At 36.3% G+C, this 144,179-nt stretch overlaps 1 protein-coding gene across 4 annotated transcripts; it reads left to right on the top strand.

The window, feature by feature from the left end:
• The first annotated feature begins 54,284 nt into the window (after positions 1-54,284).
• Positions 54,285-140,600, top strand: LOC117988300 (collagen alpha-1(XVIII) chain-like). 4 transcript variants are annotated; one of them, XM_034975431.2, is made up of 23 exons: positions 54,285-54,466; positions 89,107-89,706; positions 103,479-103,527; positions 103,646-103,671; positions 106,498-106,635; positions 107,030-107,224; positions 110,945-111,100; positions 113,852-113,969; positions 115,225-115,311; positions 116,489-116,541; positions 118,207-118,413; positions 120,451-120,594; positions 120,881-120,970; positions 121,883-122,117; positions 122,933-123,004; positions 124,023-124,135; positions 124,597-124,689; positions 126,919-127,038; positions 127,426-127,556; positions 129,093-129,272; positions 129,557-129,700; positions 131,699-131,779; positions 134,824-140,600. In XM_034975431.2, exons 2-23 carry the CDS (start codon positions 89,518-89,520, stop codon positions 134,894-134,896), a joined length of 2,694 nt encoding a protein of 897 aa, XP_034831322.1. In that variant the 5' UTR covers positions 54,285-54,466; positions 89,107-89,517; the 3' UTR covers positions 134,897-140,600. The 4 variants fall into 4 exon arrangements, with proteins under 4 accessions (XP_034831322.1, XP_069359189.1, XP_069359188.1 ...); XM_069503088.1 differs by having other exon boundaries at positions 89,012-89,706; XM_069503087.1 differs by having other exon boundaries at positions 54,285-54,556; positions 88,992-89,706.
• The last annotated feature ends 3,579 nt before the right edge of the window (positions 140,601-144,179 follow it).

Raw genomic sequence — 144,179 nt, 5'->3', positions numbered from 1 at the left:
GAATTGCCCCGGACATATGACCGCTATTTGTCCCGGAAATGTTCTCCGGTGACCGGTCATACTCATAAATTATTACAGCAATGTAGCGAGTCTTTTGATTGTTTAATTTATTTCACTGTGACACTTGAGGAATGTGAATGGTGTAATCGAGAGAGCATTGTGATGTAACATTGGTCTACTTTCTTGACCCTTTATGGTTGCGCATTGATTTGGTACTAATAAATTATTATCAGTGTCGAAATTTGTGATAATATGTAGGTATTATCAATCAGTTCTGAAGTGACTGCTAATGCCATCTAGTAGCGACACGTTTCAGTTATCAGAACTACTTTCAATGGCCCGTATTTTTCTTTAACTAGCTTATGCTCGCGACTTCATCCGCGTGACTACATATATTCCAAACCCGTATTTCACCCCATTAGGGGTTGAATTTTCAAAAATCCTTTCTTAGCGGATGCCTACGTCATAAAAGCAATCTGCATGCCAAATTTCAGCCCAATCCGTCTAGTAGTTAGAGCTGCGCGTTGATAGATCAGTCAGTCAGTCAGTCATCTTTTCCTTTTATAAATTAAGATAGTGTTTTATTATTTTTTACTAGATGATAGCCGTGACTTCGTCCGTGTGGATTAGGGTTTTAAAATCCCACAGGAACTCTTTGCTTAGGTAAAAAGTAACCTACGTCGCTCTTGAAGTTTTTACCTATTGCATAAACATCGAACACATCGAACCGTCGCTCTGCTCCGATGCTACATGATTGAAGAACAAATCATTAAAACCCAGGACACAAACATTCTTTTGCATTTATAAGTAGGATTGATAGATTCTATGCTTAGAGTTTTGAGAAAGAAAGAGTGGCATAGTTGAAACTGCGAATATGAGTAAATTGCGTTGGGTAAATAAATTTTACCTGAGTCGGTAATTAGATTGATGACTAACCCTAGAAGTAAGGAGTTGGCATCTTTTCTTCTTGCACGTTTAACCCTTGATCACATAATATTATGTTTTAGTAATAAAATATAATTAATCGTTAACCGAATCGTAAATTTTTTATGAGAAAGGGGTTGAGAGCCCATCATATTATCTCAAGGAAATCTCAAGTAAATTATTGGGTAAGATGTTGGTTTCATAATCCTCAGTCTTCCCCATTAATTTACGAGTCCTACGACCATTAGCAACAAGGAAGATGATAACGAGAAAAGTACTTAAAGAGTAAATAAATGAAAATTAAAAACTGAACAAAAAACTGAATTATAAAACTGTATAATGCAGATAAATCTTTCTCGTTCACGTAAAATTCGTTTCGAATTCTCAAGATTTTCACGATGAAGTAGTGTGCACTGAATGTTCCAAGAACGATTCAAAGATTCAAAGATTCAAAGATTCAAAGATTCTTTATTTGCGGAAACATTTTACAACGAGATGTTATTACATAAAATTGTCCAGTAGAAATGTTTCGCCTTAAATATTAGGCATGCAAAACAATTAGTAAACCTAGTAAAACAATAACTATAAGTAATTTGACACACGTTGTCTTTGTCTATGTTAAAATTCAAAATTTAAAAATGTCTAAGTTGAAAAAAAATTCGTTAATGTTATATAATGTCTTGTCTATTAAAAAATCATGCAATTTATTCTTAAATTTATTTATATTATTACATTTCCTTATCTCCCCTGGTATCTTATTATATATCTTTACCGCCATGACACAAACACTTTTGTTAAGGAATGAGGTTTTGTGAGTGGGAAACCGAAATCTGTCTTTACAGCGTTCTCGGTTAATTCGAACAAACAAATTTTCGTTATTTCTTAAAAATAGAGCTAGTTCGAATATATATAGCGATGATACAGTGAGAACATTGAGTTTTTTAAAGTAAGGCTTGCAACTATCCCTTTTTTTTATCTTACATATCGCTCTTATGCACCTTTTTTGGGCAATAAATACGTGATTGATCTCACTTGTGTTTCCCCAGAAGATTATGCCATAGCGAAGAATTGAAGCTACCTGTGCATGGTATGCCACCAATAATGTTTTTTCATCAGCTTTCTTCGACAACATGTACAATGCATAAGATAATTGATTTAATTTTGAGCAAACATGATCAGCGTGGTTTTTCCATGTAAAGTTTTCGTCAATAAACAAGCCTAAAAATTTTGTCTCATGTGTTTCGTCAATTCTTTTGCCTAAATAGTTAACGTTTATATCATAGCTGATTTTGCTTCGTATGTTCTGAAAATTCATAATCTTTGTTTTATTAAAGTTTAGCGTGAGAGTATTCTCAACTAACCATTTCACTATGTCTGTTAGACTATTATTTATTGCATTCTCTTGTTCTTTCATATCACTGCTTGTATAAATCACAGTACAATCATCTGCGAAAAGCACCATAGGATAGCTTGTTGCTTGTGGCAGATCATTTATATATATAAGAAAAAGAAGTGGCCCTAACACACTTCCTTGGGGCACTCCACAAGTAACCATTTGAGCTTTTGAGAAGTATTTTGTTTCTGTTTGTGTTTTTTCATCAATCTTATCTATTTGTGTTATTTGGGTCCGATTTTCTAGATAAGATTTTATTAGGTTTAACGAGTTTCCTCTAACTCCATAGGTATTCAATTTTGTTAAAAGTATATTATGGTCAACATTATCAAACGCTTTAGTTAGGTCCATAAACAAAGCTGATACAATTTGTTTGTTGTCAATATTAGTCATTACCTTATGAATAAAGTCATATATGGCCGTGTTTATTGTTTTTGTTTTTCTGAAGCCCATTTGCTTATCAGTAAAAATGTTGTATTTCTCAAAAAAATTGTAAAAATTGTTGTAGATAATTTTTTCAATAATTTTGGAGAATACAGGAATTAATGCTACGGGTCTATAGCATGACACATCTTCTTTGTTCTGTTTTTTAAATAACGGCTTGATAATAGATGTTTTTAGTTTTTGCGGAAACGTTCCTTGTTCTAAACATAGATTAATCAAGTAACATAGAATAGGAGAAATGATATGTGAAACGTATTTTATAACTTTGGTACAGATGTTGTCATAGCCAGTACTATTCGTATTTTTTAAATTTTTTATGACCGAAATAACATCTTCAGCAGTTATCGGGAACATGAATAATGAGTGGGATATATTAGATTGTAAGGATTTTACATACGGTTGACTATAGTGATTTATGGTGGACTGGCTTACAAAGTAATTATTAAATGCTTCCGCAATATCAGTAGGATTTCTTAGTATCTTATTATTAACTTTTACTTGTATAATACTTTCTTTAGGGTAGCTATTTTGTGGCTGTTTGATTATATTCCACATTGCTTTCGACTTATTTTTAGAAGTGTTAATTAAATAGGTATTTTGAGATTTTTGTGTCAAAGAAATTATTAATTTTAAGCGTTTAGAGTAATTTTTAAGTTCCAATTTGTTTTGTTCATTCGAGTTTATTCTATAATTCCAAAGGAGTTTTCTTTTCCGCTTGCAGCATAATTTTATACCTTTTGAAATCCAGCGTGGTCTTTTATGGTGAGTTAACGACGAAAAGACATTGGTAGGGTTAGTATGAGATTTCATATCTCGCCAATGTTGATAGAATAAGAGGATCGAAACACTTTAACGTCAGAGTAAAATAGACCTAAAGAGCTTTCCTTGATTTAAACTTTTAACGAGTGGTCTTCCGTCTGACCGTGAAATCAATGGGTGTGGACCTCTAGACCTTGCTTTCTTATCCGGACTGTTACTCACAGGGAAGATTTTATCCCTAGTGTTGTGCTTTAGCCTGTGACAAAGGCTAAAGCCTGCTATCTTGGTTTAATGGTGATGAGTCATATCACCACTCATTTTTATTTCGCAAGGTTACTGCTTGGAGTACTGGCTGTTGAGGTATGTGAAAATTAAACTTTAAAACAAGGCTGGTAAAATGTTTTCACGCTCGAATTCTATGATCTTTCGGGAAAAGTAAAACCTCATACTAACCCCTACTGCTAAAAAACTTTTCAAGGCGAACGCTTAAGAATTTCAAAGTATTAAAGCATAAAACTGCCTGAAACTTATTGAAGCAATCAGACTGTGCAGATTCCGTCCAACATTAGCGGAATTCTTGAGAAACACAGACGAAATAACGCTCCATTTAATTTTTAAACTTTGATCTACGGCAGTTTCCACTGATATTTATCGTAAGACCACTTTAAAGACAAAAGAAGCTTACTTAGTATCTGTAAGTTAAGTGTCTACTTGTTAAAAGGAAAAACCGATTGACTGACACACTGCAGGCCCAGTGGTGTGCGGTACAGCTCACACCACTGGATCTAGAAATTTGAGATCTTAGAAATCAGATTTTCTTTATAACGTATAGAATGTAGATAAAAAAAGGATTTTTAGAAAACCCACCCAACTGAAGTCAGGGCGCGTACCTAATTCCACACAAAAAAATTAAGGGAAATTCCTGAGGAAATTCTAAAAAAGCTTTTGTAATAATATCAATACAATCGATCGATTCGACAATCGAATCGATTTCAACGGGATAAAAGAGTTCCTACGAGATTTTAAAGAACCCAAATCCACGTAGACGTTGCATAGTCTAAATTAGTAGTTAATAGGTACGTTTTTTTGCGTACCTAGTCTGTAAATTATATACCTAATCTAATTTATGGATATTGTAGGTACAGTGTGCACTATATGAAATTGCGTTTATTCTATTTTCAACAGACCTACGAGTTCCGACATAATTCACGACAAAAATAAATTTTCCTTTCTAATCTAGACAATTGATTCGAGTTCAGAGACAGCTGGTGAAAGATTTGATGACATACTTAAATGAATTCAAATTAATCTTGTTTTATACTTATTAAATTAATAGATTATACAGGGTGTAACCAGAACGGTTGTAAAAATGGAGACAGGTGATACTACTGATGATTACTGATATTATGATAACACCAAAAAAGAAACGCAAAAAAAACCTACATTTTATGAAAGTTCACGATATATTGCAAACAAAACATCTGACTGACGCTAGAGGTCAACAAGGATTGCGTAAGTAGGCCATTTGGAGTCAATGCTACGTCATAGGCGGAGCTTGACCCGAGTTTTACACGCTGCATTGCGGGGTTGAAAAATACTAAATTACTAAAACTACAAAATGAGGCAAATGGTTATTGGTATTGGATTGTGTTAGGTAGTAAAACCATAGCGCTAAGTTTTTGCTAGCGTTCTTGTTACACTCTGTATTATTATGTTTGTTAATCAGCATGGACATGGAACATCGCCAGCTCTTAGACTATATAACGAAACAATTGTGACGCACTAGCGGACAAATTGAATGGACCGTTACACTCGGAATGTTAATAGAACGGACGAAAAACTGTTACATTCGGATTTCCAGCATTCCTGAACTCATTGAAATGGCTGTGTCGAACAACAAAGAATCTTAATCTCCCTAATATAATATAAATTCTACTGTCCGTTGGAACATTCGATTTGTTGTTTCGGTATTTAATTTGCTTTAGATAGAAAAGAGAACTGGTAAAGTATACAACTTTAGCAGAATTTTTCTACTAGGTGCAGTTTTTGCAATTCACGAAGGCGAGTGAACTTTACTTACTTGTGGTTACGTCGTATACACACATTGTGTGAGTGTGCGTGCACGTCGGAGCAATCAGTCGCGAGCAAGCTCTCGCAAACCCACACAATGTCACTCTCCAGGGCTTCTCTATTATCTATACACATGCAAAAAATCACGTCAATCCGTTGCACCGTTGCGACGTGATTGAAGGACAAACCAACAAACCGTCAAACAAACACACTTTGGCATTTGTAATAAGGGTAGGTACTGATTTTATTCTGAACCAGAACCATGAGGACTCACTCCTTGGCCGGTTTTTTTCGTTACAATTTTATTCCTGTGCAGTATTATAGGTATAAGTGCAATGTGAAGTTAGTAGTCAGGTCAAGAATACTACTGCAGTGAAAAGAAACAATAAAAAAAAAATACCTTTTAGCTGCGAAAGTCCGGGAAAATCTTTAATTTCAGCGCTAAGCAATATTACTCCCGTTTCACTTAACCCCTACTTCAGCGATTCCGATACAAAATTACTTCCAACGCCTTTCGAATCTAAAAGGGTCAATAACTTTCTCATAAAAAGCGTAAACGGGAAAAAACTTGGCACGAACTCTGCCCGATCCTTTTTAGGGTTCCGTAGTCAAATGGCTAAAAACGGAACCCTTACAGATTCGTCATGTCTGTCTGTCTGTCTGTCCGTCCGTATGTCACAGCCCATTTTTTCCGAAACTATAAGAGCTATATACTGGTAAAACTTGGTAAGTAGGTATTCTTTTTACACAAAAATAGAAGAAAAAAACAATAAATGGGGGTTCCCCATACTATAACTGAAACTCAAAAATTTTTTTCATCAAACCCATATATCTATGGATAGGTCTTCAAAAATGATATTGAGGTGTCTAATGTAATTTTTTTAAACTAAATAGTTTGCGTGAGAGACTTCCAAAGTGGTAAAATGTGGGACCCTTAATTCTAAAATAAGAGAATGATAAAACTAAAAAAATAATATATGATGTACATTATCATGCAAACTTCCACACGAGATCTAGTAAGTAGTTTTTGATTTATCGTGCAAAATGTTGATAAAATACGATTGTAGTACGGAACCCTCAGTGCGCGAGTCTGTTTGGCACTTAGCGGTTTTTGTAACTTTGCCTAGATGTGGAACGATCCATCTGGAATGAAATATCGACAAAATTGTGGTTTCATCAAAAATATTAATAGGTGTAGTACGCGATAGGTCGAGATGGCAATCTGGGTAAGAGGTGGGGGGACGCCCCGCACATCCGTACGTCAGCCAAGCTATCCCACACAGGGTTAGCGCGGGGGCTGTGCGGGTGTACTGTTTAGAATGAGATTTCGGCTTTGTAGAGAGTTGTCTATGTCACTCATATCTACCTATGTGACGTTTTGTTGGTCTCAACGCAAGAGACAACGTTCTACGAAACCGCTGTATCTTTCTAAAGGTCGAAGTACAATATTTTCTGCCGTGCTCGAAGGCAGAGACATCAGAGCGGCGTTGATCAACGTCCTGCCGCCCAATTGTGTAAGAATAACCATTTCATGGCTATCGCAATCGTCACCATTATACCAGTATACATAATATAATGGCAGCTTTGTTTCTACTACCATCTAGCATTATGGGCTAGTAAACGTAATATTATTCTAGCTTATTTCTACTTATGATTATACTAAAAAAAAAATTAAGTAGCTATAGAACATGTTATGTAATTACTACACGTACCATCATAATATTACGGAGGAAAAAATATATAGTAAACAGAAAAAAATGGACATTTTGCTAAACATGCCGGCCCTAAATAAATATTGACCTCTACACGTAAATTAAAAGCCCTATGTCAATGAACTCCACCTTTGCAAATACCTAAGTTGATATTGAAGAAAATAAATTGCTTTCGCTTCTTCTTTTAGAGATCTGTATGCAAATTATTATTATAGTATCATATACAATATACATGCCTCCTACAGATTAACAGCATGCTAAGTACCTACATAATTATTATAAATTAGCAATGAGAGGAAAATCTGCACTAAGTACAAGTAAGGAATGAAACTTATTCTATTCCGCTTTTCTCAGTAGAATCTACCTTCTGGATAAAGTTTTGATCTTTAATGCCTATAAAGTTGCATACTTGGCTTTGACGTATTTTTTGCGAGATAGTAAGTTGGAGGTGTTTGCGTGCAGGGATCGAACCCCGGATCCTCTAACTACTACATATGACTAGTAGTGCGTCTTAACTCTTAACTTATAGTCCGCGACAGGTCGAGATGGCAATCGGGGTATGAGGCGAGACAACCCGCACACCCGCACGTCACCCGCACCAGGCTATCGCGGGGCTGTGTGGGTGTGCGTGACGTTCCCTCCCCGATTGCCGTTTCAACCTGTCGCGTACTACAGATATACCTATCAATAAATATACTGGTTATACCTATATTATGGTTAATACTGTTATGAATTAGGTTAAAAAATCGAATTTACTACTGAACCCTTATTTATAAGAATATTCCATTATACCTAATTTTTTTTAAATGTTTATTTAACTTTATAACCTTCTCTTGTTGTGTTGTTGAAATGACTGAAAATGTATTTACTTTAAAACCTTTTGAATATGAGCATGTTTAAAATTTTTATTGAAGTTTGACTTTTAGATTTTTTTACGCTTATTTAAATTAATATTAAAATTGTACCTACGTAGATATCTAATAAATAAATTATTTAGTAATTTTAAATTCCGACCGCGTTAAGCAAGCGTAGTGTGGGACGCCCTTGGACCGACGATATAAAGAGGCTGGCGGGAAGTGGCTGGATGAGGAAGGCTGCGGACCGGGTGTGGTGGCGCTCTTTAGGGAAGGCCTATGTCCAACAGTGGACATCCACAGGCTGATGATGATGATGATGATGATGAATTTTAAAGTCAGACTTTTTCACTTGCGACTTCGTTCACGTGAAATTGTTTTACTAAACTTTTCTGTATTTTCGTGATAAATTTAATTTTACATGAGGTAAAAATTTCGAATTTATTAAGGAAACTAGCAGATGCCCGCGACTTCGTTGACGTGGAATTAGGTTTTTTAAAAATCCCATGGGAACTCTTTGATTTTTTGGGATAAAAAGTAAGTAGCTCATGTCAATCTCCAGGTCTTTAACTATACCCATGCAAAAAATCACGTCAATGGGTTGCCCCGTTGCCACGCGATTGAAGGACAAACCAACAAACCAATTAACCAACAAACAAACACACTTTCAGATTTATAAAAAGGGTACTGATATTAGACTTTGTTTCTAGAATACAAACTGTTTTTGTGCTTACAAACTGCTTTTGCTTTTGTGCAATTTACCTAAAAAGGTTACAACCAGACATAGGAACACAGCTTTTGATATCAAGTCTTCTTGTATATATGTATAATGTTGTACAATCTATACACCAAGCAAAAAAAAAAAAAAACTTTATGAAGCGTCTTTCTCAAGATAAACAGAAAAAAACGATACTGCGTTTGACATCCAAAAGGCTCTATTAATAATGGATTGGGCGAAAACCTTTTCCTCCAGAATCTCACACGGCTGTATCATTCGTTTGAAGATAACAAAGTAGCTGGAACATTGAGGGATACAAAGGGAAGTGTCACGGGTGGATGTGGTCCCTGCGATGCAAGTATAGTACGCGACAGTTCGAGATGGCAATCGGGGTATGAGGCGGGGTGACTCACGGCACACCCGCCTGTCACCCGCGCTCGCCCGCACTGGGTTAGCGCGGGGGCTGTGCGGGTATGCGGGGCGTTCCCTCCCCGATTGCCATTTCAACCTGTCGCGTACTATTTATAGACATGAACGTGATTCGTATGAACTCGACACTACTGACATTTGCAGATGTCTTGTATAAGTAGATTTTGTCACAGTTCACGACAGCACAGTTAAGGAAACTTGTACAAAACATCGAGGCTTTGACGTCACTGGCAGGCGTCAAATGTTTCTACATTTTTTTGAGATATCGTCGATTTAGGATCAAACCGAGAGTACCCTCTCTCTAACGACAGTTAGGAAACTTGTAACAAAACGTCGAGGCTTTGACGTCAACAACATTTAACGCTAGGTAGGCTATTATTATGAAAGGATTAGATATCTTGATTTCACACATTTAAATAGGAAGTAGGTATAGGCAGTGGCGTGCAGGTCATGGAGGCGTAAATGCACTGCTTACCCCAGTTGTAATAGCTCATTGCATATTTTTCATTATGACCTACCATTAAACAGGTTCCTACCTAACTAATGCCTACCTTCTTATTCCATGATTTCACTTCCCCTAGTCTAATATTTTTCAGATGTTGATTCAGGATCAAAACCGAGAGTTTACTATGTAAGTAGTTCTCTATGCTTTTTTATGGGATTGCGTTGACAAGTTGTACTTTAGCATGTATTATGTAGTAGGTAAGTTAAAAAATAATTTTAGCATTGAAAATCCTGAGCGTCTAAAGTCAAAAGTCTAGCCGGTATTACTGTATTATCTATGTGTAAGTCAAAGGGCCGGTTGTTTCAAACCATTGGTCTTCGTAAGATCCGTTCGTTAAAATTTAACGGACGTAGACGAACTTTAACATCTGTTAATTTAAGTGCGTTGCTTCATTGTACAAAAAACTGTTCGTCATTGTTATTTTGGTTGCGAAACTAACCCTAAAAATTAACTTACTTCTCCGTATCCTTTTCTTATTTCATTTTAAGTATATTAAATTATATACATAGTTATTAATATTGCTACTTCGCATTTTAAACACTTTTTCACACTCTTTCTTACAAAATCTTCAAAAAAACTATCATTAAAAGCTTTGAATTAAATTGATTCCATTATAATTTGTAAATAAAATATTCCGTTTGTAAGAAGTATGAAGTTACGAACTGATTTGACGATCACCAATGGCGCCAGCACTGGTTAACGTAAACGTAACTTTTTAACGAACGTTAGCGCTAATAGATGCTGAATCAACGCTTTTTCTTTACTTACGTTCGTTAGCGCCATATTTAAAGGTTACGTGTCCGTCAAAGTTTGTTGAAACAACCGGCCCAAAGTCATTGCTAAATAAGACCGTGTCTAGACCATAGATTAATCATAGTCTAGAACGGTCAAAAGTGGTTGTTCAATAAAAAAACAATATCCTGCCCCTAGTTGTGAGTTAAGAAATTATGAAAAGTTACGCAATAATTTTTACAAAAACACTTCTAGGGCGGATAAGACTGCGTGGAATAGGGGTGATTGGACTCATAATTACTATTAAGCGAAAAACATAACTATGGGCTGACTGTCGCGACTAAGGCCCGATAATCTTTTAAAAATCGGATTGATTTACTGTACACACTACCTACCTCTCCGCTCCGCTTAGTTGGATACCGGGCCTGAGAGTACACTGTAAAACCCGTCGGAAATATCTGAGAATCTGGTTTAGTGACGTCATACAACGCGCTTGCATTGGTACCGGTACTGAATAGGTGAAAACGGGCAAGCTGCTGGAAAGCGCGAGGGAAGCGAATTCCAGCCAGGTGTGCAGATATTTCCGACGGGTTGTACACAGTCATCTTGCGAGATATCTCTAGGAGTTACGTCCGATAGTATGCACAGTACAGTCGCGGCTGACGGATGCGTCCGTTTTATAATTTGTTTCTCCATTTATACTTGGTAGCAGTAGCGTCTATATCTCTAAAGCACTTCTCGTAACGTCAGAGCATTTTGTCATCAAGTTAATAGCGAAGACACGAATTTGCGTCGCGCGCAATCTCATTGTTTCTGATTAAAATTATTATTGCTCTTTTTTATTTCGCGTCCTTCGCAAATCGCGGACGTCGCATCAATCTTCTGCCCAATTGAGTTTACTCCCACTCAAATTTGATTAATCGCGCTCCATTACTGAAGTTTCTTGTTGACTATTATTGTTATGATGACAAACAAGCCCTAAATAATAATCTCTATATTATATAAAAATGAATCGCTGAATGTGTTGCTGATCGCAAATCTCGAGAACAGCTGAACTGATTTCGCTAATTCTTTTTTTATAATATTCCTTGAAGTACGAGGATGGCTCTTACGGAGAGAAAAAATTAAAAAAAGTTCTGAAAAAGAATCGACTGTTAGGCGGTACGAAGTACGCCGGGTCAGCTAGTGTTAGATATAAGGATATAAGATATTTATAACAATTATCTATTGACAAACTAGCTGACACAACCTGATTTAGCATTTAGAGTGAGTTTATCTATTTTATAGACTACTAGCAGATAGATAGACAGACACACTTTCGCATTTATAATATTCTAGAACGTTAGGTCGTAAGCGTGGATTTAGATTTTTGAAAATCCCGTGGGAACTCTTCGAATTTCTGGGGTTGAAAACTAACCTAATTATGTTCGTTTCCAGTAGACAAGAAAAAAACAGTTACTTCCGCTCTAACTTGATTAATCTGTAAACCATTGATACAAAATGAAAGTTTCAAGGAAACCTGTGGACAAAAACTAGTGTATTATCAAATACATTATATTGATTCGATATTGCAATCTCAAGAGGGAGTATCCAATATTTGTGGAAATGGACTCGTCTGCCTGTACGTGGACAACATTTTGAAGCGAACGCATTTTGCAGAGATCGCTCAGGGAATATCAATGGAATATCAATAACTTGGCAATCTAGTCTTGGAAAATGTCAGTATAATTATCATTCTAATGATGTGCCGGAATAGGGTCTAGGACTGTATTAATAAAATGATGTGATTTTTTTGTGTACCTAGTGGTAATTTATTGGGCTAGAATTCATTATTATTTAGAATTCATTCATAAAGATTCATTAAAAAATCATGATTTAACTTATTTTAACATAGTTAATTATTAACGTCACGCTGCAACGGAAAGCGATTAATGACGTCACAAGGCGTAAACGAATAATTTTTTTTCTAATTTTAAGTTAAAAAAATTGAAAAATATTTGTTGTTTACGGATTGTGACGTCATTATTCGCTTTCCGTACAGCGTAAGGAGCTAAAATAGGGGATTGAAATTTTGTGTAGACCGCGCAGACGAAGTCACGGGTATAAGCTAATACTTTTATTTACAAAGAAGATACGAATTACGTGTGACTCAATTTCGTATAAATCTATCCCGAAAACTCTGTACATTCCTATTTGTAAAAGGTACAGAAAATTCTTTACAAATGCTCACTTAGCAGATGTTACGGTCATTACTGTCCTATAGAGGCTATTATTTCAGGAATTCGAAGCGTTAAGGCTCTTTCAAACAACGAAATTATGACTGAAATTTTCGTTATGTAATTGTTCAGCACCACGATGTAATTTGCTCATTATGGACGTAAAGCTTTATTTACGCCAGAACAACATCATCATCATCGCCGCGCCGGCTCACTACAAATCACGGGTCTCCTCACAGAATTATAACGATTTGGCCATAGTCTACCACGCTGGTCAAGTGCGGACGTGTTTGGCAAAATTGATTGACGGTATGTTTGACAAACATGTTTGACCGTTTACGGGGCATATTACAATATTCATAATGACCTTGAAAAATGTTGGACTTCACACCTCTATGTATTCGGGCTCTCTTCCACGTAATTAATTCGATATTTTATTTTATTTTATTTTGCCAATGGATATTGGTATACCTGTGTGGTAGAGCCTTAATAGTTTTCCTTTATCCCATTAACATTCCCAATGTAGCTATTTCATTCAATTTGTAGGCTGTGCGTCACAATTGTTTCGTTCGTTATTCGCGCTCGATTCAATTGTAAGCGAAAATTTACAGCGATTTTTTTTTGAGCCAAAAGCACGGGAGTACTGTAAAAATAGTCCTTTAATGAATTGCTTTCTTTAAATGATTCAAAGCAATAAAATAATAGTTTATTGTGTATGTAATTACGCTTTAAAAGCTTTTGATTTCAGTTTTGTTTGAATTATGATAAATAAATCAGTCTGGCTGATTATAGTGAATCAAGCTAGTTGTTCCTTGTGTTTTATTCACAGTGTATGTACACAAATCCCTATTTGCCTCCTTTTTACCCCGTTGAATTTTCAAAAATCATCTCTTAGCGGATGTCTACGTCATAATAACTATCTGCCTGCTAAATAGGTGATGCGTGGACATCCCGCATCATCACAGAGAATACTGAAAAAACTAACGTTTCATGTAAGCAATAAGTAGGTATATTTTATAAGCAAGATCTACGGAACCGAAATTATGTGAATTCTTTTAAATCCAACAATTTGTACCACCGCTGAGTTTTCTCGCTTTTCTTCTCTGCGAGTACTCAAACTTTCGTCGTTACATAAAAGTTCTTTGAATAGCTGAGACAAAATTAAAAGAAAAAAAGAAGTTGCACAAAAAGAGGTATTTAAAAGTGCACAGTCGTAACAATGGGACAATCTCACGTGTAATTCGCGAGACTGTTATTATTTTCCTTGTTAATAATCAAGGGAACAAAGGGGCATTGTCTCAACCGTGAAAGAAGTGGACTGGGAACGAAGTAACCTTTGTTTTGGGGACACCGAATGCGGGAAATGGGAATCTGTGCTAAAAAGTACCTTCAGTGAAAAGTGTGTTGAGTGGAGTACCTAGATCTATTAGTTTCACAGTAACCAAGGCTAACTTTTAGAAACATGGGGAACTCTAACTCTTAGGCTACGATTACACCTGTAAGTTGTACTATGTTGTACTCACGTAAGTATATAGCTTACGTGATTAATTGACAACAAAACTAATGTAAACATTAGCAAAGTCGTAAGTTGATCATGTAAGCTACTTACTTGAGTAAAACTTACAGTTAATTAGGCACTTAGTTGGTCATTAGTATCTATGGAGATTTTAAAAATTAATAATATGGATAATTCGGTTGTATACAATCCATAGAGCAGAAACAAAGAGGAGATGTTGTATTAAGATTTCCCTATGAAATATCGAGTGACATTTTGCGGGGTGAGGGGTTGTGGAACGCCGCCCACTTCTCAATTTTCCATCTGCGGGTTAGTAGCAAAACTACTCGCTTAGCGACCTAACATCGATATATTGATGTCACTACATAGTTCAGCTATCTCACACTAGATGTCATTTTCTTGAACTATTTTAATAATTACGTATAAAATTACTTACAAATGAAATGTGATACCATTCATAGCATCAGAACGTCTGTCTGAATAACTTTGACACGATAAAACACAACACTTCATCCTTTTGTTCTTAAAAACGCGAAAACACACCGATAATACGAGTCTCAATATATGTGAACCTGACGAACGCAGACAGCATACTAACTAAGGCCCCGCCCACAGTGATGACGTCAGGACCTAGTTGAAAATCACAGTGCACAGTTGCTTAGGCCAACTCCTCTTTGTTTCTGCTCTATGATACAATCTCTAAAGTGCACTAAATTGACTGATCTAAATGTACCTATTGTTATCCCTTTCATAATGCTCCCTACGGAAAAGGATAGCGCTTTTTAGGGTTCCGTACCTCAAAAGGAAAAACGGAACCCTTATAGGATCACTTTGTTGTCTGTCTGTCTGTCTCTCTGGCTGTCTGTCTGTGTGTCTGTCTGCCAAGAAACCTACAGGGTACTTCCCGTTGACCTAGAATCATGAAATTTGGCAGGTAGGTAGATCTTATAGCTGACATTTGGAAAAAAAACTAAAAACCGTAAATTTGTGGTTACATCACACAAAAAAACAACTGTGGTCATAAACTAATAATTAGTATTTTCAATTTTCTAAGTAAGATAACTATATCGTGGGGTATCATATGGAAGGTCTTTACCTGTGCATTCTAAAACAGATTTTTATTTATATTTATGTATCATAGTTTTTGAATTATCCTGCAAAATGACGAAAAATACGACTGTAGTACGGAACCCTCATTGCGCGAGCCTGACTCGCACTTGGCTGGTTTTTTTAGTTAAGTTTATACTTAGAGATTGTGTACAGCCGAATAAGCCCCATTTACATAAAGTATGTACTAATAGTGATGAACTTGTTCCACACTTTTCCTTGTATACTAAAAGAAACAATAGCGGGTAACGAAGTAATCAACTACTATGGGATGTAGTATAGGAACTTCGAAAATCCCCTGCAACTGATCCACTGATTCATGAAACGGGTGATTGGACGGATAGAAGCCAGGGATTAAAGGCATCAAACTCTCGTCTCAATGGCATGTCTCCGGTTATATAGAGCTGATCGGCTACTAAGAGCATTCTTTTGTTAGTTGCCAGACCTCATTTGCAATTCAATTGGGAAATTTTCGATCGTTAGTTTCTGCATTTTCTCCTTTGTATTAGAAAGAATTTTTCAATTCTATACTCGGAAATGGAACTGTAAACTATGATCTATGATAGAGTTCATTGAGGATAAGAGCAGCACAAATAATTATAAATCCGTAAAAGGATTTATATAGTTAAAAAAATTAGTAAGTAGATGAACATTTTCAAAACATAGGTAGCTCATACATAATAACGTTAAATCTAAATACCATTCTGATTGAAAAACTTCAGAAGCTCTCTGTTTTACTGTACATTCTCATTGTTCATTGTCAAATTTAGTACTCTCCTATCTCGATAATTATAAAAGTTTTAACTGTTCGCACTTTTCTAATTAGAAGAAAGTCTAATAAGCAGAGGAATTCTAAAAGGGGCACTCGAAACTCGTGACCGTTACCTCCGGAAACGATAGAAGTTAGAAAATTAATAAAATAAACGACCCAGTAAAAAATTTAATTGTTAAAATGTTTTGATTTTAAAACGAAAAGAAAGAATGTCCAATAGTATTTCTTATTCAGTAACAAAAATTGCAACTCAACGGGTAAAGCAATGGACTAAAAACCGAAAGGTCGACAGTTCAAACCCCGCCCGTTGCACTAAATTATCGTACCTACTCCTAGCACAAGCTTGACGCTTAGTTGGAGAGGAAAGGGGAATATTAGTCATTTAACATGGATAATATTCTTTTTAAAATTTAAAAAAAAAACTTAAAAAAATATATTGAAATGGTTTGTGCCCAACAGTGGAACTATGAATCAGCTTAGCTTATTGCTACGCCCAAAAGTGGATATATTATTGTGTTGGATGCCATATTATTTTGATACTGAAATTAGGTTTATATTATACCAGTAGGTACGTGCAATACGATATTAACTTGGTTTTTCAATGTTGAAATGTAGGGAGCTACCCGTGCACCCACTGGCTTTTACCCGTTTTACCGAGGCCCGTGGACGGGGCATATGACATTATTTCGGAAACATAAAATTATTATTTTAGTTAGATATAAGTGATATCGCTTTTAGCCCCTTTTATCTCTTCATTTCTTATTATAAAATTAAAATTATAAAGTAATTTCATTTTATAGGTACCTTAGTACATAATAGTTTTTTTAAAAAAGATGGCTAAGCTACTGTGTAGGTACAACAGAATTTTGTTTGCAACATTTTCGGTCGTACCTTTCTGTGAAATGTTGAATAATAATATTTTTTATCCCTGAATTGGAATAGAAGCGAGTAAGGCCCGGTATCCACCTGAGCGGAGAGGAGTGGAGATGGGTTCAATCGACCAATCGGGTTCAAAATAGATGACGTGAAAAAATCAACACGTCATTTTTTAAAAATCGGATTTGTTTACTGTACCTACACATCTCCTCTGCGCTCCGCTTAGGTGGATACCGGGCCTAAGAACATTCTATTTAGACTTCTCGAGACAAGATTTTGTACCTATTCTTATTTTAAATTAAAATATTATACAGATCATGATTATACAAATAGCATTTTTTTATTTATAAGGCTTGGTCACACACAAAGCAAATCGGATGCTAAGTCGCTCTAATGTCGCAAGTGGTAGATTTACGCGAGAACCATCGAAGGGATGCACTGCTTCCCTGCTGCACAAGTAAGGCAAGTGAGCCTGCTTCTTAACGATCTCCGTAGTGTAAACGCCTTCAACGAGTTAGCTATGTTGCCGCGAAGCTTTTTGTGTAACCAAGCCTTAACTCAGAGGTAAAAAATATGTCTCTAAAACAAAATAGCCCGCAGAGAACTTATGAAAAAAAAGTCAATGCCAGACAAGCCTAATAACTTCTTTGACCTTGGCGGCAAAATAAAGTTCTTTAATGTCAAACTACTTGACACTGACATCTCTTTTTGGATGGCAAAGCGCCATCAAACATGCTACTACAAACTACAAGACTGAACAAAAGTTCACAAGGTTGTTCAAACACTTCATGTAGGTAGTTGGAAATTCCGGGCTTTCTTGAAAATAAACACATAAACAAAGAAAGCAACTCTGTGGCATTCTTAACTTTCTTTTATTACTTAGGTACAGTTAGGTAAAGCAAAACCTTGACCCTTATAAATGATGTGGACTATGACCCTTATAATGAAGGATGTGTATATGGAGTAGAGTCGTTATAAGTATAGTACGCGATAGGTCGAGATGGCAATCGGGGAGGGAACGCCCGCACTTTCCCGCACCGGGTTAATGCGGGGCAGTATGGGTGTGCGGGGCATCCCCACTCCGATTTCCATGTCGATCTGTCGCGAACTATAAGTGGACAGATCTGGCGACGTCAAACTACACGCAAGGAGCCGCTGGATTCAAGCGGCACAAGACCGTGGCGCTAGCCTATAATAATGCATTTAAATTGTTCCCTTCATTAAGCTCTAGCTTAAGCTTCATAATAAAGAAACCCGAGAGGAACAAAAGTAGATGTGCGGTAGAATTATAATGGGAAGTTATTCAGTATTCATACACGTACCTACCTCATTTGATAATGAGACCTCTCTAAAGTTTCGCCTTTCCCTCATTTGCATAATTGTTCGAACATCGTGTTTAATTATATTATCTGGATTTAGGAAGAAATCTAAGGTTTGGCACAGCTTAATGATGTGTTTAAAATTTTAATGAAGAAAAATTAATTTTTAAATTGCACATAGAGATAAGTGTTGTGGCGGTTGCCACAATTGCAAGCAGATTGCGCTTCTCACTTGTACGAAGAAATCAACAAGCAATCATACGAACCCAACTCGCGTCGCTCGCACTGGATGGCAGCAAGGATACCATTCTCGGAAGTGAAAGCAGAACACGCAAATCTGAATCGCACTAACGGAGTTTTCTGCAATCTGCACTATATGAAAAAAGTTTCAGGATATAACCGTCGGCCCAGCTGGCGCTACCGAGCAGAACCAACCACTCGGTGGGAGATCTCCCTTTGGTACGTTCGAGCCTACACACCGCTCCCGTACAGTGTAATTAAATTCATAATATTATTCTGCTAGTCATAGTTTTAAGGTTTCACTTTAGATAATATTATGTACAGTTTATTTTTACATAGGTATATACCTACATATAAAATCATTGGAGTTATGACAAACAGCCCCAGCATAATCCGACAAGGTTTTCTGGCGGTTTTTGCATCGACAAACCATTATGCATTATTAAGCGTTGTTGTTGCAATTAGATATTGTGCTTGGACTAAAAGCGACATGATTTTCAAGAATCAAGTCGCAAAAAACTTCCAATTGACTGCTTTAGTAGGTACTTTTTAGGGTTCCGTACCCGAAGGATGCCATGGGTAGAAGCCTCCGCTGTCCGTCCGTCCATCCGCCCTTCTGTCCGTCCGTCGGTTCATCCGTTCGTCCATCCGTCCATCCATCCGTCTGGTTATTCACCCTTCTGTCTGTCAGTTAGCTGTACCTCGTGAACCTAATAGGCAGAGAGTTGAAATTTTCACAGAATGTGTAATGTGAAAATTTCTATTGCCATTAATACCAGCAAATAATAAAAATGGCTGCCATCATCATGATCAACCCATCGCCGGCTCACTACAGAGCACGGGTCTCAGAATTCGAAGGGTTTTGGCTATAGTCTACCACGCTGGCCATGCGCGGATTGGCAGATTTCATACACCTTTGAAAACATTATAGAGAACTCTCAGGCGTGCAGGTTTCCTCACGATGTTTTCTTCACCTGATGGCTGCCATGAAAATGAAAAAAATGAAAAAATGATAGTTCTTGTACGATGGTACGGAACCCTTCGTGGGCGAGTCCAACTCGCACTTTAGCGGTCTTTTACATTTTTACGTTTTACTCGCATATGCTCGTCTGATTTATGTGAAATATCTCTCAATTTTATTATTTTCAGTGTTTTTCCTGTGAACGGAAACTGGAGCGAGCTCATTTTCGAAAGTAATTGGATAGACACTCACCTACACGTGCAAATTCTATTTGGTAGGAAATTGAGTGTTATGTGATTATTAAGTAATTAATTAATTGCTATATCTGTGTTTCAATTATTGCAGTACAGGCAGGTAGGTATACAACGTTAGTTTTAGTATATACGCAAAACCTGAAAGTAGTTTGTTCAGAATCAGTAACAGAATCGATTGCAAACATTTTTAGTACGGGTTATATTTTGAGCAAAAAATACTTTAAAATCCTGCTAGTTTGATCACCTAGTTGAATGACCGCATGCACCAGCTGATTCGAACCGCGCAAGCGGGAGCGCGCACGATCGTCGCCAGCCGTCCCGTTCGCTCACAGCCGCTCGCTTGGGGTGGCCATGTTTTTCGAGGACGACGCCTTATAACAAAAACCTTATAACTTTGTAAATTAATTAAATATTTTTGTAAAATGTAAAAATAAGTAAAAATACTCGACAAGTGTTTCAGTTTTTGCGTTAACTATAACTAACGTTGTATAAGTATTTGTTGCAGCAAAAACCTACATGCAAAATTTCAAGTTGCTAGGTGTTTCGTTTAAATAGTAGTATAAAAACGTAGAAGGTAGGTAGCCACTAGCTATTCAGTCATCATTATAACCAAAACTCGCAAATCACAATAAATTATTTAAAAGGTCGGCATAAATCTGAATATTTAACAAAAGTTTAAGAATAGAAAGCCGTATTCGCGGAGAAACTTTCGAAGCGTATGCTTACTTTGAAGACGCGCCGTGATTGAAACTACTGATAGAACTGTTTGAATAACCTTCTGAACTTTTGTTGGCTCTCGACTTGTTGCTAGCACTATTCAAATTAGTTATTAAAAAGTTTTTTGCCGATAAATCAGAAAGTGTCACGTCTAGGCATTGAAATGTGGCACTCAAAATAGGTACGACTTAGGTATTAATCATCATAAACCCATCGCCAGCTCACTACTGCGCACGGGTGTCCTCTTGGAATGAGAAGGGTTTGGTCATAGCCCACCACCTTGAAAAAGTACGAATTGGCAGACTCCACACACCTTGGAGAATATTCAGGTTTCCTTACGATTTTGTATTCCTTCACCGTTAAAGCAGGTGATATTTTAAATGCTTCAAACGCACATAACTCACAAAAGTTAGAGGTTCAATCTTGCCGTTGAAAAGCCCGGGATCGAACCCGCGACCTTCCGAATAGGACACTAGCGTCTTAATCATTAGGCCAATACTGCTTTTTGAGTACAATAGCAAAGTGTTCCCTTAGTATGAGTTTGCACATCTAGATAACGTTGATCGAGTAAATCGAAATATTATAACGTCAAAGTAATATTCCCCTAAAGTCCTGTCATGCGTCGTTTCTGTGTGGTGTCTTCTCGACAAGACAAATTAAAAGCAATTTAGGCCCATTTCACTTTGATCTTATACTGTTTTGGTATTCGAAAACTTTTAACGTTGTCTATATCTATATGCAAACTCATACTAAACTTACTGGTACAAAAAATGGTATGGTAATATAATTTAGTTATAGTTGGTAATATAGTTTATTTTAGTTTAATACAATTTGCGGTTTTACGGAAAACTAGGCAAACAATTAAGGCGATTTCCAAGGCCAAGTAAATAATATTACTTAAGAAGGTTTTGAGTCCTTCATAAAAAATCCTTAGCTCATGAGACTGCCCTTTTTTCTAATTAGAAAAGTAAGAACAATTAAAACTTTTATAATTGTCGAGATGGGGGAATGGTAAACTTCACAATGAACAATAGCAGCGGTAATAAAAAAGGGCACTTGGCAACTTTCTCAATTAGGAGCAGAAAATTACGTTAGCCAACTTTGAGTTTGATGTATCGCTCATAAATGTCTGTCAATTCCTATTTCCATCTTACTCTCTCATTCAGCCTTGTATTCTTTATTGCTGAAAGTTATATCCCCATCCTAATTAAAGTAATCTTGAAACTTTTGAAAGTGCAATGACTGCTCTTTTTTGTTGTAATTATCTAGCATATTTTTAGGGTTCCGTACCGCAAAAGGAAAAAAGGAACCCTTATTCACTTTGTTGTCTGTCTTGTCTGTTTATCGTGTCGGTCAAGAAACCTACAGAGTACTTCCCGTTGACCTAGAATCAGAAAATTTGGCAGGTAGGTAGGTCTTATAGCACACGTAAGGGGATAAATCCGAAAACCGTGAATTTGTGTTTACATCACAAATTTTTTTAAATGTGTTCATGAACAAATAATTAGTATTTTCAACTTTCAAAGTAAGATTACTACCTATACCAAGTGGGGTATCATATAAAAAGGCTTTACCTGTACATTCTAAAACAGATTTTTATTTATCATGCCTACTTAATAGTTTTTATTTACCGTGCAAAATGTCGAGAAAATACGACTGTAGTCCGAACTCTCGGTGCGTAAGTCTGACTCACACCTTTGTGGAAGTACTTATTACACTAAATCAGTACCCTTATCAGTACCCTTATTATAAATGCGAAAGTGTATTTGTTTGTTGGTTTGTTCGTATGTCCTTCAATCACATCGCAACGGTGCAACGGATTGACATGGGTATAGATAAAGACCTGGAGAGTGACATAGGCTACTTTTTATCCCGGAAAATCAAAGAGTTCTCATGGGATTTTTAAAAACCTAATTCCACGTGGACGAAGTCGCGGGCATCAGCTAGTCTAAATATATAAAAGGAAAGGCGACTGACTGACTGATCTATCAAGCCACAGCTCAAATTAATGGACGGATCGGGCTGAAATTTGGCATGCATTTATAAGGTAAACATCCGCTAAGAAAGGGTTTATGAAAATTCAAGGCAAAACAAGGTTTTGAAATTTGTATAGTCCATGCGTATTAAGTCGCCAGTAAGAACACGGTCTTATAATTCTTATTTTAGATATTAGGTATGTTCCGAAATAGAGGCCATTTAGCCGACCTTTTAACCACTACGCTAATACTGTTTTTATCTGTAGTACCTACTATCCTTTCCCTAATGAGGTTTTTTCCCCAGTTCTTTAGCTTGATATAGTCGAAAGTTGCTTTTGAATGATTCGTGATGAACGTGAGCATATATTTTCACGACCATCGAAAATATTTGTATCTATTAGCGATCCGCAACTGATTCGCAGGGGTAACTTATTACAATTTTCGTAGGGATCTCTAATTTTTTTTAATAAAATATAGCCGTTTTCACACAAGAATAACGTAGCTTTCTATTGGTGAAAAAATCAGATCAGTAGTTCCAGCGATTACTTCCAAACAAACTGACAAACTTTACCTCTTCATTATATTATTAGTATTGATAAAAATGTACCTAATGTAACACTAGTGGCGTGCACAGGAGTTTAAGCCAGGGTATGCATTTAGGTATGAACTTATTTTACGGCAGGTTATACTGAAAATTAAACATTGATTTATTATAATGAGGGTAAGCAGTGCGTTTATGCTTCTATGAGCTGGACGCCACTGTGTAACAGGTAAATAACATTGGAAACACTGCAGGCTATTTTCTTTTACTTCCGCTACTACCTTGTAACGAAGCTGTTGTATCATCATTAAAAGTTATATTAAGAAAATTTCCTTGTTGATTTAACCTTATCGGCCCCTCAAACTGCCTACAGCCTGTTCAGTTATGGCAAATCCCATATAATATAAGTTTGCTTTTCGAACTCCTGCGATAATTAAAAATTAAGAGGTAGTAGATGTTATTGTAAAGCTACATTTTTAAATCTATTACATAAAACGCGGAACTTTTTAAATAAAATCAAATGGGCAGAAAATTTCCCAAAAAAATCCTAATTTATGAAACTCATGGACACTCATGAAGTTATGACTCATTCGCAACGTAAGGCGCGTCGCTCACCAGCACCGAATGGAATGAGCGCTTGTTATCCTGTTTTATAACAACTCATAGGTAGTTACAGTACGCGGCAGAAAATAATGTACATCGACCTTTAGAAAGATAGCGGTTTTGTAGAGCAATTGTTTCTGTCGTTGAGACCGACAAAACGTCACATAGATATAAGTAACAGAAACAACGGTCAACAAAGCTTAAATCTCATTCTAAAATTCATTTACTTTGGCATAGTGTTGGTGGCGGTCCTTTTAGTCTTCTCTTGTTTTCATTACAGTTATTTTACCGTTTATCAAAATAAATAAAAATAAGCCGATAGTACTCATCGGCCCTATAAGTTGCATAGGTGCGAGGTGCCTATCTACGCACTATTTATTTTAGCGGCAGAATGACGTAAAATACTTGAAAATAATATGTGTTTCTATTTCATACATCAATCACGTTATCGATTTTGAACTACCCCTCTAAACATTACTGGTGGACAAAAAGAAACCCTTTTATAAATCCTTAGTTGTTTTGAACTTTACAGTTTTCTATTCAAACTTAAAATCAAAGTGGTAACACCTTGTACAGAGTACACAGAATGTGTGTCATAACTTTGCATGCCGCGACACCGGTCACCAATCAAATTCCCTGCGACGGCGCGCCCTGTATGTCACACGTCGCAATCATGACACGTGGTCGTGTATCTGTTTCTGCAAACACGGTGAAACAGCGTAAGGGGATAATTGACTAGAATATAACGGAGGCTTCTGAAATGCGCTGAAGGGGGTTATGGGTAGCTGATTTCCGTTAAAGCAACTGTAGTGTTTAGATGAGCGACTCTATGTAGACGATAGGGGTAACTGCTGCCGTGTCACCGGCTGCCATCAAACATGCAAAGATGTGATGACTGATGACATGACAAACATCTCAATAATTATCTGCTCCGTCAGTACTATAAATAAGTCAATGTCCGTCAGTGACTCATAAATCATCAATGACGCACTGAAGTAGAACCCATTGTCTAATAAACGCTTTAAATTCTGGGGTTTATCCGTATGGGAAAGTGATCAGCATCATCATCATTGACCTATCGACGGCTTACTACTGAGCGAGAGTCTCCTCTCAGAATGCGAAGGATTTAGCTATAATCAACCACGCTGGCCAAGTCTTCACACAAGACTTCAGAACATCATGACAACTATCAGGCATTTTATTTATTTTATTTTATTTATTAGGAACACATACCTACAATACATTAATTATTTAACACAAACTACGACACTTATAAACAAACACAGGCTGAAAAATGTATCTATAAAATGTGTATACAGCATTTGCAAAATATCTTGACAAATAAAAAGAACTTAACTAAGTACTTAACTAAACAATTAATAACTAAGTTACTTAGGAGATGAACCCACCGTAAAATGATAAGATGAGCTTTGTTTTTGAATGCAGTAGCTGAGTCATGAAATATGTCGATGCCAGGTATCTTTTTTGATATTTCGTTAAATTTTGCACATAATATACGCATAATTGGGGCTTGATTTCCTAGATGTGGTTTGGTGAAAGGTATATGGAAGGCATGCAGGTTTCCTCACGATATTTTCCTTCACCGCTAAAGCAACTGATATTCAATTTCTTTAAACGCACATAGCTCGGAAAAGTCAGAGGTGCGTGCCGGCCTCAAATAGGAGAACGATGTCTTAACCACTAGGCTATCACTGTTCGTGATACGTGATCATACATACCAGAATTTACAAACAGTCTCGACACCGCACTGGACACTAATCAAATCGCCCTGCAACAGCACACCATGTCACATGTCGCGACGATGACAGGCGGACGTATCAGCAGATACCAGGAACTTAGTGTTGACACAGCGTTAGTCGACGCGAGTTGATACGTTGTCAAGTCGGACTGTGTTACACCTTTGATTGAAATACTCAGCTCTGAGGTTGGTATAATACTCTATACTTACTAGATAACTTAGAAATACATACCTACCTAAATGTAGCATTCTCATGTTGGCGATCTCAGCGACCAATGACGGTGATCAGTCGCTATGATCCATGGTTGCCTGCTTCCTGGCGACTGCAGTAGCCGATGGCTACAAGACCAACCAACCGCTAATATTAGTGTAACGCAGAAGCTTGTCTTGGTCACTGCGGTACATAATATAAATTTATACTAAGCAATGGGCTATGCGACCTAAGTGGTAAGTGGTCGCCTGTCGCCATCGCTTGTCGCGTTCGCTGACATTGGAACGCTAACTTTAGTGAACAGGGCTTCTATAATGTTATAAGGTGTAAACTGGTAGGACTTCTATGGGGCATTGTATCTGCAGCTGTAAGCACCACCAGTAAAACAACGGTTCGTAAGAGATGTGCATGGATAAAAATCAAAAATCAAAATCAAAATATTTTTTATTCAATAAAACCTTTCCAAGTAAGTACTTTTGAACCATCAATTAATGTATCTGGAATGCTTTTCCTACTGAGAATAACCAGCAAGAAACTCGGCGGTTGCTCTTTTTAAAGATTTGATATACAGTTATTGCCCTGTGAACTGGCGGCTGGATCTTTTGCACTAATAAGCAGTGTGCTATTATCAAGATTCAAGATCAAACAATTTCTTTTCCAATTATAGACGTTTATGTTTAAACACGAAGTCATCCGAGGGTTTTTAAAGGAAAAAAGGTCTGATAATAATAAAATTGAGAGATGTCTCGCATAAATCAGGGAAGTAAATGAGAGAAAAACGTAAAAATGCCCATTAGGGCAGTCAGACGGAATATCAGTGCGACTCGATTCACAAAATTCATTCCACTTTCCGGTGTTATGACTTTACGTCTAAGTTATGACTTCTAATACCGTTTAAATGCTGTTATTTATTATCACTTGTTATTTTAAAAGCGAAATCATTATTTTCAATATTGACAGCTGCTGAAGAATTATTTTACATTGTATGTCTAGTTTTTGTCTTATCAATACCAAGTAGGTACTTGAGGCATAGCCTACTATGCCTATGTTTCGTTTTAAAAAGATTTTTATAAAGCTTTCTTTTTTTAGATATTGGGTAACGTTACCTTTTGATACAAATAATGAAATAAATTGTAGACATCTTCTTCACGGTATCTACACTTTCATTCAAAGTTTTAGTACATAAATACATTTTCATAGACTTGTAATTTAAAAGTTTGTGTGGTATGTAGTCTTCAAATCCTGTATACAGAAGCCACACTTAAGGTATTTCAATTCAGGTCCAAGCCAGATTTTTTCAAAGAAGACAACCACATTCTTCGTCTTCATCTTCAGTCTTAGTAATAGTAAGTAATACTTAGTTTCTTGTCTTTCATTTGGGCGCCTATTACAGTAATTAGGATTGAATGTATGTACTTTTCTTAAGCCGGCTCTACACTCGCACGTGAAGTCGCGCCGTTATTTCACGCCGTGAATGTATGCCGCGATCCACGCGTGAACTCTGTCCCTCCACACTCACAAATCTTCAGTTTTGTTCGTGATTGTGGATATAGTTAGTGTAGATGCGTTCACGTTCGCGCGCCGCAATCCCTTTGTCGCGGACCAAAAATCCGACACTGATCGGGGAAAAGCGCGAAGCGCGAACGCGAAGGCGTGAACAACATCTACACTCGTGATTCGCAGTTGTCGCGGGCTTTCGCGGCCGCGAGTGTAGAGCCCACTTTAGAGTGAATGCTTTTTAGGTCTTCATCAAGATTTAAAAGAGCTCTTGCACCCAAGTCTTTATTCATACGTGAATCTAACGTAGCCCTTAATAAGCAAGGTACACACTTGATGGTTTTTAGATTTTCTGGGTTGAAAAGGAGCAAGATGAGCCAACGACCGCGCTACTATTTATAATGGCGAATGAATAGACGTGAAGTATCTCATACCAAGTAGCTGTGTTTCCAATTTTCGGAATGCAAATATCTTTTTCTTTATTATCCGTTTTGCAATAGTGCAAAAAATAACTTTGCATGGATATACCTACCTAGGTGAAGAACCTTGACCTAGGCTACATTTTCTCAGGAAATTAAATAGTTTCCACGGGATTTTTAAGAACCTAAATTCATCTGAATTAAGTCGCGCGCGCGTCATCTAAAAGTTAGTGATTAATAAATAATTATATTTTATGCAGTGTGTTTTCATTAATTGGGACAGTATGGAAAAATTTAAAATCATAGGAGATACAGGGAAACTGTCTTAGAAACCTTTAGGTCTTTTTTTTGTGAAAACAATTTTGGCATTGTCAATTTTTTTGGTCAAGCGTTGACCAAAAAATTGACAATGCCAAATTGACCATAAAAATCAATGAAATTAAAAAAAGATTTTTTAGACTCGGATCATTAGTTCTAGAGAATGGCCACTACATACAAACTCACAAATCACAAAACTATTACATTTCACAAATTACAAATCACAAAGATAAAAACTAACAAATTTTACTTCCATAATATAATTAAATATAGATGCACCTTTAGTTCAGTTCCACATTTTAAATATTTAGTGGTAATATTATAACAGGTGTTCTCATAATACGGCCGTCAGTTAATTCACGATGTTGAGGGTACAAACACAAGTTATCTTTGTTTTGTGAACGTTTCCCCGTGTGGTGCAATTATAAATACTTTTTAAACAATGAGAATGTTTATGAATATGTTGTAGCCTATATAGACTTGATTAAAATATGATGAGTAGGTACATCATTCAATTGATATCCCCAGAAAAGATCTCGAAAATTATGTGATTTATGAATAAGGATCATGACTTTGACAGATAGGTATGAGTACCTACATTTAATTATAGGAGTATAGTAATATAATATTATGTCTGAAGTATTTCTCATTTAAAAGGGCTTAAAATCTAAATAGGTATATAAAAGGAAAAGCTGTCTGACTGACTGACTGATCTATCAATGCACAGCTAAAACTACTAGGCGGTTCGGTCGGGCTGTTTGACATACAGATATAGCCATTATGACGTTAAGCATCTGCTAAGAAAGGATTTTTAAAAATTCAACCCCTAAGAGGGTGAAAAAGGGGTTTGAAATTTGTGTAGTCTACGCGCATAACCTAGTGTGTTATATGGTAAGAAATATAATACAACATGGTAAGAAATATAATAGTGTGTTATATGGTAAGGAATATGTATTACTTCATCGTCCCTTTATTCAGCTTCATCCAGTCGTCTCTTGTATGAAAATGTCAAAACAATATTAAATGTCCCCGAGATGCCCCAGATATCCACATTGATAACTATAATTTGGACACTCCTAAAACAATACCCATTAGCTCTATTCTCTTTTAACTTAACCCCTCGAAGCAGGTCTCACCGGCTCTTTTCCGAAACGAGATGACATCTTGAGTAATAGTCCTGGCATTCACGTCAGGTTACGACGAAACACAATTTTTCTTCTGAAAATATCGTGCAGTGCCTCACGCAAGGAGGCACTACAGATTTTTATTTATTTTTATGTATCATAGTTTTTGAATTATCCTGCAAAATGTCGAAAAAATACGACTGTAGTACGGAACCCTCATTGCGCGAGCCTGACTCGCACTTGGCCGGTTTTTTTTTAAAGATACATTATTCCAGATGGCCATAATATACAGTACGCAGCAGAAAGTAATGTACATCGACCTTTAGAAGGAGATAGCAGATTTGTAGAGAATTGTCTCTGTCGTTGAGACCGACAAAACGTCATATACATAAGTATGAGTGACAGAGACAACGCTCTACAAAGCCGAAATTTCATTCTAAAGTTCGATGTACATTACTTTCTGCCGCGTAGTGTACCTATTATGTATGATATAATCCGGATGAACTGACTTCATCCGGGTTATTATACATAATGGACCGATCGTTCATCGTTACCTATATTATTAACTTTTTATCACACAAAAGCCTAAGCTGGATTAGAGGGGCTGACGTAGAATTAATATACCTACAGTCCTACAATAATCGAAAAAGCTGCTCTAAACATTTAAAAGCGTTAGTTTTTAGCTAGAAAATGCCAATAATTAAAAATGTAAGGATTGAAAAACACATTTCATAATAAAAGTTGTCACGTTGATGTCAAACTGCGGATTGGGCGCTCAAACTCGTTACAAAGTAGAACAAAGTTGTTCGGTATGAACAATGGTATGAATGACATTGTTCCTGAACCAAAATTGCTTTTTTTGCAACATGACCTATAGCCGATGCTATGAGGCTCGATACATAGCATTATGGCAACCAAGCTTTATGAAATACTAGATGATAGCTGCGACTTAGTCCACGTGGATTTAGGTTTTTTTTAAATCCCGTGGGATCTCTTTAATTGTCCGGGATAAAAAGTAGCTTATGTACCAAAAATGTACTCTGTACCAAATCTCATCAAAATCAGTTGAACCGTTGGGCTGCAAAAAGCTAGCACACAGACAGACAGACACACTTTACATTTGTAATACTAAATGATGCCTGCGACTGCGACTGCGTGGATTTAGGTTTTTTAAAATCCCGTGGGATCTCTTTAATTGTCCGGGATAAAAAGTAGCCTATGTCCGTCGCCTTGATGTAAGCTATCTCTGTACCAAATTTCATCAAAATCAGTTCGTTGGGCCGTGAATAGCTAGCAGACTTACAGACAGACAGATGGATATAAGAGTTTATTTATTTATTTATTATAATGCACACGTAATAATATAACAACTATCTCGCCAAACTGCACATCAGTTTATCGGCGAGTTGGCGCTCACAATGGATTAACTATTATTTATAAGTATATTAACTTCACTGTATTCAGTTGGCGAAGGAGTCCTTAATAAAAACTTCTTTTAGTTTCTTCTAACTTAAGTTTTTAGTAGCTTCATAATATAATTCATGACTATATTATTATGAAGCTGCCTATATTTTGTAAAGTTAGAAATGAAAGATTCTGTGAACTGTAAAAATAAGTATCTGAAAATGTTGTTGTTTTATAACAGAAATAGCCACTTGATAGTTTCCTTGGGTTGGCAGCACGATAGAGAAAATCACTTTGCGACAAAGTTAGCGGCGCGCGAATAGCACCGGTGGACCGCGAAATTAGTTCCAAGTTTTCCTATACCAGTGAATGTGTCAATTGTTAACTTGGTTAGCCTTTCGAACAGACAGCATAGAATCGATTTATATGGTTTACTAGTGGAGGAGGAGGTAGAGGGTCTAGAGGAGCGTAGTTGCATTTTTGCAACTTTTAAATCATTTCATTTGGTGAAACTTTTTTTTCTTCACAGTGCCATCACATGTGTGGATTTTTGACGCAAAGTAATTTTTAACTTTTTGCTACATCCATACTAATATTATAAATGCAAAAGTGTGTCTGCCTGTCTGTCTGTCTGCTAGCTTTTCACGGCCCAACAGTTCAATCGATTTTGATGAAATTTGGAACAGTTAGCTACAAGCTAATCAGCTAATAAAGTTAGCTAATAAAGCATATCGGGGAAGGGCATGGGCTACTTTTTATCCCGGAAAATTAAACAGTTCCCAAGGGATTCTTAAAGGCCCATCCTTAGCTTGCTTCCCGGAAATTGATATAGGCAGCTTTTAATCCCGGAAAAACAAAGAGTTCCCACGGGATTTGAAAAAACCTAGATCCACGCGAATGAAGTCGCAGGTATCATCTAGTTGAAAATAATTTAATAAGGAATTATGCACAAGATCAATAGCGCCGATATTTCACAGGTGTTTTTTCATAGGGAGTGATTTTCAAATTTTTGGCATGAGCCATATTAATTATGATAATCATAATCAAGCGATAGATGTCTGAATGATTATTGAAAATAATAATTAAAAGGTTTCCCATTCGAATATTTCATTTAACTTCCTTTTACAAGAGCTACGATGCGAAGTTGTTACAACTTTCCTTTACAATGAAAACTTTAGTACCTCAAAAAGAAAAGGAAAGCAAGAAGTAAACAAAATTAAGTTTTTTTTTTCAACAAAAATAAGTAGGTAATAGATAGGGATCCTCATGGCTGTTAACTTTTTGAAGAAAATAAAAGTCCATTCATTACGGAATATTACCAACTCGATTTTGTTAACAATGCTAAGAAAAAACTCCTTTGTTTAACGACTTACGAACTTTTTTATTGCGGTACTTTTTAACTGAGTTTTGCGTAAAACAAATTTCGGAAAGCCTGTTTTACTATTTACGCTATAGAGATTAACACCTAAGAAAATCAAATCCTTGTAAAAGTAAATAAACATTTAATCATTAGTACATCTATCTGCATTGACATACCTACATTACATGCTTAGCGAACTCCCGTTCCTATGCCCTCATGGAATTTAAAAAATTCGTTCTTATTCCTTGTCTATATTTAAAAAAAATATCTTATCAATGTAATAGGAAAAGGGCAGACAAGCTTAATTTAATTGAAAACTGTCAAACCTCGTGACTATTATAAAATTTGTATAGTTCTGAAACGGGATGGACTAAATTTGCCCCAGGCTGAACTATGCCCATCATGAACTTAATGCCACGACTGCAAAACAACATGCTTCTTTTTTTTTTAAAATAGAAGATATTTACTTACTATTAAATGGCACATATATTATCATCTCTGTACATTCTGGGGCACGCCTCCATACAATTTTTGTCCATCTCCTTTAAGCTTTAATTAAAAATTCATGTGCCGTCCTTTTTTAGCAATATTTTAAAAAAAGATGCAGATACTCTAAATTTAGTTTAGAGAAAGACAGCAGAATCGACGCCGTCATACCAAAACACCTTTCCATCTAAAACAAAAAAACACACGTAAACTACACCAAACTACACATAAAACAAAAATGTCAAGACGTACATAACTGTCGCGTTCATTTTCAGCGTTCCAACAAAATCGCAACGATGCAGGTCTCGCTCCAATAATAATAGTCCCCATAAATTCTAACCTTTATCAGCCGTCTTGGGCGACGTCATTTTCCAACTAAAGAACTTTGCTTTCCTACATTTATGCTAGTTTCGCGGGCACTTAGGCCGTGTCCCCACTAGGCGAACAGAGCGGCTAACTGTTTTCTTCCAGTTTACTTCCTTATAATAATTATTATTATTAAATGGTAACGTATAGTCCATAAAAACGATTCCTCAGGAGCCATTTGAAATCTATGGGTCAACTGTCATGTCAAAAGTACGGTTTATCTTTTAAATAAGGACTAAAATCGTATTTTTGACATGAAATTTGACACAAAAAGTTAAAACGGTGCGTGAGGAGTTAAATTTGTGGCGTTATACTCAGATTTTCGGCGTTTTGCTTGCACACTCATTCATAGAGTGGCTGATTCGCAGCGAACGATGTGCGTGGCACACTAATGCCTATAATATACAAACCATTTACCTTTAGCGACCGATACGCCGCGCCGCTCAGAGTCAGCTCTAACAAACAATCATCTGCCAACTGTTCGCCTAATGGGGACACGGCCTAAAGAAATTTGACTCCCTATATTATGCTAGTTTCGCGAGCATTTTAGTTCAGTTTTTGTATCCGATAAAACTGTGAAGTGAAACATATTTTTCTTATCTTTGATAGTATGCAATGAATAATGCAGCAATCTGATGACACGTTTTGTGAAAACTATGTTAGTTTCGTAAACCTTTTCAGTCAGCTTTTGCATCAGAAGTGTGAAGTGAAATAAGCATTGTCTCTGTCAAATTAGCCTAATAGCTATGGTACGAGATAGGTCGAGATGGCAATCGGGGTGGGGACACCCCGCACACCCGCACAGCTCCCGTGCTAACCCGGTGTGGCATAGCGCGAGTGACATGCGGTTGAGCGGGGCGTCCCCCGCCTCATACCCCGATTGCCATCTCAATATGTCGCATACTATACCTACGTATATTGACTTGTCTGATGGGTGTGACTTTTTATGATAGCACCTGCTTCCAAATGATAAGTCTATAACTGTAAACATGAGAATGTGGTGCAGACATAAATAAACTGTAGAGTCTAAACTAAACTGTTTCTAAAAAAGTTTCCTGGACTTTTAGAATTAAAATGAATTTTATAGAAATCAATTGACAAAGATTTTACATGCTAACATATTATGCCATTGTTTTTAAAATCCTGAGGAAATTATTTGTTTTTCCGGGATAATAATGGCCCTATATCCGTCTTCGGGATTCCAGTGATGTGAGCATTGACTTATATATTACTTCGTATGGACAGGGCCATTGAACAAACAAAATGGCACCGACTCAGTGCTGCTTTAGCACCAATGCAACCTCAGTGACGTCTGGATTTCAAACGGGTCGTTCATTAGTATCAGAGGTGGCGCTGATTTATTTGGTTCCAAAACCGCGAAAAATTTTGTTCGTTTGGGCATATTTTGTTATTTATATCGATGGATGTGGATGATGGAATGTGAAAAGGCAAAAAACCTTTTCATATTTATAATAATTTTAGTCGGTACTTATGGATTAACATTATAGGAATAATAGTTCGTACAACCGATAGACGTTGGAGTCCCAAGGTGCTGGAATGGCGACCTCGCACCGGAAGACGCAGCGTTGGCAGACCCCCCACTAGGTGGACGGACGACATCAGACGTGTCGCAGGGAGCCGCTGGATCCAGACGGCGCAAGACCGTGGCGTGTGGAAGTCCCTACAAGAGACCTATGTCCAGCAGTGGACGTCTATTGGTTGATGACGATAATGATGATGATGATGAATTGTCTTAAACTTCTAGTTTAAGGAAATTTTAAGTGCAAGATCATCAAACAGCAATAATAAAATCGAATTTAACATCACGATGGTCCCTTAATTGCGTCGTAACGTTTTCTCGTCTATTAAAGCGAGGAATTTCAACGTCGGCAACATTTATTAGGACATTGATTTATTGGACTGGAACTGAATTTGTTACCATAATAACAATTAACTAGCTTTAACTTTTGGTTTCGCTTGCGTGACATCCGGGTCTTTACAACCCTCGATCATCCTCATCAGACACACCTAAAGCTTAAAAGTTTAACTGCCGTACTCAGAGTCGCTTAATCGTTACTTAAGTTTAGTTAAAACGAGACAGAGCTATATCTCTCACATAAATCTGTCTCGTTTGAACTCAATCTTAAGTAACGATTAGCGACTCGACTAAGTAACGATGAGTACGGCGGTAAGTGTGTGTGGCAGGGGGTTGCCACGACATATATTATAACAGATACATATAAGTAAAAATATAGTGAACTAGACAAAACTCCTAAAAATCTCCTAGTATTTTGGAAATTGTGGTTTTTAAAATAATGCATTATTTGAAATATTACACGAAATACCTACATATGATTGCATAAACAATTGATCATCATTAGGCGCAGCTATATTTTCAGCTGCGGTTTTCCACAGGGCAGGTAATTTCGTGGTTTTCCGAAATACTCTGTCGCTTATTTCCTAATGAATATCTAGGTACCTACTCATACATTGAATATTGTTGTCCGTATTACGCAAATACCTACCGCGAATACATTTACTAAACAAAATTATTACAAGGCCATTCATCATCATCATCAGCAGGATCAATCTATCACCGGCTTACTACTGAGCACGGTACCCCTCTCAGAATGAGACGGGTTTAGGTCACAGTCCGCCACCTAGACCTGACCTAGTGCGAATTGGGAGACTTTACACACCTTTAAAACATTATAGAGACTAAGAATTCTCACGATGTTTTCCTTCGCGGTTAAACGCTGATATTTTTACCTATTCCGAAAAGTTAGTGCGTGCCCGGGATCGAACCCTCGAACTCCGATTAGAAGGCGGACGTCCTAACCACTAGGCTATCACAGCTGTAGCGAAAATTCATACTTAATATATAATTCCTCGCCCCATCAGCTGTTCCGAAACTTTGTAATGCGCTTGCAGATTGAGGAAAAAACTTTGAGCTTGAATAAAACAACGTTTTTGCGATACAATTTACATAGGTTAATACAACGTGGTTTTTATATTATACAACTCCCTATTAGTAAGTAATAATTGAGAATCAGGAAATTAAAATGTGATACCCCACGCTTACCGACGCCATGTCAGCAAGAATTTATACTTACTAATAATTTCAAATATACCCAATCATCAAGGCTTTAGGACAGCATGTTTTCGAATTGGGCTACATTGTTAATTTTCATGATTGCTGAAAAGTGCTAACTTGTTATATAACCAGATAAAGTTAAAAAATTAAAACCTGCCTACGATCGTTTTGAAATATTATTGGTATTGGTATATTTCAATAGTACCCTGAGTTATATTCATGAACTCAGTATTTTTCCTATTTCATTTGCCATCCCACTCGGTACAATAGCAAAAAAATAAAATTAAAGTCACCCACATTTTAGAAAACACACGGTTTTCAGATTTCCCCCCTAATGTCTGATATAAGACAGACAGACAGGCAGACATGCCTGTCAGTCTGTCCGTCCGTCTGTCTGTCTGTCGACGGACGGATGGACGGACGGACTAACAAAGTGATCCTATAAAGGTTCCTTTTTCCTTTTGAGGTACACAACCCTAAAAACAGCTTGAAACTAATATAAACTGAAATTTCTTCGCTAATATAATCTGCAGTCTGTCAGAAACAAACTTCGTAAAAGCGTCTTTTTAAGGAGTAGGTCAGTGTCGAAATACGTATAATAATTACTCGCCAAGAAACCGCCAGCTGCTCTCAAACTTTCTGATGCATCTTGCAAACTAGAACACTTTGGTGTGAGGACCAGATAGAAATTCTTATATCAATAACTAGCTTATGCTCGCGACTTCATCCGCGTGGATTACACAAATTTCAAACCCCTATTTCACCCCCTTACTGGTTGAATGTTCAAAAATCCTTTCTTAGCGGATGCCTACGTCATTATAGCTATCTGCATGCCAAATTTCAGCACGATCGGTCCAGTAGTTTGAGCTGTGCTTTGATAGATCAGTCAGTCAGTCAGTCAGTCACATTTTCCTTTTATATATTTAGATTTTGCTTGATGTTTGTCATACTAGCTCTCCCGCCTTGGAATTTTTCAATATCTTTATTTAAGGGGGCTCAGTTCAGTGCTTTCTTCATACAAACGTAGGAGGGAAATTACAACAATATTCGATATTGTACGCACAAAACTAAGAATTATATCGATTTATCTCGTCATTATCTAGGTTTATTGATACATAAAACATTGAAAAAAATATTGATTTAAAAGTTACGAGGCTCAAAAGATTCCTATTTTAACACTAAATTAATGACAAATTTGGGCGTAAATAAATAAGATTAGGGATATGAAAATTCTAAAACAATTTATCATTAGACGTAGTTTATTTATTCATTAGTTGAAATAACTTTACTTTGCAAACTTCTTCTTCTTCTTGTTAAATTCAGCAGTTTTTTCTCAAAAATACTTTTCCTAAACCCTTTTCGTGCGCTTGATTTCGGTGAAAGTCATCGTGCATCTCAACTTTCTCATACAATGTCAAGTAAAAAGCAAACATGTTACCCACGTGCGCTGCCAATTTCGGTCGAGCGTCCTGCGTCACCTTAATCCATAAATCTATGCAACGCTGTGGTTCGAGCTGCACTTTGATATTTCAGTCAGATATTCTTTTATCCTTTTATATGTATCATCAATCATTATCAACCGACAGACGTCCACAGCTCGACATAGGTCTCTTGAAGGGACCTCCACACACCACGGTCTTCCGCCGTCTGGATTCAGCGGCTCCCTGCGACTCGTCTGATGTCGTTTGTCCAACTGTATGTGTCAAAAATGTCATGTCAAAAGTACGGTTCAGCTAAGAAATCGGGACTAAAATCGTACTTTTGACACGACAGTTGACACAAAGTTAAAATGGCGCGTGAAAACTCATTTTGTACGGATTACATACAGTTAACAATACAAAACTACACCCCTAAGCAGTAAGCACATGAATGCCTAATAAGCAAACTTATTTCTTCGAGACATACCTACAGATATACCGAACAAAGCAAAAGGCCAGAGAATCTTATATTTTCCAACGTAGAATTGGAAGTTTCAAATAACTTGGCCAATTTTTCCCGGATTAAGCTGGTAGGATTTTGAACGAAGAAATTGTAATTTGGTCCTCTAAAATAATTGAAGCCTCTAGACTCTAGAGCTTAAAGGTGAACGCACACTTGTCTGAGCTGAACGCGTCGAACGAATCGAAGTCCAGGAGGCCTCGCATACATATCCGCACCAGAAGAATCGATCGCACCGAAAGAATCGACTCAAATTAGAATCACTCATTTTTTAAACAATGAAGAAATAGTACTCGCGCGTTGCTTTGTCGTAGGGTTCTTGCAGATCCGGACGATTCGGCGTGGAGAAGTGTGCGAGGTTTCATGAGATTTCATATACAGAATTCTGAAATTCGTTTCGTTCAACTCGTTAGGCTCGGATAAGTGTGCGTTCCCTTTACAGGGGTTCGAATTCCATTCATAAAGTTCATTTATTTTAGAACTTATGTACCACCGTACCGTACTACTGCTATTTCCAATTATTGGTCTAAGTTTTCTAGACTACTTTTGTTTACAATTTAAAAAGTCCTATTCCTTTCAGTATTAAATAATATTAGACTAGCGGATAGCCAGCGTGTGCTACTACTCTACAAACATCTTCGCATTATTGCCATTCTAATGAAACTGGTTTGGGACACATTGGTTGGTCGGTTTTAAAGTCTATAACGGACATGATCATCATCATGTGCAACCCATCGCCGGCTCACTACAGAGCACGGGTCTGCTCTCAGAGTGAGAAGGGTTTTAGCCATAGTCTACCACGCTGACCATGTCCAGATTGGCAGACTTCACACACTTTTGAGAACATTATGGAGAACTCTCAGGCATGCAGGTTTTCTCACGATGTTGTCCTTCACCGCTAAAGTGGACATAGGTAGAAACATTGTTGTGTTTTATATAATTTCATGTTTTATATAATTTTAGTAAGAAGACATGTTTGAAAGGATAAACTGACTTCTGATGAAAGTTTTGAAAGGTGCGTGAAGTCTGTCAATCTACACTTGGCCAGCGTGGCGGATTATGGACCTTAGTTCTACTCATTTTGAGAGGATACCCGTGCTCAGTGGTTGGCTGGTGATAAATATTTTAAACACCATAATATTTTCTAATCATCAAATCTCATTCCATTTCAAACTTGTGGCTACCTAAATGTAAATTAATTTTCGCCAAAAACAGAAAAATGTTATAGGTACCCACTCATTTTCATTTTCAGTTTAATACTCATAAAAAAATCTTATGAGTATAATCCAAAATTTTCATGAATTTTAATATTCCTAGGTCTTAAAATACATTTCGTTAGTATGCTAAAAAACTAATTTCACCGTGGACATAAAAATAAATAAAACATTGCGGCCCTGAAAAGGGGCAATTACATTGAGAGTTTTAAAATAACATGTTTGCATACATAATAATATAATAGGTGGTGAATAACTGAAAGCGCAAAAGTATGGTATTTTAATTAATAACGTGCTGTAGTCACGCTATGCGAAACTCGTAATACATAAGAATTAATAAAAAATAACAGCCGTTTGTTTAAAAACGGCAAAATTCATACTAATCCATACTAATAACTACTTAAAGAGTGCCTTTTTTAAATTCAAGTTAGCCCTTGACTGCAATCTCACCTGGTGGTGAGTGATGATGCAATCTAAGATCGTATGCGGGCTAACCTGGAAAGGGTATGGCAGTTTTTATTAAACCCTTTCGTTTCTGCACGGCATCGTACCGGAACGTTAAATCGTTCTTTTTTCCATTTGAGGTACATAACCCTAAAAATAACAAAAGAGCAACGTCACATAAATTCACACATTCCATTTTTTTTAAACATACCTACGGTCTACGGAAAACTAAGTTATAACTTCGGAACGTCAACGCAGTGTTAGAATTGAAAGTATAGGAGCAACAAAGAAAATAATATTATGAGAGAGAGAAAACTTTCTACGTTACTCTGTAAACAACAATGGGAACTAGTTTTTCGTTCCACCAAGTTTATCCTTTTAATCAAGTTCTCGTAGAAACGCTGCGAAATACAATGCAAAATTTAAAACTTTGTGTTTATGATTTAATATTATACATATTTGTGTGTGGTGTGATAGATGAATTTAGTTGCAATATAATTTTAATTTAGAGCCTCAATAACTCAACGGTTAAGAAGCAGACTGAATTCGGAAAGGTCACTCAACCGTTGCACTATTGTCGTACCCACTCCTAGCACAAGCTTTTTGCTTAGTTGGAGGGAAAAGGGGAATACTAGTCAATTAACATGGCTGATATTCTTGCTTTGTAGGCTCAGCGGAGGGAGATGCACGCTTTGTCGCTCCTATATCGTATTCTGTACTACCCTCAAACACCATCATACTTAAAAGAACGGTTTTCCTATCTTGGTGAGAACAATCAGTTCTCCCTCCGCTCCAGCACCGACAATAAGCTTATGACTCCACACAGCTGCACGGTATACTATGGTAACTCTTTCACCACTAACAGTGTCAAACTCTGGAATTCTCTCCCAGCTGAAACACGTCAGGCGAAATCCTTAAACACCTTCAAAAATCGTTTGAAGAACTATTATTTATCTATGTAAACAGAATTATGTAGTATATTATAGATATGTATATAGGTATTTATATTTATATATATATTTGTGTATTATTAGAATGTACTGTGTATGTAGTCTAATTTATAATAATATAATATACCTACCTAGGGTCATTTTCGGCTGCCGCACCAACCCGTGCTTTCGTGATTCCTTTCGTCAAAGGTTGCCTGGAAGGTTGGATGGAAGGTAGCGATAAGGCCGCCTTTGCATGCTACAGCTATTAGATTAAGATCCTGTATTGTGTTTTTTCAATGTTTACTTTGTGTTGTGTGCAATAAAGTGTAAATAAATAAAATAAATAAATAAATGATATACCTACCTATATGAATCCGTGACATGGTCACTAAAATATGGGCCTCAGGAACCACAGATTTACTCGGCAGGCTATGAGAGAGCGATGCTTTTGGAGTTTCCCTACGTGGTCAAATGAGAAATGAGGAGATTCGTAGGAGAACCGTAGTAACCGACATAGCTGAACGGGTTGCGAAGCTGAAGTGGCAATGGGCAGGACATACTATAGGTAGCTCAAAATAACGATAGACCAACGTCTTTCAGTTACCGATCCAAAGGGGTCCCAAGATGCTGGAATAGTAGCCTCACACCAGTTGGATGGACCAGGGAGCCGCTGGATTCAGACGGCGCAAAACCGTGGCGCGTACGTGAACGTAAAAGTCCCTACTTTTACGTTCCTCGTTTTGCAAATTTTACACGCGTGCGCACGCACTCTATCTGACATCTTACGTCACTTTCACCGCTCTTAGTTAGTAGTAACTTTAAGCAATAAAAAAACCGGCCAAGTGCGTGGCGAGCCACGCGCAGTGTAGGGTTCCATAGTCAATTGTGGCGCGCGTTTCGAGGATTGCCTCGAAAACAGATATAACTCCTTAACCTGTGAACCCTACTTAGCCATGATAGTTTTCCTTTAAAATTGATTATACTAGTTACTGCTGTGAATTTTTTCACGTTCCTATATACCACCATTTGGCTGATAGAGGTAGGGGACACTTGACTCTAATAAAAATTAGCACTTTAAAACACCATATTTTACAAACGGATCTATAAATCGAAAAATGATGTTCCCACACCCACAGTATTTTTAAAAGACCTATTCAACGATACCGAACGAAAAAAGTTCATCCCCACTTTACATGTAGGGGAGCTACCAAAAAAATATTTATCAAAATTTTATTTCACCACTTTGTTGGCGTGATTAATATTTATACCCATGCCAAATTGCAGATTTCTAGCACTAATAGTCTCTGAGATTAACCGAGGACGGACGGACAGACAGACGGACGGACATGGCGAAACTAATAAGGGTTCCTTGTTTACTACGGAACCCTAAAAATACCTACTAAGAGAATAGAAATCAGATTTCGTCCTAATATCCCCTTACACGAAGGTTGTTGACCCTTTTCATTCTCCAGGCGTTAATCATTTTACTACAAACCTAATTCCTTTCTATCACATTACATGTCCAATATCCTTACAGTACACGTCTTAGTGTAATTACAATAACAAAAGCAACCCGTGTTTTCCCTTGTGCTTTGATCACATCGGCCAATTCAATTCAGTTGTAAGCAATTTCTACCCAATATTTATTTAATACCTATTTTTTCCTACCAACATTTTCGTCCACAATTTTTCAATATCGGAAAATTGAAGCCTCCTGTGTACTGGTCCAATCCATGAAAATATTGTCCGGAATGGTTTGAGTAAGGCACAAATGCGTAAAGTTTATAATCGGATTTCCAAAAAATAAGCCAGCTTCAATTTGTTATACTCGTATGTAGGTATGTGCTACATATTACTTACTGTGGGTACTTGGTTGAAACAGTAGGTACTGTATTATGTAAATAATATATATGTTATCGCACTTTTATTTGCCGCCTTTGAAACGGACGTCACGTCATCTGCTGTTGCGTCTACATCTTGAGTCGACTGTATAAATACGGGTGGTTTCGCTTCGAGAAAGCCCCCCTCCCCTTCCCCCCCTCCCCTCCCTGCAAGGAGTGCAGCGCACACCGGCACAGGTTCAGAGTGAAGCCACACGATGCGTTGCGTTGGCGGTGCGGCACCTGAGCGTTGCCGCTGCGTCATCCTACATAGAAAATAGCCGTACCATACCACACGATGCGTTACGACGTAGTGCGTCGTCGTGCGGTGCCGTATCGAAGGGACCAGAGAAACGAGGCGGGGAGGGATGGCGCGCTATACTTAAAAAAAGTCTTTTGTAGTCGGATATCACCAAACCAACCCGCACAAAACACTAACTGAATCTAGTTACAAGTTAGTACTTATTAAAAAACCGGCCTAGTGCGAGACAGACAGAGATCGCGCACAGAGGGTTCCGTAGTCGGGTATTTTTTCGTCATTCTGCATGATAAATCAAAAAAAATTTATTATCCATAAAAATTAATAAAAATCTGTTTTAGAATCTACAGGTTTCATATGATATCCCACTTGGTATAGATAGATCTTACTTTGAAAATAGAAAATATTATTTGTTCATGAACACTTTTTTTTGCAATGTAGGTACTTAACCACAAATTCACGGTTTTCGGCTTTTTCCCTTTACTTGTACTGTCAAATTTTATGATGCTAGGTCAACGGGAAGTACCTACCCTATAGGTTTTCTTGACAGACATGACAGACAGACGGACAGACGGACGGATGGACAGACGGACAGACATACAGACAACGAAGTGATACTTACTATAAGGGTTCCTTTTTTTCTTTTGAGGTACGGAACCCTAAAGAACTCTCTCGGATACAGGTCTAATTAGCCAACTTATCTGGGTCGCACCGGACAAAGCGAATGGAAAATTTTAAAGGAAGAACTTCATTTTTCAAGCGCTTGTAAAAGTTGCGCAGAGGTCGCTTTTTTTAAGCTAGCGAGTTCACATCGGATGTAGCCTACATTCTATCTTGTTATATTGGCTAAGTCCCGATACTATACCTTCTAGTCGGAGGTCGGGGTTTTGATCCCGGGAACGCACCTCTTACTTTTCGGAGTTATGTGCGTTTTAAGAAATTAAATATCACGCGCTTTAACGGTGAAGGAAAACATCGTGAGGAAACCTGCATGCCAGAGAGTTCTCCATAATGTTCTCTAAGGTGTATGAAGTCTACCAATCCGCACATGGCCAGCGTGCTAGACTATGGCCAAAACCCTTCTCACTCTGAGAGGAGACCCGTTCTTTGTAGTGAGCCGGCGATAGGTTGATCGTGATGATGATACTCTATCCGAGGAAAGAACTTAGTATAGCGCTCTCTCTCTGTTACGTATTCGTACGTTCCCATACAACACAAATTTATTGTTACTTGTCTGGTGGGAGGCTTCGGCCGTGGCTAATTACCACCCTACCAGCAAAGCCGTGCCGCCAAGCGATTTAGCGTTCCGGTACGATGCGTGTAGAAACCAAAAGGCATGGTTTTAATAAAAACTGCCATGCCCCTAGCAGGTTAGCCCGCTTCCATCTTTGACTGCATCATCACTTACCACCAGGTGAGGTTGCAGTCAAGGGCTAACTTGTAGCTGAATAAAAAAATATAAGTAAATAATATGATAAATTTGATAGTTAGTTTTTTGTTAAGTTGCTTAGTTGATGTTAACCATTTTGAGTCACCAACTAATCACGTTAGTCGACTGACTAACTGGCTGACCGATCTATCAACCCACAGCTCAAACTACTGGACGGATCGAGCTGAAATTTGGCATGCATACACTAAGCTCTTATGACGTAGACATTCGCTAAGAAATAATTTTCGAAAATTAAACCTCTAAGGGTTAAAAAAGGGGTTTGATGTAGTCCACGGGGCTAGTTGTTATTATAAAGATAAAAAGCAGCGTTGGGTATTGCATCCCCAAAGCGAAGCAAAGGCGAGTCTGTTAGTTTGTTAGTAATAGTTCGCGTCTAACTTACTGATAACTGACAGTTTTGAGTTCAAATTTAACGGTAACTATATTCAGCCGAACTGCATTCGATACTTTGATAACGCTCGCAAACCTGCACCAGATATCTGAGCTGGAAATTGGATCCAATTAAACTATGGAACAACTTCAAAAGCGAGTTCCTTTATTCAAATACTACCTAGGTGTGACAATTTTTTCATACTAGGTAAATACCTACTAGATACATTTTATTTTGTGCCGGTCACACAATTTAATGAAACAGTTCATTTAATACATTTGTGGGGTTCCGTACCTCAAAACGGCATTGGGCAGTCATGATAATATAATCTAAAAAGAATAAGAAAAGAATACTTTCAGAACACAGCAATGTTAATTGATCAACTTTTTTCCTCCTCCATTGAACGGTATAAATTAAAATTTCATTATTCAAGAAAAGATTATAACTTCCCCGACATTTGCATATTTGGCTGAAATATTTAAAGAACTCTTAAGTGTTAGAAATCGTGAAATCAATCATCCAATATAAAAATTTGTAATGAGTTAAATACTATGGCCATAATTAATAGAACGCATTAAATATGATATGAAGGAAACATTTGATTGAATGAAGAATATTGCAAACTAAACCTTATGTGATTCATTCAATCAAATGTTGTTGACAATACACATCCCTAAATTGCATATCTATTTAAAGTAACTTACTTATTAAGCTTGCTAATCGTTAAAATTACTAAAATTATTTATCAAAGTAGTATTACATATATTTGGTTGTTAACATAATAATGACTTTAATTAAGATACTTTGAAAACGATTCTTAAGGAATGAATGAAGGTAACTTCACGTCATTTCGATTAATATCATAGTTCATTCATGATAAACGATATAAAAAGCCGTGTGGCCTAATAGGCAAGTAGTTCTGTAATGAAAACCGACAAATAAACTTGTGAAATCGTCTTCGAGTTATTTTTCCTTCGTGGTCTCCTTACATCAGAAGCAGGGATCGATCGGCTGAACGCAGGTAATAAGTGATTTATTTTATTGTGTGAATAAGTCTAAAGCGATTTGAAAATTGAGATGTTTTTTTTTGTGTTTTAAACCTGTTCATTAATATCCATTTATGGAGTTAATTATGGAAGTACCCACCACCTTCAAAAGATAATTTACGAAAAGGATAAAGGAACAAAATGAAACTTTGCTGAGATAGGAGTGCTTTTTTTAATCTACCCGTATTTCATCGAGTTCCATGTTTTGATCTTTCCGTGTTACTAACGTCTCTAACCGATCTACGTAGCTAACCGATTTTGAAACTATAAATAATTAAGTATGTTAAAATCTAACGCAATAACATCTATTTCTAAGTAATGTGTGTTTTTCATCTACCCGCATTACATTGATTTACATGGTCAAAATGTTCAATTTGTCTTTTTTTTTTCGTTCTTTCATATCGAGGACGATGATGTGCCGCAAGCCTCAGCCTGGAAGTGCGGCCGGAGACGCAGCCGCCGGTGTGGCCGGAGTACAGCCGGGAACACGGCTGGCAACGCGGCCAGAAGCGCGGCCTCCACGCCGCGATGCGACTGGGAGCGCAGCCGGCAGGACAGCTGGGCGGTGCGGCCGCCGGTGCAGCCGGGAGCGCAAACGTCGGCGCGGCCAAAAGCGCGGTCGCTGGTGCGGCCTGGAGCGCGACCGTTGACGCGGCCGCTGGCACAGCCAGGAGCGCGGCCGGGAGCATGGCCGTCGGCGCGGCCAGAAGTGCGGCCGCCGGCGCGGCCGGGAGCTCGGCCGCCGGTGCAGCCGGGAGCGCGGCCGTCGGTGCGGCTGGGAGCGCGGCCGTCGATGCGGCTGGGAGCGCGGCCGGGAGCACGGCCGTTGGCGCAGCCGGGAGTGCGGCTGGGAGCGCGGCCGTCGGTGCGGCCGTCGGCGCGGCTGGGAGCGCGGCCGCCGGTGCAGCCGGGAGCGCGGCCGGGAGCACGGCCGTTGGCGCAGCCGGGAGTGCGGCCGGGAGCGCAGCAGTTGGTGCGGCCGTCGGCGCGGCTGGGAGCGCGGCCGCCGCCGGTGCAGCCGGGAGCGCGGCCGGGAGCACGGCCGTTGGCGCAGCCGGGAGTGCGGCCGGGAGCGCAGCCGTCGGTGCGGCTGAGAGCGCGGCCGTCGGCGCGGCTGAGAGCGCGGCCGTCGGCGCGGCTGAGAGCGCGGCCGTCGGCGCGGCTGAGAGCGCGGCCGTCGGCGCGGCTGAGAGCGCGGCCGTCGGCGCGGCTGAGAGCGCGGCCGTCGGCGCGGCTGAGAGCGCGGCCGTCGGCGCGGCTGAGAGCGCGGCCGTCGGCGCGGCTGAGAGCGCGGCCGTCGGCGCGGCTAAGAGCGCGGCCGTCGGCGCGGCCGAGAGCTCGGCCGCCGCGGTGCGGCTGGTAGTCCAACCAGAGCAACCGAGGGAAGCAGAAAAGTCTGCTAATTCAAATGGTGATAATTGTGCATCGATGTAAACATGTTAATATAAGTTATATAGATTTCATGAGGCTCATGAGTTTTGTAGATTTATCAATGATCAATCTCCAAAACTGCATTATGATGAAAATAAAATAATCTCTAAATTTGATTCAACAACAAAAGTTAATGAGTGCACTAAATTATATACCACTTTTGCATTCCCGACTCAGATCATGTTAAAGAAAATAGTACATGCTAATTACAATCGATTAATCGCAAAACCTTAAGGGCTTGTGTGGATCTTGTAGATTTGCTTGGGTTTTCGAAAGACATGGGTAGGGACTAGGGAACATAACAGTGGAAGTACCCATAACCCAATGCTTAGACTCAGAACTCTCACTCGATGATATTTTATGACACCCGATAATTTGTTTTAGTTTAGTTGAGTCTCAGAGAACAATATTATTTAAAGCATTGTCTTTTTTTTAAAGATTTTGATGAAGGGATTAATAAATTAGAGAAATCTTTCACTTATTGGATTATGCCATATTAACTTTAAATGAAAAAAAATGACATTTCTATTTTTTTTTGATATATAAATAAGTAATCTATGAAAAATCTTGAACTAGTACACTCATTAACCAAATTCAATCAATCAATTAATAATAGTACAGATAGTGAAGAGAATAAATAATTATAATAATATCAACATTATTATCATTATTAAATGTAGTAACTCTAACGGAAAAATCAAGGGATCAAAGGGTATTCCTTAACATAAAGTTAAGGGGATGTCAAAATGAACTTCCAGGCATGAACCGAGGGCATGTCCGAAGAAGTTCCAGGCATTAAATTAAGGGCGTGTCTGAAGGAACTTCCAGCATGAAATGAGGGTATGTCTGAAAAAGTTCTAGACACGAAATTAAGGGCATGTCTGAAAAAAAATTCGGGCATAGAATTAAGGGCATGTTTGAAGGAACTTCCAGCATAAAATGAGGGTATGTCTGAAGAAGTTCTAGACACGAAATTAAGGGCATGTCTGAAGAAAATTTCAGGCATAGAATTAGGGATGCTTATAGAAAATGTTAAGCATTATTTGAAAATTGAATGATATGAGTAGCAGGGAGCTGCTGGATTCAGGCGGCACAGGACTATGGAAGTTCCTACGAGAGATTTTTTTTAAATTAATTCATACAAGATAGATAGATAGAATTAGTAAATATGTATGAGAATTTTATTTTCTCTGTGATTTTATTTAAATCAGTGTAATTTTAATTAATGCTTCAGATTATGATAAATTAAATTATTGATTGGTTATTTTTTGCGACACAATTTTTGACGTCACTCAAGTTCTAATTATGTTTCATTACTCAAATACTAAAGTTATTACTTAATTCATGTATCAATCCATTCTCATTTGAATATTGTAATTCTGATTTAATTGTTACAGTTTGACGATTATTTTAATCCTGTTTTAAATGTATAAAATAATAGTCCGGAAGCTAAAAATCTTAAATAAGATTAAGATGAATTAAAATCTTAGTAATATTAGTTAAATAGATCTTAAATAATCTCAAGGATTTTATATTTAGTTAAGTTAGTTGGTAATAAAACATTTAGCTGGTATAATAAGCTTCCAGAAGACATATTGGAGATGTCTCTCAACAAGTTCAAAGTTTTCATAAAACGTAAACTTATTAAAAAATTCTATTACAATAATACGTAAAGTACTATTTAAATGATAAGAAAGCTTGGTTGGGAATGAGTTGCTTAACAGCTTTGTGTAAGTTCTAAGTGATTTTGTAAAGTGGTGATAATAAAAAGAATACCCGGCTGAGTTTGTTGTAGGCTCTTTCACGCTCAGACCTGGGCGCGTTTGGCATTCTCGTAGCTTTAGTTTTAAGTACGTATTAATTATCACCACTACATCATTTTACCAATTCTGGATAAACAATTTGAGTTTGATATAGTCAAGGTGTAGTCTCATGAAAGCAAAAGCACAGTGGACATAAGTACATTATGTGAAAATATAAGGAAATTCTACTTAAATTTAAAAGTCTTTAGCACGCTCTTCTCACTTAATACAAAGGTGCTAAAATATTGTCAATTATAGTTAATTATCTACTTATGCAATTAAAAGTTTGAGGACAAACTATGATTATCAGGAAGGCCGAAATGTTAGAAATCGTGAAATCAATCATCCAATATAAAAATTTGTAATGAGTTAAATACTATGGCCATAATTAATAGAACGCATTAAATATGATATGAAGGAAACATTTGATTGAATGAAGAATATTGCAAACTAAACCTTATGTGATTCATTCAATCAAATGTTGTTGACAATACACATCCCTAAATTGCATATCTATTTAAAGTAACTTACTTATTAAGCTTGCTAATCGTTAAAATTACTAAAATTATTTATCAAAGTAGTATTACATATATTTGGTTGTTAACATAATAATGACTTTAATTAAGATACTTTGAAAACGATTCTTAAGGAATGAATGAAGGTAACTTCACGTCATTTCGATTAATATCATAGTTCATTCATGATAAACGATATAAAAAGCCGTGTGGCCTAATAGGCAAGTAGTTCTGTAATGAAAACCGACAAATAAACTTGTGAAATCGTCTTCGAGTTATTTTTCCTTCGTGGTCTCCTTACATAAGAAACTGTCTTATTGAATCTGTTATAATGGGGCTACCTAAGATAAAAGCAGGCGCACATTTGGTTAGGCCTTTATCCAAAAATATTTTAAAATGATTTTTTTTTTCGGTTGTATCAAAATCTCTGTAAACTAATTGAAAGGTTACTACTACTACTAAGTAGGTAACTAATACTGTTATTCGCTGTATTGATTTTAGATTATTAATTTTGCTTTAATTTAGTAGGTACATATTCAATTTATAAATATGAATTTATTAAACTTTCATGGATAGGACTTGTGTAGAATATTCTACTTTTTCATTCTACTAAAAATACTACAGATGCTTTATATTATAAGTTTTAAGAAAAAAAAACCGTGACGCTAGAGTTATCTTCAAAACCTAATCTAATCTATCTAAATATAAACTATATAATCTATCAAAATTATATGGAGATGCAAAGTCATGACAAATAGCCCGTCTATACTAAAAGAGAGATTTACACTAACACACATAACACGTTTTCTCTCTACTTGATAAGTTGCACTAACTCCTCGGATGTAGACGATGTCTCACACTTACTATTTATCGTTTACTTACTATTCATTACTTTCACAATCACAATTTGAGAGAAAAAGTAATGTGTGAACTAAATTTAAATTTTATGAGTATTGTTATTTTCAACTTTATTTAAAAACAAACCTGTAAGCATTTTGGCAATGAAAGTATATTAGTTTGTTAGTGATTCTCTCAAATTGTTATGGTTTTAGATTTAACTATGTAGTTTGATTTTTAGATAATTTGTAACCTGTAAAAGCGTTTAGAAAATAATATATTAGATTTAAAAACTTCTCAGAGCAATTTATTACGTTCCGATTCACCTAAATGTACGCTAGCCATAAGGAAGTTTCTTTTTTGCTGTCATATTCATTAAAGTTAAATCTTTAATGAATTTCAGTTAATTGTTCTTGCTCAAGTAATTTTTATTTAGGGTCATATCGTAATAATACTTTCAAATAAATTTGATTTGATATTGTGGAGTGTATTTTCGCAACGGAGCAATGTTTTGACGTGACTTTTTGCATGGTTATAGTCAAAGACCTGCAGAGTGACATAGTCCCGTGGAATCAAAGTGTTCCCACGGGATATTTAAAATACCTAAATCCACGCGTACGAAGTCGCGGGCATCAGCTAGTTTTCTTCATAAACATAAAAAATTGTTCAAAATCAAAATTCTCAGTTTTGCAAACACGATACTTAAAACGATATTCGTTTATTTATCAAGAAGGCACATATTCTAGTCAAAAATGTAGGTCATTGTATAAATGTTTGAATAAAAGTACTAGAAAACAAAACAAGTATAAGTACTTGAATAAAATTGATGTTCTCCATGTATAAAGAGAGCACGCAAAGAATAAATCAGCAACATTTGTTACCTAAACTTTGAAATACATGTAAGAATTGTAAAATGTAGACTGAATGTGAACTCGCTTTGAATGTTAAATTACATTTAGCATAAAATAGTCGTTGTCGTTTATCTATTCTATTAGATTTTTAAACCATTCTAAGTAGGTACAAGTACCTATTCTATTTTGTTTCTTTTAATGTTTTGCGGATCTCAACTCAATATTTTCACTAAAAAACTGTTAGACGATCATTGTTGGATATAGGTATTTTAAAAGGATCACCATAAAAAACAATCTTGTATCATTGCGTCCGTCTAATTGTTGTGGGTTTCCCAGCGCCACGTTTTCACGTGTGTTTGTTTGTTGGTTTATTGGTTTGTGGGTTTGTCCTTCAATCACGTTGCAACGGAGCAACGGATCGACTTCATTTTTTGCATGGGTATATAGTTAAAGACTTGAAGATCGACATAGGCTACTTTTATCCCGTAAAATTGAAGAGTTCCCAGTGATTTTTAAAAACCTCATCCCACGAATTCACGGGCATCAGCTAATAGTTTTAATAAAATATATTGCTAGACAAAAAGAAAATGGTTTCATATTGAAATGTATTTTACTCGTACATTAAAATGTGTGTTTCAAACCACTCGTGCCAGTGCAACGGATAATAAAACTCGAATAAAACATAAACGGGAGACGGCGCGTTGAAATTATTTATGAGTTTATATACTTTATGCAAAAATCTGCAGACGGCTGCTTCCACCTGAATTGATAATAAATTCTACTATCTTTAATTTAATTTTCTACTAAATAGACCTTTATCGAATCAAATTAAAAAAAAATTGTTTTTTTAATTTGATTTGAGACAACTAGTGTTTTTTATGAAACGTTCGTGACTCTACCATATAGGTTCGGAATAAAGATTCTACTGATAAGAGTAGTGATAAGAGTGTATATGTAATTAAAAATAGTATTATAAGTATTAAGTAGGAAAGTATAGTACAGTACGACAAGGCTATCTTGGCGCGTGGTGAAAATCGGAACTAACGTCGTCGTCAATTAGTGTCCCCTTTATTCTTGTTTGAATAGTCTAAGCCTTTGTTCTTCGCGCCTCTGTCAGTGTCATTCAAGTGCCAAGAGAGCCTTGTCGCACTGTATAGTCTCTAAGAGAGAGGGGAGATAGGACATATTTACAACACATCTAACCAAAAAAGAGTGTAATGTTTTCACAATTCATGTATGTATGTATCTATTTGAGGCTCCTTATTCTACCATAACTTCTAAATGCCTGAATAAATTTGGATTTGTGAGGTATCGTTAGAATTCTTACATCATCCAAAGTGACACTAATTTTATAAATTTGTTCAAAAAAATATCAAAGTTATGGTGCCATTTTCAGATGTAAAAAAATATTGGTCCGCGTGGATTTAAGTTTTAAAAAATCCCGTGGGGATTCTTTGATTTTCGGGGATAAAAAAAGTAGCCTATGTCACTTTCCAGGTCTTTAACCATACCCATGCAAAAAATCTCGTCGATCCGTCGCTCTGTTGCGACTTCACACACCTTTGAGAACATTATGGAGAACTCTCAGGCATGCAGGTTTCCTCACGATGTTTTCTTTCACCATAGACATTAGACAACAGCAAAGCTCACAACAACAGTGCAAACCGCAGCCGGGTTTTACAAAATCTTATTAACTTGTTTTTAATTATTTTAGTAAGAAAACATAACAAAATTTTCTTAGAATAAACGACCTCCTTTTAATTTCTACAAGAATTCTCCAAAGAGCACCGAGTTCTATTGTTTTGTTTAAACAAGAGCAAAAAGAACAATATTTTTATCTGATACAGGTCATAAGCACGACTTTTCTTGGTAGAGATAATATTATTATTTCTTGACCTAAGTGACAAGCAATTAAAATATTGCTGACAGAATATAATTAAAAATGATCATCATTATGATCAACCCATTACCGGCTCACTACAGAGCGCGGGTCTCCTCTCAGAGTGAAATGGGTTTTGGCCATAGTCTACCACGCTGGTCATGTGCGGATTGGTAGACTTCACACACCTTTGAGAACATTATAGAGAACTCTAAGGCATGCAGGTTTCCTCACGATGTTTTCCTTCACCGTTTCAAAATAGGTAAGTATATGAGTACTTACTGTGTAGCAAAGCCATTAGTAGCAAAAATGTGTTATACTTACCTATCAGCTTGTAGGCTGTAGGAAATTGTACCACAGCGTAAATACATGCATAATATAAAAAGTTTGCTCTAGTTAAAACAAGAGTCGAAGGAAAGTTTTTGTAAAATTAAATTACAAATATGATGGGAGAGGAGGCGAAACTGCTTTTAGTTAATATTAAAAACCTTGAGCATAAAAATAATTCTGAAAAAAAAAATCCTTCGTCTGAAAATCAAATTTCGCTGTCCTTAAAATAATGAATATTGAAGCAGCGAACCTCAATTTTATTCTGATGAGAAAGTCAGAAATACAGAGGTTTAAAAAAATAATTATAACTTGCTTTTATTTTTCGAACGAAAATTACAACTTTTTTAGATATATTTTACAAAAAAGATTGTTTTAGATATTTTTTAAGTAAACTGTGTCAGTCTTTTTCTCTGAGCTTTAAAATCAATCCGGTAGGTATTTGACAACTAGTTAACTTGACTTTTTGACTTTGACTTTGACTTTGACAATATCTTTATATCAAACGTTAAAACACACGCTTAGTATGCGAGCTTCTATGAAATACTGGCATGTGACGTCACAATGATTTTACGTGCTTTTTATTTTAATCAATAATTTAAAATGGTTATTACACTTAAAACTAACAAAGCACGTGAATTTTACGTATTTTGGAAGGCCCTCTATTCAATAATCACTGAGAAATAGTTTATTTTTGACAACATCCCTATTATAAAATCTTTATTAAGAACAAAATTTTACTTTCAAATCTATGCGAAAGACAGATAACGTGATTTAGAGGCACTTAAATAAATATGCAAGTAGTAACATTTTTTATCTCTAAAGGATCCCACAGGGATAAAAAATCTATTCCTACGAGAACGTAGTCGCCAGCAAACTAGTATATTATTATAAAAAAACAGAAGAATTAGTGACTTACCCCTGCTTTAATATTAAAAGCTTAGTAATATATCAGACCTGGATTTGTTTTAAACTGGTAAAATACTACTACTTTGAAATTGAATATTACCGTATAATTATAAGTTCATTTGATGTTACAATATCAAATAACAATGTTTGTTCAACGGTGTTACATGATATAAATATTAATTAATTCCCGGAAATTAATAATTCAATATTCAAATACCTAGTTGATTATTTATTATTCATATCAATGAGGCGAAGTTAATAGCAAAACATTTTGAAATATTACAAATTTACATTCAATATTAAAACCAACAAAATGAGCATTGAATCATTCTTACGCGTGCGGAACTGAAATGTTTATTCATGTAATATTAATTACAAAATCATTTCATTAAACCAATAATTTTGTAATTCTCCATAAATATTATTGTGAATTACAAAAAATATTGTAAAATCAGTGCTACGAGTGATATCTAGTGAAATGTAGCGCTAAGCGAGTACCTTGGTGTAGACAGTGCCGGCGCGACTCCGTAGCAAGTCAGACGTATGCTACGTGCTACGAGTCAATCGTACATTTTCGTCAGTACTCGCGACCGAGTAGTGATAAAAAAAACGAAAGCATACTCAGTGACGTGCTGTGTAAAATACATTAAGTGTAAATAAAATTCATTACGTTTTACAATTTAAATTTCTTTCGGTAAATGCTCAGGTAAATAATGAGAACGTAAAAAGTGCGCCGTAAATGGTTAGGAAACAGTACTCAGGGTTTTATTTCGTTTTATTCGACAAGCGGTAGAGGGTAAGCGTTTGAGTCTAATGGTCTGTTAAGATAACGTCAGGCGATTCTACCTCGAGCGTTTCTAGTTAGCTGTTAACGTTAAAATCCCGCTCGTAATGGTTTACGTGTAAACCGGATTCAGTGAAGGATTTACCTGTATAAACAGTGTAATTTTTTTTAAATATTGGTTCGACCATTGTAATTAATGTTTTCGTCGATAATGTCATGGATTCCTTTTACATAAATATATACCTACTAGCTTATTCACTACGAATTTGCATGAGTAGGTGGATAGTACTATTATCAACTTGACTCTTAAAATTCACTCAATTTAAAAGCAAGTATCACCAAAGCTAATTTAATGAGACTGATACTATTTAGAGAAGAGTTAGATAAGTAATATTATATAAACTCTAAATCTATAAAATTATCTCTAATCTACATAAATTTATATAGATTGCTGCAAAAAATACCAGCTTATCGTCTAACTAGCTTATACTCTATTTCTATTTCAACGTATTTAAATGAACTGAAATATTTTAAGGTATTTCATTAAAATTTGGGTTAATTTGAAATGTTAACATTAGGTTCGATGAGAGGTAAGGAGGATTTGGAAACACGCATGAAGTCTGAACGGGGTAAAAAAGGAGTTTGAAATTTGTGTAGTCCACGCGGAGAAATCGCGAGAATAAGCTAGTGTGAAATAATAATATGCTTTGGCTATTGGTGACGTAAAATCAAAGAAAAATAGGGCTACTTAAGGGCTACCTGCGTCAAATGTACCAACGTTTGACGCCTACCACTAACGTCGTTTTATGAACTCTGAGTTGGGGTCCCAAGGTGCTGGAATGGCGACCTCGCACCGGAAGACGCAGTGTTGGGAGACCCCCCACTAGGTGGACGGACAACATCAGACGAGTCGCAGGGAGCCGGTGGATTCAGGACGCGCAAGATTGTGGCGTGTGGAAGTCCCTACAAGAGACTTATGTCCAGCAGTTGACGTCTATCGGTTGATGATGATGATGATGACTGACGTCGAAGTCTCGACGTTTTGTTACAAGTTCCCTAACTGTCGTGAACTATGATACAACGATTACCAACTATTTTCTCACAAAACAATATTGTTACAATGGAAGCTTCCCTTTTGCGACAAGGGTTGAAATGCTAATACAGAGATTATCTTTTAAGAAATCCGCTACTTACCTACTACAATTCGCTTACCGATACATTATACTACTATATTATATTTTACTCTTATTTTACAGTATGATAAAATGTGTTTTCATCTTTGAGACAAAAATCATTTGCGTTTTTTATTAATAAATAAATTAGCCCTTGACTGCAATATCACCTGGTGGTAAGTGATGATGCAGTCTTAGATAGAAGCGGACAAACCTTCATCATTTGGCGGCATGGATTTGCCAGTAGGGTAGTAGCTATAACCACGGTTGAAGCCTCCTGCTGGAAATCAAACACGCAGGTTGCGCTCACACACACACACACACACACACACATGTAGGTCGTAGAGAGGAAGCCTGGATAGTTTTTGATCTTGACTTTTGACTAAATACTGTTTTATATAATTTATGGTTAAATAATGTTTTTAAATGAGTAGTTACTGTAGCGCTGAAATTCCTATATTACATACTATTCCAGTAAATTAGGAACTTCAAAGCTCTTTGTATTTCACTGGCGTTGACATAATATAATAATGTAACTCACGCAATCGCTAGTGAGTCTGTTAAAAAGAAAACTGGGAGCGGAAAAACGCGCGCGGGATTTCGCTCGAATAATAGGCTACTTGACACTTTTTTTAAGTTGGTCTTAAATGGTTCATATTTGTCCTATTATATCAAAAAAATTAACACTATATTTTTTTGCGCCCTAAAAACCGTAAAACTTTAATTTAAAAATATTTTTTTCTTAGACAGGTAAAAACACTGTCGGCCATGTTTGGCCGATAGATTATCTGTGCTCTGACGTCATGCATTTGTAAACAACAGCATAACCTCCCAAAGTTTAATAAACATGACTTCTATACTAGTTTACATGAAAAATATAGTAATTATCGTTATTGTATCATCCAAGAATGTAAAAAACGCATCGATAAAGACCACAGGAAAGTTGTGAATTAGAGTGCCCAGTGAAATAAATATACGTAACACGCGAAGACTTGCTTAAAGGGATCCTATATGACTAACGACTTCAACCCAAATTTATTTTTGCAAAGATCACTTTGTTGTAAGTCTTACTTAATAACTTATTCAATTTATAACGAGAAAACCATGAGAAAACGATATTTTTTTACGTTTACTATGAGTTTTTAGAAATATATAAAAACTAGCTTATGCTCGTGACTTCGCCCGCGTGGACTTCATAAATTTCAAACCTCCATTTAACCCACTCAGGGGTGGAATTTCAAAAAATCCTTTCCTAGTGGATACCTTCTCTTTACCTACAAAGAAAACACCCACCAAATTTGATGTATCTAGGACCAGCTGTTTAGATGTTTAGGCTGTGCGTTGATATATAAGTTAGTCAGGACTCTAAATTTTATATATATGGATACTACGTTAGTCCCCGCGTGACATAGGGATGACATTTCTTTGTTTACATATTTACACTTTGTCACATCATGGCTGACAGCGTTTTCTGCGTTTCAAATAAAAATAAAAATTGTATTTTTTTAAATTGGATTTATATATCCATCCTGCGTTTTTAATAATTGTTATTGATATATTTCGCAAAATACTATAATAAATAATCATTTATTGGACGAAATTAGATATGAGTCAAGTAGCCTAACGCCATATTATTTTGTGCAAACAAAACGCCACCCGCGCGTCGTCGTGTCTACCCAATTTATTTACACTTATAGGCTCGTCCCAGCGAAGATACCTCTCTTCCTCATTCGCTAATCGCTATGAGGTACGACCAGTGATGGTACGACAGATTGTGCCAAAGCAAGCTAAACAGTTCGCTAACTATAATTAAAACAACTGTCACTCACCTAAAATACCACGATTCTGCGCAGATTATAATAGTATTGTTGTGTAGTGGTCGTAGTTGAATTCCGAATGTAGATTATTCACTGGCCTTAGCCCTTTCCACCTTGCATTTTATAAAATAAAAAGGCACCGAGGTAACTTACAAGACAATATACCTAGTAGTAGACGTGGTATGAATTTTAAAATGATTTAATTTACCTTCCTTCGCTTTTTTCTAGAATTCTTGTAAATCGATACCCTTACTGACTTTCAAAAGCATTTTTAGCTTTGAGAATATTACAATGGTTCTGCCCGTGTCTCCACCCACTTGAACATTAATAATTGTATGAGTTTAGGTGCAACCCACGGTTTTGCTCTTTGCGTGTAGAGGCTTAACTAAAACGATGTACAAAAATATAACATCTACCTGTACGCGCCAGGTAGATATGAAAATCGGGGTATGAGGGGGGACGCCCCGCACACCAGCACGTCACCTGCGCTAAAACGGGTTAAAACGGAGGCTGTGCGGGTGTGCAGGGCGTTCCCTCCCCGATTGCCATCTTAACTCATCGCGGACTATACTATAGATACTATACAGGGTGTAACCAGAATGCTAGCAAAAACGAAGACAGGTGATACTACTGATGACTGCTGATAATATGAGAACACCAAAAGAAACCTATATTTTGTAAAAGTTCACAATGTATTGCAAGTAAAACATTTGACTGACGCCAGAGGTTGCGTAAGTAGGCCATTCGGAGTCAATGCCACGTCGTAGGCGGGGCATTGACCCGAGTTTTGCACGCTATACATTGCAGAGTTGAAAAATTCTAAATCACTACAACTACTAAATGAGGCAAATGGTTATTGGTATTGGATTGTGTTTAGATAGTAGGTATAACAATAACGCTAATTTTTTGCTAGCGTTCTGGTTACACGCTGTATAGTTGGAGAGCCAGCGGGCATTTTTGAGCAGGTGGTTGATAAAATCTGTTAAGTAGTAGTATGGGTCTTCTGAGTAACCAAAGAGGTAAACAAGCTATTTCGTGGTGGGACACAATCAAGCACTTCTTTGAAATTACTTCTGAGAACAGTAGGGCGATTGTCTAAAACCTGCATCAATCATTATTACAATCTCAATTGTTCTGATTGGCTGAATTTGTGCGATTCTTGTTGCAACAATGCATTGTAGCCAATAGTGAGCGAGCATTAACCAATCAGAGATGATTGCGATCGTGACATTGTAGCTGTCAAACAACCGCGGTAGGGCCACTGGTCTCCTATCAGAATGAGAATTAAATGAATGTTCTCAAAGGTGTGTGAAGTCTGCCAATCTACACTTGACCAGCGTGGTAGACAATTGCTGAAACTATTGAAAATTACCATAGTCAAAGGCATTTATTAGGCAATAATAAAATAAAATTGGTTGGTAAGTATTGTACACTCTTTGACTGTCGATTGTTATATTTGTAAGATTTGATGTAATAGGTAATGGATATAATTAATTACGCAACCTTAAAACTAAAGATACAAGGGTTTCAAACACACCCTGATCTGAGAAGAAGACCACAATATAGACTCCACTCTCCATCATATTATATTCATATCATTTCCATGCTCTAGCCAATTTACTGTGATATCAGTTAATTGAATTTTAATTACTCAATGAAATGGCTTAATAACATAAAAGCTGTATAACCTATCGTGACCTATCACTTTAGTCCTACGAACCATTTATAACGAACGTGCCTTGAGCGTTGAAATAGGTTCACCTTGTAATGGTATTAAAATCCCATGGTATTGAAACGGCGAAAGCTGGCGAAAGCTTGTTAATCACATAATTTATTATCGCTTACACCAATCAGTATTTTTTTTCTTATTTCTTATATCAAAACTGCTAATAAATACCTAACATACAAAAAGAAAATAACTACAGATATTTTTTCTGCTTGGATGTGCACCTAGGTTTCTTGTTCACTGCCGCACCCAGTACCCGTAGTACAAGATTTTACGTCTCAAGAAACGAAACCAAATTCGAGAGTCGAAATACTTTCGCGTTACAGTAAAATGGACCTAAACAGCCTTGAATTGAAGTCAATTAATATTCAATGCCATGTTTCCGCTTGGTGCGCTGGCTGTAGAAGTGTAGACAAACTTGAGCTTTAAAACAAGGCATTTAAGATCCAGTTTACTGTAACGCGGAAGTATTTCGACTCTCGAATTTGGTTTGGTTTAGTGAGACGTAAAATCTTGTACTACGGGTACTGGTTTCTTCTTGTAGAGACTGGTCTTGTGCCGCGTGGATCCAGCAATAGGGTCGTAGTTGTAGGTCGTAGGGCGGTAATTTATGGGACTAGAATACCTTAAAGATCGAGAGAATACTTTTAAAACCGACTAAAATAATCGATATTTTTCGCCGACAAATTGGTATTAAAACTTAGTTACGGTATAAATATGAAACAGCTTGTAATATCTTTCATACACGTGATATATGATTTTCATCGACAGGGATTTAGGGACCTGATTCCAGCGTTCAATTTCCTTTGACAAATTAGTCTGACTTGCGCGCGGTTCGACCTAGAATCGAGGATATAGGGATGCCTATAAATCTGTGATATTAAATTATGTACTTATCAGCTGTAACCTATTTATTGGTGACGCCTGTTGCATGCGAAATATGATTTCACACACCTAGTCTTCATCAATAAGGTCTTGGACTGTAGTAGTAATAGTTTATGGGGCTCATTATTAAAGAGATTTTTTTTTAGATTTATCTTTAATTCTAACATAATTTACTATTACAGAAATCAATTAACGTCGTCACAAGGCATAAACAACAAATATTTTTCAATGTTTTAACATAAAAAATATTTTCCCGCAGAAATTAATTTGTATGACACACATTCAGTGTACTCTGTACAAGGTGATTACTGGTGGCTAGGTGGTTGGCTCAGAAAGAAAATCCTAGTGAGTAGAGTCGGCAAAAAAACAGCGGTTTTACAAAATGCAATTATACAACAGGTATATCAATACAATACAAATAGGTACAATAGCTATATCAAAATACCAAATAATTATACTGTCTTGTGGGGCAGCTGAATGCGAACCCGATATCTACTATTCCAGAGAGCGGCAAACAAGATTCCTCTAAAGCCGGCAACGCATTGTCTTGCTATTGATTGTGTGTGCACTAAGGATTGAAACACGCTAGTTAGGGAAGGATATAGCAGTTTAATAGATTCGATCTCTAATTGGGATTAAACCAAATGCTTTCAGTTTTACCCATTAATTACGAAACTATTAAATTTTCAACAGTCACAACTCACAATCTGTACCCGTAGTACAAGATTTTACGTCTCACCAAACCAAACCAAATTCGAGAGTCGAAATACTTCCGCGTTACAGTAAAATGGACCTAAACAGCCTTGAATTGAAGTCAAATATTTAATGCCACTGATTTTAATTTCGCAATGTTTCCGCTTGGAGCGCTGGCTGTAGAAGTGTAGACAAACTTGAGCTTTAAAACAAGGCCTTTAAGATCCAGTTTACTGTAACGTGGAAGTATTTCGACTCTCGAATTTGGTTTGGTTTGGTGAGACGTAAAATCTTGTACTACGGGTACTGTCATACTCACTGACACTTCACCAGCCTTAGACTTGTGACGAAATAGAGAGCCTTGGTGTTTTGGACCAGAATATTATAATCCGGATAGCTAAAAGCACCCTAGAGTATAAGCCCGGATAAGGAAGCTTAGCTTCGAAGCCCGTTTACGAATAGATGCATAGCCTGCCGAGAAGAAATCACAAGTAATACTTTAAGAAGATTCTTGTGTGTATGCAACCGTTTTTCGTTAGAAAAGGCAATAAAGTTAAAATTATATTTAAGACTAGCTGATGCCAGTGACTTTGTCTGCGTGGATTTATGATTTTGATCGCGCAGGAGCTCTTTGATCTTCCTGGATAAAAAGAAATCTGTGTTACTCTCCAGATCTTTAACCATATCCATGCAGGAAATTCCGAAAATCTATTGCTCCGGCGTAAGGACAAACCGTCAAACAAACACATTTTCGCATTTATTTATAACTAGACTAGATGATACCTACGACATCATCCGCGTGGATATAGGTTTTTAAAACACCCGTGGGATTCCAATTTTTCGAAAGGTAGCCTACGAGTATGTGCGTCCCCGGGATGTAAGCTATAGTACGCGACAGGCCAGGATGGCAATCGGGGCGGGAACGCCCCGCACACCTGCATAGCCCCACGCTAACCCTGTGCGTGCGTCGCAGATGTTCGCGGCGGAATCATTTAAACGGACGGACCGTAAAAAAAGCTAACAGGTAGACAAACAGACAGGCACACTTTCGCATTAATAAATATTAGTATGGATTACGTAACCGCTTGCGTTTTAACTAGGTACATAATTAAATACCTAGATTTCTAGCTCGTTAATTACATTTACAGACCCATCGGATTTTACTTATGTAGGTGGCTGTCACGCAATGGTTCACGGTTTAATTACAAAGTGTTCTTACCCGCATCTTCTTAATGAACCTTTATAAATTATAAAGGATCAGAATATATAAAACTTAATATAATATATTATGTATTTGACCTTTATATTATAAGGAAACAGAATATTATAAAACATAATCTATGTTTTTTATTTAAACAAGAACCATATTATTATGCTTAGAGATAAGAAAATATTACAGTCTAAGAAAAAGGTAATATAAACAGGAGTGGTGACGTATTTTTTGATTAGACTCCTTTTTTGGTTTTGAAATCCTTTGAGCCTTTGAAAAACTTGCAATCTTTCAGGCGGCCATCACTAACAAAAACCAGCCAAGTGCGAGTCAGTCTCGCGCAAAGAGGGTTCCGTACTACAGTCGTATTATTTAGACATTTTGCACGATAATTCAAAAACTATTATGCCTAAAAATAAATAAAAATCTGTTTTAGAATGTACAAGTAAAGCCGTTTCATATGTTACCACACTTGGTATAGTAATCTTAATTTGAAAGTTGAAAATAGCAATATTTATTCATGAACACATTTTAATTTTTTTCTTGTCATGTAACCACAAATTCACGGTTTTCAGATTTTTCATGTCTGCTATAAGACCTACCTTCCTGCCAAATTTCATGATTCTAGGTCAACGGGAAGTACCCTATAGGTTTCTTGACACACAGACAGACAGACTGACGGACAGATAGAAGGACAGACAGACAGCCAGACAGACAGACAGATAGACAGAGTGACGGACAGACAGAAGGACGGACAGACAGCCAGACAGAAAACAAAGTGATCCTATAAGGGTTCCGTTTTTCCTTTTGAGGTACGGAACCCTAAAAATGTCACAGTGCTTGTAACATGGCTCCCGGAAACTTATCGGAAAAGAAGGATAATACATATATTTAAACATTAAAAAAATGAAAATTGTACTTAACATTAACTTTACAACAAAGTAACATGTTATACGTCGACTATACTGGCAAAAAGCTGTGCTTAACAAAAAGCCTTCCATGTCAAAGTTGCATTGTCAACTTTTCCATTGGACGCGCACTGTCGCGTACTTTAGCCGCTCCTCGGGACATGCTTTCATTCACTAGGCAGGTGGAATTTCAGTCTAAAATAAAGCTCCGAATAAACATGAACAAAAATGCTTGAAAACAAAATGTTTGCTTGGAAAATGTGGTATGATTTCTATCTAATTTAAGCTTTCGTCTATACAAACTTACGTGAGTGACACGTTGAAAGTTGAAACTCAAGAGAATACCTTACTAAGTATGTACTACCGAATTCTATCAACATAAGTAGGTACAATATACGAATCACTTCTGTGTTTTAATGCTAATTTTTGTGTCATATAATTGCTAGGTTACTTGATTCCAATTTTATTAATTAACACAGTTGATTAAAGTTGAATTAACAGTTGAGCAAGCAAGAATATACCGGAGTAGCTAGTGCATGTCTAAGTGTGCGCGTGTGTGTTTGTGTGTGTGTGTGTGTGGGTGTGTGTGTGTGTGTGCAAGTGTGTTTGTGTGTGAGTAGGTATGTGTATGTATGTATGTGTTGAGTTTGACGTCAAAACCATTAGTTACGAGTAAATCCACGTTCCATCCATCCACAAATCCTACACCAGACACCAATATATCAATCTACAATCACTAGTCCTAGTGACTGCGCGTCATGCGCCTAAATCCATGTGGACGAAGTCGCGGGCATCAGGTAGTAATAGATATATTCGAAACTAGCACGTGACTTCACCCGCGTGGATTTAGGTTTTTAAAAGCCCGTGTGAAACCTTTGATTTTTCCGGGATAAAAGTAGCCTATGTCACTCTCCAGGTTTTTAACTATGCCCATGTAAAAATCATGTTGATCCGTTGCTCCGTTGTAACGTGATTGAAGGACAAACTAACAAACCAACAAACAAACACCCTTTCGTATTTATAAATGGGTAGTGATGAAGCCAGACGGTAGTGAGTACGGTTCAGTTGGCGCGACTCACCGCCGCCGCTTCAGGCATTTTCGCACGTTGTAGCGTCGAAGTAACATTTTGCCGTTGCGTGCTTTACAGCTTTCACTGTTTACTATTTGACAAACCATCAAGCAGTTCTAAAAGTAGAATTTTCTATAGTATGTACCTAAATGGCTATTTTCTATTTACATACTTAATCCATACTTTTAATATCGTAAATGCAAAAATGTGTCTGTCTGTCTGTTATCTTTTCACGGCCCATCCATTTGACCAATTTTGGCGAGTACAAAGATAGCCTATCATCCCAGAATCGGCCATAGGAAACTTTTGACCCCACGTTTTTCAACCAAACGGTAAGTTTTATTCTAAAAATATGTGGAGCCAAATTGTAGATCATGCAATTATCTGTAAAAATTGCCTTTGAATTTTTTCTCTTAACAGTCACAGTTTCTGAAATATTACGATTTAAATAGTTGAAAAAGTAGATTTCTTCATATTTTGCAAAAGTATCCCACGTTTAAAGATCACTGAAGCTATTATAAAAGTGAACTGTTTGTCAAATACATACAAATACTACAATTTATGAGAAATAATCACACTAACATTATAAAGGCGAAAGTTTGTCTGTGTGTGTCTATGTTTGTTACTCTTTCACGCCAAAACTACAGGATGGATTTGGCTGAAATTTAGAATAGCGATAGATTATTCCCTGGATTAACACATAAGCTACTTTTTATTTTGGAAAATCAAAGAGTTCCCACAGGATTTCAAAAACCTATAGGTAGTAGGTGCCTAATTAGTTAGTCAAACTGACGCGGCGCAAAATGAATAGCTATTCTATGAACTAGCAACGTTAGTACATAATGAAACAATCCGGGACATTAGCAATATCATGTCGTGAGTCAGTAGTATTTAGCGACTGAGTTCAAGGTAATGAACCTTTGCACTAAGTATTGAACTCGTATTTTACTTGTACAGATTCTACAAGCTGTGATAGCCTAGTAGTTAGGACGTTTGCCTTCTAATCGGAGTTCAGGGGTTCGATCCCGGGCACGCACCTCTAAATTTTCGGGGTGCGTTTTAATTACTAAATATCACTTTCTTTAACGGTGAAGGAAAACATCGTGGGGAAACCTGCATGCCTGAGAGTTCCCCATAATGTTCTTAAAGGTGTGTGAAGTCTACCAATCCGCACATGGCCAGCGTGGTAGACTACGGCCATAAACTTTCTCATTCTTAGAGGGGACCCGTACTCTGTAGTGAGCCGGTCACGGGTTGATCATGATGATCTGTGGGTATTAAAAATCTCTTAACTTGCCTACTTACTCCTTTTTCCTCGTACGTAAACATTGACCAATTAAAATCCGGGCCAAAGATAACACGATACAAAATTAATTATACGGAATCCGCCCCTTGTTTCTGCAGTATGTATTCTTATCAGCATTTTACAAATAAAACCGGTCAAGTGCGAGTCGGACTCGCACACGACGGATTCTGTACCTACGTACAAAATAAAGCACTTCATTTTTTTTCATTTGCATAGTAGCCATTTTGAAATTCGCTAACCATCTTGGGCTTTTATTTTTTGTTGTTATAGCGGCAATAGAAAAACACATTATGAATATTTCAACTTTCTACCTCTTACGGTTCATAAGATATAGCCTGCTGATAGCCAGACGGACGGACGGACAGCGGAGGCTTAATAATAGAGTCCTGTTGGCACGCTTCGAGTACGGAACCCTAAAAGCGGAACGCTTTGCGCTGAGCGACTAAAAGGGGTAATCTCGTGCTCGGGTGTGTAAGCCTAATATAAACTGAATAGGCAGAATCGGTTTTAACGAACGCCCAAATTCACATACAAATTGAGAATAACCCGCATAGCATAATAGACCGTATTCAAAGAATAAAACGCTTTTATATTCCCTCTATGGAACTGAATCGTGACTCACTATAGAAAACTTTTTTGCCGTTTTTTTGAGTGCGAGTAGTTGTGTAGAATCTTATTTAATTAACGAGATAATTTTATGTAAAAACACCCAGTATAAGTCTGACTCGAGCACCGAGGGTTTCGTACTACAGTCGTATTTTTTCTACATATTGCACAATTAATTAAAAGCTACTATGCATAAAAATAAATAAAAATCTGTTTTAGAATTTACAGGTAAAGCTTTTTCATATGATACCCCACTTGGTATAGTAATCTTACTTTGAAAGTTTATAATACTAATATTATTTGTTCATGACATAAATTCACAGTTTTCAGATATTTTAGCGTTTAAACTACCGTGAGTTATTTCCATTATAAATAATATCTGTCCCGGCTGTACTCACGTGTTTAGTCGACTAGTTTCGAACCCATCCGGGGTCAAAACCGCGGCGCGTGCGCGAACTGACTCCCTTGAAAAAGGACCCCGGATGGGTTAGAAACTAATCGGGCTAACGTCGACTAAACACGTGAGTACAGCCGGGACAGATATTATTTCAGATATTTCCCTTTACGTGTGCTCACAGACCACCACATATAGGCAGTTGCTTAGCACAAAAGTCTGTGTGTGTGTGCTATAAGACATACTTAGCTGCCAAATTTCATAATTCTAGGTCAACGGGAAGTACGGGTTTCTTGACAGATAGACAACGAAGTGATCCTATAAGGGTTCCTTTTTTTCCTTTTGAAGTACGAAACCCTAAAATATGATATTAAGGCTCAGGTCATACGAACTTAACAAGTGAGTATGGATTGTATGAGTATATTTCCTCAAAATAACACCTGATTATATCAACAGGAAAAACCGTCCCAAGCTTCATACAAAAATTTCTTTCAACATTAATAAAATACAACACTTTTTCAACAAAATCTAGGCTTAAAATAAAGTCGCAATTTTTCAAAATGTAACCACTCAATTCGTGTTAAATGCTCATAAGTTATTCTTAACCACTCTTTCAGACAGTGTTGTGTGCGTGCTAAACGCTTATTTAGTGAGTTCCCTAAGCCGTTAATTATTAGAAAATTGTGCTCAGTATTTAGCATTTTATTTATAACGTTCACTGATAACGTTTTTCTGACAACATTCTTTATTGAAGTTTAAAAAATGTCGTACATAATATTATCTATAGCATCGCTGAAATTCAACGTTAAATAAAATTGTATCATTTCAGATTTACATAGGTAGGTATTTTTACTGTAATATTTTCCAAAAAAAATAAGTTGCACGGAAAAAAACCACAACGAAATGATTAGGTTTGTTGGTTTGTCCTTTAATCACGTCGCAACGGAGCAACGGAGCAACGGATCAAGGTGATTGTTTGCATGGGTATAGTTAAAGACCTGGAGAGTGACATAGGCTACTTTTATACCGGAAAATTAAAGAGTTCCCACTGGATTTTCAATAAGTAAATCCACGCGGATGAAGTCGCGGGCATCAGCTAGTAAAACAATAAATTAAAGTTTACTTTGCGATGATTCACACACGACAAATAAATTTCCATAAGGATTGTTTCGGTCACCAACAGGCATCCAGCAGGCAATAACTCACTCCCTTATCGCATCACCCGATTTGCTGTGTACCTACCCTCCAACACGGCAACGTCACTAACTACATACATGGATTTTCGATAAGGCCAATATAAATAATTGACTTTATTACATAGTAGTTAGTATCTAATAATGATTTTTTTGTTCTAATATTATAAAGACAAAAGTGTGTTTGTCTGCCTGTTGACTTTTCAGGGCTCTTTTCCGTTCGACCAATTTAAAAGAAATATGGTGCAGAATAGAGATAGCCTGCATGATGCATCCCTAACTTTGTATTTTGAAAAGTCAAAAGTTCTTATGAAATTCTTAAAAACCTAAATCTACCCGGACGAAGTCAAGTTATACAGGATGTAACCAGAACGCTAGCTAAAACTTAGCGTCATTGTTATACTACCTAAACACAATCCAATATCAATAACTATTTGCCTCGTTTTGTACTTTTAGTGATTTAGTATTTTCAAACCCGCAATGTATAGCGTGAAAAACTCGGGTCAATACCCCGCTTACGACGCGGCATTGACTTCAAGTAACCTACTTTTTCCCAACGTTTGTTGACCTCTAGCGTCAGTCAAATGTTTTATTTGCAATTTATCGGAAACTTTTACAAAAATATAGAATTTTTAATAGTTTTTTTTCGCGTTTTTTTGTGGTATCGTATCAGTAATCATCAGTACTATCACCTGTCTTGTTTTTGCCAGCGTTCTGGTTACGCCTTGTATATCTTAATTATATTTTACAGCATAATATTATATCATGACGTCCTCCATTTTTGCTAATAAATTGTACACGTCCCCATTTTAATTTCAACCAAAACCGAGACATCTTATTTGGAATACTTATACCTAGTTAATAAAATAAGTTGTTCAGGTCTCATACTAACGTTGTAAGCCTTTAAACGAAAAGTTTTTCACATAACATAGTTTCCTACGGAATGTTGTTTCAGGCAAAGTTTCTGAACTAAAATATCCACCACAATTCTAAAATAGAGTTGCGACATAACAAACATAAGCGCTTTCAGACGTGTCATAAAGGCTTATTCACAATGTCAATTTCTAACTTGGACAGCAAGAGGACTTTTATTTAATTTAATAGTTTTTGACCACGTCGTAGTAGAAAAGATTTGTACTTATGAAGAAAAGTTTTCTTTTGATTAATTCAATATTTAGCAGATGCGTCCCAATAAAATCAATCGTTCCAAACATTGGTTTGTCTTTTATCAAGATGATGATCCTCACCATCATCATCATCAAGCCATCGCTGATTTACTACTGAGCACGGATCTCCTCTTGGAATAAGAAGAGGTTGCCTTGGCAGACTTCACACACCTTTGAGAACATTATGGAGAACTCTCAGGCATGCAGGTTTTGAACTTTTCCCACGACGATGTTTTCCTTCACCGTTAAAGCAAGTGCTTTAAATGCTTTAAACACATAATATCTCTGAAAAGTTACAGGTGTATGCTTGAGATTGAAGCCCTGAACTCCCGCGTAAGAAGCTGACGTCTTAACCACTAGGCTATCACTGCTTTTGCAATCCCGATAGATAAATTTAATTTAGAGTTTTGAATATTAAACATTTTTTTTTTTTTTTGTGACTTAGAGCGAGACAACTTTAGCCGTAGGTATAGTAGGTAGGTACGCGAAAGGTCGAGATAGCAATGGGGGGGGGGGGGGGGGCCCCGCACACCCACATGTCACCCGCGTTATCCCGCACCCGGTTAGCACAGGGGCTATGCGCGTCGGCGATTGCCATCTCGACCCTTCGCGTACTATACAATACGTGACAGAAAGTACATCGACCTTTATAATCTCACTTCGGCTTTGTAGAGCGTTATCTCTGTCACTCATACCTATATGACGTTTTGTCGGTCTCAACGACGGAGACAATGCTCTAAAAAGTTATCTCCATCTAAACGTCGATGTACATTACTTTCTGCCGCGTACAGTACTTATGTTGCAACTATTTTGCACCAAGTGGTTACATCTTTATTAAAAGAAACCAAAACGGCACTGCGCCATATCGGTTGAACCTGCAAACCTATCGAAAATATCTCAGCACCTCAAAATAATATAATACCTATATACTTTTTGCGCCGAGTATTTCCGAAGGGTTATACCAATCAAATTATTTTCTTCACATTTCTTATTCCGTTAACAAAAGAAGCAAACTCTTCATTATTTCTTATTGCCTACCGATCTCACAATAATACTACGTATGTTCCTATATTTTGTAAAATATACACACCAAATATGTTACGCACGAATCAACATGGTGGAGACGTGGAGACGGGGTATGAATTCGTTATTATGCCCTGATTTTCCTTATTGCTTTGTTTATATTTCAATTTTATATGCCATATAAATGTTTACGGAAGATATTATTCATACATTTTGACAGAACAAATATTTTTATTGCCGTGTGTACATGGTGCATGTAGCTCGCGTAAGTTACTCGCGCAAGTAAAATCGCAATAAACTCGACTTGAAATAACAGAAGCTTGCTCATTCCTACTTTGTTTGTCTGTTTGTGAAGTCGATGGGATATCGACTATGTTAACATCGAGGGGTTTACCAGTCTGTAAAGGGGATATCTCTAGAAATTTGACAATTTTAAAATGTACTAAACCAGGGTTTTTCTAAGACTGTGTAATATGCAAATTCAGCGTGGGAATTGAATCTTTTGTCAATCTATTATTTACGATATACCGAGGTAAGAAATGGGATTCGCAAATCCTGACATTTTCTAATTGCCTAAGGGAGTACATACGCAAATATGTACAGTTAATCAACCATGTCTTCCATCTAGTTGTGTCGGTAAAAGGTACGGCGTGTAAATGTAGGGTGCTTTTACACTTAGGTACACTACACTGCCTCATATTATAACAATTATTACTAAGCCTAAATTAGGTAGGCAAGTTTAAAGAGCACATCCACTATATCTCTAAATTAAAACAAAAACATAAAAAACTGAAAATAGAAATATAAAACGAATATCCTGTTATAACTGCAGCACACTTCCAGGTTTAAACTCTCGCAATGGATTAAGGAGAAAAATTGAGTTTTTTAGGTTAGGTTATAAAATCTCACGAAACCGACATCGACATGTTTTTATTTTGAAATTCTATGTAATGAAAGCCGATTGGATCTAATCACCGACCAATAAGATTTGAGCAATAGATATCATAGGTGTGCTGTATGTACATGTGCCTTTAATACTGTGTGAGTGGAGCGAGATAGTCCTGTGGATTTCGAAAGAGGAATAGAAAGTGCGAAAGAAATGGACTGATGCATCTTTTATGGCCCTCAGATGACAGGGCCTGATTTGTAATTTGTCGTAACTGACATTGACACCACTGTCACTTGTCACTTGTTTATTTATTTTTTAACTGGTTTACGGCTCTGGGTTCTAACTTGTCACTTATTTGACACTTGAAACGCAGACTTATAGGAAAAAGCATAATCCAAGAGGATGAACATAAGAAAAAATAAGTCCACTAACGCCACCTATTGTCGAGAAGTAGTAAGCTCGACTAATCATTCGTTCATAGCGTTTAATTATTGCAATTGCATATGAGTTTATGAATGGGGTTTCACGAGCATTTGATGCTCGTGAAACCCCATTCATAAACTCATTCATGCATGTAGCACGCGCAAATGCTGAAACTTGCGTGAGTTTACATGGAATGCTTGGTTGCACATCCCGAGCTACCACGCGAGTTGTGAGCTGTGAGTTAGGGCCGAAGCATATAGAGTGGAGTGGATCCAAATACTTTGATACGGTCTCATACGGTTGAAATTGTCATACTGAAACACAAAACACGAAAGGTGCACGTTGCTCCTGGGCTCTGTTGAACCTGGGAACTGTTGAATGTAACTCGCCGGCGCTATTATGCTAAAGTAAAATAAAGCAGAGTTTGAGTGGTAAGTGGTAAGAATGATACCGTGTTTTGGCTCTGCTGGTGTGTTAGCCGTAGTTACATTGTGCGAACTATTCATAGTTAGATAATGTGCGAGTTAGTCTAGCCTATGCAAGTTACTGTCATAATATGTGAGTCGGCCAATGGCTTATTTCCGAGTTATATTATAATATTTTTGTTTCTATCTTGACACTTGCCTTTTGTCGCCACGAACGTTACATAAGAGAGGCTATCAATTCTCACCTATTTCATGCCAGTTCACATGCATTGTGACTGGTCGAAACAAGGCAAGCTACTAACATGCGAGTTAATAATGCCGTAACTGTCTATCGTTAGGTTAGGAGCTATCTATGTATAACCGAGCCATTAGAATATGTACAAAGCTTTGTTAATCCAGAAGCGCTCAATATTTTACTCAAAGGATATTCAATTAGGGTCGACGTTATTATGGGATCTTAGCCAAGGTCAATTTGATTTCTTTCCCAAAAAAAAATCCAAAGCTGTCGTCTTCTTTAATCTTTTTATTAAATTCAGTTTGTGGCTGGGAAACTTTTTCAAGTGGATCCTATTTTGGCGGCGTGGTATTATTTAGATTTATTCCGCACGCATTTTTTTCTTGGATGATCTTCTTGCTGGCCTTTATTTACTTCACAGTTTGGAGTTTGTTCGGAATAAATTTTAGTATGATCAACTTTTGCCAATCCACACTTGGCGAGCGTGCTGAATTATGCCTTAAACCGTTTCATTCTCGGTCGGGATGGGTTGTTGATGATAATGATGATTTATTTGTATGATTGCTTTATACTAAACTAGATGATAAGAAGATAGATGATTTGTAAAGTGGTGATAATAAAAAGAATACCCGGCTGAGTTTGTTGTGGGCTCTTCTCAGACCTGGGCGCGTTTGGAACCCTCGTAGCTTTAGTTTTAAGTTTGCGTTATAATTATCACCACTATATCTTACAAATCTAACACCATACCAGACCATCAATAAGCGTAATTTATTACCTATTTTGAATAAATCATTTGACTTTGACTTTGACTTTGATACCCGCGACTTCGTCCGCTTGAATTTGGGTTTTTTAAATCCCGTGGGAACTCTTTGATTTTCCGGGATAAAAGTAGCCTATGTCCTTCCCCGGGATGTAAGCTAGCTCTGTACTAAATTTCATCAAAATCGGTTAAGCCGTTGGGCCGTGAAAAGCTAGCAGACAGACAGACAGACAGACGGACAGACACACTTTCGCATTTATAATATTAAGTATGGAAGTATGGATATTATTTATTACTAGCTAATACCTGTGAAATCGTTAGGTTTCTAAAATTTCATGAAAACACCTGGGATAAAAACAATAATTTTACGTCCGTGTCGCTCATGTCTACTTATATCAAGATTGATCTATTAACAGCCGCACTCAGAGTCGCTAATCGTTACTTAAGATTGAGTTAAAACGAGTCAAAATTATGTGAGAGATATAGCTCTGTCTCGTTTAACTCAATCTTAAGTAACGATTAAGCGACTCTGAGTGCGACTGTTAGACTCGAAAAGATAACAACTTAACAAGTACAGACACTTAGATATTCTGTGATATAAGTATGGATTTCCTAAAGGCGACATTTGGAAAGATGCTCACCATCCAGTTATCGTCTTGACCAACGTTTCTTAACCAGCGCATTCCACAGATATATGCTGATGAGACTATGCTACGCCACCCTTTTTTTTCATAATCAGTACCCTTATTATAAATGTAAATTTTTTTTTATTTGTTGGTTTGTCCTTCAATCACGTCGCAATGGTGCAACGGATTGACGTGATTTTTTGCATAGGATAAAGATTTGGAGAGTGACATAGGCTACTTTTCATCCCAGAAAATCAAAGAGTTCCCACGGGATTTTTAAAAATCTAATTCCACGCGGACGTAGTTGCGGGCATCAGCTAATATTTAATAATAAAAACAATATTTTGTTGGTAAATCAGTGGCTATTCAGCACTTTTCTAAACCTGTTCGAGCTCCATCTATATTATTTAATGTTTATTTTCATCAGGATTGTATGACGGATAGGTCAGCTGACAACGATGACACGCTATTTCGCATAACTCAATTTTGATCGAAATATTTTATGGCAGATTCAAATATTTTTTAGCTACCCTCGTCAAAGGGGTTTACGTGTCACGCTTTCGTTGGTTAGGATTTAAGCGCAACGTACACCTACAGAGTGTAGATCTTGACAATGGTCTTCAATTCCACGGAAAGGAACGAAGCAATTTGCCTCCTCCGCCGTTGCACGGCTGTTTGTCCATTCACTTTTAATAATCTTCAAGTCAAAATTGAATATAAGCATCTTCTAGGTATAGCACGCTCTATCTTACGGCGAATTGCGCATTGCGCTTCCGTCATCCGAGTCCTATCCGTCACCCGTGACTCATCCGAATACCAGCGATTAATTATCTACAACATACGTCATAAGCTCTTAACAAGACAAAAAGGAACGCATTTTCACGGACTCGGATCGGATGAGTGCGTAACCGCCGTTAGGCTGCATCGTTACTAGCCAGCAGGTCTGATTGAACCCAAGCGCGTATCTATACATTTAAAAAAACATGCATGTACGTTGTCATTGCCTGATGTGTGTGACCATCTTGAAACATTGTCTTGTCTTGTCAAAAGATAAAACTGACAGAGAAGTAGGCTTAAGGTGACGCAGTACGCTCGACCTAACCTGTTTGCTTTTCACTTGACATTGTATGAGAAAGGTGAGAGGCACGATGATTTTCACTGAAATCAAGGGTTTAGGAAAAGTATTTTTGAGACAAAAATACTAAATGTGTGTTTGCAAAATAAAGATATTTCAACTAATGAATAAATAAACTATGTCTAATATTAAATTGTTTTAGAATTTTGATAACCCTAATCTTATTTATTTACGCCTAAAGTTATAAATTTAGTGTTAAAATAGGAATCTTTTGAGGCTCGTAATTTTAAAATCAATATTTTTTTCTATGTTCAATACATCAATAAACCTAGATAACGGCAAGACAAACTGATATAATACTTAGTTTTGAGCATACAATATCAAATAATGTAGTAATTATCCTCCTATGTTTGTATGAAGAAAGCACCGAACTGGGCCCACTTAAGACTTATGACTTAAGTCTAGCGAGAAATTAATCTATATATTAAAAAAAATCTATATAGGTACCAAAAAAACGGGCTAAGGCAAGGCCATAGAATAAACCTTAATCGAAATATTTAATGCAATTTGCAGCTTAAAATATTTTTAACTACCCTTGTCAGTGGGGTTAACATGTCAAGTGTTCGTCGGTTAGGAATTACTATCTCTAACGGTGTTTGTTAGATAATCCGGGACCCAAATAGATATAAACTGGGATGAATATGACGAAAAAAGTGACGTAACAGAATGGGCAATGGCTGTGTCTAACCTAACGGCTTTGCGTGGCTGACGCGTTTTCGAAATAAAAATGTTATTTCTATTTTATCTAAATACACTACAAATCTGTATACATAAAAAAGCTAACTGACTGACTGATGTATCACAGCTCAAACTACTGGACGGATCGGGGTGAAATTTGGCATGCAGATATCTATTACAACATAGTCATCCGGTAAGGACTTTCGAAAATTCAACCCCTAAGGAGGTAAAATAGGGGTTTGACATTTGTTTAGTCTACGCGGACTAAGTTACTGGCATAAGTTAGTAGGCACATAAAGTTAAAGTGTGATTTCAATTTACTAAGACTATTTCCTATTAATTTCCTTCGAGTGTGTACAGGTTATGACATCCTAATATCTATTTTTTCATCGATATCCGCCTCTGTGTATATCCGGGTTTATTCTTCAATATGCTGAGCTTGATACTATGACGAGTTTTTTGTGGACTTTTGTGGAAAATAAAGAGTAGGTAGGTACGTAGCGCATTAAAAAAAATCTATGATAAGGTTGTGGGTGAAATTTAAATTTCCTAAGATTTGAATTTGGTAGCAGAAAATTATTTCTTTTTACCGTAGTGCCAGACAGTTAGACAGCTTTTTATTCAGCTTTTTTTTCCATGTTTCCATTATGCCTGATTTTGAGCTTTTTTTAGATTCACCTATTCTTTTGTTAAATTCTATGACATCCAATTAGCATTAATTCTTACCCACCTAGGTCAAGGCTAAGAAGGTCACAGATAGCCACGTGCGACGGACGGCAACTAAGCGTATTGCGCTATTGCAGCAAGAAGTCCGTGGTACTAAAATAAGACTTTCCAATCTTTAGTTTCTTTTTCTGCTAAGGCCTCCCTGGTGGCAAGCGCTGTGGTCTTATCAGTGGGAGGTCCCGGGTTTGATTCCTGGCAGGGGTTTAAAATTTGATGATTTCTAAAATCTCTGGTCTGGTCTTACCGGCAATGCTCTGTTGCCAAGCGATTGAGCGTTCCGGTAAGAAAACACACGGGTCGAAGGCTGCTTTTTGACTAGTAAAACTTTATCATCTTTTTAACTTTAGCAAGACGTTACTTTCGTGCTCGTCTACTCGCAACTAAGTATATTCAGAGGAAGCTTACAATATTTTTGTACGAACCCTCGTCGGAGTGGAGTTAACATGTCACGCGTTCGTCAGCTAGGACTTACTATCTCTAACAATGTCTGTTATGTAATCCGACCTAGAGCAGATAAATAAGGCGCGAATAACAAAGAAAAAACACGTAACAAGATACAGTTGAAAACTAAAACTCGACTACGATCGTCTTAATAAACGCTGAAATGTTACACTTACTAAAATTGGGTTTCTGTCGCTTGGTTTACTTTAAATTTTAATTAAACGTACTAACTTTTTCTTTCTTGTCTTGTAAACTATTAAGGTCAAAGTCAAAGTCAAACAGTTTATTCAAAATAGGTAAAAATTACACTTTTTGATGGTAGGTTGTTGCATTTGTAAGATGATGATAAATTGATAACATATCAATAATATTTTTTTTCGAGTTTTTAAATGTCTAAGGTACCTACCGGAATTTATCTTGAAATAAATAAATAATAAATAAATAAAATAAAAATCTTTTTTATTCAAATAGACTTCTACAAGTACTTTCGAATAGTCGGATGCATCTACCACTGGTTCAGAATGCCTTTCCTACCGAGAAGAACCAGCAAGAAACTCGGCGGTTGCTCTTTTCAAATATTTGATATAGGTACAAGATTATGCCATGTATAAAATAGTATTTGCAGTCTTGTGTGTTGCTGGAACGAGCTGCAGGTCAAATCCACGCTCTTTTATCATTAAGATAATTTTCAATTAACTGAAACTAACTGTTACAACAGTATTATAAACGTAATACAAGAAGTGAGTAAGTCTAACATGAATGTAAAATACTGATTAGAGCGCAGAAATTAATTATATTTAACACAAGCATGAAAAAGCTTAAAACTGAAAATGAAAAGCTCGCAACTTAAGTTTCCAATTACGAATTAAAAACGTTTTCGAGAACTCTCCAAAACGTTTTAAGCAACTTTTAAGCTCTGATTGTTCAAGTCGATCTGTTTTTCTTAAAACGACGAGTTAAGCACTGCATTGTTTCGAGTATGAAAAACTTGCCGGGAAACGGTGAAGTTAAATGTTGATTCAGACACTAAAGATATATTTTTACTTCGCCACTATTCATTCGTGGAAACAAATTTAACTTTTGCTGGTTTGTTATTATTATAGTTCCAATTTTAAGTATTTTGTATGAACTAAAACCTAGATTTGTTCCGTAGTTTTGTACTTACACTATTATTGCTGTTTCAGATAATTATGTACCTACCTGAATTTACTAAATAATAACGATGTATACAGTCTAATTTTTAAGTTACACTTAGTTAATCAATAAATTACATAATTTTAACAATACATATAAAAAACCCGGCCAAATGCGAGTCAGACTTGCGCACTGAGGGTTCCGTACTACAGTCGTATTTATTCGACGTTTTTAACTATAAATCAAAAACTATTATGCATAAAAATAAATAACAATCTGTTTTAGAATATACAGGTTAAGCCCTTTCATATTATTCATAACGTTGCTAACGTTTGGTGAGACGTAAAATCTTATACTAAGCGTACAGATAGATATATATAAAAACCATTCCGATTCTAGGAATGCAACTGATGAAAAAGCAACTGCTACTGTCTTTTCCTAGCCTAATTTGAGCCAAATTGCCACAAAGAGTCAGGTCACGGAAAGCACACTGGGTAATGTGATTTGGTCAGCAATACACAATCCCTTTCAAAGACCCCTTTGAACTGTTTGTTCCTGTTTTCATAATTACGAAAACCGTACATCGAGTAGTTGCTCCCAATAGAGACGGATATTGTTCGGTTTGGAGCATCCGTCCGTTTGAAAGTCAATATGAGTGGGCCGTTTGACTTTGTTACATTTGCAAAGGCTAATTTTGCGAGCCGAATCCAACAATTTTGACAGATTGCCTAATGGTCTAGAATCCCGGGAGGGCCAGCTTTTATAAAATAACCTTCGTCTTTTTATAAAAGCTGAAAGTTTCGCTGCACATTGTCCCCAACACAGGGAAGAACGCTCAGCGACTATGAAGTTTGGATCATGGTTACTTTGGGAGATAACAGTTAACAAAAGTGAAAAAACGTTATCTCAAAGTTTAAAGTGTAATTTTTGTATATTTTCTTGGGAATACTATTAGGAATCACATCATGCATTACATGACACTTAGAGTCATTGCAACCCCCTGCCAGACACCCTTAAAGTTTTAAGAAATCACACACACTAGAGCCAAATACATGACATGTGATTTCAACTCTACAATGTAGAGTTCTATACACTATGACTCTACAATACGTGCAGTTTTATATTTCAAACAAGATGATATCTGTGACTTCATCCACGTGGATATCTGCATTTTAAAAATCCCGTGAGAACACTTTAATTTTCCCAGAAAAAAAACAAAAATACCAAAAAATTACGACAATACGTGGCTTAAAACACAATATTTCCATATTTATAATACGTGTTCCAGAAGCATAATTATGGATAGTCTTGAATAATAGACAGTTTCCAATTTCAGTAGGAGGTAGTTCAATAATATGGTTAATGATAAATACGTAAAAATGTTTGATGATATGAGATATCCAATTAGGTGAACAGTAAAAAAATATTAATATTTTACAAACCTACCTACAATTATTTTGCTTTCAGCAATCCAATTTTGCCCCTATTTCGAAAGATTATATATTCTGTATAGCACAGAACCCTAGCATGAACAATACACAAGTTAATGGGATTTGTCTACCGCATCCAGCTATCAGCTCCCAATAGACTCATCCGATCCCAGCTACCAAAACGTTATGTCAATATTCCACTATTAGTATTTTCCACTACAGTATTTCTGGTACTGGAATTTAATTTTTAAGAGGTCATAACAAAAAAGATACATAAATTATTTAAGTGATTAAATATTCCTTGCGTTAACGGTAAAGGAAACCATCTTGAGGAAACCTGCATGCCTGAGAGTTCTCCATATTGTTCTCAAAGGTGTGTGAAGTCTATTAATCCGCACATAGCCAGCATGGTAGACTATGGCCAAAACCCTTCTCACTCTGAGAGGAGACCCGTGCTCTGTAGTAAGCCGGCGATGGGTTGATCATGATGATGATGATAAATTATTTAATGTAGTGCACCTAAAAGAAACGGTTATGTTGGCCTCGGCTGGAGCAAATTTACCCAATTATGGTGTTTTAAAAATAAACTATGCAAACAAAAGAACAATTATAAAACAAAACTATTTCCAATTGGGTTAAACTAACAACTTCAGTTTTCTGTTTTTTTCTGTCGAAGAAATTGTATTCAATTATGTTGCTATTTCATGATTAGTCAAGATTATAAACCCAAAACGTACAAAATATTGTTTATAGATTTAATTATTTAGTAATGTTATAGATTTTTGGAAGACTTTTATTTAAAACGTCTTCCAAAAATATTTTCTACTAGCTGATGCTCGCAACTTCATCCGCGTGGATTTAGGTTTTTAAAAATCCCGTAGGAACTCTTTGATTTTTTGGGATAAAAGGTCTCCAGGTCTTCAACTATACCCGTGCAAAAAATCACGTCAATCGGTTTATCCGTTGCGACGTGATTGAAGGACAAACCAACAAAACGATAAAAGAAACAACGAACACACTTACGCATTTATACAAGCTAATGCTGCTAGCTAAATAACAGTAATGATAGAAATCTACAATGGGTTTGTTTCGGTTTCAAGTGTTAATTTAAATTAAGTTACTTTATAAGAAACAATACTACTTAATTTTTAATCCTAAAGACCAGATATCTCCCAGTAACTGGATTTTTTGCGTCATAATACGTAATCTAGATACATTTTTATGGCACAAAACATGCACAAAACTCTAACTTTAGGAGATAAATACCAATATTTCTGGTCAAATGCACTTGAAAATGCAAGCAAATCGTGCTCGAATTCGGTTTGTGTAACCTGCAGCTGATTTCTCTTTGACCCACCTAACCTAGTTTTCTAAAAGTTTGGCCTTTGCCTTTCCGTCCATCAACATCGAGCGAAAATTCTATTTACCTTGTTTATTATGAGGTCTATAGTTCGCGACAGGTTGAGATGTCAATCGAGATATGAGGCGGGGAGCCCCGCACACCCGCCCCAGGTTAGCGCGCGGGCTGTGCGGGTGTGCGGACCGTTTCTTCCCTGATTGCTTTTCCAACCTATCGCGTACTCTACCTATTTTCACTTGTTTTTCTACTTCTTTAACTTCAAGACTTGGTCCGAAAATGGCATTTATCATCTCTCCATATCCCGTAGATTAATCCATATTCATACCAATATTATAAATGCGTAATTGTGTCTGTCAGTCTGTCAACTACACAGCCTATTCGGACAACCAATTTTGACGAAATTTGATACAGCGATAGTTTGTATCCCAGGGACGAAAACAGGCTACTTTTTTTCGGAAGAATCGAGTTCCCTTGGGATTTTAAGAACTGAAATCTTATATTTTTAATAGTTTCTGATCTCTAGCTAAACACGAAGAACATACTATTGTCCGTTCACTATAACTTGACGCCTGACGTTATGTTGGTACCATTGCAAATCACACAATAATGAACCCTAAATTCTGAGGAATAAAACAAACAAAGCAATGGTGCCAACATAACGTCAGGCGTCAAGTTAAAGTGAAGGGACAATAAGGCTAAGAAGAACGCGTGTACTAATTCGGAGCACATTCAGCCAGCCATTAATAAAAACAATACAAGATAATAGGATTTACCCAATGGAACCTAGTTAATGGCCCTCAAGAGCCTCCTTTCATTTATTTGTTCGTGTCGAAATAAATACGAAAGTGCTTCATCACTACCTAGACAAATAAAGTTGCCTACTTAAAAACTGCCTATTCACTTGATAAGCAATTAATAATGCTGCCAGCTACATCTCACATGTTTTTAGATATTTTTGCGCACCTCTTATCTCACCTCTCAAAATAGTTTTCTTAATAGTTAAAAATAATATCGGATTCCCCAATCCTGATACTGCAGGGTTACTGCCCATCACAAGGAATAAAAAACTACCGAATATGAGCTGATATTTTTGGTATCGAATAATATAGACTTATACATTGAAGTCCGGGGTTTAAATTCTCAATCCTGCTACAGGGGTAAATTTTACATGAACCATGAAGATAAAGACTCTAATTTTCGAACATCTACAAACATGCTTGAATCTTAAAAAATATTATATATTATATTTAAATATATAAAAGGAAGAGGTGACTGACTGACTGATCTATCAACGCACAGCTTAAACTACTGGACGGATCGCACTGAAATTTGGCATGCAGATAGCTTTTATGACGTAGGCATTCGCTAAGAAAGAATTTTTGATAATTCAACCCCTAAAGGGGTGAAATAGGGGTTATAAATTTGCGTAGTTCATGCGGATGAAGTCGCGGGCATAAGCTAGTGTGGATATAATTATTGCAACAAACTTTTTTAATTAATGCAGATCCAAGCTTTAGGGAAAAAGAAACTAGTGCTATCGTTGATATACTCACCAAAAAGTACACACAAATATAATATTGTGTAAATTCATCCATTTGAAAGATCTTTTTGTAGGTATCTCTAATAGTTACTTACCTACGTTATAATATTGTTCCTCATTCCGAAAACGCAACGTCACTGCATCACTAATAGTGTTGTTTAGTTCAAAAAGTGTTTGTTCATCTTTAGTAGTTACTTAGTTAGTTTTCCTGGAAATCTCATTCGTGTGAAAAACGCTTGTACCATTATGATTAAAGAGTTGGAAATTATAGCTCAGTAGAGCTGAATAACTATAGTATACGTACAGGTTATTCCAGCTATAGGTAGGTACTTACGTAATTAGTCGATGTAAGCCCAAATAGTTTCGACCCCATCTGGGGTCCTTTTACATACGGTGAAAAAAATTCTATTTCAACTTTATAGCCAGCTATAGGTACTCACGTAATTAGTCGACGTAGACCCGACTAGTTTCGACCTCATCAGCTGGGGTCCTTTTCATACGGTGAAAAAAATTATATTTCAACTTTATAGCCAGCTATAGGTACTCACGTAATTAGTCGACGTAGACCCGAGTAGTTTCGACCCCATCAGCTGGGGTCCTTTTACATATACCTTGAAAAAACTTCTATTTCAACTTTCTAGCGTGTGTTACTCGTAGATAGAGTATCATATTATAGTATTACATATTTTCTCATACAAAGTATTGAGGGATGTTCAACAATATAACTCACATCCCAATATATTTAAAAGAACAAGACGGTAGGTATTATTCCGATACCATTCATTCCCGCCTGTTACAACTACCAAATAGTGGTAATCACAATAAACCTTTGCGACTGGCCTCGACCCAACTAAATTAGAAATACAACAGTAACTGGGCCGCGTTATACCTATTACTGGAAAGGGAACTCCTTTTTCTGACTGAAAAACTACGTTAATTAAAAGTGTTATGGAATTTAGTTTCTTTGTCTGATTTACTTTCTCCAGTTACATTAAAGGCTTACGCAGACGAGGGACTATTGTACGCGGGGGACAAAACTCTCTCATCTTTTACTATGTTCTTTCGCTTCTATTAGTTGGTGTGCATCATGCGATGTAGTTATTAGTGGTCCGATAATATATTCAGTCATCTGCGCAAGGCGTTAATTATTAGATGGTATCCGCAATGCGCTCACGTGGATTTAGGTTTTTATAAATCCCGTGAGAAATCTTTGATTTTCCAGGATAATAAGTATTTTATGTCAACTTATATTAGTATACCTCTCCATACGTTGATCCGTTGGTCGGTTGTGGCGTGATTGAAGGACAAACCAACAAACCAACAAAGAAACACACTTTCGCATTTATAATAGGGGTAGTGATATCATAAATACGAAAGTGTTTGTTTGTTGGTTTGTCCTTCAATCACGCCGTAGCGAAGCTACGGATTGATGCATTTATAATATTATGGGTAATGTTACTATAAGTCCCGCAAATTGCTAATGCGCGTGGCCGCCATTTTAGTGACGTCAGCACTAGTGTGAAGTTTTGAGCTGATGGTATATTTTTATTTCGATGGTACCTATGAGCCTTTTATTAAAATAACTTCACATTTACAGTGTATTTGTAATATTTTATTGTATCACGCAGACACGACGATGTCATTAGTTATCCTCACTCGTTTAGCTTTTCATAAAATCTGGGTTATCGAGTTCCCGCATTGAATAAGCGTCGAGTGCTGTCGCCTGTCCGTCCCCTTCCGACCCGTAGTCGTACCTATTTGTGACGTACAAACACGCTTCATGTCGTATCTACTATTTAATTACTTTGCTTGGCTTAAAATCTATTGTAACTTATAACATAACTTTTGAATTAAATATTCTTTAGTCAAATTAATTATCTACTTATCTAATGTTCTTTACATGTAATGTAATTTACATGGGAGGGGTACTTACATGTATAAATGTACATCAGTCAGAGGCCAAAACTCGTTTAGCATCTTCGCTTGCACTGCACGGCACAGTTGTGCGCACATCTGAGTGTTTGTGTGGCGTGTTTATAGAAAAAGGCCATAAGCGCGACTGGTTTTTGATGCAATAATTTAGCGGAATTGCTACTTGAATTCTGAGGCCGACCGTATCTCTAGCGTTTGTGCGTTTTAAGTTTTAACGAATTAAGCTTTAGAACCGTTAAAGCAGTCACTTGCTTTTAAGGTGTAGGCAGATAAACATCGTGAGGAAATCTGTATGACTAAGTTTTCCAAAGTGTTCTCAAAAGTGTGTGAAGTCTCCCTATCCGCTCTTGGCCAGCTTGGTAGACAATGATGATAATCCATACTTCCATAGGTATTAATATTATAAATGCGAAAGTCTGTCTGTTTGTCTGTCTGCTAGCTTTTCATGGCTTAACCGTTCAACCGATTTTGACGAAATTTGGTACAGATATAGCTTACATCCCAGGGAAAGACATAGGCTACTTTTTATCCCAGAAGATTTAAGAGTTTCCACAAGATTTTTAAAAAGCTAAATCCACGCGGACGAAGTCGCGGGCATCATCTAGTGTACCTATAAATTAATCAATGACAAGGGAACATCTATTCTAAATGGAAAACATCTACCTACTCAAAAATAAATAGTAATTCATATACATTACTCTTCGAAGATAGTTCGCACGATCGATTCTTATTTCTTACTCAAGCGATCGGTTCTGAGATAACAAAATAAGTTATTACCTAGAGTTAACCGTTAACCGAAATAGTCTTATCCTATCTCTGAACAGATTATTGTGTTTAATCAGCTTACGTAAGTATATCTATCAATATAGACAATACATACATAACCAGAACGCTGGCAAAAACGAAAACAGATGATAGTATTTATGATTAGTGGTATTATGATACCACAAAAAAACGCGATTAGACAATTATTTTATAAAAGTTTACGATATATTGCAAATAAAACATCTGACTCACACTAGAAGTTATCTAGGAAAATAAATCCAGGCGGACGAAGTCACGAGCATCAGTTAGACTGTTCTATGGTCGAGCAATTTAAAAAAAATTGCTCGACCATAGAACAGTCATGCAACAGAGCGTGATGTAGTTTTCCACTCAGCCGCTAGGTCGGAAACTACTCATAAAAGTAGCGCCGTTCAGTACTTACAAGCACTTGTGTAAATTCAGACTGCACAGAATTTGCAGTGGACGTGTGGTATTAGGTAAGTTTCTTACTTGATGAATAGGCTAACTTGTTGAAAAAGTACTACAAAGTAGAAGATGAGTGCAATATGAGGAATATTTTATCCACCCTTCATTTATTTTGTACTAGCTGATGCCCGCGACTTCGTACGCGTGGAATTAGGTTTTGGAAAATCCCGTGGGAACTCTTTGATTTTCCGGGATTAAAAGTAGCCTATGTCACTGTCCAGGTCTTTATCTATACCCATGCAAAAATCACGTCAATCTGTTGCATCGTTGTGACGTAATTGAAGGACAAACCAACAAACCAACTTTCTATCTTCTTCTTTCTTATTAACTTATCGGTACAAACCCAACTTACTAACCACATTATTTGTAATTATTTACATAATTATATTATTTTTAAACTGTCCGAAACTTCTGGCTCCACGGAAGACCAGCGCTGTGCCTATGTTCTCACCACAGGTGCAGCAAATGCTGAGTGGAGTCCATTTTGGTACCACACACCACGCATCTTATTTTGAGTGATTTTTTCTTTAATTGTTTTGTGTACTTTTTTGTGGCACCAAATAAACACTTTTTCTTTCTTTCTTCCTTTATTTACTTGCCATCTGTATAGCTATTTATTATTCGAAGCACCATACTTAGGAAACAAATAGTTACGTATTACACTTGATAGACAGTTTGCACGATCGAATCTAACTCAGCCGATCGGTCGACTCGATAGGAAACTAAATTATTGGCATAGTGTTGACCGGAAAGATCTTTTCTCTGGATTCCCGTAATATATTTTTGCCCGCATGGCGAGAATCGGCCATGGGAATACTACTTTTTTATTCGTCAGCTTTTTTATATCAGTTGTTTAAATAAACTGACGGTTAGGATTCGACAGTTATACACACCCCTATTATATCCAAATATAACGAGCGTTCTAAGTATAATTAATGCGGAAATACTCAATTGTAGCTTTTGCAAAGCCGTTTCTAATAAATCAGCGAGAGAAATAATTATTGTAATTTGTTATCGTGTACCTTCTTAGGCTCAGTAGGTATCCTAGCCTAAGAGACTTATGTTTAGGTTTAGTTTTAGGGTTCCGTACCTCAAAAGGAAAAACGGAACCTTTATAGGATCACTTTGTTGTCTATCTGTCTGTCTGTCTGTCGGTCTGTCAAGAAACCTACAGGGTACTTTCCGTTGACCTAGAATCATGAAATTTGGCAGGTAGGTAGGTCTTATAGCTGACATTCGGGGAAAGATCTGAAAAAAGTGAATTTGTGGTTACATCACACAAAAAAAATTAAATTGTGGTCATAAACTAATAATTAGTATTTTCAATTTTAGAAGTAAGATAACTATATCAAGTGGGGTATCATATGAAAGATCTTCATTTGTGCATTCTAAAACAGATTTTTATTTATTTTTATGCATCATAGTTTTTGAGTTATCGTGCAAAATGTCGAAAAAATACGACTGTAGTACGGAACACTCGTTGCGCGAGCGTGACTCGCACTTAGCTGGTTTTTTATTTCAGTGGCTAGGTTTTTCGACAATATTTATGTCTATCGAAGCTCTAGACATTACTAGGTTTTTTTTCGAGATTGATTCGATTTCTGACCTCTGCGTATTTTTTTAAAAAGCTTTGAACGCAGAATTCCTTTTCCTAAAATTTGAATCTCTGGTCTTTTGAACCTGAAAAATTCCTCTATGAATAGTAGTTTGCCTCACTCACTACTTCAAAATAAGTACTATTAATAGCTGAAGAGTCGAAAGAGTGAGTCGCAAAATCAAATAAACTTGAAAAAGCTTACAAGCTTATATGAGCTTCAAACATGTTTAGTAAATTCAATAATAAAATGGTACTTTAGATGTATTCAACTGTTTATTTACCGGTAGACTTTTAACAAGCTTGCACGACATGCACCGGAATTCCGTCACTGAACTTTCGTCGTCGCCACGCATCGTGGTAATTTTGCAGGCGAGCAATGTACCTACTCACATTTCGTATTCTGTGACATATTAGAAAGGTATACAGTTGCCTATCAAGGCTTTTGGCACAGCGTGGCCCATGGAAACATGGATACTTACTATCAAAATAATAGAAGAAAGCATAAGTATTGGGCATATCCTCTAAACACCATAACAACAAATTTAATATAGGGCAAATCCTCCTCCAGACTAAATTAAGTGTCAAATGTCCTGTACTTGCACAGTCACCTGGTTTTAACCTGGAAAATTAAAAAGTTCGCGCAGGATTTTAAATCCACGGCAAATATGTCGCAAATATCATATTTTGTTTAGTAAAGAGAGAGCTTGCCTCCACGGATACAGACAATTTTTATCCCGGAAAATTAAAGAGTTCCCACGTGATTAAAAAACCGAAACTTACGCGAATCAGCTAGCATGTGATTCCACCGCGTTCCATCGCGGAAGATTGGCGACGGATTTTCACGCAATGTAGCGCTAGCCTTACAGTTATTTCAGGCTTTCACGCCGCATGTGGCTTTAAACCCGATATCCCATTGAATGTTTGATGCTGGCTAAGCCTTCCACTCTAACATGCGGGAAGAGTTTGTGAAAATAGTGAACTATTTTCAAAATGAATTCTGAAAATGTAAACAGTGTCAGAATAAACTTTGAAATAAATTTTTGAAAATAGTAAATTCGATGACTGATTTCAAAATCAGGAATTCATCGTTATCGTCGCCAACAACCTATCACCAGCTCACTCCACTCCTGAGCATTCTTCCAGAATGATAAAGGTTTAGGCCATAGTCCACCACGCTGGTCAAGTGCGGATTGGAAAACTTCACACACTTTTGAGAATATGCAAGTTTTCGCGATGTTTTCCTTTGCCGTTAAAACAAATTATATTAAGAAGATACATTGAGAATTTTTTAAAATTGACTCATATAAGAAGCAATTCCAAGGTAGATTAAGGGTAGATTACACTCTAGAGATTCATTTTGAGTAAGGGGTGATTCACATTAGACTATGTTGACGTACGAAACAGTAATTTTTTGGAATTACATATAAACGGATTGGAGTTGTGGAATCATTAGCTCGCTCCTAGCACGGTCTAATATGAACCATCACTAAAGCTTTATAAGCGGTTTTTGGTAACAACCATATATTTTATTGGTTCTGAAATAGTAAGCTTTGTATAGTAGAATATAGTCGTTATTCTTAAAAATATTAGATAAAGAGCCTCGTAAAAAAACGTTGCGAATTGTAATCCTTTAAATGCAATCATAAGGCTGTAAACTGGTTAAACTGAAGGTAAATAAAAGACAGACAAACACACTTTCATAATATTACATGTTGGCGCGAGCTCAATGAGGAATACTGTGTATTGTGTAAGTAATAAAGTTATCAAGAGTCGTTATATTGTAGCATTGTCCCTACATATAAAATTATTGATAATGCTCATCGATATTTTTACGTTACATTTTCCTTTTCCTGACCCTCTAGATGTTATATATATTATAGATAAAGAACTGGATAAGTCCGGTTTTGACCGGATTTTAGAGCTTATACCAGATTCTACCGGAAGTTTATGGATGAACATATTTTTGTACAGGCCAGAACCTAAATAAGTATACGAAAAAATATTGAAACAAAATGAAATTTGTTGAACGAATTTTTTTTTTCAGTAGAAAATATTACTATAACGGCTGCTTTTCCGCGCTGGACAGCCAGGCTGATCTGTAGTGCAAAAAACGAGCCAGCCCTTCTGTCACCACATGAGGCTATAATCGCCGTGAACATCCTGTAAATTTTTTTAAGCACTATCACTCCATGGCCCCTAGGGTCTTCACGGCAAATAGAACAAAAATTATAACTCTCGATATGATACTTGCGTCGCTTGCTTACCTAAATAAAATATTCAATTATTGAAGGACAACTTGTTCTACTTATGATAATATGTCAAGACTCTCACTGGCTCGGAAAGTAGATTCTACTGAGAAGAGCCGGCAAGAAACTCGGCAAAAAGTAAAATCGACACCTTTATTATTATGCCTTCATGTATATTTTACCTACGTACTTTGCCTACAAAAACCTTGATGTATGTTTTTCTATAGTAAATCATTTTTATTAAAAAATGGAAAACAAGCAGTAAGTACTTGTATATCATCAAACCACCAAAATAATCACGCAACCAGCAATATTCGTAGAATTATTCATAGACGCGGCATTAAAAATAGAAGAATAATTTTTTCGGCCTATTCGGCAGTAATTGGCAGCCTAAAATTAGCTCAAATACTGTTTAGTAAGCAATATACGGGTACCAGTAGGTTTTGTTAGAAAAACACAATTATTTTAAGCACTGCAGACCTGAAACTAAACGAAAAAAAGGGGTGTAGATGTTTACCCATAATATTTATTGTACAAAACAAGATGTAAAAAATATATATTGCAGCTCGGCTAGCGCCGTGAACTTTACGCTCCAGTAATTTTTTTCATCTGGACTGTGAAGGACTTTAGATCGGCCATGAAACGAAAAATATTATTTGACTACTTAATGTGTAACTTGAAAAGCAGGTAGTGAACTTTTGAAGTGTAAATTAAAATGTGCATAAACTCTGAAGTTCGTGTAGCAAGTCCGTAATAAGTTAAATATTATGGGGTATTTTTTTGTCCTGGGCTACCTTAATTAATTGAAGAAAAATAGTGCAGTGCTAATAAACAGTTCCATATGTTTTATTCTCGTGGACGAAACTGTCCACTGAGGACTCTTTTTCATCTTTGGGTCCGTTAAGCCCTTGTTCTCGTATCTACGGACAGACGGGTGTCAGTGATGATGTGCAAAAGGTGATAAGTGCTTGGCAAAATGGCTATGGTGATATCTCAGACGACCAAAGCGGCGATTGGTGGTTTCTTGGCCCTGATGATACTTGGCGCTGTGCTGGTGGTAGGAGCGGCCTTCGGGTGGTTCGATCCTAAGAGAGAGGATGAGGATACGCCGGCGAAAATCAGCGCGAGGCTACAAGGGAGGACGTCCTTTGTTACTCATAGAGCTGTAAGTATTATTTTTAATATTTCATCCATACATACCTACTAATCTATCCAGACTAGTTCATACTAGTATTATAAATGCGAAAGTGTGTCTATCTGTGTGTGTGTGTCTACGAGCTTTTCAAGGTCCATCCGTTTAATTGATTTTGGCAAAATTTGGTACAAAAATAGCTTGTATCTGGAGGCGGATATAGACTACTTACTTTTTATCTCGGAAAATCAAACAGTTTCCGCAGGATTTTCAAAAACCTACATCCACGTGAAAGAAGTCGCGAACATAGTACACTTGCTGTTTATTACAAGAGTGCCCAAAAGTAGGTAAATATTTTCAGGGTTCATATAGATGAATGTTTGTAAGTTTCTTTATTTCACCATAACTTCTAAATGCCTGAACATATTTGGATGTATGGGGTACGTTAGAATCCTTATAATCATCCAGAGTGACAGTAGCTATGATTTTTTGAAATGAGGCCAATATGGTGGCTGTACCATAATAGCACTATTTTCAAGTGTATTTTATTTTACTTTTTTGGTTTTTATTTTTGGCAGTGCAGACGCGTTTTTTATTTTGTAAATTAACTACAACTTGTAATTAATTATATATTTTTTTTTTAATACAATAAAACTTAAAGCTAGCCTTATCTAATTACTATATAAATCATGACCGCGTGGAATGGTGCCAAGAATACTGGCTGCATTTCCGCGCTGGACAGCCAGGCTGATCCGCTGCGCAAAAAATGAGCCAGCCCTTCTGTCACCAGTTGAGGCTATTAATCGCGGTGAAATGTCTCGTAAAAAATTTTTAGCACTAAGACTCCATGGCCCCAGGGTCTCCACGGCAAACGGCACAAAAATGTAACTCTCTATAAGAGAGGCATACTTGCGCCGCTTGCCGTTTTCAGCTGTTTCTGCTGCGGCTCCCGGTCTTGATGCTGTCTTCCTGATATGACACGGGGCCAATGTGTCAACGCAAGTTGCGTCCCACATTAGCGCCCGTCCCCGTTCCCAGGGAACCAGCGTCAATCCATCAATTAATTATTACTGAAGTGAAATTCCACATTAATATAAGCACGAAACGCCGACCATAGGTAATAAAGCCTGATGGGAATATATGTCCAACGCAAGTTTATGAATTTTTACAATCGTAACGTCCAAGCTATCGCAAACCCCATACATCAATTATTTCCAAATCAAATCAATTAATCAAAGAAAATATTTAAGTATGTTTTCAAAACTAAAAATTGTATTGTGCTCAGCGTAGGTATAATATTTTTTTGCACTTTTTGAATTTCTAGTTCCTTTTTGCTCTCGGATATGTAGTGCATAAAGTTACATTTTGGAAAAAAAAACATATCATTTTCGTAAAGTGAATATACATTTTTCAAAATATCAGCATAAAAACTAGGATAGAAGACACCTTATTTTTCCTTTTTGAGAAAGAAAACTACAAGTGTAGTGAAGCTTGAAACAAAACAAAAAAGGAGCTGTGCTTAATTGTTTGGCCGTTACTTTAGTTCTTTGTTTTATTACAGCTTTTAATAATGGTGCTTTTTACAGCGTTTTTATGTTAATGAAAATAACGTCATAAAAATTAAAAATAAACATAACCCACTTTATTACGCATAAAGACGTATGAAACCCTGAATAATTGTAGTAGTTTATTATCAGCCTTGGTAACTTATATTGCTTTGTCTGAAAAACAGTGACCTAAGCCCAAAATTCTGATTTTCTAAAACCTTAAAATAAATTAATTTCGATGGCGGAACAAACAACGTCCCAAGACCATAACGTTTTACCATTAGGTCCTTATATTAATACGATTTGCATATTTAGTGGCTTTCATCATCACACTTATTCTTGTACATAAACAATTTATATATATATATATATATATATATATATATATATATATATATATATATCTGTCTTCATAGTGATCATTTCAACTTATCTCCAGCACGGATCTCCTCTAAGGATGAGGAGGATTTAGGCAATAGTCTACCACTCTGGCTAAGTGCAAATATGCCTTATTTTGTCTTAGGTCACTTTAATTCTAAAAGTGTGGTATTAAAGTGACGGTTTTAATTTTATTTCCCGTAGACCTCGGCGCTTACCTACATTAATTTTATTGAAACTGTTTTATTGTTAATTAAAAAATGTTCCTCGGAATGCAAATATTTTAAGAGTTATATAATGGGACTTTGTTTTGGCTGATCAGAATTATGTAAAGTAAATTAGGTCGGTAAGGTTTAAGGGGGTGAAATATGGGTTTGAAATTTGTGTAGTCTACACGAACGAAATCGCGAGCGTTAGCTAGTCTAAATATATAATAAAAAGAAAAGGTGACTGACTGACTGACTGACTGATCTATCAATGCACAGCTAAAACCACTGGATGGATCGGGCTGCAATTTGGCATACAGATAGATAGCTATTATGACGACATCCACTAAGAAAGAGTTTTTGAAAATTCCACCCCTAATGGGGCAAAATAGGAGTTTGAAATTAGTGTATACCACGCGGACGAAGTCACAGAAATAAGTTAGTCCAATATAAAATGACAAAAACGAAATGGCTATGGGCGTTAACCATTTTGAGTTATCAACCAATCACAAACGAACCTCGTACATCCCGAAACTTATAATCTCAGTTTTTTTTTAAACCTTGGCCATTTCTTCCTGTGCCAAGGGGGTGAAAGATTTCATTTTAAGTAGTTATTAAGTATTTTTATTCCTAACTACTACCTACTAACATTGACTTATTATATTATTCGTATGGACATGGCCATTAAACAAGCAAAATGGACTCATTGGTGCTTAGCACCAATGCAACCACAGTGACGTCTGGATTTCAAACGTGTCGTTCATTAGTATCAAAGAGGAGGCGCTGATTTATTTGGTTCCAAAACCGTGAAAAATTTTGTTCGCTTTACCATATCTTGTCATTTAAATATCGATGCCTACTAACCATTAATTACAAGTTTGTTCGTACTTCAGGCACAAGATGAATAAACTAGTTTTCTTTCTTTCTTTTTATAATAATTTATGAGTGTCGAAAACACAAACTTAGCTAAACGAACAACTATTACAGATTTTTTGTGCCTACAAATCACAGGGTATGAATATTTTATCACTAAGTGTCGGTTTGACGAATGGATTCAAAAAAAACATTTCGTGACCGAAATCGTTAAGCTCATTTTGATAATCGTGTAACAGTAAGTAAGCTTCAGTTGGGCGATTTGTAAAAATATTTATGTAGAGCCATTAAAATTGTAGTGACGATTGGTTTGTTTTTGATATTTTATGGTTGAACTAGCTGACCCGCCCCGGCTTCGCTCGGGTGGAATTTAGAAAATCGGCTTGGGGTAGAATTTTCAAAAATCGTTGAAATAGATACCAACGTATTTTTTTTCTTTTGTAACCGAAAACCCAAATATCAATTTTCATGGAAATAACTTGTAAAATGACGGACTTCATATACAAACTTTCATCCCTTATTTAACACTCTTGGCTGTAGAATTTTCAAAAATAGTGAAGTATGTATTTTTTTATTCTTAACCGAAAGCCAGTATACCACAGATTAGAGAAGTAAAGGCTGTGTACTAATTTTCATCGACGTAACTTTAAAAATAATAGACTTTCATACAAACCTCCATACCCCCTCTTAGGGGTGGAATTTCGAAAAATCCTTTCTTAGTGGATACGTATATACTCTTTACAAAGAACACATCCTCCAAATTTAATGCCTCTAGGACCAGCGGTTTAGGCTGTGCGTTGATATAATATAAGTCAGTCAGTCAGGACTTTGAATATATGTATATAGAGTATTTATTAGTCCCATCTGTACACGTACAGTGCAAAATACGGCGTGTTGTAAACAAGAGATCAATCCTTTGGTAGGATCCTTAGAGCGATCACGTACTCATCCGATCCGAATCCATGAAATACGGATATAAACAATATCTGCGTCATATTATGTCAAAACTACCTTACAAATAGCTCTATGACTACTTCGGAACGTATTTTCACGGACTCGAATCGGATAAGTGCGTAACCGCCCTTAGGTCCAAGAAAGGATTTAAAAGTGGATAAGATTTTGATCTAAATTTGGGTAGGAGAGAGGAGGGAGCGCTCTAATCTTTTACGTACAGTTTGGTATCATTTTCGAAATTAGAGATGCTCCTACCAAATTAAATATCTTGTTCATAAATTCCATTTAAAGTGTCTTACAGATGCGACTATAACATGTACATACATTGTCAAGCCTCTTCTCAAAATGAAGAGAGTTTAGGCCATTGTCTAGCACGCTGGCCAAGTACCTACGGATTGGCCGACGTCACACGCCTTTGAGAACATAAGAGTTCTCAAGCATGCCGGTTTCCTCACAATGTTTTCCTTCACCGTTAAAGCAAGTGATATTTATTTTGAACTAGTAATATTTTGGGAGTTTTTCGTAACGTTGCATATGAAATAAGTTTATACGAGAGAGTCATACTTGTGCGGCATAACATAATATTCTGACGTAAAATTCGGTGCACGTAAACTCATGACGTAACGACGTGTACAATGTGAACGTGAAATATGTATACTATGGAGTCTCTGAAAGTATTTCTATAATATTCTCCAACTGTAGGATAGAAGCTGTGGTAGCCTAGTGGTTAGGACGTCCGCCTTTCAATCGGAGGTCGGAGGTTCGATCCCGGGCACGCACCTCTAACTTTTCGGAGTTATGTGCGTTTTTAAGTAATTAAAATATCACTTGCTTTAACGGTGAAGGAAAACATCGTGAGGAAACCTGCATGCCTGAGAGTTCTCTATAATGTTCTCAAACGTGTGTGAAGTCTGCCAATCCGCACTTGGCCAGCGTGGTAGACTATGGCCAAAACCCTTCTCACTCTGAGAGGAGACCCGTACTCTGTAGTGAGCCTTCGATGGGTTGATCATGATGATGATGATGAAGGATACGAATTTCAATTGCTTTTATATCGACCATAGAGATCCTCTAGGCTGAATTATGTTTTACTAGATGATGCCCACGACTTCGTCCGCGTGGATTTAGGTTTTTTAAAAATCCCGCGGGAACTTTTTACTTTTCTGAGTTAAAAGTAGCCTATGTCCTTCAATTTTCATCTAAATCGGTTAAACTTTTGGGCCGTGATATGCTAGCAGACAGACATACAGACACACTTCCGCATTTATAATATTAGTATGGATAATCTAGCTCACTCAACAGGCTTTCCTATATTGGACTTACCTATTTTATTTAGAAAACCCTCCTTATAAAATGTTATTTATTTTTCGGAACCAAAGTAGCCTTTATCCTTTCACGGAATGCAAGCTATATTTATTTCAAATTTCGTTAAAATCGGTTAAACGAATGGGCCGCGAAAAGCAGACTGACAGACACACTTTAGCATTTCTAAAATTAAGTATATGTATCTTAATAGATTACGTCAGACTGTACCTATCTAGGATTTCTTAGATCAATGGTTTTAGTAGGCGTGACTTGCTCGAAAGGCGCGTTTTTCGCTTTCCAATTTTCTTTGTCCTTCTTCATTAATCTGCTGTCACCAATGAGGAAATAGGTCGTAACCAGAGAATTCTACGTAAAGTAATAGAAATGGTATCGACAGTGTGTCGCTGATTTTTACAACTCACTCATTCACACCAATATTTTAAATTCGAAAGTGTACCTGCTACGTTTCCACGACTCATCCGTTCAACTGATTTTGATGTTTTTTGGTACAGAAAGAGCTTGCGCCCCGAGACATAGGCTACTTTTAATCCCAGAAAATCAAAGAGCTTTCACGTTATTTAAAAAATGTAAATCGACGTGGGTGAACTCGAGAGCATTATTTAAGTTTGAGCCTCAATAGCTCAACTGGTATAGGAGTGGACTCAAAACCGAAAGGTCGACGGTTCAAACCCCGCCCGTTGCACTATTGTCGTACCTACCTACTCCTAGCATAAGCCTGACGCTTAATTGAAGAGGAAAGGGGAATATTAGTCATTTAACATGGCTAATATTCTTTAAAAAAAAATTTGGAACAGAGATAGCTTGCATCCCGGGGACAGACATAGGCTTCTTTTTATCCCGGAATTTAAAAAAGTTTCCATAGGATTTCAGAAACTTAAAACCACATGGCAAAATGTGAAAGAGACCATCCATGAATGTACCGTACCTACTTTCATTCATTGTTACATTTGGCAAAATAAAAATAATTTCATTTCATTTCACGTGGATGAAGTCGCGGGCGTTATCTAGTGTAGAAATATTTTGAAAGCACAATATCTCTATCATCCTAAGCAACGTAAGTTGAACTATGCTAATACATCTGTCTTAAGGACAATAACGCGTATCATGGTTCACGAGACCATATTGCTTTTTCTGCTGGCCACACTTAGGCTTCACCAGTTCTATAGGCCATTCTGAATTCTGTGGTACTTTTGTTGTGGTAATTTCTTTTAATTTCACCAAATTGGCTACTTGTATTCAATCATTCAGGGTCAGTGTGGATGAACTTTTTTCATCAAACAGGCTAAATTATTGTCCTATACATTACTTTTTGTATGGTGCATAATATAGTTTTTCTTGTAAAAAAACTCCTTTTCGCGGAAAGACCTAATTATTTTTGATACTTACTTAAATTAGTCTATATGAAGTTGGAAATTGAAATCAATCGTAGTCAAGTTCAAATTAACATTTAATGTAAATTCCTATATATACTGATTTTTAATCACTAGGGTTTACACCTTAGGACTAGAGCGACTTCTCAAGTTAACGCTAACAGTGCACAAATCTGTAACTACTAACTTAGTATGAATAAACAGGGTATAACCAGAACGCTGGAAAAAACGAAAACAGGTGATAGTACTGATGATAACTGATATGATACCACAAAAAAACGCGGAAAAAAATTAAAAATATCCTATATTTTGTAAAAGTTCAAGATATATGCAAATAAAACGTCTGACTGACGCTAAAGGTCAACGAACGTTGCGTTGTTTTAGTGGGTATTCCGGTCGCCTCTCGGCTGGTGAGTCCCACATACTTTCTCTCCAGTTGGTTGGCTGACTGGTTAGCTGGCTGGCTTCCAGGAGGGGGGGATGCGTAAACGCATTTCCCAGCGTTAAAAAAAAATACTCGAAGTGAATTCCACGTCGTCGTAGGTGGGGCATTGACCCCAGTTTTGTACGCTATACACTGCGGGTTTGAAGAATACTAAATCACTAAAACTACAAAATGGGGCAAATGGTTATTGGTATTGGATTGTGTTTAGATTGTATAATAATAACGCTAAGTTTTTTCGAGCGTTCTGGTTACATCCTATAAACAACTTAACCTCCAATCCGGGTTTATTAGTCTCGGGATGACCCTAATATGAATCAAACGCAGTTCCAATGTCCACAGTCTTATATTCAGGTACACTTGTCACATCCACTTAGTTTATATCTAGCTTAATTAATCACCTAGTACTTATATCTCGCTTAATTACTTTTATATCGTCCCTATTTTTACTCCCGCGCGCTCTCACACCTCCACTCACGGGTGACAGATGGCCGATTTTCTGTGTTGCCAACAGTCGTCCATCCTGCTCCAGATATGTCCCCATATCTGACCACTCGGCCTTCCAACCGAGGGTAATGCCCTCATACCCATAACTCAATAGGAGCAACATAGAATACCTTAACAGTCCTATATTATAATTAATATGATTAGTATAATAATTCCTCTAACAGATCAAAGCTAACATTGTTAGATTTAACAAGTGCACAAAACAAGTGCCAATGAGACCTACAAAATACTGGTATCAATAATCATTATGTACATTGCAATCAACATCTGTAAGTCTAATTCTTATAAATACACAACAAATCACACTGAGATAAGTAAATAGTAAATACTATAAGTCATTCTGATTTAAGCTTGATATTAAGAAAATTCTATAATCTAGTTATTATTAGTGATATACGTATACAACCAATTCACAATAGTATAATCAAATATTGAAATCAACACAATTTATGTTAATACTTAATACAAGGAAATTATAGTGAAATCAATAATTTAATTTTTAAATATTATTATGAACTACATATTCTTCAAGTTTGTATTTGTATTTAGTAATACGTGAATAAATATTTGCATGGCAAATGTGGCAATACTAATTATGAGAATTATAAAACATCTTTGGTAAATTGCATTTAAAGCGAATAAAATATAATCAAACTTAAACAAAACAACAACGAGGAAAGAAAAGAAGGATAGTGAATTATCACCAACTTGAATTCTGAGTGCTAAGTACTCTATGATTTTAAACCATGTCACTATCAGTTTTCAATTAAAGTAAGTTTGTTTGCCCTTTCCTTCTTACCACTGTAATGACATGAATTCTAATCCCACATAATGCTCTAATGCAACACAAATACAATATTTTCACTAGTATAAACATTTTAAGAGATATGGCAAGAGTTGTTGGATCCCATTGACCATTACTAACACTTTATACAAAATTAATCACAAAGTTCTACAATATACCAATGAACCTAACTACTTCTGTAGACTTCATAATTTCTTTAAACTTAAAAATAAATTAAAAGAATATCTTATAATCCAATGTTCTCATACAATTGATGAATATTTGATATGAGTTGACCTTGATTATAATGTCTTTGTAGTGTTTCATGAATTACCAATTTGACTATCGTGAATTGACATTTAATTATTCTCAAGTGGTACCTACTGATTGACACCGTTGAAAAAAATAATAATATTACAATATAAGTATGTAACGTAAAACAAATAATAAGAAAACAATATGCCAATCTTTAATTGCATATATGTAGTATTATACTAAGCAATATCGGTAAGTATATGAATAATGATTGTAAAATAATTTTGCAGACCAGAAAGGCAGAGATGTCGGCACAGATATTATGTGACCATATTTTGTACTCTACTTGAATAACAATAAAAGATAATTACCTATCAAATTGAATTATTGAATTTTAATGGTTAAATGTAGTTGTTATTATTAATAAGTACTAAGATCGAAACAAACCACAATGTATTCTAAGGAGACCCCAATAATCATATTATTTCAGAAATTTAAAGAAACATGAATCCACTAATTGATAATGATACACAGTACAGATCACTATGAGATCTACAATGTGCACAATGTAATCCTATATTTTCAAATAACTGAGACGACTGCCTCTGACTGTATCTCGATTGTAGTACAGCAAATACTATTATTAATATAACAAAATAAGTCACAATGATGTTAGCCAAGGTATTATTGTATTATTATAAACTCGTTACCCGTGATGCCCCATATCATCCTTGCACTAGGGGTAGATGCATGCATAACTGTGTCTACCATAAGCCCCGTAAGTGCGATAGAGAGCGCAACAGACGGCGTTTTGTTGCCCCATTTTATTGTCTTGCAAGCAACGAGTCCTTGATGGCACTATAGACTTAATTGATGTAACATACAATAAAATCTGATTTCTGGAAACTTCCATTCTTGTACATTCTTGAGCGCGTAAGGACGAACGATGCCAGAGACCCTCGTCCTCTTATGATAATATGGTTAACTTGAACACGGTGATTGAGGACAGACAGCACCCAACGCTGCACCAACCCAGCGTCATGCTGAGCCGTGAATTGCTGCATCGCTCACCGTTGCTTGTCTCGTGTCAGTGTGTGACAAATGAAGAACAAAGATGTAGGAAATTATTTCGTGATACATTGGTGTACTTATACGCTTTGATAACATATCAGCGATCCATACATTAATACCTAGCGAGTGAAGTAAGCAAGCCTTCGTGCGCAAACTGCTTATATAGTCTATTGGAATAGATGTTACTTGAAATAGTATTTAAGAATTTGCTCTTTACTGTGCTGTTTCCACCTAACATCAACGTAATACAATGATGTGACTGCGAAGATGTACATTAACATGAACCGATATTTTAGCATTTACAATCAGCATGTCACTTTAGATCTACTTTAAAGGGTCTATACAACTTCTACTACGTACCGAATTCAGCAAGACATAATTAATATATTATTACTGAATACGTCCATTATAAGAACTTTAATTTGAATTTAAGTAACCCTTGAACATTAGTAAGTATCTGCTAGAACAGGTAAAGTGATTTCCAACCATGATATCTACTTCTGTACCCCTATTCTGTAGATAAATCTATTATTATTAATAAAAAGGATACACCCTTTCCACTTGCCGACCCCGAGTTAGTCTGTTTGTTTTCCATCAAATTAACTGGACTCTCTCTTGTCACCATCGCGACCCGATCAGTTGCTGAAGTTCATACTGAAGATCACCGTCCACTTCGCATCGGGATTATCGAATCAGGTTTTACCAGACTATTATTGTCGTCATTTTTCAGACGCTTCGTCATGCCGTTTTCCAATTCGTTTGTGGTTCTTACTAGACCAGCTTTGTCACCGGAATACGATCCATTGTTTACGTCCACGTATTGCCACCTTCCATTTGTCATTCTTGATTCCTTATTCTTAGGTTTATATTATAGTCAATGCTGCCCTCCTTTGGCACGATTGCTACAAAATCAAAATTTCCACTTGCCTGTATGTCACAATTGGGACATGAATAAATTTTCCAATAACAATATGTCTCATTTGGAACATATAAAATAGACAACCTTTGACACAATTGGGATCAAGGTATATTACATAAACTATTCTCAGCAATTACCGCTTATCACACCAGGAGTAAGTCCATACATAAGTCGGTATTCTTTTCTCCCATTTGCCACTTGGTTCATCATAAATATTCTCAGGAATCACCGCTTATCACATCAGGAATAAGTCCATACATAAGTCGGTATTCGTTTCCCTTATTTGCTTGTTGGGTTATCATAAAATATTCTCAAGAATCACCGCTTATCTCACCAGGAATAAGTCCATACATAAGTCGGTATTCCTTTCTCTCATTTGCCGGTTGGTTCATCATAAAATATTCTCATGGAATCACCGCTTATCACACCAGGAATAAATCCTACATAAGTCGGTATCTTTTCAATGATTTCAGCATCAACAGTTCCTAAGTCCCTGTGGTTTAGAAGTGCAATACCCTGCATCATGAGGGTTGAGTAGTTGGGAATTGTAGTAACCTTGCAGCATCAGGAATGAAGAGTTGGATCAAAAAAAAGTTATAGAACCATCTCGCAAACTTCCTCTTTTGACTAAAAAAAATTGTAAATCGGTCTTGAAATCTCGGTGAAATTGGTGTACGTAGAAAAAAATAAGAAGAGACGTACCAAATTCAGAACTTCCTCCTTTTTGGAAGTCGGTTAAAAATAAAGATGTTTTTAAAGAACACCTCGTGTAAAGTTAACATAAATGGAGCCTGCTATGCTCTTACAAAATGAAACTCGGTGAAAAATGTTCCAAACGTCTTTGATGAATAACATAAAAATGTAAATGTGTATAAATATTTCATACACAAACAGACTTCGTGTTCCGTTCGCTATCTCACTCCCACATCACGGAAATACGGTAGCGAGAAAGGGATGAAAGGATAAAGGGTTGTTTTAGCGCATCAAAAACCGCAAAACCTCGCTTGACAGGTAGTCAACGTTTCACGGCGATATTAAAATTTAACGCAGGCGATAACCCTGAATTTAAATCTCCTTTGACATAAATCCGGAATGCAAATATTGTGTTTTGATTAATCTGAACATGAAAGATGTTGGCGTGGATGTTGGCTATAATATTATTTTAACATAAATATCGCGGAAATAAAATGTAGATGCCGTAGACTTATTTCACCTTAGGACGTTTTCAAAAGACATAAAATATACAAGTAGAATCAAACAGATTATAAAGATAATAAAAATAAAAGCAAAGACAAATAATAGAAATAAATAGACGTAACAAATAATGTTTAGACAAACATCAGTTAATAAATATTGATCACAAATACTTAAGTTTGTTTTGTAAACAAACATTTACGGGATGGATAACGTAAAACAAATAAATAATGTTAAACGAATTCCGTCCAACTTATCTTTGTCCATAAAACAAATTGCTCAAGTAAAATTTACTGTTCTATAGCACGAAAAAACATCATTAGGTCACTGTCCACGATAATTCGATGATGGCGGAGACACGATTATGATTTATTATTTAATGTCGTGTTGGTAATGTTCTATTGATGATCCATAGTATCCAGTAATTGTAGGTGTAATGTATGGAATTTAATGTAGATAAATATTGTTTACAATAATATTTTGAATAGCGGCATGATGATAAACAATGTTTAGTTTCACATATCAATTACCTTTCGAAGGTCTATCTAGGCCGTTAAGTCGGTCACTTTGGCTTAGTTCCTAAACAGTGTTCTTTTTTATTTTATTAATTATATATTACTAGATGATACCCGCGAATTTGTCCATGTGGGCTTGGGTTTTTTTACAAATCCTGTGGGAACTCTTTGATTTTCCGAGATAAAAGTAGCCTATGTTCTTCCCCGCGATGTGTATAACAAACATAGCTGTCTAATAAGCGACTTTAAAATTTTACATAAGTAGCTTAAATAACCTCAATTTCACAACATAATATACAAATTACTACTGAAATAAATTAAAAAACGAAAGTTTTAAAGTCGCTACGGTATCCGCTGACATCATTTCTTTGGTGCACCTGATTTAGCCAAAAAAGGTTAAGTACCTATTGGGTTTCCATATCCACAGTAGGAACCCGAAGTTTTTTATTTAGTGTTATACTCTCGTTTCTCGTTACTCGGTCTTGCGCCTGTCATGCGCCTTTCTCCGGTCATGTCGGATTGCCGTCCAATCAAACTATAAGGATATATAGAGTTCACTTGTGTTTGCGTACACACTTGTACACTATAGTATTTATCTCTTGGGTAGTTGGTTTATACGACGTAGTTGAATAGTTTCCGTTGAGTTGAGTTGAAAGTGTGACCGAAAAAATCACTACCCATATTATTATAAATGCAAAAATGATTTGCTTGTTGGTTTGTCTTTCAATCACGCCGCAACGAAGCAACGGATTGACGTGATTTTTGTTTGCATATTTTAGTTAAAGATCTGAAGAGTTAAGACTACTTTTTATCCCGTAAAATCAAAGAGTTCCCACGGTATTTTTAAAAGGCCATATCTGTACGGATGAAGTCGTTGGCATCAGCTAGTATTTTATAATTCTAAGATTTGAATTTTCAAGTATTCTTAGTATTATAAAGTACAAAGACTAATAATTGGTCTAAAGACTAAAGAAACGAGCCCACGCATATTTCATTGTTATGACCAAAAGTTGGCGAACAAGTGTTATTAAAGCCACGAGAGATATTATATTTAGGGGTAATGGACTACATCCAATATTGTTCCAACATGTACCTATTCAATACTGATTATAATAAATAATACTTAAATAGCGTTTTTAAAAAATGTCGTATTGACGAAACAGTATAATATTTTAGAATTTCTAAACAATTATTATTACCCCGCTTAAAAAAAATTAAGTAATTAAAAAAACCTAAAAACATGACTGCTAATATAATATACTGCTAAAATAATAACTGAAAAGTAAACAACAAGTTTTGCATTCTATAAAATAGAAATTGATAAGGTCATATACATAAATATTAGAAAATGTATGGCAGGCGGAGGCATTATTTAGCCAACCACCTACTTAGGACTATTAGCTTGCTTGAGTTACCCAATTAAAAATTTTGTAAATTTAACAGATCATTTTTCTTCTTTTGCAGGTAAATCCGGACGAGAACAGGCTACCAGTAGTATCACATTCATCACCATGTAAGTGTATTTGTGTTAGTGCATATTGTTCACTATAATAGAAAAAAAAGAAGAATATTTGGTGCAATCTGTTGTATATTATTATGTACATATCTATATGTGTTGAATTATTTCCCAGATACACTGAAAGGAGGAAAAGATACGGTAAGTTAAAAAAAACTTACTAATATTACAAAAATGTGAAAGTTTAGATATTTACTAATAGTATATATAGTATATAGTAATAGTAAATAGTATATATAACTTACTTAGTAACTACTTCACGCCACAATGACTGAAACGATTTGACTAAACTTTGGAATGAGAAGACCTTGTTTTAACAGACAGGCTACTTTTTATCCCAGAAAATCATTGAGGTCCACGGGATTTCAAAACCTGAATCCACGTGAACGAAGTCGCGGGCATCATTTAGTTAAAATATAATTATGAAACAAAAAAATTGTTGCATATCACGAAACTTATTTCATCTATTTCATTGCCTCAGAGTAGAGCTAAATAAATTATCACAAGAGAAACAAAGCACATTTAATCCCGCAGCCTACCCGGTTCTACATAATAGATAAGATCATAACATTCCCTTTGGAACGGCTTTGTCTGGGCAGGGGTGAAATGAGCCCATCCGACAAGGGGCGGACAGACAAACGTTCTGTACATTAAACTTACACTAGAGATGGGCAAAGGCCAAAGCTTAATAAATCGATTTTAATAGTATAAAGAAATCGATTAGTATATAAGAAGCCATCCGAAATGGAGCGGACAGACAAACGTTCTGTACATTAAACTTAAACTAGTGATGTGCAAAGCTTACCAAATCAATTTTATACAAACATACCAGAAGTGAAATTAAATATTAATCACAACGCGTAGAGGCTTATCGAGAGTTTTACCTTTTAGTGGTTGCAATACCAGTTATTGTGCCTTAATCAAGTTAATATTGCAGTTAGGTTCTTATTAACCTTCTGCCACCAGCTCGATTGCGGAAAACCTGCATTAATCATTACTACAATCGCAATTGTTGTGATTAGCTGAGTTTATGGTATTCTATTGGCTACAATGCATTGCTGCGAAAATAATACCATAAACTCAGCGAGTGAGCGAGCGACAACCAATCAGATGTGATTGCGATCGTGAGATTATAACTGTCACTCTACCGCAATCGAGTTGCTGATGAGAGGTCTATGGCTACAATGCATTGTTGCAAAAAGAATACTATAAACTAAGCGAGTGAGCGAGCAACAACAAATCAGAGGTGATTGCGATCGTGAGATTATAGCTGTCATTCTACTGAAATCAACTTGCTGATGAGGCTATATTAATGTAACTCTCGATAAGAGAGGCATAAGGGAGAACTGAAATATTTTCAATGTACATTGTACAAACCGCTGGATCTTGAAATATGAGGTTAGGCATGTAGGTTTTCTTTATAACGTGGATAGTAACTAAAATGAATTTTCATAAATTCGAGCCAAGCGTAGTAGGCGTGCTGGCTATGCTTGGGTCGAATAGCTATTTATTATGAACGTACAGCTCAAACGACTGGGGTTTGAAACTGTAGAATTGGTAAAGATTTTCTTTGTATCTTAGACCTTTACAAAGGAAAGATTTTCAGAAATTCCACTTCAATGAATCCAGGGTGGATTAGACAGTCGTCTATGGCAGGTCAGCTTGTTATAAATATAACTTCTGGAGTCCGCGTTGGACATGTTTCATGCGTTAGGTACCTATTAGGTATGTGTCTAAGCATTTCCATCTAAATGGAAAATTTAATTAATTAGTTTGCGTAGATTGTCTATATCTAGTGGATATTAACATAATCCAGACTATTGGCATAATCGACATAATAATCAGGTTACTACCGAGTTATTGTACCTATTCAATTAGAGCGATAAATTGTTTGTGGAGATCAGAGTTTAAACGCACTTGTTGTATTCAGAGGACATGATAGTGATACATCTGAACTATATTCTTATATCTTACTAATATAAATAGGAGAATCCGCCTGTATTCACGTCGACGTAAGCCTGACTAGTTTCAAATCCTTACGGGGTCCTTTTTCACAGGGACTCAGCTCGCAAACGCGTCACGTTTGAGACTTCGCCATTTAGTCGTAAAGATTCGAGACTGTACTTCTTCTCCTTCTACTGACTTCGGTCTGTACAGAAAATTTAAGAAAAACATATACATATGTATTCGTAACACATCACTCACGCGTCAATTTAACTAATCGAGAAAAATATTTTAGCAATCGAATGGCAATCGATTAATACTTAATTCTTGCACATCACTAGTTTTTGTAACTTACCGGTAAATACCTCCGGTTTCATTATCTCTCATTCAAAGAGCTAAGCTCTAATTAATTCAAGAAAGTTTCGTATAAAAAGAAGAAAGGTACTAAAATAAAAATGCTAAGAACTTTGTAGTAAGTTGTCGGAAAATTGAGTTTTACAGTCCTTTACAGTCTCGAAACTTTTTAACGAACTAATTAAATGAGCGGTTTCAAGCAATTATCTTATTAAAATATCTCGAAAGTTATAATTTAATTTCTTTTTTCAAGTGGAGTTTGTGTTCTAGTACTACGAGTATAAAGCATTTTATGATAAGACTAGTGACTTCGTACGCGTGGATTTAGGTTTTAAAAATCCCGTGAGAACTCTTTGATTTTCCCGGATAAAAGTAGCCTATATCACTCTCCAGGTCTTTATCTATGCCCATGCAAAAAATCACGTCAATCCGTTGCACCGTTGCGACGTGATTGAAGGACAAATCAACAAACAAACACATTAGGTACTAATATAAGTATATAATAATCCAAACTTAAAATTAGTTAAATAAGTAATACCTGCTTTTTCTGAGTGACGCATATATTATAAGCGCGAAAGTGTGCTTGTCTGTCCGTCTGCCTGTCTGTTAAAACATTCCCAGTCGGTCTCTGCCTTCGCTTCAATGTAGATTTTCATTTGTTTTGGATAGGTAGCGCTGTCCAGCCAATGTCAATGCAGTATCAATGACATATCTCTAATGTTAGAAGCTATGCCAGAACTGACGGGACCTCCTGGACCTCAAGGACCAACTGGTGCTGATGGGACAACTGGTGCACCTGGCAAAACGGTTAGTTTTTTTTCTAAACTTTGACCTTATGAATAATATGATTCGTTGCCGTTGTCTCAACCGCCACCAATTTTGACTGCATTTCTACACAACATGATCTTATCCGTCTAGCAGCTCATAGTGCAATAATATTCCTTAGATTTATAATCATAATTTGAACATTCATACAACCCATAACCTTAAAACACGAATGAACCAAATACATATTAATTTTTATCCCACAAGTAAGAAACTTGATTCTTACGGACCAAGGGCTGTAAAGATAAAGAACCACGTTTATATCCCTTTTGAGATACCTACCTAAGAAAGATAAGAAGAAAGGATAAGAAATCTCTTGTTTATCCTTTCTTTACATTTACAAATCACTATATTTATCAAATACTTTTTGTCACAGGGACAAATGGGTGAACCCGGTCCACCAGGCCCTCAAGGTCTTAAGGGAGATCACGGAGAAAGGGGTGAAATTGGTACTCCAGGTGTTGAAGGTCAACCGGGACCGAAAGGAGAACCGGGAGCAGATGGGAGCCTTGGCTTGCAGGGACCCCCTGGACCTGCGGGGCCACCAGGACCAGCTACATCAGCATTAATTGTAAGACATTCTAACTTAAACAATTAAGTTACGTAGGTACCCACGTCCTACAGATGGCGTCAAGAGAAATGAGTAGTACTCTGCAAGTACTTGCGGAATAACTTGCAAGAAGTTCTTGCTAGTCTAAACCTCGCTTTATAATCACTTTTATGGTTGTAGATCTATTTAGATGTTTTTTATTTTTATTTTATTAACATAAACTTTTACAAGTACTATTGAATCGTGAAATGAATTTACCACTGTTTCGGAATGTACTTCCTATCGAAAAGAACCAGCGAGGAACTCGACGGTTGTTCTTTTCAGTTGTATACCGAGAACCAACTGCAAATCGTAATTGTCAACAAAAAACTATTCGAATAATAAGCAAAAAAATGTTCGGTAATTTTAATTGGGTTGTTCAACTTTTTTTGCAATAAAAACCCTATTAGCTTTAACAGCCAATAAGTAGTTTTATAGACCTCATTTATACAAATAGACATAGATAGGTATTACCTGACCTCCTTAGCATCCCCGTCTCTTTTACAGCCAAATGTGGGTAGATATAAAAAAGCAATAAACGAAAGAGCCTTTGCTCGCTTTGCGACATTTAAGTGTATTCACAGTAATTTATTCTCTTTTATATTATCGGTAACGTACATAGCTTGTTATATGTATTTTGATTCACGATCAATTTTATTTTCTAGATATTTTAGTACTAGACGTACCGAGTGAACTAACTATACAATATGCATACCTACTTACCCCATTAATTATAAATGTTGTATAACGATTGTATATAGTTGCTTTGTGTTCTAATTTTTTTTTGGTACTTATTTTAAATGTCATAATATTACTGCTTAAGCCCGTGACTTCTTCAAATTTCGAATCCCTATTTTACCCCCTTAGGGGTTGAATTTTCAAAAATCCTTTCTTAGCGGATGTCCACGTCATAATAGCTATCTGCATGCCAATTTTCAGCCCGATCCGTCCAGTAGTTTGAGTTGTGCGTTGATAGAACAGTCAATCAGTCAGTCAGTCACCTCCTTTTATATATTTAGATTTAGATGACAGAGAGGAGCGTAATTATTCGTGTGTTAATTCACCCGATATACAATGTTTAATAGAGGTTAGTTAGTGTATTTTGATTGTAAAGGAACATCTCGTGAGATACAGTGTGAAACTGGTTGGGCATTAGGTAAATAATTAATATGATAGACTTCATGTACAGTAATTTAATTTAAATTTACCAAGCCTTCTTTTATAAATATTAATTTTGATATTATATTTATTACTCAAATATGTAAAAACATTACTAAGTATTCAATTTATATTTTTTTAACGTATATGCTGTTTACTTTTGGGAAAACACTAATCTCGTTTGAAAAAGTAATGTGAACTAGGTATACCTACTAACAATAACACTTATATGTCAGAGAACCGGTATTACACGTCCCAAGGGTAATTTCTCAAATACGTTACAAGTTTTGGGCACTGAATATTGATGAGAAAAAGGCACTTTAAGAATATGTTATACCTACTTGCTAGACGGCTAATGCGCAACGCAATCGCAATAACAATTGCCTTCAGTCCATGATCTTAGGATAAACTAACTGACTGACCTTAAAGCTTAAAGCTCTGGCCCTCTTGTCTACAAATTTGAGATTTTGGATTTAGCTTTTTTCGTTAACGTAATTCTTGCTAAGAAACAATTTTCAGTAATTTTACTGTAACGAGACCGGAGTGAGTCGTCTAGTTGACTTCCTGACTCCTGTTTAAGGTTCCATACCCAAAGTCTGCCAACGGGACCCAACAATTAAGCCTCCGTTTTCCGTCTGTCCATCCGTCTGTCTATCAGAGGGCTATTTCTCGCGAACCGTAATAGGTAGAGAGTTGAAATTTTCACAGTGAGTATATTGTCGCTATGATAACAAACTTCGTGTCTGAGTCCGACTCACACCTGACTGATTTTCTTCGGTACAATATAAAAGTCCATACTAGCTGTTAAAACGGCCTTCGAATACAAAATGTCCTCAATCGCAATAAAAATGTTCTTGATAACCTATATTATCTGCGAACTGAAATTATGAGTTGAGTATGAGCGAGATTTACACAGGTCGATATTGTCGTACTGCTAGTCAACCCTTCGTAACCACCACTTTTTTTGCAAAATTGTTAATTTTATTTAAAATTGCAAGCCCTAAACAATTCGTTATCTAGACATTAATATAACTTTCTATGCTACTGCTGCTACTCTCTCTCAATGCATTGTATTCCTTATTGACCCTTTCCATTAATTGCATAGTGGTAGTACTAAGTTTTCTTGGGATAATAGATAATAGGTTGGTTTCCAGACTGCTAATGTTGAAATAATTTCTAGCTAGTAATGTCAATCAAAGATTAATGTGCATGAAAACCTTCGACAGAAAAATTGATATAATATTATCTACAGTTAAGTTTGCCACCAGATGCAACTCATTTTCACATGCAAAAAGGCAACATCATGACTTTCCATCAGGTGTAATAAATTGTGATCATGTGTGTATGAAACCCATAATTAATAATCCATACTTCCATACCAATATTATAAATGCGAAAGTGTGTCTGTCTGTCTGTCCGTCTGTCTGTCTTTCTGTCTGCTAGCTTTTCACGGCCCATCCGTTCAACCGATTTTGACGAAGTTTGGTACGGCCATAGCTTGCATCCCGGGCAAGGACATAGGCTACTTTTTATATCGGAAAATCAAAGAGTTCCCACGGGATTTTTAAAAACCTAATTTTACGCGGATGAAGTCGCGGGCATCATCTAGTTAATAATAAATAAATAAAGTTTTCTTTTTGCAATTTGCGATTTGGTAACAATTCGGATTCACTATTACATAGTTGACTTCAATCGGAAATCGGGTCGTGTAAATCTCGCATAAAACATTCAATCAATTCTATTGAAATCTTTAATGAAATTCTTTCTTCGTTTTACTCAAAGTCTACTTAGAAGCTAAGTATAATAAAAAACGAATTTCCACTCCATATTAACGATTCCTTTAGATTTTACGAGATTAAATTGAATTTATTTCCATTCGCCCAATTGACATCATCAGTATTGGAATAAAATGGAGGGTGCTCTTCTTACTTTTTTTGTATAAGGAAATACGGCCCCGACTTGAGGAGCGCTTCACAGCTTTTTAAATAATCACACTCCATTGTAGACAGTTGTAATTCGAAATAACTTGAGTGTTGCTGTTTTTCAAAAGGTGCCATTTTGTGGAACATGTCGCTTCCTATATCTTCATGGTATAAACAGAATACTAAAGTAACTTTAGAATGAAAGAATTTGCTTAAAATAGATTTTGACCAAGCTAGTAATTAATGCTTGCTCTTATACTCCACTTGAATAAACAGAGACCAAGCATTCCCTATCTCTGTTTGTCCAAAAGGAAGTTGACAGAGTAGAAATAGCGCAAGCATTCGCTCGCTTGGTTTAAATCCACCTTCAAATATTCCTTTTCTTTCTCCTCCAACTAAGCGTAGGTATAGGAGTAGATACAGCGAAGCTTTACTCTTAGTTTAAGGTTGAGGATTCAAAATCCTTCGCTGGCTCGGAATTCAATACAAACTCTCACACCAAAATAACTACTTTCCAGCGTTGCATAACAAGAAATCGTATTTTTTAAGTGTCAGCATGAGAGGCAGTTGATAGAGGTCTTTGGCCGTCATAATCTTAGTTTGAACGTTTATTCTGTCGCAGGAATCAACGGGATTATACGGGACCGATCGTGCGATTCAGGGACCCCTAGGTGAAAGGGGCCCGATGGGTCTCCCAGGACCCCAGGGAGAGAGAGGTTACCAGGGGAACAAAGGCGAGAAGGGATTACACGGAGGCAAAGGCGATAAAGGTGAACGGGTGAGTTCGGAAAATATTTACCTAGTAATTAACCGTTAATATCCGATTTATCGTAGACTGACAGATGATGACTGCGACGTCGTCCGCGTGGATTTAGGTTTTTAAAAATCCCTTGGAAAATGTTTGATTTTCCGGGATCAAAAGTAGGTTATGTCCTTCCCCGGGATGCAAGCTAACTCTGTCAAGCCTTTCATCAAAATCTTGTTAAACTGTTGAGCCGTGAAAAGCTAGCAGACAAACAGACAGACACACTTTCCCGTTTATAATATTAGTATGGATAACTAAGTACATTCTAAGTCTATTCAAATAATATATTTGTTAGGTCTCCAAACTTAATTTTATTTGTTTCTGTAATGCTCTGAAACATCGCTTTATGTATGAAATCTTGCAGTCCAAGTACAATCAATATTATGACAATGCTATTTCGGGACTTTTGCAAATTTTTGCCGATATGAAAATTCCGGCAAAGTTTCGTCGCACTGATTATATTTGGTATGTTGTAGTTTAGTTACTAACAGTTATGTTCAATCGATATTTTTTTAATGGAATTTCCTTTAAGTTTAAGCCATAGTGAAGGTATTTTTAACAAAACACAAGAAAATTTAGGTACTTAAAATTGAACATTTCCTGTCCGCCGCGTTTATTATTAGTATGATTGATACAAATTATAAGCCACAGACAACTTCCTTGTTATTAAATCTTCAAAGTTTTCGTGGATACTAATTAAAATTAAAATTTCAAATGATAATAATAGTGGGTGTGTTTTTCAAGCCGAGTGATCAGTGGGTGAAAAACGGTACCTTTGTGTATTGGCCGCAATCACCTTCCTCAGTCCTTTAAATTATTATGTTTTACAGATCAAAGGGTCGACATGGCAATAGGGGTATGCCCCGTGTTGAGCGTTCCCACCCCGATTTCGATCTCGACCTACGGCGTGCTATATACCTAATCGATGATGCCCGCGACTCGCAATCGACTACGTCCTCGTAGATTTAGGTTTTTTAAAATTCTGTGGGAACTCTATGACTCTACACTCTAAAAATCTATCGTCGATTTGTTGCTCTGTTTGACGACCAAATCAACATACTAACACTTTCGCATTTATAATCTATATCCATACTAATATCACAAGTGCTATATTTTGTCGGTGTGTCTGCTAGTTTTTCATTGGCCATCAGTTTAACCGATTTGGACTTTTGGTGTAGAGATATTATCAGTACCCTTATTATAAATGCGAAAGTGTGTTGGTTTATTGGTTTATTGGTTTGTTGGTTTGTCCTTCAATCACGTCGCAACGGTGCAACGGATTGACGTGATTTTTTGCATGGGTATAGATAAAGACCTGCAGAGTGACATAGGCTATCCCGGAAAATAAAAGAGTTCCCACGAGAAATTTAAAAAACCTAATTCCACGCAGACGAAGTCGCGGGCATCAGCTAGTATTATAATAAAACAATGTGTAAGAAATTAGTTTAATCTTTAAACAATATTGCCGTGCAATGAAACAAGATCATTATCGAATAAATTGCATTTGAATTTTATCGCAGCAATAAAGCATTTAGCTTTTACAATAAAGTACAAGAGTACATGAAGATAAATAAGTTTAAGGCAGCCCCATGATACCTAACATTTTACTAAGTTAAGCTAAGTAATAACTTGATAGGTAAAAGTAACATTAACGAGGTACTTTAAAATCATTCGAAAACTTAGCTTTTCTGGAATAAAGAGGCAACTTTTCAAGCACTTGAAGTAACAAAGAAGTGTCATATTCCTGTCTCAATGGTAGGTCATTAAAAAAACACTAACAGATTTTTACGGAGCCACTTGTAAAGGCCTCTCTCATTAGGAATAGGGCACTGAGCTTTCCAAACTACGCCACCCCACTTCTTTTATAGGTTTTGTTACAATGTTTCTTTTATACTTGACGGGCATTTGATGGGTATATTATGAAGGATATTTTCTGGAGAACTCCATCTTAGAGTAAGATAGGTTTTCTATTATATTATACTTAGCTATTGATACTTGATCCTAGATAATTCAAATAGGTAGTACGATTACAGATATATTTACATAAAAGCCTCATCGATCAAAAGGTGTACCTATAGTCCGTACAAAATGAGTTATCACGCGCCATTTTAACTCTACGTATCAACTGTTATGTCAAAAGTACCTACGATTCACCTATGAAATAAGGACTAAAATCGTACTTTTGGCATGACATTTGACACATAAATTGAAAATGGCACTGGAAAACTCATTTTTACGCAATATAAGCGCTCCGATTTCATATAAAGGAAACTTAAATCTATAACCATTCAAACTCTATTAAAATTAGTAGACGCGCCTTTGAAACTAATGACTGTTACTTGGTTTATCAGATTCCTGTAAAATGGTTTATTTTTCCCTATTTTTTGATAATAATTCTGTAAATTACAAGGCCTCAAAAATGTACTACATACAAACTTCAATTTACATCTAGTGCTACTTACTGTTAAGCAAAAAATTCACTGGAGTTGGAGTTCATCTGTCTTTTTACGTATGTTAGAAGATACAAATTCTAACTCTCGGCAGCAAGTTTTCTGTAGGTAAATAATAAGTTACACTCACGGCCTTTTATAGAACAAATCACCAACTAGACAATAGCTACAAGAAAATCACATTCAATATCCGTAAAAGTAACTCAATAACTCTATTCGATCCCCTGAAATATTATTTTCCGTTCGTTAGTTATAAGTTATAACTATGTTATAGGGGTATGCTGGCGCGCGTGGGCCACATGGCGCGAAGGGGGAACGTGGGCAGCCCGGAAAAGATGGCACACCTGGCCTGCCCGGCGCGCACGGACGACCCGCGGAAAAAGGCGAAAAAGGTATCGAGCTAAATCAACCATTCTTTCCGAATTACTTATAGATTTTCTTTATTCTGTATAGGCGTAAGTCAACAAACTGCGTTGTGGTACTGATTTATCATACATTCTTATTATTGAAATGAAAACTTCTTTAGTACCAAATTATTATTTTAATCTCGACGAAATAAAAGTTTTCTGAAGGTTTCAATTTTATCGCATGGGAATTACTGAACACTTGGTTTTTATTGGCGTAAAAAACACATAAAACTGCGTTATGGTGTCTTTTAGGCCCCCTATTAAAATTTCGCGACTTTTGCGGCCATTATTTCAGAACTACAAATATAATATACATACACTAACTTTGATGTTTGAGTGTGTTTATTATTTTAATCTCAATTTGTTATAAAAGAGAAACACGATTGGATTCAATAATTTCTTCAATAGAAAAAAACCGGAAAAAAGCCAAGAACAATTATTATCCTTGAAATAATATTCCTTTTATATTTAATTTATCGTTCTCTTCAAAAAGGTACCGAGCAAACTCTACCATGAAATTTTATGTTTCACTGTACCCTTTATTTATTTGCAAAGAACAGGAATTTGGGTCTTTATAGTGATGGTTCGGAAAAGTCTTTATTCCTTCACCCGGTACCTTTTAACGGATTCCGGAACAATTTATTTCCGCGACAACGCTTTTATTGCAATTTTTAAATTTCTGCTCCCTTTATTTTGGATTGTCGAACACTTTTGTTAATATTATTGTATTGGTGCGTACAACATTGTATAGGTGGTTATATTATTATAACCACCTTTAATAATAGTTAAAGCTATTAGCTTTAACTATTTGTTAATGCTATTATTTGCATTATTGACTTGTTATTTGCAAAGAACATGAATTCGGGTCTTTTATTAAAGCGATGGTTCGGAAAAATCTTAATTTCTTAACCCGGTACCTTTTACACTGGAACAAATTATTATTACCAAAACAACGTATTTATGCCAATATATAAATTTCTGCTCCTTTTTGGTTGTCGAACATTTTATTGGAGCGTACAAGATTGTATATATTATTATTATTTTAAATTAATTTAATTTTAAATAATTTTATTAATATATTAATTTTATTTTAAATAGGTTATTTTAAATTTGTTTTCATAAAGTCTTCCATCCAATTAGAGAAGCATGATACCTTTTTGAAAGAAGCCTATAACAACCAATTTAATATAGATATTAACTAGATTTAGTATCGTACTATAATAAAATAATTTATCCACAGGAGCCCGAGGACTCCCTGGTCTCCCTGCACCGTCAGTGGCTACCATCACAGACAATTATTCATTGTCAAGTGATGTAGTAAGTCCAGGTATATAAAATTTTATATAATTACTTACTAATTATTATCAAGTCTTTATCAAAAAATATTGTAAAAACAGTTTTTATGTACTAGCTTTATGTAAAGAAGTGCGAAACGAGACTAGCGACGACTGTGTAGACAGCGGTCTTGTCTATCTATTGATTATGCGTATATCTAAATGCACCTTTACGTTACTTTTTGCGAATAATGTATTTACTTATTCTTTTGTACTTTTGAAAATTGAAAATTGTTTCACATTTTAACGGCAAAATATACAAAAGCTGTTGAAGAACTTGAATCCATTAAAAATATTCAGTACACTGAGTGATCCTTGCCCATTCATTACAAACTTCAACTTTCTCGAGCAATTATTCATTCAATACATATTCATAAGCATCAAACTTCAACCGCAGTGATTTACGCACCGCAAGAACTCATAACTTACGAAATGTACATATTGCCATTTCTCCCCACGCTCAATCTAATAATACATTGTTTTATGTAGTCATAACATAATGTAACTGAACATGAATATTATATTAGACGTCTTTGGATCTAGGTATATTACGAATGAAATGTAAATAGTTTTCTATATTCAAATAAATTTGTTTAAAGCTTTTTTGAACCATAACAGATTTTGGTACTCACAATAGTACGATTTTTTAATTGATGTATTTTTTAAGGTTCTAACTGCCGTACTCAGAGTCGTTAGTCGTTACTTAAGTTTAGTTAAAACGAGACAAAGCTACATCTCTCACATAGGTAAATCTGTCTCGTTTTAACTCAATCTTAAGTAACGATTAGCGACTCTTAGTACGGCAGTTAGAGTTTCATGTAACTATGGGTCTGGCATATAGGTCACCTATAAAAGCCCCTTAAAAATATCAGATTTAAAAATCGTCATGACACTAAAACGAATGATTTTTTGCGTTCAAAAGAGCTCCTAGCTTATATGAACTTATAAAGCGGCGTTTTTTTTTTGATAAATAATTTAAACTCAACATTATGTATATTAATTATTAGTTTGAAATTGGTTTAATTAAAACAAAACATGGGAGATGTGAAAGTAAAAAAAGCTAAGTTTAAAGCTAAAGGAATTTTTGTTATCATAAAAGACGCCATGCTTGGCTTCACTCCATTCTGCACGTGTGCGTTGTACCTTAGTTTATACGTATGATGTTTTCAGGTCTACAGGAAGTCGCAAAGCTGAAAGGCGATAGAGGGGAAAAGGGTGAAAAGGTAATTACCTACCCGGGACATAAATAAGAAAGCCGGCGACCATTGATATACGAACACAAGATATTCAGTCTACCGTGTAACTGTACCAAGTTTATTTAACAACAGCTGATAGTTATTGAAAACATGATTTTGATTTGAAAAGGAAAATTATTACTATCATTGCCAGAATGAATGAAGTCAATAATATTAGTTTTCAAAGTTAAACATCTAAATTAGCAGTCATGATCAGACATTTATGTCATTAAATCATTTGTGTCTTTCGAACATGATGATTAATTTCTGCCTAGTCTGAAGCAAGTCGAGATATTTCATCTTGGTTTAATGCTAGGAATGAAAAAGTTAGAAGTGAAAACTTACAACTTACAATAAAAAATAAATCATAATTTTAAAATTAAAACTATTATATAAACAATTGTATAGTTTTTACATCTATAGGCACTACGAGCACTATAAACATTTTTAAGGCTCTTTAACATTATTAGGGTTCCGTACCTCAAAAGGTAAAAAGTTACCCTTATAGGATCACGTCGTAGTCTGTCTGTCCGTCCGTCTGTCTGTCGTGTCTGACTCGACCTTGAAGTTTATACCTATCCTAAAATCGCCCAACGTAGTTTTCACTTCAAAAATTTGATTAGGCTTCAGTCTTAGCAAAATTAAATGATTTCATTTCATTTCATTTCATTTCATTTGTCTTCAAGTATACTTAAATAACGGCGTATCGTTTTTTTTATAATATCAGTGGTCACCAAGGCAATTTTTTTTCCGAGTTTCTTTCCGTCAACAATTTGCGGAGAGGCTCAATTCCCGGGCGGTTTATATTAAGATGAGATGGAAACAAAACAGTAATTTTCATACATAATAATGAGCTTACAGTTAGGCGGGAGACTTGAATTAGTATCTTAATTTCAGCTTCTCTTTAGTGGGATAACTTCATAATATGATTAAAAACGCTGCACACAGAAATCAGAATTGGTTTAGAAGTGTTAAATGAGCATAAACATGACTGCACAGATGTGTAGTACTTAGTAACCTACGGGACTTGATCTAGCAAGTGTCGTAGGAGCACAGAGAGGACGCTGTGAAGATCAAAATGGATGGCGCTCTATGGAATTAAACAACAAGCGCACCCGCATGCCCTTTTCGTTTCATAAGTACTAGTCATAACAGGCACCAGAGGCGCGTGTCTAGTACGCTACGTCTCGGGCGATTATTATTAAAATTGTCTGAATTTCTATGGAACGGATTACCTCAAGCGCTGCCGTGCATTAATACAATTTTATTAAGCACTCAAAATGCAGTGTACTGAACGCGTTTCCCAAGCGCCTGCTAAGTTAAATAACTAATCCCGTAGAGCGGTTTTGCTATATCAAGTCCCTGAAAGTCGCGGTATAAAATACGCTCTAAAAGTATCGAGTCTGACACCCGACGAACACTGACGAATTTGCACGCTTTGCTGAAACGATTAACACTTTTATGTCTAAAGTAGGTAACGTCGTTATAAGGCGCTTTAAAACGCATACCTCGTGCGAATGCGTTGATGCGCGGCACTAAGAACAGCAGATGCCATTTCTATTACTGTTTTATAGAATTCTGTGGTGCGTCACAATTGGATTGTAATCCTAAATCCCAAAAAAATAAATCCTTTAAGTAAATTATATTTCCCAGGGCGAAAAGGGCGGCAGAGGTATGGAAGGTCCTCAAGGTTTCCCTGGAACTGATGGCAAGCCTGGTGAACGAGGTGATATAGGACCATCAGGTTTACCTGGTACGCAAGGAGTACCTGGTCTCATTGGGCCTAAGGGAGATAAAGGTGAATCCGGGCCGCCTGGTCCAGTTGCGATATCACGTGAAGAAGCTCTGGTTATGACAAAGGTAAGTCAAAAAATAATAAGTATCCCTTATAAAATTATTTTCCTCCTAGCAGCAAAAGATTTCTATTTTAGTATCAAATATAAATATTCTATAAATATAAATATACTTACCTATACTTTCATGAGTGCCTAACGAACTGAAAGGCCAAGATTTTTAGGGTTCCGCACCCGAAGGGTGCCAATGAGACCCTATTACTAAACCTCCGCTGTCAGTCCGTTTGTCTAAGCGGGCGGTATCTTACTTGCAGTAATAGCTAGAGAGAAGTATTTATATTGCCAGTATGACAACAAATAATAAAAAATCAAGATAGCGAATTTAAAAGCGCCCACCATGCAAATAAAAAAAGTGAAAATTACATAGTGTTATATCTTGCATGATGGTACGGAACTCTTCGTGTGCGATTACGACTCGCACTTGACTGGTTTCTTTTGTAGATACAATTATGAAATAATTATCATTATATTCTTATGAAAATCAAATTCAGACGTTACTAGGTAGACACTAAGTCCTGATAACATATTTTTTGTCAAAGAACGTTAAATCGGCAAAGACTATTTTGCAAAAGCTAGGATTAACCTACTTACTAATGGAAGCAGGAATTAAGGTTAGGTAGGTTACGCTAATGGGTTTCCTATTCGGATTCAGGTACTTTGGAAATTAGTTGGAAAACACTAGACTTTTACTCCCATAGTAAAAGAAACATTCTGAAAGTTCAAGGTTTTTAGTGTCTTATGACAAGAAACAACTACAGTTACAGTGCGACAAGACTCTCTTGGCACTTAGAATATTCAAACAAGAACAAAGGGGACACTTGACGGTAACGTTAGTTCCGATTTCCAGCACGCGCCAAGCGCCTTGTCGCACTGTAACCATGTTTAAGACTTATCCAAACTAATATTATAAATGCGAAAGTGCGTCTGTCTGTCTGTGCTAGCGTTTCACGGCCCAACAGTTAAACAAATTTTGATGAAATTTGGTAAGGAGTTAGCTTACATCCCGGGGAAGAAAATAAAAAAAATTATCTCGGAAAATTAAAGAGCTCCCACGCTAGTGTAAAATAAATAGTGTAAAATTAGATTAAAAAACCTAGTGATTGAGATGTTGGACTACTTTTGGGGGTTCGATACCGAGCTCGCAATTCCTTTTTCATAGTTATGTGCGTTATAAGTACCTACCTACCTGACTAAATATAAGGAAAACATCGTGAAGAAACCTCCATGCCTGAAAGGTCTCCACAATGTGTGAGGTCTGCCAACCTGCACTGGGCCAGCGATGTGATAATATTCTGTGAAATAATGTAAAAAGAGGCTAATTAAAATGACTCTTCTGTAATACAATAGTATTTTACGTACATATTATACTTACTATATTATATTGTACATATACTATGGAACACCCTTCCAGCATCAGTTTTCCCCTCCAATTCAAGCTTTTCAATAGCTCAACCGGTATAGGAGTGGACTGAAAACCGAAAGGTCGACGGTTCAAACCCCGCCCGTTGCACTATTGTCGTACCTACTCCTAGCACAAGCCTGACGCTTAATTGGAGAGGAAAGGGGAATATTAGTCATTTAACATGGCTAATATTCTTTAAAAAAAAAAAAAAAATATGGGTACCTTCAAGTCAAGAGTGATTAGGCATCTTCTAGGCAAGCGCGCTCCATCTTAGGCTGTATCATCACTTGCAATCAGGTCTGATTGCAGCGGAAGTCTATAAATAAATAAATAAACTATGGCAAGGTCTTTCTTAAATTTGAGGAAAAGTTCACAGACGTAGATATACTTAATACGCCTGAATCGATTTTTTATATTATGGATTCATCCCACGTATTCCTTTACGTGCCTTCGTATCTCTGAAGACATTCTAACATCCGACAATCCCTAATAGAGCCTACAATAAAATTCCCGAAGAATCTTAGCCCAGCTTTGACATGATGATAGTACTGGAGCCTCTATTTTAGAAGCATTTTAATTTGGTAGGAAATCCTACACTATTGTCAATTTTTGCAGTTAGTAATTAGATTTTTATTTGTAAAGGGTGAAAAAGGTGAAACTGGGCCAAGAGGTAAACGCGGACATCCTGGTGCACCGGGCCCAAGAGGGCCACCTGGTCTTCCAGGTCCTCCCGGCGTGCCTGGCATAAATGGACCCTCTGGAGACATTGGGTTACCTGGGTGGACGGTAAGTTTAATTTCTAGTAAGCTACTGTTTGTGCATTGTCGACGGTCGGACGATAGCCTTAATTAGTAGGTACTAGTAAAAAGTAGTATTTCTGGAAATCATTTCGTAGTAGAAGTCATTGTTAAAAAGAAAACCTACGAACAAAATTTTAACTTTCTAGACTTGGCGATTTTCTTTTTACTATAAATACAAAGTTGGTTTTAAATCCGCAACATAAATCGTTCAACGAAAAATAATTACCTACTTACCAACAATTCATATCATAGTGTACATTCGCCTTTAATAGGGTCCACCGGGCGCAGCAGGTCAATCTGGTCCACCGGGACCGAAAGGCGAAAAAGGAGACTCTGGCATCTCTCCAGCGGCCCTTGAAAAGGTAACCAAGATCATACTAACGACAGTCGACCGACAAAATGTTGCTCAATACCCCTTTTTGCCTGGACGCTTACTAGCTATTATCACAACATCTAAACCTCTAAATATTTAGCCGCACAGGCTGCCATTTAGAAACTCGGAGGCGGCTTGAGCATCTAAATGCTCAAGCTGAGCTTTTTTAATGAGTAGTATATCTGCTATAATAGCTAGAAGCCTAGGCGGTAGGTAGTCTAGCTCAGCCTTTTTGCTAATCTTACATTAAAGGAAACACGCCCAGCACTTCTTTAGTGCCTATCAATTTAAGAATAGAAGAGCCTCAATATCTCAACCGGTAAAGGAGTGGACTGAAAACCGAAAGGTCGACGGTTCAAACCCCGCCCGTTGCACTGTTGTCGTACCTACTCCTAACACAAGCCTGACGCTTAGTTGGAGAGGAAAGGGGAATATTAGTCATTTAACATGGCTAATATTCTTTATAAAAAATAAAAAAATGCATTTATAGGAAGATATGATTTTGAGTATAGAAAAATCTGTGGCGTTATTAGCATGTGTAATTTCTTGGCGCATTCATTGATGACATCGTATAGATGGCGCCAAACTTCTTGAATACTCTGGTGCGGTGAAACAGATATCTATGGGAAGAAGCGGGAAGTGGGAATAGATTATACATCCGTACCCGCAAGCCCCACGTCCTTGTGGAGCAGGGCTAAGAACTTTTTGTTTATCACTGAACTAGCAAACAAGAACTTCTGAGAGCTCAAGAAGTTTGGCATCATTCAAATTTTGAGTACTGAAACATTTAGTCGTGCAGTAGCTTACGCATATTGTGTCTGCTCAAGCGTTATTCTAAATGCAAATAAGAATAACTTCACACGTTGGCCGGAAATTAGGTTGATCATTAATTTTGCTGAAGGTAAAAGGTGAGAAAGGTGATCGAGGGTACGACGGGGCATCGGGCCCGCCGGGGAAAGACGGGCCCAAGGGACCGCCGGGTCCGGCAGGCCCGCCCTCCTCTAGTATGCAGTATATACCTGTCCCGGGTCCACCTGGCCCCCCGGGACCGCCAGGACCCCCCGGAACTGCTAACGAAGTTACTATTGACACATTGACTGATAGCCCTGGGATTAATCGGCATGAACCTGGCACGGGTATGTATTAAATCCTTATGATTTTTTATGATATTGTATCAGATCTGAAATATTCTTACTCGTATTATTTTTAACTAAATTTTTATTTCGTTGTTCAATAATCTCAGTTTTTTATTTCAATGTTATTTTTTGTTTAACATTAATCTTGAAGTCTCTAAAGCAACCTTTCTTAAAATTGTATAGATAAATATTTGTATTCTAAATAATAAGTACTGAACACAATACTTTTTATCATTTACGTCTTGGTTTTACGATGACAATATATTTTAATACATACAGGGTGTAACCAGAATGCTGGCAAAAACGAAGACAGGTGATAGCACTGATGAAAGCGAAAAAAAATATTAAAAAATCCTATAATTTTATAAAAATTTACGATAAGTTGCAAATAAAACATCTGACTGACGCTAGAGGGCAACGAACGATGCGTAAGTAGGCCACTCGGAGTCCGCCTACGACGCAGCATTGACCCGAGTTTTGCACACTATACATTGCGGGTTTGAAAAATACTAAATCACTAAAACTACAAAATGAGGCAAATGATTATTGGTATTGGACTGTGTTTAGGAAGTATAAAAATGAGTAGTATAAACGCTAAATTTTTGCTAGCGTTCTGGTTACAGGCTGTATTTAGGTACTACATTACATTATTTACTAGAGACTTGGTGAACTATACTAGACATCTATAAGAGACCTAATTCTCTTGTAGAGAATATCGTACTCAATTCAATGTTATTCTATTTCCAACTCAATTTTAATAGATACAGTTAGTTAGTCGTTGTTTTCCTTTCGTAATTGTACTCCACCTCCAACAGGCAAACCTCGGGATCCGCTACAAATCCTAAGAAACTTGAATAATTTAATGCAGTACAAGCAAGAACAATTTGGTGAGTAAAAACAAAGTCTTCCAAACAAAACTATAACTTACAACAGACTGCAACCTTCTTCACTTTGTTAGTTCAATAACTTAGTTCAAAGTAATTACCATAATTTATTTAGTTTCGTAATAGTTATACAAATTGGATGAGCACAGTCTTAAGAAAGCTTGCATAGATTAAATTTAGGTTATGTTTTAACTTCAAGTTTACAACTTTTTAATTGAATAGATCTCTTTAAAAGAAGTTTAGTAGGTATAGTCCGTGACAGGTTTAGATGGCAATCGGGGAGGGAACGACCCGCACACCCGCGCAACCCCCGCGTGAACCCGATGACGGCGAGCGCGGGTGAATTGCGGGTGGGCGTCCCCTTGCCTCATACCCCGATTGTCATCTCGAACCTGTCGCGTACTATACGTCGTTATGTATTCTTACATTTCTTTCAAAATAAAAACTCCGCCAGAGAGAAGTTTATGTTTTGTGTGTAAAATGTTGACTGACGAACTAATAGCGCGGCAGTATAGACAAAATTGTAGCACAAAATAGATCGATAACACTGTGCAGGTTTCATATCAGCACTTGTATTTTACCTAACGCCATGTTTTCATATTTATTCAGATTCAAGTTAGCCCTTGACTTCAATCTCACCTGGTGGTAAGTGATGATGTAGTCTAAGATGGAAGCGGGCTAACCTGGAAGGGGTATGGCAATTTTTATTTTTATTTTTGTATACACATTTGGTTTCTACACAGCATTGTACCGGAACGCTAAATCGCTTGGCGGCACAGCTTTGCCAGTAGGATGGTATCCAGTCACGGCCGAAGCCTCCCACTAGACCAGACCAAAAATTAAGAAATTATAAAACTCCAAACCCCTGCCAGGAATCGAACCCGGGACCTCTCACTAATAAGACCACAGCGCTTGCCACTGCGTCAGGGATGTCGTCAAAAATTATATAATTTGGCTCGTCTTGGCGGGGGCAATGCCGCGTGCCGTGCCCCCTGATTTGATAAACTTTTTTAATAATCAGTTTTCCAAGATCCGCAAGATTCGATCAATGAGAATCCTGAGTTTGATGATGAAGAAGATGGAAGAACATTGGTCGGAACGATTTTGTTCAAATCAACGGAATCATTAGTACGGGTAAGTTTTAGCCTGAGATTTTATTTTTGTATTAATTAAGCAGTGCTTTTATACATCTATGAGTTGCATGCCTTTGTTTACGAGCAAGAAAAATTGCTTTTTGTTTTGGAATAAATAAAATAAATCATCTAGTCCCAAAAGTATTATAAATGTGAAAGTTTGGATGTTTATCACTCCTTCTCGCAAATTGACTGACGGAACCAATTTGGCTGAAATTAGGAATGGAGACAGCTTATACCCTGAATTATGAAAAAGGCTACTTTTTATCTAGGAAAATCAATGAGTTCCGGCAAGATTTCCAAAAAAATTATACAAATACAACCGACTAAAATTGCGGGCATCATCTAGTAGGTAGTAGAATAAAAGTATGAGTGAGCGAATAAAGTACAATTTTTGCTTCTGTAGGATATCTTACGACACCTTACGGCTTTTTATAATATAATATTTTTGTTTTTGTCTAGCTGGGAACAAACAGCCCACGCGGGACATTAGCATACGTACTACAAGAGCAGGCCTTGTTAGTCAGAGTCAACAAGGGCTGGCAGTATGTTTCGGTAAGTAATACACGCGCGAGCAAAAAAATCGACTCAGGTGCCACGCAGACCTGAGATGCAGACAAAATACGTAGCGTATTTCTTGACTCAATGTTTTCGTTATAACGATTTTAACCGTATCTCAAAGTGAATAAAGTTGTGTTTATGTTGTTAAAGAAATAGGTAAGATACGGCTTGGGCTCCACTCAACTGATTACGTTTGCATTGCGTCACATTAAAAATGTTAGATAGCGTATAAGTTAGTTATAAATCAAATACGGATTGTGGCTTTTTCTCAGAGTATCATTTTGTTAAAATAACAACGGCAGACTCTAGATGGTGCTTTATTTTACTTCAACTTTTCAGCAGTAGCACTGTTTTCATGTAATCTTATGTTCACTCTTATGATTCTACAACTTAAATAAAGTAAGTAAGCTTCTTTTCTGAAAATATCATAATATATAAAATCTGACAGAAAAAGTATTGCTTCGACATTATATTATTCTCGTTTAAAGCGAATAAGAAAGTATTTAGATGAGTGATGAAATATTTATACGTACTAAAATTTATCTTATCAAGGGCATTAATTATTACGAATCTTACCGTACTCTGATAATATTAATACAATGTACAAAATTTACGAGAATTTAACTTACCTAATTTAACTACAAAATTTACGGGAACATACGGAAATTTTTGACGTCCGTAAGCTCACCGTTAATTAATTATTATTATTCTTGACTACAGTGAATATTGTGTACACTAAATTTAATTTCCACCGTGTGGTTTGCTTATACCGATATTTTGGCTCGTAAGTGTATAATATTTCAAAATATGTAAGTAATATTCCCCAAGAAAGCTACACAGCGGTTTTAATATGTAATTAATACGCAGTTGTGGTCGGATAATTGGAATACCGGTTCATAATGGCGCCAGCAGTAAATTAAATAGGTACCACGACAGAAAACAATTTGATTTTCATAATAATTAATAAAAATCCTCCGTTTGCTTTGTCGTCTTTCCTGCAAGGATTTTTAGGGTTCCGTACCTCCAAAAGAAAAAGAAACCCTTAAAGGATCACGTGGTTGACTGTCTGTTTGTCTGCTTGTTTTTCAAGACCCGTTTTCTCAGGAACGCGCGGGATGTATCAAGTTTAAATTAATATGAAATACTCAGGTCTACAATCCCTTGGAATGAAAAAAAATCAAAACGCAATCAAAAGATAAGGCCGTTTATGACGCGTATTTTGACAATCACAAGGGGAATCATAACCTGACCTGCAACCATAAAGTCAGAAAGCAATGTCTTTTACAAACTTACATTTGCAGTAGGAGATAATTTAAGCAACAAAATTACACGTATCCTTCCAAGGTACAGAACCCTTGGGCGCGTGAGTCCGGCTTGCACTTGACCAGTTTTTCTTTATTACATGGCTTTCGGTTTCAGAAAATTCATCTAAAGAATCCGAGGATGTCGTAAACAGAAAATCTTAAATTTAAAATTCCGCTTTCGCCTCCAAGGATACGTATCAACGAAAATGTGCGATGACGCGACTTTAGGTTGTCAAGGAAATATTGCTTATCTCTCCGAGATTTTTCCTTTAGCGCTGAGACAGCTTGATATTATAAAGACACTGATTTTGGAAACATTATTTTTTTAATACGGACGTATCTAACGCTAAGAGCGTTCGCAGATTAGCGTTTTTTTGAGCGTATAAACTCGTATTTGTACACGCGTGTACGTTTTTTTTCACACACGCGTCTCGTGTACGCCAGCCGTTTCTTTGTCAGAATCCATAGACCTTTTCCAGAAAAGACGAATACGCCGCGAATGATTTTGCGTGTTCGTTTCGTCCAGAAGAGTTGTGCCATGTGAAATATTTAGGCACGTTGAAACGTATGCACTTGCTCTGAAGTTTGCGTGTATACTGGATGCAACCGGGGAGTTTCTGATATCTCGACCCGCGCGAGCGACTCACATAGTACGCGCATATCAAGAGGCGGGCGTACTCCACGCGATTTACTAGGTATACACGATAATATATTGCTACTTATTTACCTAATTCAAGCGAACATACTGGAATGAATGTGTGCGTGCGCGTTCGATTAGAAACGGAGAATGTAGCGTGCGTATTATAAGCTCGTAAGCGAAACCGAGCGTAATACGCGCAAAAAAAACGTTAGTCTGCAACCGCCCTAAGCAGTTTATTCGGGTATCATTATTCATATAGTGTTTCTTTTTCCTAAACAGATGGGCTCGTTTTTGAAGATACAGACTCCTCCAGGGGGTCCGACTTTGACACCTTTGCAGAATATGCTGGAAACTTCAAGTTTGGTTCATCATAAAAACTCGCCCAATAATAGGCCAGTTGTAAGTACAATCTTAAAACTAATCAAAAAGAAGGTATTCAACGGTTTAATTTTAGATTTGTAACCTTTTGGGATGACCTCCAGCCCACTGATTAGAGCACGCACCTGTAACTTTTCGGAGTTATGTGGGTTTCAAGCAATTAAATATCACTTGCTTTAACGGTGAAGGAAAACATTGTGAGAAGACCTGCATGCCCGAGAGTATCCATCCATAATGTTCTCAAATGCGTGTGAAGTCTGCCATTCCCAAAACCCTTCTCAATCTTGGACCCGTACTCAGTAGTCGGCGGGCGATGAGTTAATCATGATGATGATGTTCCGATTCATTGGTCATCTAACTCAACCAGTTTTTTAATTTATTTATTACATAAATTATTTTTCCGACCAGCTACGTCTAGCGGCGCTAAACGAGCCCCACACCGGAGATTTGCACGGGGTGAGCAGTGCCAACTACGAATGTCACAGGCAGGCGGAAAGGACTGGCTTTGAGGGGAGCTTCCGAGCGTTTATCTCTTCGAGGTGCGTTGCTTTGTGACTTGTTTTCTTGTCTGAGCAGTCACGTCTAGTGGCGTTAAAAATGTTATTACTTACAGTATCAGTTCATGGTTTAATACCATGAAATAAGATATTTACCTAAATATTGGTTCACTTAATATGTTTGATCTCCCTTACAATAAGTAACATTATTTTATAAGATCAAATTTTTTCTAACAAATTTATAGTTTAATCGATCGACTAATGTACCAATAATAATTCCTAAAAATTGAAGGACATCAAAACTTCGGGCGACTATTATATTATTTTATTATATCAAAACAATTTTATTTTGACTATCGGACGAACTCTTCTTTTCTGTTTTTATTTTTCTTACATTATTTGATACGGTTTTTGATTATTGTAATTATGAGGCTTCACAAAAAAAAAGTTAGAGAATTAATAGTTATCGCAGGTATTTATGGTACAATGCTGCTTCCTTTCTGTTTGTCCGTACCTGCGATAACAGGTACACATTTCATGTCATACAGTTTCCGTTATCGTTTTTGTATTGTTACTAGTATTGGTATCGGATATAAAATACCACGCTTCGTATTTCATATTTTTATCAAACCTATTGATTTCGAACTACCCTCTAGAATCTCTGTGATATGAAAAAATGTGCAACTGCCATGCAGCTGCATTTCACACTGTGCGCAGCGATATTTGACATACGGAAGGATATGAAAGCTTATCACGTTTTTATTTTATGTAATTTTTTGGTTTATTTAAGAGGTTTTGATCCTAAATGGGACGTATTTTAGGTACCAAGTACTGACTACGAACACTAAAAAGCTTTAAAAAAAAAACCGACTTCCAAAACCACTAAAAAGTAAAAAGAAAAATTTTGTTTCTCGTAATTCTTCTGTCATAATATTACTTATCAATTATTATTTGTTTAAAATACAACAAAGATTATAAAAATATATGGATATTTTTTTTTTAATGTGCGAGCATTTCTTAACAATAAATATTTGAAACAAATTTATAATTTGTCTTTGTTTCTAGAGAATATAATTAATTTTTCTTTGTTTCTAGAGAATACAATCTCTCATCTGAAATCTTAACTTATCTACCCCTCAGAATCTTTAGACATGCTCGTACATCAAAGCTTAAAATTACTGCGACTCATTATCAAGTTTCAAGGTGCTTTAAGGTTTCAGTTGATGAAACTTAATCGGTGTTAAGAGATTAATTTTTTTTCTAATTAAAATATATTTAGAGTGTTTGATGTCACGAAAATAAAATGAAAATATTATACTTAGGTTGAACTTTCACCGTCGATAAAAGCAAAATGGGTTGCACTAGTCAGGATTTTGGACAAAAATTTACTACTACTAATTTGTTTAGCGTGCTTTGAATTTTTTGTACTACTTATGTACTAATTTGTTCAGCCTACTTTGCATTTTTGTTGGTTAAAAATTAACGCTAACCGTAATGTAACTTGATAACCGACTCGCACTTGACCGGTTTTTTTTGTGTACATGACGATGAATGAGACGTATCTGTCTTTATATACAGGGTGCAAAAAATTGACACCATCGTGAGCTGGGTGGACCGCGAGATACCAGTGGTGAACATTCGCGGAGATATACTCTTCAACTCTTGGGGAGAAATGTTTGATGGATCCGGAGCTTTATTCGCGCACGCTCCCAAAATATACAGCTTCAATGGAAAAAATGTGATGGTGGACCCCGAATGGTAAGCATTATTTTTATACCTCGTATATAATTGTATTTTTTTATAATTTTAGTATAATTTAGTTTTCTTTACCTGACTTTGAGTCCATTTTACCAACATGGAATACATTTTATACCCACGTTAAAGTTGCAAGTTACTCTCAGATATCCAAATTTTCATTTCACCAAATAGCTAGTGATAATTTTTTCAATTCATATTTGATATACTTACTTAAGGAATCCCAGTTTGATGTTGTTTCTTGAGGTCCTTAAAAAGTCTTCTTTCGTAATGTTTTTTTTCCGAAGGCCCACAAAAGCTGTTTGGCACGGCGCGACACCAAACGGCGAGCCGACAATGGATTCGTACTGCGACGCATGGCACAGCAGCAGCCATATCAAGTTCGGACTTGCTTCCTCACTACGCTCTAATAAGCTGCTCGATCAGGAGACGTGAGTTTGTCTTATTTAATTATACTATTAATGCTATAACCAATCCAACTCCATCAGAGAACCAGTGGCAGTGGACAGGTAATGTTGGTTGTATAGAACTTATGATCGTTGGGGCAGACGCGTTCTGGAGTGGGAGTACCGCTAAGTGCAGTATGGGTCAACGGAGACTTTGAGTTCCAGTCCGTTGGACTGACGACAATGGTAAGATGTATCAATCTATAGGTACATTATTTAGCATAATAATCTCTATCACGATTAAATAACAGATGAGGATAGATATAGATATTTGTAATACCGGATCTCAGACCTGACGCGACAGAAAACTGACAACGGTTTTCTCATTTGATCTAAGCCAGTATTTCTTTTATTCTTTTCTATTTTGTGGTATACAATAAAAGCTCATTCACATTTTATCAATTTATTTATTTGTCTCTAATTATTATAATGTTTTTCTCATATTTACAGTGAGCTCATTAATTGATTACAATAATCCTTAAAACTAGCTTAAATCTTCTTTGATTGATATATACTTTAACAATATAGATATCCATCAATGAGGGTATTATAGTTTCCAATGGCCAATTGGAACAGTGTCGGACTTCTCTTTGAAATGTAATTCAGCCAAACCATTATTAACTAGATTTATTTTTAAATTAGTGAGTTAGATGAAAACTATATCTAACTGTTAAAGTTAGAGTTTTGACATCAATTTTAGACATACATAGATTTTAGACATGAGGTCAAGGATAAAGCCATTTATTCAAACTAAGTAACATTGATGGTCAATTGTTCAATTTATAAGATAACTAGCTTATTCCCGCGACTACGTCCGCCTGAACTACACAAATTTCAAAACCCTATTTTACCCCCTTAGGGGTTGAATTTTTATAAATCCTTTCTTAACGGATGTTTACATCATAATGCAAATCTGCATGCCAGATTTCAGCCCGATCCGTCAAATAGTTTGACGGATGTTTGAGCTGTGCGTTGATTGATCAGTCAGTCACCTTTTCCTTTTATATATTTAGATTTGATGTAATGGTGATGAACTAAAGCTATGAGGGTAACAAACGCGAGAAGAAGCCCACAAAATACTCAGCAGGACTCAATGAGTTAGCGGGCTAACTTGAAAAACATATCTAACTCTATATTTGAGAGATTAGATTTCTACAAAAATATTTATTTCTTAAAACTTTTTTTTACGATTATTTAACGATTGCTACGAAAATAACATCTGGTGGTTTTTTTCTTCAGAAAGTACGAATACAGTTTTTTGTTTCTTCATACCTTATACCTTTCAATATCTCTGAGTTCAGTTCTTGCCACACTGACCGCTGTCGAAATAACACCCTGTATCAATAACAGAAGAATATCCAGCGCCTCTGCGACCCGAGCGAATTTGGGTCATCTGATATTTGCTACAATTTTTTTATGAATGAACCAATATTTTTATCTCAAAAAATATTTACTTTTCTTATTTCCTTCACTATCTCTGTGTCTGTGAAATTTATATCATTAATATAATTTCACAAAGTGATTGCATTCGCGTTTAATGGAATTAAATATTTCGTTTTTTGGCAACGAACTGGTTTTCGTTCAATACAATGTTGTTTCGTATTATTAAGTATATTTTTGAAATTTATTTAAATTTAATCATACTAGGTATTATTATATCACAATCATATTATCAAAAGCTGAAATCATTTTAAGATTGAGCTACTATGAAAGGATTTTCTGAAATTTCACACCAGCGAAGCCGGGACTGTCAAATTAACAGATTTTCACTTTTCACTAAATGCTTAGTAAGAAAGTACATCAAAAATCAATTTTTAAAATTTGTCTGTCTATTATTTGTTTTTCGAAACGGCTGGACCGATTTTTATGGACTATCATAGGCGGATAGCTGATATTATAAGAAGTAAAAAATTATATTATAATTAGTATAACTAGGTATACTTAGCAGTTTTCTTATTTAAATTGTTTCATTATGTGTAATAGGTATCCATGCAGCACGCGACTGATCTTGCTTTGCATTGAAACCACGCCAGTGAACACAGTGAGGAGAAAAAAACGTTCAAAGTAAGTTGAGTAAGTAAGAAGTCATTATACACAAGCACATACAGGGTCTAACCAGAACGCTGGCAAAAACAACGAAGACAGGTCAGTACTGATGATTACTGATATGATACCACAAAAAAAAAACGCGAAGAAATTATAAAAAATCCTATAATCTTTTTTTTAATTCATTTTAGGTATACGCTTGACCACAATCACATCTGATGGGAAGTGATGATGTGGCCTAAGATGGGACGCGTTTACCTAGAAGATGCCTATTCATTCTTGTTTTAAAGATACCCGGGTTGTAATTGGTAGGAAACACATATCGCGGATAGAGTATTCCAAACCTTAGCCATACGTATGAGGAATGATGACGCAAAACGTTTCGTGCGTGTAGATGGAATGTCGACGACATAAGGAAGGAAACTCGCCCGACGTCTTGCGGTTCGGTGGTAAAATGGTGAAGGGGGGACAAGATCGAAAAGTTCCTGAGCACACTCTCCGAAATAATCTTGTAAAAGTTTACGATATATTGCAAATAAAACATCTGACTGACGCTAGAGGTCAACGAAAGTTGCGTAAATAGGCCACTCGGAGTCAATGTTGCGTTGTAGATGGGGCATAGATTCGAGTTTTGCCCGCTATACATTGCGGGTTTGAAAAATACTAAATCACTAAAATTACAAAATGAAGCAAATGGTTATTGGCATTGGATTGTGTTTAGGTAGTATAACAATAACGCTAAGTTTTTGCTAGCGTTCTGGTTACACTCTGTATTGTGTTCTATTTCACGAAGACCGTTTGATTATGTTTGTGTGAGTGCTCACGTTAAACTTGTAATTGTATGCGTGATGCTCAGTTTGAAGACGTTACGCACACAAATGCGTTAACGCTTATAGATACAGTCACTACTACAACAAAGGCTGAGTGGTCATCGTGAAATAAAACACCATACGGTTATGTATTTCTCTTCATTCCACCTGTTTCGTGTTGACTGCATGAGTTTCAGTTTTGCAAACCACACTCTATTCGGTCCGGATTTATTTTGGGACTGAAACTAGTTTGTACCAGTTTTGAACACTCCGGCAAAGTGAAGTATTTCAGAATTATTTCAGGACTGATTTAATGAGACTTCGAGAATACTGCTAAAAAGCATTTATGTATACAACGAACCAAGCAATAGGCTACTTGACTCATATCTAATTCCGTCCAATAAATGATTATTTATTATAGTATTTTGCTTAAGACAACGAAATATATCAATAACAATTATTAAAAACGCAGGATGGATATATAAATCCAATTTAAAAAAATACAGTTTTTATTTTTATTTGAAACGCAGAAAACGCTGTCAGCCATGATGTGACGTCATTAATATGTAAACAAAGAAATGTCATCCCTATGTCACGCGGGGACTAACGTAGTATCCATATATATAAAATTTAGAGTCCTGACTAACTTATACATCAACGCACAGCCTAAACATCTAAACAGCTGGTTCTAGATACATGAAATTTTGTGCGTGTGTTCTTTGTAGGTAAAGAGAAGGTATCCACTAGGAAAGGATTTTTTGAAATTCCACCCCTGAGTGGGTTAAATGGAGGTTTGAAATTTATGAAGTCCACGCGGGCGAAGTCACGAGCATAAGCTAGTTTTTATATATTTTTAAAAACTCATAGTAAACGTAAAAAAATATCGTTTTCTCTTTATAAATTGAATAAGTTATTAAGTAAGACTTACAACAAAGTGATCTTTGCAAAAATAAATTTGGGTTGAAGTCGTTAGTCATATAGGATAGGATCCCTTTAAGCAAGTCTTTGCGTGTTACGTATATTTATTTCACTGGGCACTCTAATCCACAACTTTCCTGTGGTCTTTATCGATGCGTTTTTTACATTCTCGGATGATACAATAACGATAATTACTATATTTTTCATGTAAACTAGTATAAAAGTCATGTTTATTAAACTTTGGGAGGTTATGCTGTTGTTTACAAATGCATGACGTCAGAGCACAGATAATCTATCGGCCAAACATGGCCGACAGTGTTTTCACGTGGCTAAGAAAAATATATTTTTAAATTAAAGTTTTACGGTTTTTAGGGCGCAAAAAAATATAGTGTTAATTTTTTTGATATAATAGGACAAATATTAACCATTTAAGACCAACTTAAAAAAAGTGTCAAGTAGCCTATTCAGTTTTCCATCATACCAATGAGTTATTATTATTAGTACCAATATTATGCAAGTTATATTATTCTTCCAGATGTACCTACCTATAGTTTAGATTAGCAACTAAAAGTGCCTTCACTTGGCGAAAAAACTAATTCTCTCGAATCCCTCTCTTGTAGGAATTTTGAAAAATCCAAGCTAAATTCCGGTCTAAATTATTAGAAAGGAAACCTCTGTGCAAAATTTCAGCTTTCTACATAGGTCCAAGGGTTTAAGCTGGGCGTTCGTAAGTCAGTCAGTCAGAGCTTTCCTTTTAATGTATCTACTTATTCAAAAAAATATAATACAGGATATAACAACCAGAACGCTAGCAAAAGCGAAGACAGGAGATCGGTTGATGATAAGATAACACAAAAAAACGCGTTTTTAAAAAAAATAAAAATCCTGTATTTTTAAAAGTTTGTAATGTATTGCAAAATATCTGACTGATGCTAGAGGTTAACGAACGTTGCATAATAGGTGCCGTGGGGTCAATGCCGTGTTGTAGGTGGGGCATTGACCCCGAGTTTTGCACGCTATACATTGCTGGTTTGAGAAATTCTAAATCAATCAAACTACAAGTATAAGGTTAGTGGCTATTGGTATTGGGACTATGTCTAAGTAGTATAATAAATGCGCTAAGTTTTTGCTAGTGTTCTAGTTACACTCTGTGTAACATAACAATCAGATGTGATCGTAAAGCAAATCGAAGTGAATCGCAAACCTGTCCCCGTACACAAAAATAAAAATAAAGTATCACAAACTCCCCAATTCTCAAAGGAGAATATTCAAATACAGACATTTACATAATACATTCATTCCATATGAAGGTAACATTCATGTTTTCTCCGGCAGATATCGTGTATCCGACAAAACACATTTCCTGAAAGACATCGAAGAGCGAAACGAAAATAGACCTCATTTATAGACATTGAATTCATATTTTATTTAACCTTTAAGTGCTTACATGGTTAAGTGATAAGCAGATCTAAATATTGAGATATTGTTGCTAGTCCATCACTCATCTGATAACCAGATTAAACGTGTTTTATACGAAGAAAATATAGAGTTGTATGAGATACGAAATAAGAACAATCCTATCTAAACTTACTAAATTGACAGATCTAAATCTAGTGCTATCATTTTCCGCTGGAAGCATTAGAAAAGGATACCAATAGGAAGGTCTGTCACTTTAGTTTAGTCTGGAGATTGCCGTAGGTTGATTAGCCGCCATGTCTATTAGTTTCTTTGATTTTGGGAATGTAGATTGTAACGACGCAAAATAATTATTTAAACAATATTTTTTTGAATAAATAGTAATGTACAGTATAAAACGTAAAATACAAGTTTTCGTAAAATTGTCACGTCAATGGGGCCGATTCTCTTGTACACAATCTCTAAACTAAACTAAATTAACAGGTCTAAATCTAGTGCTATCCTTTTCCGCAAGCAACATTATGAAAGGGATAGCAATAGATTTAGACGTGCCATTTTAGTTTAGTTTAGAGATTGTGTACAAAGGAATTAGCCCCACTGTAAAGTTAAATAATTACAAAAAGTTTAATGAGTATAATATTCTTAATTTATTCAGAATGTCACGTTAAAAATACAACATGCAGTTAATTTTCATTATAATAAATCCATTTTCAGTGGTTATGTTTTCAGTATCAATGCACATCGAAATGAATAACAGTTTTAAAATTGAGGTTTGAGAGGCCGCGCAAGTGGCTTAACCTCAAAAATGATAACAGAGAAATTATACGTTGTAATAATATCGAAACATTGGAACTACAATTTATACTTTTAATTTAAAAATCATTTTGCAACGCTATGTTTGAATTTCTAGTTAAAACAATTAATATCATTTTATCTCAATTCTTTTAAAAAAACCGGCAAAGTGCGAGTCAGGCTCGCACAATGAGGGTTCCGTACTACAGTCGTATTTTTTTGACATTTTGCACGATAATTCAAAAACTATGATGCATAAAAAAAAATCTGTTTTAGAATGTACAGGTGAAGACCTTTCATATGATATCCCACTTGATATAGTCACTCACTTTGAAAGTTAAAAATACTAATTATTAGTTCATGACCACAATTTAAGTTTTTTTGTGTGATCTAATCCTAAATTCACGGTTTTCAGATTTTTCCCCAAATGTCAGCTATAAGATCTACCTACCTGCCAAATTTCATGATTCTAGGTCAACGGGAAGTACTCTATAGGTTTCTTGACAGACAGACAGACAGACAACAAAGTGATCCTATAAGGGTTCCGTTTTTCCTTTTGAGGTACGGAACCCTAAAAATGATGGTCTTTCTAATCGTGCGTTACACCCATCGTATTATCAGCCGCCGATTGTGAGCCAGTACCAGTTTACTGCTTTTCCTACCAGTAAACTGGTAATACCTATTCAATTTTATATTCACACAAAAGCAACAATATACGCTACTACGCTATACGCAGTACATATAGTACGCTGATACTCAGCGGATATAATAATTATACTTTAGTTTTCCTTAACTGACTTGAAAAATAAACAACCGTTGTGCCAGATCCTTATTTCCACGTACATGCAAACTGTGGAATCAACTCCCTTCGGCAGAGTTCCCATTAGATTACAACATGTGTTTATTCAAGGGGCGGACCAACTAATTCCTGAAAGGCTGGTAACGCATTGGTGGTTCTTCTGGTTCTGCAAATGTTCATGGGTATGGCGGTAATCACTTAACATCAAAAAAAATCGCAGAAACTTTCTCGGAGAAATGCATCTACCACTGCAACTGGTTCAAAATTCGAATACGAATACCCATGTTAGTACTTAAAGGTTAAACATAAGCAAATTGCGAAGACTGTAAATAATTTATGTATAGGTTCTAAAACAAATCCTGGTGGAGCATAACGACAATATAAAAATTCTTCGTTTTGTGAGTACGGTTTCCAACCACCACACATGATGATAATAATTATGATAATGAATACTTAGGAACAGTTATAATAAATTATTCACAAAAGTTCAAAATCTTCCTATGGCGTAAATCAGAATGATGTAAGTAAAGTGTCTTATTCCCAAGTAACCCGTATTAACTTAGACCCTAAAACTTAGTTTAAGTTATGGCTTAGAACAAGGGCCAGAACTTACTCTTACATTGTATCTCCAAGGAGTCCTAGAAAGCGAAGTTATGTAAATTACACTTACGCAGAATAAATTCACAGATTTTATGTTTTTTACGAGTTTTATTAGCTTTGTGAACAATAAATATTTTGATGTTTTATTTTGTTTTAAAAATATAACAGTAAACTCATTCTTTTTATCACGTTTTGTATCTAAATGTAACTACTTACTTGTGACAATTTTTTTGTAACCAATGAACAACAATTTAATCATAGAAATATTCAGTACGCTCCATTATAGCGCGGCGCAGCGTAACGAAATCCCTACCATGGTAGGCGGTGCGTATTATTTACTCCACTGCAGTGCGTTAGTGAAAATGTACACACAAATGAAGACGCGTACGCATAGCCAATTACTTTGATACAGCCAATTTCGGCCACGGCGAGTGTCGCACAGCATGAACAGTGTAAACAAAATACGAACCAATCTTGAGCCTATTGCGATCTGAGCAGACGAATATTGTGGCCCCTATTTTCGAATGACAAATAAAATTATTAAAAACGCGCTCTATGCTTTGTCGTTCACTGGTAGTACTTAACAGTTTGAAACTTTGCGAACTTGTTCAAACAATTCTATAATACTGTTAAATTGAGCTGGTATGACGATGGAGGTGGAAGATCATTTTTATAGCAACTTCTCCTATCGAGTTGGGACTCGTCTTACCCAAGAGTCTTTTGATAACATTAATTTATAATATCACGGTGCTTACCTAAATCTACTAGTCTTTTCAACTTTTTACTCATAAAAGCTGAACAAACAATTTTTTGTTTTACGAAACTGCGATTTATTTGTGAACTATTGGAGCACACAGGTTAGGTTAAAAACCCAATAACACTATATTTCTAACCATGGTATGCTATTCCGGTTTGATCATTGACCAAAGGCCATTCATAATAATTCCGAGCTATTTTATGGGCATCGGCCATTGTAACTGCCAAAATACATTTCCCGTGTATCGGTGGTTGGGAACCGTGTATTATTAATCGTGTCAGCCATTTTCAAATTTAATAGTAGTTTTGTAAATAGTTGGCTTTTAAAACTTTTCTAAAGTACATACTACGAGTATATTTAAAAGAAACAACAACCCTGTATAGATAGTGAAATGTAAATCGTATGTGGATGTAAATATTATTCCTGTTAAATAAAACTAGTATTAATTAAAAACTACTGCCATTTTCAGTAGTTATTTTGTTTTGTATTTTATCATACTTGTACCAATATTCATATTATATCCGGTTATGTTGTGAAATATAAATGAAGCTTGAATTTTTTTCAACTAAAAAATATTTCAACTGAATTTGTGTGATTACCTACTATAATATAATAATTATTATCAGTGGATGATTTTATTTGATCATCATTGAAATTAAGTATGCTTGCAAACAAAAACTGAGGAACAGACGAACGAAATTAAATACCAGAGAAACAAAAAGCTGAATCAAAGCTGTTGAAACTTTACAATATTTGAACCGATTTGATCGAAATTACGATCTTAAGGCTCAATTTTACCACTGTTTTAGACCGTTTTGCTTGGGAATAAGTTCGAATTTGTATTTAATGAGCTAAAAACGTTCAGGTCAAAAAGTGTTATGACCAGAAGTGTAACTACACCGTTTTAATTGGTTAAGCTTTATTTAGCTTTAGTTTTATTTTCTTCTTACTAAACTGACTTTTAAAATTCACAACCTGTAAGTATACCTACTTATAACCAGAATATTAATTCATTGGTTGATTTTTTAACGGTGATCGAAGCTTGCAGACCCAGCAAAGGCACATATCGTTTGAAAAGCCCTTTGTTTCATCAGTATATTTATTTGAAACACTCCTTTAAAAGAAAGTCTTTATTTCAAAAGTACTATTTGCTACTCTCTTTTTAAAAAGACTTGAGTCATTAATAGCCTCTTTATTAATCTAAAATAATCGACTCTGGATTTTCTACTGTGCGAATTATATAAAATCTTCATAAAAATAAACATACAAATGCAGATGGGTTTTTCAATGCGATGCTGCCGCGTATTCTGATTACCTTTTAAAACAAATCTTATTCCTATTTCCATTGTACAATATTGTTTCATTCAAATATCGGCATACGAGTTTGTTTTATAAATATGTTATTATTCTGGCCTAATTGTTAACTATTTAGAGCCTATTTTAATGTATAAAACGGGTACATACCACATACATTAAAATATGTCATTAAACCACGAAATAAGCTTAAAATCATTATTTAGAGCCTTTATTTTAGGAGTTTTTAAAAATCAGATTAGAGTTGTACTTAAAGTACCTATAACTACTCTTTTTTTCTTCAGGGTTTTGCTGGCGCCCCCTTAACATTTAAATATTTGACATTGTAGCAAAGTTCTGTAAAGCGTGACCAGAAAAATAAAATAACTCGCCATATAGCGGAAAACCCGTGGAACTATTTTATACAATACTATATACTTAGTAATCATAGACCATAATACTAGTGGCGCCCCCAGAGCAAGTTTTTATGTAAGTCCCGCAAATTGCTATTGCGCTGGAACCATGTCTCATTAACAACAAAATGACGTCATTTTGACGTCAGCCGAAATTAAAATATACCATCAACTCGAAACTTCAGTCTAGTGCTATTGATTAGCAATTTGTGGGACTTATATTTCTGGTCAGGATTTACATGGCAGTTTCCAAGATTTGTAAAAAATTTCGTCTGGTAACATAATAATTATGCCGTAAATAATTATCTATATTATGATATTACCATGTTACATGTATATTTCATACAATATAAAATGTTTTATAAATATTAATTACTGTGATAAGGTTGAAAGCAAACAAAATACGGTGATTGAATGTTAATAAGAGATTTAACTGTTCAATTAAAATATATTATGAATGTAATAATTGTGAACTCGAAACATGTTTCATTATTCATTGTATCATTTTATATATTAGAAGAGAAATTATATAAATCGCCTCAATTTATATCGGTCACTCTTTTATATAAACTATGTGATACTTTACAAATGCGATATTATGCACACAATAGAAATACTCTTTGATGAGTGTACGAAAAAGGCGACGATCATTAAGATCACGACGAGCTTGCCAAGACCAGTACTTTTCGCAGTCTCTTCTAGTATGTTATTGATACATATATCAATGGTTTTACACCAGTTGTAAAACAGGCTGTTCTGTGCAAAAGCAACAACATGCGACAATGCAGCATGCTACAAATAAAAATTTAAATTTTGTGGCCATGGAGCATGCGGCGGAAACAACACTGTGCTGTAGGATTGGAATACTAGGGTATGACAGTCCGCAGCCGATTCTTGCTACATTTTAAATTATTGTAACATGCAGTCCTGTGGCTTGCCTCAGTGTCGCACTAGTTACTCTGACATAAAATGGCTTTAACACTTTCATGTATGCCTAATGTAACAATTGTAAAAATCAATGTTATTATATATAATAATAATAAGTACGTTTGTTTTTTAAAATTAAAATGGTTTTCTAATGTGTTGCATTTTAATTATTTTTTATATTCCTATACCATCAAGCTGCGATAAGGTGTACATCAGTAAATCAGTAAAACGTCTTCCGCAAGAATTAAGATTTGAATAATATTTTTTAACAAAATTAATGTTTTGTTACCTATATACGACTAAGAAGGGATTGATCTATAATATTTTACTTTTTTTTTGTTAAAATCGTAATATCTGAAGCTTCAATAGTTCCTAAAAAATCGAAAATCGGGCATGCGGACTTTTATAAGCTGAAACGATGGGATTTTTCTAGGCAGCGATAAAGCGGGATGGAGCATGGGATTAAAAAAAATACATTAATCCATACGGATGAAGTAACAGGCATTAAAAGTTATTTACACTTGTAACAAGGGCTATATTTTCATCAGCATTTATTTGAAATAAATTATAAATAAGTACTTAAGTCCAGTTAAAGATAACATTGAACTATAATTTCTCAACGTCAAGCGTAGTATAATATTTATTGTACGCTAACAGCCCGTCAACCCAAAGTCAACAAATCATAAATTATAATTTATTTAATGTAAGGGTTTGTATCAATGTCTGCTTGGACATGTTACGCTCAAGGCACAAATATTTTTATACTAGAGGTCGGAAAAAACCCATGTACCTACCTACGCAAAAAGCGTAGATATGATTTGTATTTGTTATAAGCCGACTTCATGCGCGTAGATTTTGGCTTTTTAGAAAAACTCTCAATTTTCCGGGATAAAATGCTATTATATCCGTATACGAGATGCAAGTTAGTTCTTGTCCCAACAGATGATGCCCGCGACTTTGTTTACGTGGAATTAGGCTTTTTTAAAAATTCCGTGAAACTCCCTGACTTTCCGGGACAAAAGAAGCCCATGTCCATCCCTTGGATTCAAACACGTCATCATCATCATCAACTGATAGACGTCCACTGCTCTGGACATAGATCTCTTGTAGGGACTTCCACACGCAACGGTCATGCGCCGTTTGAATCCAGCGGCTCCCTGCGACTCGTCTGATGTCGTCCGTCCACCTAGGGGGGGGGGTCTTCCAACGCTGCGCCTTCCGGTGCGAGGTCGCCATTCCAGCACATTGGGACCCCAACGTCTATCGGTTTTCCAAACTATCTGTATCAAAATTAGTCAAACATTCTGCGCAATGATCGAACGATAAACCAACAAAGAAACACACTTTCGCATGTTTTATTTTAATAGGTAGGCTATTAAAAACAAAACCAATTTCTAAAATGTGGAAGGTATATTATGGTATTGACTTGATAACACCCTAGCGTGTTTTCCAACGAGTTTTACTATAAGTTCCAGTACGCTTAGTATAAGATTTTACGTCTCACCATACGTTGCTAGAATTCGAGAGTCGAAACAAAATACCGTCAAAGTAAAATGGACCTAAGAAGCCTTGAATTGAAGTAAAAAATTCAATACCACTTATTTTAATTTCGCAACGCGCTTCCGCTTGGCGCGTTGGTTGTAGATGTGTAGATAAACTTGAGCTTTAAAACATGGCAGTTGAGATTCTATAACACGGAAGTGTTTCGATACTCGAATACTATCAACGTTGGTGAGACCTAAAATCTTATACTAAGCGTACTGAGCTGAGAACAATTTCGAAACTCAACCATTTTCCTTGCATCAAATAGAAATTCTCGAACTAAACAGTTTCACTTCATCCATAATAAAACCCAAGCGAAATTTCGTAGAACTACACCGTATCGGGGTCAAGACTCATGAATTATTAAAACATTAGTTAGGTCGCTTTGTTTTGAGCTCTTCACTCATTATAGCAACATTTGAAGCGTTCTTATGTATTTATTTTTAAGGTGAAACAAAGCTTTTTTTACCTAACGTTTAATTTTTTCTGTTTTATATGGCCGTGATATCACTACCCATATCTAAATATATAAAAGGAAACGGTGACTGATTGACTGACTGACTGACTGATCTATCAACGCACAGCTCAAACTACTAGACGGATTGGGCTGAAATTTGGCATACAGATAGTTACTATGACGTAGGCATCCGCTAAGAAAGGATTTTTGAAAATTCAACCCCTAAAGGGAAGAAATAGAAGTTTGAAATTTTGTAGTCCACGCGCACGTAGTCGCGAGCATAACCTAGTCTAAAAATATAAAAGGAAAAGGTGACTGACTGACTGACTGACCTATCAACGCAGAGCTCAAACTACTGGATGGATCGAGCTGAAATTCGGCATGCAGATAGCTATCATGACGTAGACATCCGCTAAGAAAGGATTTTTGAAAATTCAACTCCTAAAGGGATGAAATAGGGGTTTGAAATTTTTGTAGTCCACATGGACGAAGTCGCGAGCATAAGCTAGTCACTACCTATTACTACCCATACAACAAAAAAGTCTATCTCGATGTTTTTCCCTTGTGCAATATCCTCGGAGATGAAAAGAAAATGTCTATAATAGGTACCTGTATAATTTTGGCTGTCTCAATATTTTATAGCAGCAATTTCAATTTCCTTATGAGAGAAAAATACAGAGAACCGGAATCGAAATTGAAGATGAATATTTGAAATAACAATGCTATTTCAGGTTGTTTCAGGAGTCATGAAATCCGATCAAATTAAATGTACGGTAATGACGTAATATTGATAAGATAGGGAATTACAGTAGGTATCTTTTCTCTTAATGATTTTCCTTTATGTAAAAAAGCTTTTGACTGCGATTTTTCCTGTTCCATATTCGTACAGCTAATCTTTAATAAATAACCATATCTATACGAATAATATCATAAATTCGAAAGTGTGTGCCTGTCTGGTAAGTTTTCACGGCCCCGTTTAATCGATTTTGATAGTTGAGTTGCTAAACAGCTTTGTGTAGTTGTTTAACAGCTTTGTGTTACTTTACAAAATCACTTAATCTTATTAGAACTACTTGGTAGTGATGCAAAAACAAATATTTTTACACATTATCATAAATTACAGGTGTTGTGAACCATAAAATTTGATGGTCCAGTTAGTTTGTTACCCTTTTACGGGAGGGTTAGTTCAGGTGTGGCCCACATGTGGTCCACACATTCGCCGTAACATAGTTATAACCCGGGGTCGAACCAATAACATGCCTATCGTAACGAGGGTCAAACTGGCTGTTACTGCGTTACTAAATTATTTTCCTCTCACCTATTTACTGTAATAACAAATGTTATTACAGGATTTGGGATGGATTTCTTACTTACCTATAAGTTCAGTAATTTTTGTTGATATCACTATCCATATTATCAACGCGAAAGTGTGTTTGTTTATTGGTTTTTTGGATTAATGGTTTATCATTCAATCACGTCGCAACGGAGCAACGGATTGACGTGATTTTTGCATGGGGTATAGTTGAAGACCTGAAGAGTGACATAGGTTTTTTATACCGGAAAATCAAAGATTTTCCACGAGATTTTTAAAAACTTAATTCTACACGAAAGAAGTCGCGGGCATCAGCTGGTTGTAAATATACGAAAATGAAGTCATGGAAAAAAACGTTTTTTTTCGTAAACATGATACAGTGA

The sequence above is a fragment of the Maniola hyperantus genome, chromosome 14 (assembly GCF_902806685.2).
Source record: "Maniola hyperantus chromosome 14, iAphHyp1.2, whole genome shotgun sequence".
NCBI lineage: Eukaryota > Metazoa > Arthropoda > Insecta > Lepidoptera > Nymphalidae > Maniola > Maniola hyperantus.
This window is presented reverse-complemented; position numbering and strand designations above follow the sequence as displayed.

Coding starts and splice junctions, on each gene's coding strand:
- LOC117988300 (XM_034975431.2), top strand. CDS start 89,518: ATGGCTATGGTGATATCTCAGACGACCAAAGCGGCGATTGGTGGTTTC. Junction 89,707..103,478: donor CCTTTGTTACTCATAGAGCT/GTAAGTATTATT, acceptor CTTCTTTTGCAG/GTAAATCCGGACGAGAACAG. Junction 123,005..124,022: donor GTACAAGCAAGAACAATTTG/GTGAGTAAAAAC, acceptor TTTAATAATCAG/TTTTCCAAGATCCGCAAGAT.